The sequence below is a fragment of the Mustela lutreola genome, chromosome 4 (assembly GCF_030435805.1).
Source record: "Mustela lutreola isolate mMusLut2 chromosome 4, mMusLut2.pri, whole genome shotgun sequence".
NCBI lineage: Eukaryota > Metazoa > Chordata > Mammalia > Carnivora > Mustelidae > Mustela > Mustela lutreola.
Window position 1 is genome coordinate 13,987,003 of NC_081293.1, and position 109,007 is coordinate 14,096,009.

The 109,007-nt window shown below is 36.7% G+C and overlaps 1 protein-coding gene and 2 pseudogenes across 1 annotated transcript; 1 reads left to right on the top strand and 2 right to left on the bottom strand.

Moving 5' to 3' along the window:
* Nucleotides 1–11,267: 11,267 nt before the first annotated feature.
* LOC131830048 (L-lactate dehydrogenase B chain-like) lies at nt 11,268–11,797 on the top strand (annotated as a pseudogene).
* Nucleotides 11,798–34,400: 22,603 nt separating this feature from the next.
* Nucleotides 34,401–89,936, bottom strand: CCDC172 (coiled-coil domain containing 172). The gene is made up of 9 exons (XM_059172586.1): nt 89,851–89,936; nt 89,379–89,499; nt 89,102–89,187; nt 64,515–64,631; nt 63,178–63,343; nt 52,348–52,449; nt 51,899–52,001; nt 36,782–36,869; nt 34,401–35,943 (listed from the first exon to the last, which is right to left on the bottom strand). The coding sequence occupies exons 1-9, from the start codon at nt 89,869–89,871 to the stop codon at nt 35,908–35,910; spliced, it is 840 nt and encodes a 279-aa protein (XP_059028569.1). The 5' UTR covers nt 89,872–89,936; the 3' UTR covers nt 34,401–35,907.
* On the bottom strand, nt 52,522–52,626 carry LOC131830849 (U2 spliceosomal RNA; annotated as a pseudogene).
* Nucleotides 89,937–109,007: the final 19,071 nt, after the last annotated feature.

Consider the following 109,007-nt stretch of genomic DNA (forward strand, 5'->3'; position numbering starts at 1 on the left):
CTCCAAAAGAAGAAACCAGCTAACAGAACAGAGGAGCTCAATTTAAGTGGGAATTTTCTAATAAGTAGAATGTCCCCAAGTAGGAACTCCTTAACTGGTCACTTCAATAATATATTTGAGAACCTTATTGCAGGAAAAGCACGTGTTATAAACAGGGTATTAGGGATTTAAATATTGAATCTGCCCTCAAGGAGACTATAGTCTAGTAGAAATCATCTGACATGTACATAAGAAACCCTAAAACTAGATAGAAGGTAAAATTTATGAACCGAGTAGGAAGGTAATAAATCCAATGTCAGTGGCAATGTTCAAGGAGAGACTGCATGACTGTTTGGGTGACGTAAGTGAGATTTATACATCCGGTAGGAAGTTAAACTACATGACCTTCAAGATCCTTTCCAACAAATGCTTTGTGGTTTTATTAGACTGTCACTATAGTAAGGTTTTTTTTTTTTTTTTTTTTTTAAACAGGATTGTCTAATTTTCTGTTCTTCTCACATCTCAGATGTTTTTCTTGTAGGTATCTCTATTGTATAGTATCTTTTATCAACATTAGTATTAAAACAAACATTGTTAATTAATTTACTTTAAGTATATCTGACAATTCAACTAGTTTGAAAAAGTCAATAGAGCATATTTAAAACTATTTCTATTTTATCTAATAATTAAGACTAATTTCCATTTTATCTAATTATCACATGGTTTCACTTACTTGTGGAGTATAAAGAATAACATGGAGGACATTAGGAGAAGGAAAGGAAAAGTGAATTGGGGGAAATCGGAGGGGGAGACGAACCATGAGAGACTGTGGACTCTGAGAAATGACCTGAGGGTTTTGGAGGGGAGGGGAGTGGAGGGTTAGGTGAGCCTGGTGGTGGGTATTAAGGAGGGCACGTATTACCTGGAGCACTGGGTGTGGTGCATAAACAATGAGTCTTGGAACACTGAAAAAATAAAATTAAATTTAAAAAAATTTTTTTTAAACTGTTTCTAAAAGGCAAATACATTTTTTCCAATATAATCATGATGGATTTTTTAAAAGGGAAACTTAATTATTTTATATAATACAAACCAGAAAAATGGGGCTAAAATAATAATCTTACAAACATTTATAATTTCCATTCACTCTTCATACTACTTTAGCTTTAAGATTAATTGTTCAGAATCTTATTTCACAGTCACTCAACTTTTATTGACTTCGATATTGACAGACTTGGTACAAGTTATAAAGCCTTATGTGGCATGATATATAATTAGAATACTTTGTCTCATAACTTATATTAATGGTTGCATGTCAGAGAATGCCAATTTGCCTCTGAGAAGAATGTAAACCTACGTTAATTCATTTATTGTGGAAAAGCCTATCAGGGCCATTAACCACTTTGTCTTTGCTTCACATAGTGAAGCGTGAGCCGCTGCAGGGGTGGGTATGAGCTGTGCAGGCTCAGCCTACTGTTCCTTAATGTGACTTCTGTTAACAGTAAATTCATATTCAACTCGCCTACTGGTGAATTTTTCAAAATGTAAAGGTGCTGGATATGGATCAGATTAAAATTTTTTTTTTTTTAAAGCATTAGTAAAAGAGTAATTTGATTTCTAAATGGTTGTGGTAGGGAAGACTCTCACTGTCGTTCCTAAAACCTCATACATAAATTCAGTTGAATGGTACTGGATATGATCCAACCATTTTTAGAGCACTGAGTTATAAATAATTAAGTAGCAGGATCTGGTGTGTTGTTTATAGGTCAAGATACACATACTCTGTTCTTATGCCCGAGGGTGATAAGGCTCTAGCAACTGATTGAGCTACCCAAACTGACAAGAGGCTGCTATGTAAACTGGAGAGCAAATTTATTAACGTGTTGGAGGAAAATGCACTTTTGAAGAGAAAAGATACTCTGGTGCCTCGCTCTCTCCCGCAGGCCAGGTCAATAATGTGGCTCTTGCTTAGTGAGCACAACATCTGATCAAGGATAGGTAGCTGAATGATATTTATGGTGCCTGTTATCTATCTAGAAAAAGACTGGAGGTCTATCTCCACAGTAACAATGTCTTTGAGGCCCCCATGTTCCCCCCAGATAGTGCTGGACACTCTCTGACAAATTCTTGCTATTTGGAATCTCTGTTTATAGATACCATAAATGTTATTTTCTTTACTATAGCTTTCCATCAAAGGATGATTGAGCATCATAGAGAGGCTTAGGTCAAATGGTGGCGGGCCGGTGGGGGTGGGGGGAGGGGAGGCTCATTCAAATGCCCCCAAGGGCCAGCTAGTAACAGAAACAAGTGAGGTTGATGACAAGTGAGAGAAGTGTTGGAAAAGAACCAAATTTACTTTATTTTTCCTGAATATAGTCTGAACAGGTGTGTATGACATTTTTAGAGATATTTGAGATTTTAAAATAAAAAACCTTGAAAATAGAAATATTTCCTTCTTTAAGTCTCTTTCATAATTCGTTACATCTGGACTTATCATGGAAACATAAGGTATCACCATCAGACCATGTAAACCTAAACCACAAATCCTTCAGTTGGGTACAATAATTTGATTTACTCAGTTTCATATACAAAAATGGAGCTGAGAAGCCCTGGTGCTCTTTCACACATACAGACTCTCTTTACACGGTGCTTGGGTCTGGTGATGTCTTTGTGCGGTTCTGGCATCCCGATACCATTGCCCTTGACTTTCAGTTATTGCTTTGCAGCTCAATGGCTTCAGTTTGTAGCTCTTGTTCTCATATTATCAATCCCAAATTACAAAGGTAAACTTTCTGATGTTTCAATGTTACTTTATTTTCGTAAAGTTTAAAATCAGAAAACTTCTTTGGAATTCCATTTTTCAATTCCACAGATTTGGTGATATCGCTCAAGCCATGACTTTCGTTTCAGGAACGTGATTTCAGTGCAGGAGGATGGGCCGGATTATTCCTTGCCCAATTAGTTTCTTAAAGACACAATTTCACTTCAAGTGAGCAAATTGAATCATACATTTGTGTAACTGATGAATGTGGTGAATGTCTTTGCAGAGAACTATTCAAAATCGATGGGTTCTTGCATCAAAAGGCCAAGACTTTGATCCACTTTTCATTGTTAGAGATTGAGTGGCAAATAACTTTAAAGCATCCAAAAATATTAGCAGTTGGCCACATAAGTCTATGTACTGCAACAGGCCACAATAGGATCCATCTAATTTATAAAAAGAAGCCCTCGGATATCTGGATTTTATGCTATGCAACGTTATCCAGTCCACAATATTAATTACAGCACATTCATGGTATGTTGCATTTTAAATTCTTTGGCACAAAGCAATTCCTAGAAAATGATGTAATCAGGTGACCTAAATTCTATGTCTTGGGAAATGTTTCCTTCCTAAATTTAAGTTTTCACACTAACACTGTCCATTGTAAGAGTTGAATCACACTGACTGATTTTGACCAACGGCCCTGTGTTTTGCAAATTTTCTTGGAGACAAAGATCAGTCATTTGCCAGGTCCAATCACAGCCTGTCATCTTCTGACCCATGAGCATTTTTGTCAATATCACCAATTCAGTGTCACTGATGATGTGATATTATTTAAACCTGCGCTGTCCTCATCTGCAGGAAAAAACAAAACAAAACAAAATGCTGCAACCAATTTAACTTTTTTTATACAACTTTTCTGCAAGGGCTAAGACATAACTTCAATATTCTGGTCAACAGTACTTCCAGTAAGATTCCCATTTACAAATGCTTGTTTCTGTGCAGAACACATAATTTCTGCTGTACTCTATGATCCTCTTTTATAAACTTGCCATCCTTTATAAAAGCTCTTGCTGTCTGGGTCATTCTTTTACTTAATATATAACCCCACTTATAGGAGCATCGGATATGTTATTCATATTCAAAAACAGTCATTGACATTTCAATCCTAGTCTCAGGTGAAGTTTTTCATTTCTCATCTTCTCCATATACCAGTCATAAACGTTATGATTTGTTTCATGATGGTTTATTTCATATTTCACAACCTCTTAAGTTGTGGTTCTTTCAATACGGACATCTTTTATTTGCACATTATATATGGAAGACTATTCTTCACTTCATCAAAGAAAGAGGATCTTTTCCATTGAGTCTTAATCAAGCATCTTTTTCCTACATTCAGTGGAGATAGGCATATAGAGAGACACTTCTTTATTTTAGAAGACACAAACACAAGCGGAAACTGAAATCAGCTTTAACATTAGAGAAACAATAGGGAGCGAGGGTGACTGTGGCTAATTAAAGGCCAAATGTTCCATCTAAGGGGATAGTAGCTGCTACTCTATGTAAAAAAAGTAATTCATTATCTTCATGTAAGAATGCAGATCTAGTATTGTCAAGATCGATTTTTTTTTTTTAAAAAGAAAAGCTGAAAATGATCGGCTCAATTAAAAAAAAAAAAAAAAAGAAAGGAAATTACAGGTCAACAGGCTAGACAGAAGAGGTCAGAAAGCCAAATCAGTCCCATAGGCAATCAGTAGGCAATTTCTGTAATAAAGTATTAAGATATTTTCATAAAATTTTACTTTTCTGAGATTATACCCACCACTATTATTGGAACACTATATATTTCCCAACATCTCAAGCATTCTAAAAAACAAAATTATAAATATCAACTCATAGTGTGAATCTCTGATTTTCGTTATCCCAGCAGGTTCTTTCTGCTGGTGGGGATGTTGATCACATGGACCTGTATCCCTGTCATCCACTGTCACCGAAAGGATGTCGTGTGATGCAGCCTCGCCACTGTTCTGAGTTTATGAATGGGCTTGTGACCCAACCGGTCCAGTCAGAATCCTCTCTGGGTTTTTATTTAAATGTTGACCTACTCGCTCTTCTTGGGGCTCAGAACCAGAAAGTACATGGTGTCTAGAATTATTTATGGTCACTTTTGCCATAACCCAAAAAGAGTCTACCTCAAAATGATGCTAACATGGAGAAAGATATCACAGCCAAAAACATGAAGAAAAGAGACAAATAGACCCAGGATTTTCCTTGGTCTTTCTAGTTACATAAACCAGTATATTTTTTTTTGGCATAGGCTGGTTCAGGATGGGTTCTGTAACAAGCAAATAGTCCCGACTCCATCTGATTAGTACAGATAACTAATATTATTCATTATGTCTGAGTTGTTTGGCAAGCTATATGGTCCATATAATCCTAAATATTCTCCATTATAATATACTATACTTAATTGTAATCTCTTATTTAACATCAATTTTATGTGCTAGATTTGGAAAACCTTATCTGTGAAGAGGAAGATAGTAAATATTTTAGACATTTTGGGCCGGATGTACTCTGTCACTAGTAACTTAACTCTGTCTTTTTGAGAAAAATCAGCCATAAATAGTCCGTAAACAAATAAGCCCAGTTATGTTACAGTAAAACTTAATCAATGGCACTGAAATGTGAATTTCATATAATTTTCACATGTCACGAAACATTACTCTTCATTTGATTTTTTTCAATCACTTAAAAATCATTCTTAGCTTGTGAGCCGTATTTGGCCTGCAGGCTATGGCCTGTTAACCTTGGAGTAGATCATAATGTCCGTAAGGGCAAGGAGGGGGCCTCATCATCATTGTGTCCCCAGCACTCAGGGGCAGTGCTCGCGAGTAGCAACATATCCCTAAATATTGAATGTGGGTAAATGAGTACTAAAGAAGATCAAGATTATGGAAAAAATCAGTTTTCACAAAAAAACAGTAACACTAAACCTTCTGGAAACTTACTAGAAATTATTAAAGATTGAAGGAACCCAAGGAAGGTCACTGCTTTTTCCAGTTGTCTGGCCCCCGTCTTTGGCCTTTCCTCATCTCTTTATACCCTCCCTCCTGAATTGTCCCAGGAGCCCCAACTCTTGCTCCTTCTATTATGCAGACCAATGTTTCTCTTTACAACTACTATCCCCAAACTTGCATATTGAAACCAATCAAAGTATTCAGGGGAATAGAGGAATCTACCTTACAGGTCAGGGAACAAACCTCCCAGTTCTATTCAAGACATCCTCAACAGGTCATTGGTCTCAGGCACATGCCTAAGAACTGATCTTTTTCACACATAAAATGGAGACAAGTATCACATATGGAACCAACTCCATACATTTTCTTGAAAGTTCCACATGAATGAGTAACATATGGGATACATAGATTTTTTTCTAAATTCCTAAAAAAATTCAACACATTATTGGTAAAGATTTTAGGATTTTTCATGATGATTAATGTTTATGACGAATGTGATCCTGCCTGCTTAACAAAGCAAATTTGTTTTAAAGGGGCCATAATTGTAAAGAAATTTCTCATCTTAAAATAAAAATAAACCTTCATACTATATTTTTTCTTAACTGAGAATCTGGTATTCAACTGTTTGCAAATTATTAATACATGAAAAGGAAAAATGACAACATTTGCATCTTAATTATATAAAAAAATAAAAGAACTTAGCCAGCCTAATCTCAAGAAAATATGAAAATTACACCTTTAGGATCCTATGCTCTAGAGAAATGTGGATCTTTCTAAACAGCTTTTAAAATGATATTTTATTCTAGTGGAATCTTTTCTCTTTCATTAACCTGGAGGATAAACTTAGACTTTCAGTTAAAGTAACTATCAAATGAATAAAACAGCAATGTATTATCAATATATAACATACTGATCTTAAATAATAGTACCCTAAAATTTTTTAGTCTTTCATACAATAATGAACAAGTCTCTTTTCTTCAAAATCATCTTTAATGTGTTGTATAGCTACTGTTGCTAAGATTCTTTTCTCTTTTTCTTGAAAAAGAATATTATGTTACAGAGCCTATGGGGTCCCCTTATCTTACCTTAACTTCTGCTATCATAACTACACAAAACTAAATCTGCGCAGACATGTCTTTGTTTTAAATAAAGAATGATCCATGGAAGTGGTTAGATTTTAAATTGTTTTAAATATTCACATTATATTTCAAACCATCAATTCTCACAAATGAAAAATCAATTCTCACAAATGAAAAATTTGAGTTTCTAGTCCATATCATCCAGTTAATCTGTCCGTATTTGTTTATGAGATATGAGAGTAAATATAAAATACTAATTCCCGACAAATGTGCCTCCATCAATTAAGAACAGGATGAAAACATCTGGTTGCTTTAACATAAATTATAATTGCTCTCACTGGTTATCTCTCTTTGGCTGTACAAAATCAAGTGGACTTGAATGGAGTATTCTTTCTCCTTCTCTATTACTCTAGCAAATAATATCATTTTCCACACTTGCCACTGAGGGACTTTTTCAAAAGAGATTTTACTCTCATTTTCTTCCCTTGTGGGGATGATATGGGGAAAAGGGCAGTAGAGGGAGGCAGGGAATTAAACCAAGCCCAGCCAATTTTCAAAAAATAGATAATGTGTTCTGACCACCTCTCAGTTGTAAGCTTCACAACTTTGGTAAAAGCCAAAGTTGTGCACAAGTTTAACTTCCCCATTACAGTGTGAGTTCTTCAAAGACAGACCCCTATTTTACTCATGTTTTTACCCCCAGCACCTACCATGCACGATACAAGAAATGCAGGAAGAGTTTAGCAGGAATGCTGAAAGAATTGATGAGTGGGTGGAAGTCAGTGGTTAAGATTCTATGTGTAGCCACAGCCATAACTCCCTTTAAAAGACAAATATAGACAATATCTCATTGGCTAGGACTGTAGGGTAAGCCCCACTAAAGAGTAAGAGTAGTCATTGTTATTATTTTAAATATAGAAAATCATTAGTGAAAGCCACTCAAAAATTTGCATTCATCTATTGAGATCTGAAAGGTTAGGTTGGTTTAGGATTGATCACAAGATAGTAGGAATTAAAGAAATACCATTGGATTAGAAACTAACAAAAGTTTTTCATGTCAAAGACCATTTTAATCAATTGATAGGATTTTTGTTCCTTTTGAATTCCTGTGTTGCTTTTGACAATATTTCAGAATGAGGCAGGGTTAGAATTGCTTTTCACCCAGTAAAGAACTACATGGAAAAATTGGCTTACCTTCTATTTTCTAGAGACAAAGGTGAGATTCTATTGAAAAGAAACAGGATAAGAAAAAGCATAATTAACTAACTCATTCTCAATATTCCTGGTCTCCTTCCTGTTACTCAAATGGATCTTTCGTTTTAAAATGAACACTTGGGGACACGCTGGTGAGTTTGACTTTGATCAGTATAGGCCCCAAGATTTCCTTGATGGTTTGCCTTTGCATAAAAGAAATGGATGTCCCTGGGCAGTCTGTGGAATCTGCTCCTGTATTCGAATAAGGCCTGCTGTCATTACTGCTTCACTTAGAGTAATACTGCTGGTTATTACAGCCACAACATCCAACACTGCTCAAAGATTATCCCTTCAAAAGAAGAATCAAGAACTAGGCTGCTTATAGCAAAGACCAGTATATCTACCTCACCATTAAACAATTTTTATTTCTTGGACAACATAAGACAAAAATCTAATGTAGAATCACCAATAAAATCCTCCCAAGTTAATTTCTGACTGAACATTGCCCAGTTAAAGTTCCCAGCCAGTGAGACCACAGAACAAACACCACAGTGAGTAAAGAAACATAACCTGATACCAATGTTGTCCATATTATCCAGGTAGAAAGCTATTGCCCACAGAGTCAACAAGATGCAGGAAATACATGTGTCCGCACACATGTGTCAGAATGCAAGGAGATAAGCCAAATCTGGATTTGACTAGTATCTAAAGCTTTCTCTGACAAATTCAAGGACATAGTGCATACATCTCAGGAAGTGTAACTTCAAGTTAACCTGACCTTAATAAAGACTTACTAGTGTTATAATAAAGTCTCTATAACTGGATGTGCATATTCATGTGATCTCAGCTATTCGAGGTTCTTACTCAGAGAGTCATCACTGGGGCCTAGGCTTCGGGGCGGGGAAACATGAGCAGTAGCCTTTAGAAATGGTCATGACTTGGTGATGTCCATTGTAGTTCGTGGGAGTTGATCATCAGTGAATACATCCTCAGTGAATACATCCTCACATGGTCTGTTGCACTGATGAGCACTGCTTCTGATAGAGTTAGACACAGTGTAGTAGAGGGCAACAGCACCCCAGATAGGGCAACAGCTTACAAAAATGTCTTGGGAAAAAAGTGATTCACACCATTAAAAATCCAGGCACAGTAAACCGATAATATGGTCTCAATTGTTGACCAATTTCCTAAAATATAATCTGGGAGTTTATAGAAAGAAACTATATAATTCTGTCTGGAAACAGATAATACATCAATTCACTTAAAAACTAAAATATGGGAGTGTCTGGGTGGCTCAGTTGGCTAAGCACCTGCCTTTGGCTCAGGTGCTCACCCTGCCTCCCTCTAAGCAAAGGAGCCAAAGGTTATGATCTCAGGGTCCTGGGATCGAGTCCCGCATCAGGCTCTCTGCTCAGCAGGGGGTCTGCTTCTCCGTCTCCCTCTGCCCCTCTCCCCTCTGGTGCATGCTTTTTCTCTCTCTCAAATAAATCAATAAAATCTAAAACAAAAACCAAAACCTAAAATGTGTATCATTTGTTTTAAAGGGATAAACAAAATATAATTAAATTAAAGAAAAAAAGGAGACAGTGAGACAACCCCAGTAGGCCATTTCAAGTCCCTACAAAGATGTTTCAAACCTAAAGCTACAGGAACACTTTGAGAGGCCAATGATCCATCAAGTAAGGACCAAAGCACCCATATGTAGTGCTTACAAGGCACTCAGTTTTTACCATATTTTTGTTTAATAAATGTGAATTACTGCAGAATTATTTTTATAACCCACTAGAAAAATGTTGTTCCGTGATATTAAATTCACCAGCACAGAGATGCTTTCTGGAATATCAAGCAGGCACCGAGTTCTGAATTTGTGCCGGAACATAACAAACACACACCATAATTTCTTTGGCTTCACATTAAGAAATCAGATGGTGCTCAGGGAGTGCATGAGCATTCTGAAGGGACAATGTCCTCCAAATAAAAGAAGCCCTTGATCCTATCTCAGAGTCAAGAAGTTCTAGATTTATGTCTGCAATTATGTCTACATAATTTACATGGATCACAAGCTATTTTCTGGGTTACAAGGAAGAAGGCTGGTGGGGGTGGGAAATGGGTGTTTGGATAAAGAGGACTTGAACTTTCTGACAGGAATCACAAGGAGAATCTCAGCCTTATTCACACAGCTTCAGGTGTCAGTGCCTTGCTGGAGAGGAGGAGGTATCCAGAAGAGAACCCCCAGGCTCTGGGATATGTCCCTAAGTGGCCGGAAGAGTGTCCAATGATTTGGGGTTTTTTGCTTGTTTTTCCAAATAGAAAGGAGTCCAGGAAGGCTGTATGAGAACAGAGCACTGGAGATTTACAGGGGGTAAAACCCAGCTAACAGAAATATGTCAGTATAACCCACCACAAATCTTCAGTTTGCACGAAAGCCTATAGAGAAGGATGCTCCAAAGGTAGAAAAAATAAAATAATTATCTTTGGCTCAGAGCCACCAACAACAAAACAGACCTCGATGCCACAATGATAGTGACTTGCAACTATAGACAGATCACTAGATAGGGTTAGTTTCTGACTCAGAGTCTGAATGAATGAATCAGTTTGGCTGGTTAGTATTAGGCAGTCTGTGAACAAAGGGGTTATTTGAACTGCCCTCATGGTTGTCTCCAGCAAATGGTCAGGTGGAAAGAATGATGTAGATAACGAAGATTATCACACTGAGGAAGATTGCCATTAAGACTCACTGGGTTTCACACCATGTGTTCCGTACAAAAAAATCAGAGCCTGTCCAGTGAGGACAAGGGGATGGTGCCCCACCTGGCTTCAGCTGTCTCCGAATGATCTCTGAGAATTCACAACACAATCCTAAAGGCTGCTCTACCTGTTGTTCCTAACTTTCATTTTTTAACAAGTCATTTTTTTTTTTTTTTTAACAAGTCGGTCTTTGTAAAGAACTGTGGAGTTCCCAGGGTTGTTTTTTTGCAATGGGTATTGAAGAATCCAATTTGAAATACACAGTACAGTGTGCTTATGGGCCAACAGCTCTGGAATAGCCAACTAGAAAATGTTTTCCCCAAAGAAGTAAATGATACCAGAACCATTCAAGTGTTTCTCAGCCTTACTTGCTTATTCAGTTTAGCTGAATTATTCCAAGAGATTTAAAGTCTTGGCATCACTTGGTTTGCTTATTTGTTTTGTTATTCAGCACTTTTTCTCTCTTTTAAGAATATTTTAAATTGAGGCATGTTTCATGTGATTGGAAATGGGTGTAATATGTATTCTGTTAGATTTTGCTATCTTATGGCTGACAAGCTAGGCATTCATCCCAGCAGCTGCCACGGATGGATTTTGGGAGAACATGGCAACCCAAGTGTGGCTGTAGAGTGGAGCAAATGTGGCAGACATTTCTCTCCAAGAACTGAATCCAGAAATGGGAAGACAATGACAGTGAAAATTGGAAGGAAGTGCCTAAGATGGTGGTTGAAAGTGCCTACAAAGTCATCAAGCTAGAAGGATACAAGAGCTGGGCTACTGGATTGAGTGTGGCTGATCTCATGGACTCCTTGTTGAAAAATCTACCCAGGATCCGTCCAATGTCAATGATGGTGAAGGGACTGCATGGCATCGAGAATGAAATCTTCCCAAGCCTTCTGTATATCCCAAACACTCAGGGATTAACCAGTGTGTGCTCAACCAGAAGCTGAAGGATAATGAGGTTGCTCAGCTCAGGAGTTACCTAATGGGACATCCAGAAAGACCGAAAACACCTGTGACTTCTGGCTTCTAGGCTGTAGAAATTTAAAACTACAACGTGATTGGGGTGCCTGGGTGGCTCAGTGGGTTGAGGCCTCTGCCTTCAGCTTGGGTCATGATCCCAGGGTCCTGGGATCAGCCCCCGCATTGGGCTCTCTGCTCCGCGGGGAACCTGCTTTCTCCCCTCTCTCTGCCTGCCTCTCTGCCTACTTGTGATTTCTCTCTCTCTGTCAAATAAATAAAATCTTTAAAAAACAAACAAACAAACAAAAAACTACAACGTGATTAACCACGAGCCTTCAGTTTTTCATCCGTACACGTGGATCACAGTTTGCTTTTATCTCCCTAAATATGTGAATCTGGACTCACAAAATCGAAGATACACTTGGTTTAATGTTGGCAATATGAGCCCTTAATAAGTAAAATTAACTATCATAAAAAAATAAATAAAATGAGGTATATTTAACATTCTATAAAATATACAGCTCTTAGGTATTCAATGAGTTTTTCTTATTGTGATGAAGTGTAAATAACATCAAATTTACCATTTTAATCATTTTCAAGTACAGTTTGGTGGCATTAAATACATTCACACAGTTGTGTATCCATCACCCCCAACCATCCAAAGAACTCAATATCCCCCAAATAAAACCCTGTACCCACCAAACCCTAACTCCTCTAAGGGTACTTGGGTGCTGCAGTCAGCTGAGCAGCCAACTCTTGGTTTCCGCTCAGGCTGTGATCTCAGGGCCCTGATCTCAGGGTCCAGGGATCAAGTCCTGCATGGAGCCCTGCGTCAGGCTCCGTGCTCGGTGTGGAGTCTGCTTAAGACTTTCTTTCCCTCTGCCCTTCCCCACCACTCGCTCTCTCCTCTTCTCCAATAAATAAATCTTTAAACACTGACTCTTCTATGGAGTGAAGCATCTTTTTATATGCTTACTTGCCACCTGTATGTGTTCTTTTAGGTCGTCTTCTTTTAAGGTGAAGAAAGGCCCATTTTTTTTATTTGTTGAGGTTTAAGAGTTCTTTGTATATTTTATGTATTTAATAGATGTTTCTTTTGAAAATATTTCCTCACAGTCTGTGGCTTGTCTTCTCATTCTCTGGACATTGTCTTGCACAGAGCAGTTTGTAATTTTAATGAAGTCTAGCTTATCAATTTTTTTCTTGGTTCATTTCTAATATTAATTTACAGGAATTCTTTTTATATTCTGGATACAAGTTCTGTCAGTGTTATGAGCTAAAAGTATCTTTCCCAATCTGTAGCTTGCCTTTTTACTTTTTAAATAATACCTTTCAAAAAAAAATAATAATACCTTTTAATGACAGAAATTTTTATTTTAATTAAATAATTAAAATTTATATTTCTATTTAAATTACATTATATTTATATTTAAATAATTAAATTTTGATTAATTAAATAATAAATTAAGTAATTAAATTTTAATGTTGATGAAAACCAAATATTTTTAAATGGTTAGCACTTTTTGTGGCCTATCCAAAATATTCTGCTTATCCCAAAGTGGCTAAGATATTCACCTATGTTTTCTTTCTTCAAGGTTCCAGATTCTGGGTTTTACATTTCAGTCTATAATTCATTTCAAATTAAGTTGTGTGTGTAGTGAGAGAGGAGTTTAAGTGTATTTTTTTCCATATGAACATCTAGTTTTTCCAGCAATATTTGTTTCAAAAGGCTTTCCTTTGCCCCAGTGGATTGCCTTGGTACAGTGACCAAAAAAAAAAAAAAAAAAAAAAAAAAAATCAATGATCATATATACGAATGGCAACTTCTAGCCTTTCTATTCTGTTCTCTAGATCTGTATATTTATCATTATACCAATACCACACTGTCTTGATCTAAGCTTCAAGGAATAAGTCTTGAAATCAAGCAGTGTAATTTTACCAATTGTGCTTTTTTTTTTTTTTAAAGATAGTTTTGGGTATTCTGGGTCCTTTGTATTTCTATGTAAATTTTAGAATCAGGTTGTGTATTTCTTCACAAAATCCTCCTGGTATTTTAGTAGGAATTTCATTGAGTGTATGGACTTATTTGGAGAGAACTGACATCCAGATGTTAATGAACCTTTCAATCCATGAGTGTATCTCTCCACTTATTTAGGCATTGTGTAATTTCTCTAAGTAACATTTCATACTTTTCAATGTAGAAATCTTGTACATCTTTTGTAAGATATCCATAAGGTATTTTCAAAGTACTTGATGTTTTTGATGCATTCATATTTAATGTCTTTTGCAATTTAATTTTAAATTGCTCATTGCTTGTATACAGAATAAAATTATTGAATATTGCCTGTGTATCTTGTGTTTATGCTAATTTTACTTGTAAGCTCTACTATACTTTTGGATGAGTTCATAGAATTTTTTAAATACACACTGATGTTTTCTATGAATAATGAGGATTTTACTTTTTCCCAGTTCACGTGTCTTTTGTTTCCTTTTCTTGCCTCAATGCACCAGCAAGAACCTCTACTACACTGTTGAATACAAACGGTGAAAGCAAACATCCTTGACTTGTGTCCAGTCTCAGAGGAAAGAATTTAACATCTCTCCATTAAGTATGATGTGAGCTATAGACAGTTTTGAAATGCCCTTTATCAAACTGAGGAGACTGCCATCCTGGTTTGATGAGAGGTTTCATCATGATGGAGTATCAAACTTTGCCAAATGCTTTTTCTGCATCTATTGTGGGTTTTTTCCTTTATTCTGTTAAGTCGTATATTCCATTGGCTTGGTTTTGAAGTGTTAAATCAACCTTGTATTTGTGGAAAAAAACTCACTTCATCATGATAAATTGTCCTTTTATATATTATCAGGTTACAGTTTCTGTGTTATGTTCATAAGAGTTATTAATCTATAATTTACTTTTCTTGTAATATCATCATTAGGTCTCAGGGTTATTCTAGTCTCATAAAATGAAAATAAGAGGGGCACCTGGATGGCTCAGTCATTAAGTGTCTGCCTTCAGCTCGGGTCATGATCCCATAATCCTGGGATCGAGCCCCGGATGGGGATCCCTGCTCAGCTGGATACTTGTTTCTCCCTCTCCTGCTTCCCCTGCTTTTGTTCCCTCTCTGACTGTCTCTCTCTCTGCCAAATAAATAAAATCCTACAAAAAAAATAAAATGAAATAAAAAGTATTGTATTCTGAAGTGCCTGGGTGGCTCAGTGGGTTAAAAGCTCTACCTTTAGCTCAGGTCATGATCCCAGCGTCCTGGGATCGAGTCCTGTGTCGTCAGGTTCTCTGCCCAGCAGGGAGCCTGCTTCCTTTCCTCTCTCTGCCTGCCTCTCTTTCTACTTGTGATCTCTGTCAAATAAATAAATAAAAATCTTAAAAAAAAAAAGAAGTATTTATTCTATTTCACCTTATGAAAGAATTTTTGTAGATTGGTTTTATTTCTTCCTCCAATGTTTGGTAGAATTCGCTAATGAAGATATCTAGGGTGTAGTTTTCTTTATAGGAAGATTTATAATTACAAATTCAATTTATGTAATATATATGGGGCTATTTGGATGCTCTATTATTATGTAAGTTTTGGTAATTTATGTATTTTAACAAATTTGTCTATTTTATGTTGCAAAATTGATTGGCATACAGAAGATTGTAGTATTCACATTATCCTTATAATGTCTACAAAATCTGTAGTGGGGTCCCCTTTTATATTCCAGATATCAGTAATTTGTGTTTCCTCTCTTTCTGGATTACATTTGCTGGGGTGCATCAATTCTACTTGTCTTTCAAAGTATCACATTACAGGTTTTTAAAATGTTATTGTACTGTGTTGTCTAGATTGCTTTCTTTGCTTAACAATATATTATTGACATTTTCCAAAAGTAATAATATAAATATTCCTCAATTTTTAATGGTTGCATAGCATGCCTTAATTCCATATTTGTCATTTCCAACTTTTTCAAAACTACAAACAACATTGTATTTTTGTCTACAAACATCACACAACCCATGCTGGTACCTAGTAGAACCTGCTAGGTTGTAAATCATGAAATTAAAATGTTGATAGAGTCTCCAAAAACATTGTAATAAGAGTATGCTTTTTCCACCTAATTTCACCAATACTGGCATCATCTTTTTGTTTAATTTTTGCCAACTTTCTAAAGAAATCTATCTTGTTTTTGTTCGCATTTACTTATAAATGAGTTTTAGCATCTTTTTGTATGAATAGCGGACTCTGTAGCTTTTCCTATTAATTATTGATATCCTTTGCCCATTTTTCTCTTTTTATTAATTTTTTGAGGTTCTCGCTGCATTATTCATGTTAACACTCCACTTATCACCTGTTGCAAATTCATTCTCCCAGTTTTCTGTGTGCATGTGTCTGTGCATGTGTGTGTTGGGTGTTTCATAAGCGTCAGAAATAGATGAATGTTTATAAAGTGTTTGGCACAGGGAATAGCAGACATCCAATGCACAGAACTATTGTTATTAATGCTGTCATGTCAATGGTTGATGCTAGGAGCCTACCTTGTTGTCTGCGCTACTAAAGTCCATTAGGAAGCTAAATGCTTCATTTTCTCTACACTTCTGACTTATATCAGACTTCTCCCCCACAGAACAATCATGGAGAACTACTGTTTTCCTATTCCCACATTCTGTAACAAACTAGCTAAATTTAAAACTTCTACAGGAAGTTGAGTTTTAATTAATATACTCCAACTCACGCTGCAACATTGATACCATTTTGCATGACAAGCACCAGAAAATAATTTAAATTCTTATGACTCACCCTTGAGAACAAAATGTCCTCAGACAGAGGAACATAGGTGTGACAGGTGTCGTCAGCCTTGTAGTCTCGGTCTCATGCTCCCTGGATGAGAAATAACATACCCTGGATAAGAAATGAAGAAATGTTGATGTAATTTTCTGTATTCCCTGTGCACCTTCTGCCACAGGAAAAGATTTTAGTGGACTATCTTGCTCAGCTTGATCGGACAGGCTTCAGTGATACAAACAATTTCTGCAGGTGTTATTAGATAAGATGGACACTTTTAAAAAAGAATCAGAGGCTCTACGTGAACCTAGATGAAAAATGTGGTAGTTTCCATGAGGAAATTGAGAGTGTGAGAACTGACAGTTAACTACATTTGGAAATAAGGCTTTTCAAGTGAGACTCTAATTACTGCTGTACTCTACTAAGAAGTCCTTTACTTAACATTGATATCTTCCTTTGGCCCAGATTAATTAAGCCCAAACCAGTTTTCTGTCACTGAGATCGTTCATCCACCAGGAAAAGTAGAAAGTTGGATTGAATATTAGCTTTACAATGATGTGTGTCATTAAATATTTTATCCCATCTTCAAGCAACCTCATCTAAATTTTTAACAAAAACAGTTCATTTGATGACCCATTTATTCAACAAACATCTAATAACCACCTATTAAAAGCGTTTTCCCAGGCGCCTGGGTGGTTCAGTTGGTTAAGCGACTGCCTTCAGCTCAGGTCATGATCCCAGAGTCCTGGGATCGAGTCCCGTATCAGGCTCCCTGCTCCATGGGGAGAATGCTCCCTCTGACCTTCTCCCCTCTCATGCTCTCTCTCAATGTCTCTCTCTCAAATAAATAAATAAAACCTTATAAATAAATAAATAAATAAATAAATAAATAAAAGTGTTTTCCCACTCTCATAAGTTTTAGTACCTAGCACTGAGTCTGGCATAATCAAATTTTTAAAAAGATTTTTTATTTATTCATTAGAGAGAGAGAGAGAGTGAGAGAAAGCAAGTGCACAGCAGGGGAAAGGTCAGAGGGAAATGGAGAAGTGGACCCCACACTGAGCAGGGAGCCTGATGTGGGCCTCCATCCCAGGACCCTGGGATTATGACCTAAGCCAAAGGCAGAGTCTTAACCAACTGAGCCACCCAGGTGCCCCAACCATTGATGTTTAATAAACATTTATTTGACAAATAAATTAATGAATGAAACCAGGTGCTGTGCTAGGCAGTATGGACATGTTTAAATCCCTACCCTTCTTGACAGCATTCGAAACAGTTACGCATTCCTTCCTTCCTTGAAGCTCTGTTCCTACACTTCCTCAATGTCGCAGTCACCTGCTTCTGCTCCTGCTTCTCTGGGAAGTCCTCACTCTTCTTTGATGGTTCCTCTTCTACTTGTCCATTAACTTTTGGTAGTTCCTCCAGAGTCTGCCATAGGTCTTCTTCTGAGTCTGCTCACTCTCCCTGGGTCGTTTTATTCATCGTCAAGATTTCACTTATTGTTTGTAAATGGACAACAAATCTTTATTTCAAACTCAGGTCTCTCTCTTGAGTAACAGATGATACATCTGATTGTCCCTGGGTTCCTCCCCTTAGATATCATAGAGATACCTCATATTCATCGGCATCAAACTGGAACCCATTTACCCTTAACCTCCCTTCCGCGTGCTTCTGCCCCACAACTCACTATCTCAATAAACAGCACTCGCATGCAACCTCATGTTCAAGCTAGAAACCTAGAAGTCATTTCTGAGTCCTCTTTTTCCATTTTTTTCTACTTTGTTCTATGCAACCAGTCATGAAGTCCTTTAAATTCTAGGGCTTAAGCTTTCCCCAAATCTGTCTCCTCCTCCCATTCTGCTCTACAGTGATTTTGGTCTAAGCTGCTATCAATTTTTACCTCTTCCTTCTACAACATTCTCCAGTCTCCCTGCCTTCAGTCTTGTTCCTCTTCAATTTCTTCCCCATACTGTAGTAGGAAAGAATGACTCCATGTAAATAAGGTCATATTTTTCTCCTTCTTGAAACTCTTCGTCTGTTGTCCTTAAAGTAAAATCCAAGCAGCTGAAAGAGCTTAATAATGCATTCCAAGATCTGGCCAATGCTGTTTCTATACTATATGAGATTCAATTCCTTGAACACTCACAGTATCGTCTTACCTCCAGGCCTTATCACAGGTCCTTCCTTATTTCTGAAATAGTCACCTGCCATCTCCACAACACCCTTCATCATGTTAACGCCTTCATTCCCTCCATGTCTATTAACATGGTGCTTTTTACACCTGTATCACAAAATTTAACACACACTTTGTAATTTTTTTCTTCCCCATTAAAATAAGCTTTCTTAGTGCAGGGACAATGTGTATACTGAACTCTGCCATCCTGCTAGTCTCAGTGTCGTGTCTGGTGTACTCTATAAATATTTGCTGACTAACCAAAGGAATAGATGGAATTTAAGGAAAAATTAAATATAGTCTCTGCCCTTAAAGAGCCTGGAGGAAAAAGAAAGAAAATGATCAGTTATAACTGAGCCAAAATTATGTTTCATATGTAGGTATATGGAAGAGTTGAAGGAGAGCTAAAGGACTGGTCATTGTTGCCTATATTGGGAAGGGCTCAGAAAGGCTTTATAGATAAAATGATGCCTGAACCAAACCTTGAGGAATAAGTGGACATTCAGAGTGCTTGGACTAGAGAAAGTACTCTGACTGGTAATGCAGGATGGTAATCTGCTGGTAATCCTGTCAGAATCCTCTGACAGGATTCATTCTTCCTCCTAGCAGTAACAATATTCCCACTTTCTTCTGGAGAAATAGGCCTCTCTTTTCCCAGTGGTTTGCATTCGACGGACCTCATTCCTTGCCCCACCCCTCAGCCCGGCCCTGCCAATTAGAAATCAAAGAGAGCGGCTCAGGCAGAAGGGATCTTGTCCTTTCAGGCCGGTGAGAATCAGTACGGAGACCTGACAGAACAGAAGAGAAGCCCTCTTTCCATGGGTGATAGCTTCATGATGACAAAAGCCTAAGCTGCTAGGAGCCATGTCTTATACCATGTAGGTAGAGTTTACCAGAAGATGACGTTGGAAGACTGAAAAATGGACCTAGCGGTGGAGAAAGAGACTGGCCTAATTACTTTGTTAAAGCCCTTGGATCAGCTGTACAAAAGGCCGATATGAACTCCAGGACTTAACCACTTAAACAAGACTGTGCACTCCTTCTTTGCTTTTTGGGTTGGATATCTGATCTTTTACAAGTAGAAGTGTCCCAGCTAATTCAGCACTCAACAAATAATTACTAAAATGTATACAAAAGTAATAGGCAGAAAACACAAGATAAGGTTTCGGGTCAAAGGAATAAATAGCATTAAGTGAAGGAGGAAATTAAGTTTTAGACAGCTTAATTTAACTTTTCTTAAAAATGGGGGAATATATGTATGTTCCTGTTCTTAGCAGCCTATAGATGCAAGGTATTTCATGCTTCTTAAGGCACCTATCTGAAGGCTTCTCTTCACCTCTCAAATTGTCATACGTAAGAATCATGGTACATAATAAAGGAATGATTTGTCTAGTTTTGTTCAAAGAAGGTTATGTGTTTTGTTCATGTTCTGAACGAAAAGATTCAAGGCAGTGTTACAGAACTCATTTATTATGTCTGTGTTTAGCTATTAGAATCAATCCTTAAACCAATCATTATGATGTCATTCTACCTGACATGCACCAGGAAACAATTCCTATTCTTGATGTATAACCAGAAGATTTGCATAATCTGTAGTATATTCAAGCAACATACATTATGACTAGAGCATTGCCAACTTATGACGACGTGACTTCACTACCTTTCCTACACGATCAAATTACACATCTGCCGAAATAGATCTTCTCAGCTTGTCTTGTGTAATTTTAATACTGCAACTTTTGTATACACAAGAAACCTTTTTTGTTTCCTAACATAACTCAAACATAGCTCTGCTTTAGACAGTCTTCTATCTGGCACACTTTTCCTTTTCTTAATTGGAAATCCAAAATTTATATGTTAAACAATTTATATAACAAAAATATTAATAGGGCACCGATAGGCTTTTGTATCCCTATAACCTAGGTTCTAAATTAACTTCAGCATTTGGTGAAATTCTCTAATTGAAAAGGGTTTGTAGGTTTAATACTAGGGCTCAAAATTTGTACCTGGAGATCCCACCAAATGTAAACATCATGCTCCCTATAATCTTAAGAAGGTAACTAAATATAATATAAGGGAAAAATATATGTCTCACTTTAACTGTAGCCTTGCCTAAATTTCCTATAGTCATAGTACCCATTTCCCTAAAATGGCCCATATTGGGCATGAATGCTCTATCACAGTTAAAAATGAAAGAAAATTAAAGTAAGTTTTTGGCACTTATAAACTGGCTTGATAGAGGAGACCTCATGGATTCCCAGTTAAATTAGTTAATTTGCTCTAATGTACATTAAAACAGAGCTTTCAAAGACAGAAACTTATTATATAAAACCTAAGTGATAAAGGGTTGGTCATCTCACTGCTTCTCCACTTAATAGCCCCCAATTTTTGCCAGTTATTAAATTTTTGCCTGGAAAAAAATAAATGATATCCCTTAGTGGATTACTATAGCCTGGATTCTGTATTCCTTCCATTAAGGCCCAATATCCAATATTATTAAAATTACTGATTCCATCCAGTCAATAACTATAAATGAAATTGTTTTATCCCTTGCATTGAGTAGTAATTTCCCTTTGTCAGAACTTATCAAAATCCACTTAAAATCGGTGCATTTTATTGCCTATGAATTACATCTCAAAAAGTGATTTAAATTTAAAGAAAAAATAACTTCAAAGAAAAATATGTTTTACATATCAACACTATACTTTTATGCAAGCCAGAGAGGACTTTTAACCTTTAAAAAGAAAAACAAAAACATGTACTTTAGTTGAAGTCATTAAAGGCTGATTTATACTGTCTTGTATGAGTTGATTATTAAATTTTAGGAACTTTGTGAGCCAGCTGTTAAACTATTAGCCATGGTAGAAGACTTTACAACACATTACAAATCAGGGCTCTTCCCACCCCTCAGTGAGCTGGTTTACTAGCACTCCACTGCACTTACGATTTATATTAAAGATCTACTTTGCATGTCATGTTTAGAATTATGGTCAATAAACAAAACAAACTTTCCAAAAATTATTTGTGTTAATGTGGACTATCAATATCTCCATGCCTGTTCCCCCTTTCTTCCCATCACGTGTGCTCCCGAGTAATAATTTGAACTCTTTTGGCTGGTTATTTTTTAACGTGCCTTCATGTCACTAACATGCTGCTGTTGCCTATTTTTTCAGTTTTGGCACTATCTACTAGCTCCCACACGAAAGATATGAATTTAGTCTCCTTTCTCACAAAACACCTGACATTATCACAAACACACTTCTTCCCACTCCTACCCTTCCAACATTGTGTTACACTTTGTTAGATCAATAGTGTTTACACTAATACAATTATCAAAATACCCACAGCGGAGCTATCTAATATTATAATTAGTATTACTTATCCTTCCTTGCACAACGTTTTGTTTTCTCTGGAGTTAATGATATTCTTGTGGTTTGCTTTATTTGCTTAGTTTTCTATGTACTTATCACTGACTGAAACTCTATCCAAATTGTTTTAAAATTCCTCTCAATATTTCCAACGTATCAGGTTTTTGTAGCAACTCCATTTGGGGAATACCTCTCTGGAGGCTATTTTCATTTGGATTGGTTACTCTCCAGGCCTGGTGCACAGCTACGATCCTGACTCCTGATCCCTTAGAGGTGACCTATTTTTCACTTTGCTCCTTCATAGGATCTTATCTTTGTCCTTCATATTCTGAAATTCTGTGATGATGTCAGCTGGACGGCAGGTTTAATGATTCCACGACGCCCCTTAATGTGTTCTTTCAACCTAAAAACTCAGGTCCTTTAATTCTTGAAAATTTTCTGTTTTTTTCTGCTCTCTTTCCAAACTCCTATTATTCAGATACTGAACAAAATGAACTGATTCTTGACTCTTATCTTTCTTTCCTATTTGTCTTCCTTGTGTATGTGCATGTGTGTGTGTATGCATTAGTTTCTGGAAGACTTCCTCAACTTTATCTTTTCACTCTTAAAAAGAAAACAACAACAACAACAACAAACAAACCCCAAAACCCAAAAACTCCTGCTAACATTTTAAATTTAATTTATTTTGTATCTTAAAATGGGAGATATCTTCTCATATCTCTCCAAGGATATCAGTGACTTTTTTAAAGCTTTCATCTCCCTGAATAATCTCTTCCAAGTTGTTTTTTCCCTATATGGATAGGCCCTCATCTTCTTAAAAGGAATGTCTTATGGATATTGACTGCCTCTATTTAAGAATGAGGCTGTAAAATGTTTTAAAATTTCTTTGGGGTGCCTGGGTGGCTCAGTCAGTTAAGCATCTGTCTCTTGATTTCAGCTTAGGTCATGATCTCAGAGTTGTGAGATCTAGGCTTGCTTTGGGCCATGTGCTGGTCATGGAGCTTGCTTAGAATTCTTTCTCTCCTTTTCCCTCTGTTCCTTCCCCACGCTCACTTGCACCTGTGCTCCCTCTCTCAAAAAAAAAAAAAAAAAATTAAATTAAATTAAATTTCTGGACACATGGGTGGTATTTGTCAACTGTGAGTTTCACTCTAGGTCATCTGGTGGACTGTTGCATTGACAATTTTTTCCTTAAGTCTTTTCTGTTGAACTTGTGAAATTCCTCAGAGAAGGATATTCCAATCTTTTGTTTGGAGTGGTATGGTTCTCAAACTTGAGTATATATCAGAATCACCTGGACATCTTGTTAAAACAGAGATTGCTGGGCTCCACCTATAGAGTTTCTGAGATAGAGCCCTAAAATTTGCCTTTCTAACAAGTTCCTAGATGATATGGATGCTGCTGGTTCTGGGACCACACATTGAGAATAGTGGCTGGCCTAGAGGATATAAATTTCTTTGCCCAAATCAAGGTCTAGTTTAAAGTGTTAGGCTTACAACATTTAGAATGTAAGCTTTTCTTAATCCTTCTGTTTTCAGTAATTATACTCTATCCTCAAGAATGCCTGGTACCTTCTGTCCAGAGACTTTCTGTTTTATAGTTTCCAGAAAATAAGCCTAAAATCTTCTGCCATAGCTGGGAGGGGGCTGTTCCTAGACTGAATGAGGAATAGGACCCAAGGATCTCAGTGTTTCCTAAACACACATCCAACGAAACCTTTTATGTTCAATCCCACCTTCACTTCCGCTTCCCAGAGGTACATAGTACTGCCAGGTTCCAAGTGTTTTGGGAATTCTTTAGGGGCAAGTCAAGATGGTTTTCACCATCTTTCCTTTCTGCCAGTTTGGGATCCACTTTCTCAAGTTTATTAAGTCATCTCCCAATCAATCATCCATCGACTTCCACCTTCCAAAATCACACTACTATCAACTCTTCTACATCATTTTCTATTTGTCCTTTAGGCTTAAAAAAAAAAAAAAAATCATTTACTATCATATTGGTAGCGTTTGGGGGAAGAACCAGAGGTAAAATTTTGTGTTCAATCTGCCGCCCTCAACTGAAAGTTAGAAAAGTTTTCAGTATCTAACAAATGATATTCCCAAACTAACGATATCTCAGAATATAAAACAACAAAAGCAAATTGAACCATCCCCAAAAGTTCTGCTAGACCGGTCAGTGCAGTTATTTCAGACGTGGCAAAAGATGTCAACTGTGTTTGCATAGGACAATCTGTTTCGCAGCTTCAGACTGCACCTCTCCCACAAGTGTGTCATGGGTCTGGGATACAAGCCACCCATATGAAATTCTGGTGACTCAAAGCAAGAAATCCAAGTATATGAACCAGAAAATTCATCTTTGCATATAAAGAACAACACTAAAAAACATTAATACCATGTTAAGGTACATTCTCTGTTCCATCCTGTCTTCTGCCCAACAACAATTAAAATGACAAGGATTCATACGCACCATGCTAGTCCCTTTCATACTCTGTCTCATAGGATCTTTACAACAACCCAACACAATGCATATTATTTTACTCTTTTATTACCGGTTAGGCAACTGAATTCCAAAAGAGTTACGTAACTCGCCCAAGGCCAAATAGGAAGGGCAGAGCCAGAATGGGATTCTAAAGCCATCGCATGACCATTTTTGAAATTGGGTAAGTTGAAAGCAAATAAAAATATTTATTTTGAACACAAAACCCAAGCTCATTTTGATTTTATAAGGCAACACAGTGTACTTGAATTTAAGTTGGGTTTTTTGTGTTTTTGTTTTTTAGATTTGGACCACATCTAATTTGTGTGGGTGTGACACATACAGCACCCACCAGAACAAAACTTTAAGAAACAGCCATTAAATTGAAGATGGTTATAATATATTTAATAGCTCTATGAAATACACAGAACAAGTCCATTCAAGATTACTATAGACATGTCTGGTAAGTCACTAGACAGATTTCTGCCAAGGGAAATCAACAGGACAGAAAACCCTTCAGAGACACACAGACTTTGTTCCTTATCATTACTTGGCAATATTTTCTGTCTTTTTAAGTAAAAGCAGATTCTACACATTTGAACCAATAAAGTGGTTTTCCTGAAGGATACTTTGAGGGCGGATATTTTAGCCTCAATTGGGTCACTGTAAAGTTTTATGCTCTTCGGGGAGTCTTCCAAATGAAGATTTTTATCAGCAAAGAGAGATTCAGCGAGGGGCCTAATGATCACATTTTAAAATCTAAAAAAGGAGATGGAACTTCTTTTATTATCCATAGTGAAAGGATCCCAGTAAAACAGATAAATAAGAGAACACTGGGCAACAAGAGTAGAGGTGGAAAATAAGAGGAAAAAATATAAAAATGTGTTTGGAAGAAACTCAGAAAGGAAAGGCAGAGATACTAACATTTAGGATGAGAAGGAGATGAAGAGAAAATTGCTTAGAACTGCCCATGGAACATCTTTGTTATAGGACTAGGGAACTCACTGTGCTGGGAGGGGGAGAAATCACTCAACTACATTATGTTTTCACTTTATTGCAGGCCAGGAGATGGGCTACAGATTCATAAAAAGCAAAATGTCACTAATACTAAATTGTTCATTCAAGTTAGCTAGGAAACCAAACACAAAGTGTGCTGCACAACTGGGACGATGGCCGAGCCTGTCATAGAGAGCACAAATATTTCTTTGATGTGCTGGGCAGAGTAGTAACCCCTTCCAAAGAGGTCCACGTCCTGATCTCCAGAACCTGTGAATATGTAAGTTACGTGGCAAAGAGAAAGTAAGGTTGTAGACAGAGTGGTCTGTTAATTAGCTGACCTTGAGATAGGGAGATAAGCATGGATGGTCCAGGCGGGCCTCAAAATTACAAGGTCCTTATAAGTTGAAGAGGAGGGTGGAAGAGGGAGACCAGGGAGACTCAGCAGGAGAGTGACATGGCTAGATGGGCAGACTGGAGGAAGATGAAGGAAGGGGCCACAAGCCGAAGAATGGAAGCCGCCCCCGGAAGCTAGAAGAGGCAAGAATCTACAGATTTTATCCTAGAGCCTCCGAAAGGAAGGCAGCTCTGACGACATCTTGCTTTCAGTCCAGTGAGACCCATATCCTACTTCTGATCTCCAGAACTGTAAGATAACACATGTGTGTTGTTTTAAGCCACCCAATTTGTGGTAATTTGTCATGGCAGCAATGGGAAACCAAGACAACTGACACGCCCGTGTGTGTAAACTCATCGTTCGTCTTATCTTACTCTCTGAAGCCAGCCAGACAACCTTCATTTAACAGTGTGCTTGGCAAAAAGGAAATGGTCGCCTTTTTTTGTTAGAACAAAAACGGACTCCGTTTTTCAGTTTCAAATCAGTGCATTCCCAGTTAAGCTTAATTAATGAGGTTTTATGAAAACAGAAATCGGAACTGAATTAAACGTGTGTAAGTGGCCTGTTTCGCACATCATCATCATCGCATCATGCTGCTGTAGTGTGGCCAACTCGACTGCTCTCTCCACTCGCGGGATGGATGAGCCAAATGTCCTTCCCTAAGATCTTTCTCTACTGGTTTGTATGTATACATTAATTCTTTAATTCTGATGGTCTATCACCAGCTTTTTTTTTTCTAGATGCTTCCTCCCTTCCTTTTAAAACGTTCCCATGCTAGTGAGTATCCCCAACTTCCCTTTTAACAATATCAAGGTGTGACCATGAATGGCAAACAGTAATTGGTTGTACTGAGAGCAAATTTGAATTTTGAAGTTGGGGGGGAATCACCAGAACAAGAATTTGAGAAAGAAATCAATGTTAAGTATCTAGTGCTCAAAAGTTAATATTAGGTTGTTTATTTATTTGTTTCACATTTTTATTTAAATCCCAGTTAGTTAACATATAGTGTAATATTAGTTTCAGGAGAAGTAGGTGGTTTAAATCTTAGCAATCACCTTCCCTCACCAAGATTACTGAAGGTGATTGGGCTCCAGGCCAATCTATAAAACTTAATCAACCCATTAAGTGTGTGAAGTGGAAGTTAATCATATACATCAAGTTTTCCACATTTATTGGGTACCCGCAACATGCAAGGCTCTTTGATATGAGTTTGAAATGCAAAGAGAAGTGAAAATTCTTGCCCTCGTATAGTTCACAATCCAGAGGAAGCTAATAATTGCACCACTGCTGCATAATACTCTAATGCACATCTAGTAAAGGTTCCGTGGGGGCACGGATGGCATCCTCAATTTGCCTGGTGATCCGAGGAGACACATGGCAGAGAAAGAAACCCGTGTGCAGTATCTGAAAGGAAGGAGTATTCTTATTCCAATTAGACTTGCTGGAAAAGAGGGGGCCGTGGCCACTGCTGGAGAAGAGGCAGTTGAAGCATCCCTGGTACCTAGTTAACGCTCTCTCCATCTGTGGAAAAAGAAAAGTCTCTTTGTTGCATCTCTAAACGCACGCAAATTAGCACCCATGTATTCTGAATTGGGAAAGATGGGATTTACTAAAGAGAACTGCATTTACATACTCCTGGGTTCAAATCTGCTTGGAAATGGTCACTGCATTAACTTGGTAGTTTGCTTAGGTTTGCAGCCTCGGGTTTCTTAGATATTAAACAATAACCAATACTCCTGTCTTTTAAGATAGTGGTGAAGATTAGAGCTGGTTTATGAAAAGCACCGAGCACGAGAGATCAAAAATGAGAATTCTGAATTCAGACTCTAATGCCAAACCCACACAAGTCAAGTGTTCATGTATCAGGAAAAACAGTGAACTCCTCGAGAATCACTGCCAAGTTTAATGGCTGCCCCTCAGAAAAATCAGCAAAATGCAACAAAATGAAACCCATCTCCTAGTTCATGGAAGAACAAATCCAGCAGCTCAGAGTCTGAACTGTTTTGTCATTCATCACAACCCCTTAACAATCCTAAGAACGAAGTGTAAATTCTGTAGGCAAAAGGACCACATCTTAGTCACCTTTGGTCCCATATCACAATTATGATTTCTTGTTTAGTAGGTGCTCATTTTTCGCTTTAAAATTTAAGATATAGGGCGCTTGGGTGGCTCAGTGGGTTAAACCACTGCCTTTGGCTCAGGTCATGATCTCAGGGTCCTGGGATCGAGCCCCGCATCGGGCTCTCTGCTCAGCAGGGAGCCTGCTTCCTTCTCTCTCTGCCTGCCTCTCTGCCTACTTGTGATCTCTCTCTCTGTCAAATAAATAAATAAATAAAATCTTTAAAAAAAAATTTAAGATATATAATCACTCTGCATGCATGTAAATGACAGAGATTATACCTACTTAGACATTGTAATTTAGAGTTGACAGAAGTACCAAGAATATATCCCTACTAAATAATTTATAAAATATTTTATTTGAGAAAGAGGAAAATTACTCAAGTAAAGCCATTCACTTAAGAAATAAGCTGAGTACCCACCACGTGTCAGGTACTGTCCTATGCACCAGGGAGACAGCAGTGAGAGAGATGATTTCATGAAGCTTATATTCTAGCCTGAAAGGTGGTGAGTGTGACAAAATTTATAAAAAAGAAAAATAATAGGATAAGTGCTCAGAGACAAATCAAGCAGAAAAGAAAGGCAGGAAGTATCAGGGACCCTCTGCCAAGGTGTAGCCATGCTGTGAGGACAAGAGCTCAGAAAAACAACAAGATCTGGTGATGGGTTGGGACACATGAAATACTGCCAAGTATTCAAGTATTAGGATATTCTTGGAGTCAACAGAGATTCACCCCAATTTCCCTTCAGCAACAGAATTATGCTGGAAAATATTTCAATCACTTAATTCATGAACCAGCATGAATTCTGTAGATGACACATGATAAAGAGACAGAAATTTTAAAGTAAAACTTCAAAGAAAACACATATTTGGTGATAAAGGTGCTTGGCAGGTCAATTATCAAAGATCTTAAGTAGAATGACTTCACTTCATTTGATGGACAAACAATTAATGAGTGAACCTTTGAAGACTAAAGACAAACACTAAATAATCGAGGTTAACAAACTCAGAAGTTGTATAATCAGCAATTTGATTTTACACCAATTTTTCATGCGGTCTCAGAGCATAAGTCTTATTTATAATTTTTACCTCAAAAATAAAGAAAATGTCTTGAAACAATTAAGTTCTTTCAACGCTAGCCAAAGTAGAAACAGTAATTACCAAAAATTCACTTTTCCATCCCTTAAATTTTATATTTTCTCTTGGATACATGTAATACTAATTTGAAAACTGGGATCATATTTGAAAACTATGTATGGGACGACTGGAAACTATATAGAGACATTTAGGATTTATATCTACATAAATGGGGAAGGAAAGAAAGGAGAAAGGAAGGAAGTCTCACTTGTTTATTTTTTTATTGGGATTTGTTTATTTTTTATTTGGAAACTTCCTCCATTTTTATCTGATCTTGTTCAAGGTGGTACCAAAGAAATCCAGCAGATGGCACTCACACATTTTTCTAAATATGGTGCTGAATAAAAACAGGATTGCTTAAACTTTGCATTTCAGACCAGAAAGACCGAATAAATCATAGTCAAAAGCAAATGCATTTCAAAATTTTCTATTACCATGGAGAAATAATGCTTTTAAGTTACTCTAAGCACATTCATAGCTTGCAAGCAACTTACAATTTTCACTTCCTTTTCTAGTAGCTGGTGGAAAGTAAGCATTCAAAGCCATTACCTGCCAATCAAAAGCTTGATAATAGAAAGCTGTAAGTAAACACTGAGAGACCCACAAACTTTTTCCACGATGGGATATGGGATCATTATTTTCTTCTAGTTTCCTTTTAATGCTTTTATTAGTTGTTCTACAAAGATAGGTTCTGAAATTAGCAAACATTATTACTGCCAATTTTTAGCGAAGTAAACACAGTCTCAGAAAGAGTAAAAAGTGAGGGGATACAGTAATTCTACCAAGAAAGAATCAGCAATAAATGAACTCTGTTTCTTTAACCAGAGAATCAATAATTTATACTTAAATTCTCCATTAATAAATATGGGTTAAATGAACAAGTTAATTCAAGCCATATTTCAACATACGTTTATTTAACACTTGCTAAATGCCAACACTGTTCCAGGCTTTGAGGAAAAAAATGGTGCATAAGACAAGCAATACCCCTGCTCTCATGGAACTTGTGTGTCAGCGGTTAGGACTAGAAAAGGAAACAAATAAGACAGATACCAGAAATGACAAGTAGTATGAAGACCATTAAACTCGAGTGCGTGATAATGTGACCAAGTGACTACTTTATTTTTTTTTTTTTTAAAGATTTTATTTGAGAGAGGGAGAGCACAAGGAAAGAGGAAGGGTAAAGGGAGAGAGAGAAGCAGGCTCGCTGCTGAGCAGGGACCCTGATGTGCCACTAGGTCCCAGGAGCCTGGGATCCTGACCAGAGCCTAAGGCAGACACTTAACCGACTAAGCCACCCAGGCGACCTCAAGTGACTACTTCAGATCCATGGCTTAAAGGAGGGCTTCTCTGAGGAGGTGGTATTTCAGTTGAAGTTTGAATGACAGAGCAGACAGCCGTACAGAGATCACGAGGAGGAGCAGAAGAAACAGTTCCTGAAACGATCCCAAGTCCAGAGTGAGTCTGGACTATGTGGAAAGCAGAAAGACCAGTGTGGCTGGAGAGGAATTTTCAAGGAGGAGAGCGCAGTGATAGGAATTCTGAGAGGCAGCCAGGAGCCAGGATGAAAAGATAGACGGCTGGCTGGCTGCTGGCTGCTGGCTGGCTGGCTGGATGGAAGGGCATGGAATAGAAGAGGACAGAAAGAAATGAGCAAGAGTACTAATTTCAGGTTAATCAGAGATTCTTTTATATGTTGATCCTTCTGGAAGTTTTCTATTAGTTTACAATCCTGCTTTAGCAAGTACTGAAAAATTAATATAACTCTTATTATTTAATATTTTAAGAGGTTGCCATACCTTAGGTTATCGCCTTAAATTATCAATGACCTTCAAGGTAACACTGAAAAAAAAAAAAAAACATCTATAGAAAGTGTAATGAAATGGGATGAATAGGTATTAATTTCAAGAGATACCCGGGAGGTGAATTTTCAGTAATACTTGAGTTGAGTCTGTTTTGTGTGGATTTGCCCTTTCCTCCTCATGGAGAGTAAAAGATGTTCTTAATGATTTACATGTACTATTCTGATTAATCAATGTTTTCTGGTACCAAAAGGGTGATTCAGATGATTCTCAAATTTCTCTTATTTACCTGATGTGTAAGATTTTATTATAAGCAAATTTTCAAAAGCAATATATTTTTACAGTTGTTGGAACTGAAGCCCAAGCAATTAAACTGTAAATAAAGAGACCCATTGCCCTCTGTGACCTCATACACATCATGATCATCAATCAAATTCTCAGTTCTTCCTGCAAACCCTGGGATCTATGCATAGTCTCCAAATGGAAACTCAAAAAAGAGCTTTGGTTTTATTGGACAAAATTGTTTTTATAAACATAACCTTGATATTTTATAAATTTTAATTGACAACAGATTTTAAAGCTGACATCACACTGACCTTAGGATTACTCCCATGTCACCTATTCCCAACCAGAAGCTTCCTTGTCTGAGGTCCACAAAAATATCAACAACCACCCCCATTTAATGGTGATTTGAATTTGCAAATACTTCCAGCAATCAGAAAGCCATATCCAGAAATATTCATTAGTAATTGTATTTGCATCTATTAAATGTAGATTAAGAGGATTTTATTTTAACAAGATTTTATTTACCAACAAATTAGGATGACAATTTATTACAAGTATGAAAATAATTAACTCAGAATTAATAGAGTAGTATAGCTTTTCTGGTTGTAAGAAAGAAAGAAAGTCATTTCTCTCCCCTCTACAGGCCTTGTTTCTCACAGCTACTTATATCAGTCATTGTTATTAATTTCACATTTTTACTCACTCTTTATTTTCCCAGACATTTGAATTCTGGTGCTGTCAATTTCATAAAGGTCTTTTAAAGATAAATGTGCTATGTATCAAAAGCAGTTGTTTAAATAAGCTTTCAGTTCTGACAGCTTTGCTCTTGATACTTTTCATAGCAACAGCTAGGAGAGCATTTTACCATCAGTCATGGCTTTCTTTGTGATGCTTCCTTTTTTTCCCTCCAATCAAAGTAAATATGCTCTTACAACTAGCATTACCCTGCAAAATGTTTCCTCATGTTTGGAATGCGACCATCAGTATAATGAACAACAAATAAACAAATGAAATCCCCATACTCCCTTACAGAACAGGAAGAATGATTACATTATTTCTTTCATATATTAGTCAGTGCTATCTCAATATTGTCTTTTGGCCAAATGTCAGTAAAATAAATTAAAAAACTAAAGCTTCTTCAGGCATGATGATTAGATTATTAGCAGGCCAAGCAAAAACGTACCTAACTTGAAAATATAATGTTTAGAAAGTATAAATGCAACCAATTATACATTCCTACCTCTAACATTTTCAAAGATAATTTCACCTTCCCTGTTCTTCCATTAAAAAAAAAAAAAAAATCTGTTGTCTTAAGATAAAAGGGCCACAAAACTCCAAGACTTAATCCCTGCTTCAGGCTAATGACAAAAAATATTTTTCATTTTTTTTAGTTCACATCCTGAAAAAAAATTTCACTTGACAGAAAATGTTCTGAACTTGACTCTGAAAGGCAAATGTATTTGCTTCTCTTGAATTTTTCTGGATGACAAAGGAGAGAAGAGTCAAGAAGAAACATCAAAGTTGACCTAAAAAAGATTTGTTTCACATATTAAAATATTTTTTAGAACACTGAACAACTTCAAATTTCAAATGTTATGCTATAAATAAATATTTGAATGACAGAACACCTTACCCTTGTACACCCAGGATTTAAAAAATCATATCATATTTATTTCTAATCATGTCACTGAACTGCAACTGTTTACTGGACTGCAAATAAACGACTTATTCATAATAATGTGAAACAGTTATGTGTGATTGATTGGTATGAAATAGAAAGGGGCTTTGTGCAGAGTGTATGCTGAGAACAGGGCCTGTCCCGTGCAAGCTATCAGCCGGTCCATCTGCAGCCGGCCGGCTGAATTACCCTTCTGGTGAGAGACTCAGTAGATTTGTCACAGCATAGTTTCCACTCCACGATAAATTACCAATCTCAACTGCCTCTCTTTTAAGACATTTCTAGATTCCAATTCATTATAATTCTATGACTTCGACCTTATCTTAGACTTTTAACATCTCATCATGGTTTCTCAGGGTTCAAGGAGAAAAAAGGCAGGCGAAGGACTCCTCCATTTTTGTTTCTTTTACAAGAGAAAACACTACTACTGACAAAACAATGAGTAGTATGTACACATCTTACTGACTGTATTCACCTTAAAGCTTTTCCTTTTCTTTGATTTTTTTCCTTCCATTTCATAATCAAGGTAGGGAAGGAAGAAAGGAATTTCTAGTCCAGTGGTCACACTCCACATCCTATAATTTTGTTGCTGTTTTTCCCCTAACCAAATAGTGCCCTTAATCAGCAGGGAAAAATATGCAGCAAACTATCTATACATCCTCCTATTATCCCCAACGGAGAGCTGAGAATTAGAAAGTTGCTTCTGGAAGAACTTCTGTCACAGTGAAGGACTGTAATGCTGTGCCCAGAAGCGTGGAGCACTCTTACTCCCGGTTAGTTTGAGCCTTGGCTATGACTAAGCATAAGGAAATTCAGTGAATTATTTGCTTAACGAATGAGCATTCATTTAAAAACTGCCTTTCTGAATAGCCAAAGTCCTGCTTCCCAAATAATTATAGTCAGTCTGAGACACACTTTTTTACCCAGAAATTTTAGTTATTTTTCCAACTTAAGAGGTTTATGAATACTATCTTAAGAAAACTAAAAATGGACCAAATCTACTGCTGGTTTATTACACTGACAGTGCAGTTTAGTTTAGTACACTAGATTTATTTTTTTTAATTTATTTTTTATTTATTTTCAGCATTAACAGTATTCATTATTTTTTCACCACACCCAGTGCTCTCTATTGATTGTTGTACTTCCTTTGTTCAGTGAACCTGTTCCTTTGATTACATTGATTCTGGTGGTCCTAGTTATTCTGACTTGGTATCGCATGGGCAGTGCTTTGTATGACTCCACCACATAGCGCAAAAAAAAAAAAAATCACACATTTGATTGTTTAAAAACTAGTTTAAGTCTTAAAATAGGAATTTTAAAATAAGGAAACTTCCATTTTTTTCCCAAACTCAGTTCATATGAATCCTGATTCCATTACTGAATATTTAATCCTGATAGCCTACATGATACCATATGAAAAGATAGTTGTATCAATAAAGAGTTTATTCTGCATATATGTCATTGCGTGTTAGTAATGCAAATATGTGACAGATCTATAGTTCACATTAATATTTAGTTACAAAACCAATAATGAACAAAAATTATTGGTAAGTGAAAAAGCTTTATCTGTAAACTCAGCATATTAATAATATAATACACATATAATAAGTAGATTTCATGAGACTAAGAATTTAGATAAATGGAATAAAATAAGACAGAACTAAAGTCATGACTAATCCCAATAACCATTTTCTACTCTATATTTGCATATATAAAATAGAATGTAATTCCCTGGTACCATTAACTGTTTTCTTCTTAGGCAAAAGTAATTTACTATCAAATATTTAAGGAATCAAAATAAGAAATCACTTCTGAAAATGAAAATTATTTAAACAGATGGCAATTGCAACACATCTCAAAGGAGAGTTTTAACTTTACCGATTTTTAAAAAATAAGAGTATAAAACAACATATACAGAAAGTTATCCCAAAATAAGCCTTGTTCTGAAACTAGACCACCTTATCATTGGTAGAGAGAAGACATTTGCAAACATTTCATAGTTGATGTTAAACTCATTCAGCTATAACTACAAAAGAAAAAATGATCTAACATTTTTCACTGAGTACTTTGAAATATATCTCCAGATTTTGTCTCCCTCCCCACACCGACCACAATTTAGGGCTTTGTTGGACAGTTTCCATACACTTTTTTAGAGACGAGGGAAAATACACCTTTCTTCCTACACAGGAGGGCAAATCACAGAAAGCTACACGACGCTGCAAATTTGGTGGAAATACCAAGTCTGATATAAACATGAGTTTTAGTTGCCATGTTTCAGCAAAAATGAATCCTGAGGCCCCTCAGGAGATTATGTACATTCCCAGGTGGATGACTTATTTCATTTTACCAACACCGGCATCAGAAAGAAAACTGCCAGGCAGGAAGCTGGCAAAGGCAGCAGGAGCCCCAAACTTAACTCCACAGACACATCTAGAGAAAAGAGCAGAAAACTGGCTTTTGCACATGAAAGGCCACCAAGGACCTTTGTCAACAAACATTTTAAAATGGGAGAAGGATTAAAATGAAAGTGAACATCTTTGTTGGTGGAAATGGCAGGGACAAAATTGAGTCAATAATCTGATCATTTCTCTCTCCCATTGTGTGATTGGACCCAAGGTAAACTGCAACAAAAAATGAACATCAGAAAGTACATATCAGCTTAAGGGTCAAGGGCGATAAGAAGCCGGAGAACACAGTATCCACCTGTCCTTTTTTCTTCCTTTAGAAACAAAATCAAACCCTATAAAGAGCTTTAAAGTTCCAGCACATAACAAGACAAAAAAATTACATTTTTAAAGTGCTAATATACCAATTCTAGGTAGCAACAACTTTGAACATTCTGAACCTCACGTTTTCCACAAAAATCTGTTGTAATGGGTATTGTTTGTGTATCTATCACAAAGATTTGATTTTAAGATGCTTTCATCAAACTTTGGATAGCTTTGGTCAGCTCTCCACAAGTTATTTATTTTCCTGAAGATCCTTCTGTGCCAATGTCTGAAAAGAAAAATACAGAAATTATTCATGAGGAAAATTAAATTCCTAATGATGGAATTCCATAAAGTTCATGTAAATTTAACGTAACAATAACTGGGCATTTTAAAATCTTCTTCTTGAAAGTTTTTATAAAAATATAAATAAATCCTGACATAAGCTACTGGAACATTTTTAAACATGAAATGTTTACAGAAAATAAAGAAACAATATGTAATGTACTAAATTAAAATTACATTTTAACATATTTTAAAGGTAGCTATATATGTCTTCCATTAAAATGGAGTGTGGCAAATACTACATTCATTTTATAAACAACCAAAGTAAGAGGTTAAAAGCAATTTAAAGTGCTCCCACACAATCCGAAAATAAGTTTCCAATAATTGAATCCAAAGTTCTTGAGATCATAAAAAATCGTAATAAGAAAGTTTTAGGATCAAATGTAATAAAAGTATAATTTATGCCTATCAAAAACAAAAAGCTTTTAAGCATTATGATAGTTAAAACTCCTTCAGTGCATTAATCCTCTAATAACGGTTTCAGTCAAGAGAATGTTGAAAGGTCAGGTTTGGATTTTTTTTTTAACTTAGGTTGAAATTGTACATATTATCTTTGAATATAAATTTGCTTTATGTAGCACCTAACTCTCCAGGAACTCAAAACACTTCAGAGATTTATATCCGGACCTTAGTTTTGCTTCTTGTTGCTATTTTATTTTTTTGTATCTAGTGAAAATCCCTGTGAAGGGCAAAGCACTAGTTCAGTGATATGTATCCCAGCAAACCTACTCTTGCCAGTAGGGAAAAGCATGCTGAAGAGAAGTTAATCAGTGGTGGCTTACCAACTCCAAAACTTCTATTTCTGTTTGGAGAGCTTCCCAAGCACTTTGCATGTCATCTTCCTTATAAAGTTCTAATTCTTTTTTAAGTCTGTTTTAAAGGAAAAATTCACCCTATGAGTTCAGCAATAAACTTTTATAATATTTTTTTTATCCTATGGATAGAGGCAGATTTGTAACTGTAGTCAGAATTTTATCATCATCATTCTACCATCAGAATTTTAACACTAAAGAATTTGGAAAGAAATTTCAATTCTCTATACTTCTAGAAAGACTATATAATATTGTGAAGAAGTTAAAAAAAAAAAAACCTCCATAAAGAAAATAAGGCAGACTAAACAAATAATAGACAATTTTAGGTTAATTAAAAGAGCAACACATTTTGGTGGGGAAAAATATAGTACTGTCTGAAGAGCGCTGTTTGAGTCCTGGCCACTAACAAGCTGAAAAACCTTGGCTAAATCATTTAGCCTCTCTGAACTTCACCTGCAAAATTTTAATTACAGGAAAAAATGACCTCTGAGATTTCTTCTTGAACTAAAATTAAACATTAACTTTATAGTACACATATGTAATTAAAAATATATTTTAATTTTAGAGCGAGAAAGCAATATCAATGTCTTTCTTCCTATTAAGTCTTTAATCCTTTGAATATTTGGAAATTTAAACAAATATTTTATGTCTATATTTAATGTAAAAAAAATAGTGAAAAATTGTCCTCTATTTCTAGCATTAGGACTAATATTCCTTCCAAAAAGAAAAACTTAAAGAAAAGCCATGGACTGCGACTGGAGAGGCAGAAAGCCAGGGCAGGGGGCAGATGAGGCTGCCCCCAAGGGAGCAACACTGATCTCACAAACCTACGCTGGCTGGGCCAGCCACAAGGTGAAATGAATAGAGAGACTTGAACCTCTGCTGAGCTCCAACCCTTAAGGAAAGTCTGAAAGGGTTTTAGGTCAGTAGCATTCCCTGTGTATTCGCAGAAGCAAAAGAAAATCTCTCTGAAGGAAAGTTTAACATATTTAGACCTACAGGATTCCCAGTGATTAAGAGAAAACCAGGAGCTCACAATCAAAGATCACCAAGCACTCAAGAAGGCGAGCCACCATAGGTAAAAGTCAGCAGAGACAAGAGATTGTGTCCATAATACATGAAGAACTACAAGTCAATAAGAAAAAGAAAACACAATGGAAAAGGGGCATTCGCCCTCCCCTCCGGCACAAATCTCTACCAGATTATCATTCACAAAAGATCTACAATGGCTAACAAAAACATGAAAAGGTGCTCAACGTTGTTAGTTATCAAGGAAATACAAAAGAAAAACACAATAAAATGCTATTACACACCCACCAGAAGAGCTAAAATGAAAAACAAGGAATTCCAAGTATTGACAAGGATATGACTATATGCCATAGAGGCTGCTCCTTCACACTTGGTTACAGAATAAAGATCCAGAAGTGTGGCTAATGCCCAATGAACATGTATGAAGTGTGAGCAGAAATAAACACTCATTGTAAGAGCGGTTTACTTCTGAAGCATAATTTAGTCTAAGTCACAGAAAAAAATATAAAAAATAATCAGATAGTCACCAAGAACTGAGCACTTGTGGCCACTAATACCTCCAAAACAAGAGGCACTAGGCCTCCCGATGGAAAAATACCACCACCTATGATACAGCTTTGCCAAAAAAGGAAAAAAAAAAAAATTTCAGCCTAAATTTGATCAAGTTTTTAGATCCAATTACCAACTCACACATATACATCAAACAGATTTAATCCTACAAAAGGGAATATTATCAACTATATCCAAATCAAGGGAAACTCTACATAATAAAAAAAATTAATTTCCTCAACAAATAAATTACAAGTTAAAAAAGAAAAGGGGGATCTTCAAGATAAAAGAGATTTAAAAGACTTATCAACTGATTATCATGTGTAGACCTAATTTGAACAAAATTCAGACAAACAAAAAAAAAATGACACCTATGAATTATATGATATATATGATTTGCTTCAAGTAATAAAGCAGAAAAACAAGTAGAGAGAGATGAAGCAAGATTGGCCGTAAAGGGAGAACTGTTAAAGTTGAGTGATGAGTACATACAATTCATTATATTTTTCTCTTTTACCTTTGAATGTGTTTTAAATCTTCTGTAATAATTATTTTAAGAAACAGTTTAGCAAAGACAGTGGCCATAAAGTCAACATACAAAAACCTGTATATATTTTCACGTACCAGCAATAAACAATTAGAACATACCACTTAAAATAAACATACCATTTACAACAGCATCTTAAACTACAAGGTACCTAAAATTAAAACTTACCAAAGATGTGAAAGATCAATAAACAGAAAATTATAAAGTTTTATTAAAAGATATTTTAAAGACAAATTGAGATATCCTAAGTTCATAGATAGGAAGTCTCAGTTTCATGAAGATAGAAAGTCTCTTAAAAGTAACTATAATGATAAGTGCAATTGTAACCAAATCTCAACAGATTTTCATGGATATGATAAATTGATTCAGAGATGTACATAAAAAGCAAAGAGCCAAATATAAACAATAAACCCTTGAGAAGATAAAAAAAAAAAAAAAGACAAAGGGAGGCATCCTACTTTGTATCATGACTCATTATAAATTAAGAGTAATTAAATATTTAAAATGGAATAGTATGCATTTAGTAGTAATTAAGGCAGTTCTGAGCAGTAAGGAATGAACTGACCAATGAAACAGAATTATTATTTTTATTTTTTAATGACCAGTATCTTTCTTTTTTTAAAAAATTTATTATTATTATTTTTTTTTAATACCAGATGTCACATTGTAGATCACTAGAGGAAGAGGAAACCATTCAATAAATGTTGCTGGGACAACTGATTATCCATGTGCAAAAAAATGAAAATGGATCTGGTACATATAAACAAAGTCAATGCCGTATTTTTAAAATGTTTTTTATTGTGTTAGTTTAGTCACCATACAGTAAGTACATCATTGTATTTTTATACTTTACAACTTACACATAGGGAAGAAAAACACAATAATTGTAGGGATGGAAGAGGAAATAATACCCTATACATGTGAACTTCATTGTGTCCTGAACTTTGATGAATTTAGTAGTAAATAGGAATTCCGAAGGAATGCTCAAGTAGGAAAGATAGAACAAGTTATTAATTTTGAGCATTAGATGTTTACATAAGCATAAAAAGCCTTGTAATGAATATTTTTAAAGAGTAAGTGGAAGGTTAAATGGAGAATTAGAATGTACTGTGGAGAGCTATACAATGTACTTCAGGCTTCATTTGAATATATTTATCTCTTCAAATAAAATGGTAGCCATCTTTCTTCCACTGCACCATCCACACTCGCTCCTCCCCCTTTTCAGTTTAAATGAACTGCAGGTTCCGTGAGATGTTTCATGCCCTCAGAGCTGGGCGGTGGACCACTTTCCCTTTCAGTTAGCTAACCGTGAGAATGAGAGACTACTGAAATTAAGGAGGGCATTTAGAGCGAATTATAGGAAGTATTTCACTATTCAGCATATAATCAGGCTGTAGAATTTAGATCTGCACTTAAAGAAAAAATTGCTGTTGCCAGCTTTAAAAGAGGCTGGATAATAATGGTATGAATACTAAAACATTTGCAGCTAGCCAAAGCTATATAATGCTAAGCAGATCTCACGCTTCAGTGCATAGACTGATTGCCTACAGGAGTCAAGAAGGACTTCCTTCACCTGCTGCACAATAACTCAGGGCAGTTTGCATTGGTTATTGTCACCTTTCTCTGAATCATCAAATAATGACAAGGATGGGCCAATACTGCTATAGTTAGTTGTGCAAGACTTATGTTTCGTGTATTTTTGTGATTTTTTTTTTTTTGCCAATTCCAGTTTTTTTTTCAGTTACTGCTAAGTATTCTAGAAAAGGCTTTACTAAAAGAACATTCTTTTTAGCTATAGAACTGTACACAAGTACTATTTAAGTAGAATGAAGGGAAAATTTCAGCCAAAGTCCTAGTACACAGGCTCAAATGATAATAAAATTTAGGTATATTTTACTAAAAGAACTTACTAAAAGAATACTCATTTTAGCTACAGAACTGTACACAAGTACTCAGTGGAAAGAAGGAAAAATTTCACCAAGTCCTAAAACACAAACTCAAATGATATTGAAATTTAGGTATATGTCGTCATGGTCTTCTGTTTCCACATAATGGTGATTATGTAATTTTATTTCTAGTTTTTTTTCTTTTGCCTAATGTTAACACTTATATTTTTCTCAGTTAATTACACATGCCAATTAATACCATATAAGAGAAATATGTAGTAGTCCAAGTGGCAACACCAGAATTAACTTAATTGTTCATTTATGGTATAGCAATTAAGTTGTTCCTGTTTTTTTCTGTACCATAAATAACATTTCTGTGAACACCTTTGTGCATAAAGTTTCCTCTGTACTTAGAATTATTTTCCTTTGGATAGAACTCGTAAGTGTAATTTTTAAGTTAAATTACATAAACATTTTTAAGATGCTTTCAGTGATTTATGGACACCAAATTGCATTTGGAATATATGCAATGTATACTGTCTCAGCAATGTAAGAATTATCTCTGTACCGCACCCTTGCCAACTTCAGTATGGTCACTTAAGAATGTCTTTCAAAATTTGATAGAAAAATGATGTTCAGTGGTTTTAATTTGCATCTCACTTATTCGTCTTGGTATCCCTACTAACTTGTACAGCGTTAGACACAAAGTATGCATTCAATGCATGTTTGTTGGATAAATACATGAATGAAAACTGTTGATTTTAGTGTTTTCTGACTTTTTTCGCAGTTGATTACTTGGCATGCTGTTATTCTTTGTTGTAACTACTATAAATTTCTCCCAGTTCACCATTCCATGCTGAACTTCCTCGACACATGAATTTTAAATCTTATATATTAAGTGTATTAATTTTATCCTTTTTGGTTTCCTTAATCACACCAGACGTTTACTAAGTAGTTCTTTTTACTTTTTGCTAGTGTTTCCATGGCTTGATTTTCCTAATAGTCTTTCTCTGTATTAATTCATATGAAAATATTTTAGTGAAATTTAAACACAAACACACTATTTTTGAAGACATACAGGTCATCCTCTTTCATATACAATTTATTTCTGAAAGTAGGTTTAAAAGTTGAATGTGTGAAACCAGAATTTCAGTGTTCTAATTACGCCTTCCCCCAGTCCAGGCCACCAGCAGACAGGTCACAGCCTTCACAGGTGTGTCAGGCCAAACCAGAGAGAACTGCTTAGAAGGAGGTAAACAGGGGATGTGTCCCAACAGCATCTCCATTATTCCAAATCCTGGGTGAGCTGAATTAGGCCTCTTTTTAAACCACATATTTCCTCTTATCTTCCTACTCCCTTACCAAAAGGGGTAGTTCATAAAGGTAAACATATGAAAATGGAAAAAATTTGTTTTCTATTAAAGACATGAGTGATTTTTGAAAATGATTACTTTAACATTTATACATGGCTTCTGCAATAAACAAAATTATTTCAAAGTTTAGGAACATTTACAAATAGTCACATTTACATTGGAATATAATGTTTAAAATAATCAATTGATTCTGTCATCAAAATTTCCCTTGTATTTACTTAGAAGCTTTAGTAACTATAGTATGTGCCAAGAATTCACAAAACAGGAGATCTCTATTAGCTTGAAGGCTACATAATCAATGCTGTAGAGACACTTCTGTTAGTGAATAAATGATGAAGTTTTACTAGAAAAGATGCAGAGTCAACAGAAATAGTCAACAAAATACATAGCTAAGAATAATCCTGGAATTAAATAGGGATTTTCATATTTTATAAATGTTAAAAAAAGAGAGAAATGGATTGGCTACAGGTATATAATTATTTGACTGGTATTTTCCAGAAACTTTAATGCTGAGATCTTACTACACTTACCAACTTGGAGTTCATTCTTGTTGATATTACAAAGCACTGCAAGGTACCTGTGCATTATTTCCTCCGGGCAGCTAGGATTATAATTCTTATTACTCTACTAAATAATGCTTATTCTAATAATGTTACAGAAACACTCCCACAAGTATTTAAAGATACATGTGTAAAAAGTCTTCAATTACAAAAATGTAGAAACTCTTACATATGTCAGTGGTAGAAAGGCTACATCAATATGGCATTTCCATATACTGGCATTAAAGAAGAATGAAGCTGATCAGCGCAAACTAATATGGGAAATATCTATAATATTTTGCTAAGTAATAGAGCAAATTACAGACCAGTAATTCTGATCCCACTTTATGCTAAATGCACACACATGGCACGTATGTACACACACACACACACACACACACACACACACACAGATATAAACTGAAATGATACATGTCAAACTTTTAACAATGGCTACACAGGGGATTTCTGGAATAAGGTGATAAGAGAGGAGACTTTGATGTTTTACATTTTCACAGTGTTTGAATTTTGGATTCAGTCTACATAGCCTAGTCTCATAATTTAAAAACATCTATATCCATCTGGTAAAATAAAAAAAAATAAATGTGTGTAAATATACATATTTATCTGGGTATCTTTTAGAAAAGTTGGGAGTGTTTGAATACCATCATGTATTTATGGCTTCTTATAAATTGAAGGACCAATCAATGTGACCTCTACAACCAACTTAACTGGATGACTTTTCACTGAAAAGGCAACAGCACTGATTTACTACTTCATATAAATGCATTTAAAGTCTCTCAGTAGGAGGTAAGTATTAACTTTCATGCAGTTTCTATTGTAAATATCTCTTCACAAAACCACACTATCTTCAAAAGTTCAGAAGGAAAATCCCATGCTGTTGACTTTGCAGCTTCATTTCTGAAATAAACTTCCCAATGTATTAAACAGGCACAAATGCTGGTTACAGAAATGTAAAAGCATTCTAGAAAAAGGTTTCATGGGTAAGGAAAATTCCTGAAATGTTTCAAGTTGTCTGGTATGTCAGTATTTGGAGCAAATGAAAAGTCATGATCAAGAGCTATATTTTGGTGGCCCTGATGTTGGGCAATAATAGAAAAATAATAGGTGTTGGGAGTTTGAAAGGGCCCAATACATAACATTCTTCTTTCCTGCCCAATTGAGAAATAAGGAAAGCAGAAAACAATCACATTTACTACAAATGTAGCAAATACTGGAGAATGTGGCTTATATCTAAAAGCGAAGGGCTCACTAAATAGTGAACCCCAGAATTTGACTAACCTAATGCACATCTTTACAGACACAATTGGATACAACAATCTCTCTTATGTACTCCTAGCACTGTAAAATTTAAGGGACAGAGGAGCAGAGAGGAGCATACACTGTCTGAGGCAGGCCAGCTTACAAAGAAATAGGGAAAGAAAAGGGGCAAGGCTCCAGTTCACCCTTCCAAATTCACCAGCCGGATTGAGTCACTCCTCCCCACCTTCCAAAAAGAAAGGAAGGTGTTGGAGAAAGGCTGGAGGGATTAGACCTATATAGCTTTTTCCATATGGAGGAAAAAATCAGGAGTGGAAAAAGAACTCCATCAGGCTATTCCAGTGGTGAGAATATACCACATCTTTGCAAATAACATTGAAAATATGTGAAGGACTTGTATCTTCTTTGTACTGAAAATAAAATTATATGTAGACTCAATCACTGGAGCAAATATTTATTGAACACTATGTGCCCTTGACTGTGCTAGATGTGAGACTGATAGAAAAAGGAAAAGTAAGTAAACGGAATTCCCCACTGAGTGAGATAGATTGATACAAATACCTATTATAGAATATGATTAATGATATAACAGAATTATAAGCATGCTCTCTATGAACACAGAGAAATGAACAGTAGAGGAAAGCTTTCACCACTTATTACACTCATTTATTCATTTATTTATTTAATGCCTACTATATGCCAAGCTCTGTACCCATATCTGTACCCATGAATACACAATGGTAAACCAAGTAGACAAGATCTCTTTTCTTGTGGAGCACATGGCAGACACAGATACTAACAAAGTAAAGCATGTAAGTACATAATTACAAAATAGAATCTGTGCTATAAAGGAAAAATATACGGTGTTATTAAAAAAAGTAAAAACAAATTTAGATCATAGGGTAAGGGAGGGCTTCTCTGAGGAAAATTTCAATTGAAATCTAAAGGACAGGGTATGTTCCACATAGGTAGGAGATAGAAAGGAAGAGGGGCTAAGAGATCATTTGAAGACAAGGAAAGGCAGAAAAAGAGGTCCTTAAGTGGAAAAAAGTTGGGAGTGCTTAAGGGAGTGAAGAGGGGACCACAGCTGAAAATAACATAAGAGAGGTGGTCAGAGGCCACATTGTGATAGGACCATACTAAGGATGTTAGGTTTTATTATGTTTGTTATGAAGCCTTTGACTGATTTCAATGACATGATTCAATTTCAATGGATTGGCTGGTGCAAAAATGGAAGAATGGGGAACAGAAGATTATTACTGTGATCCAGGTGAGAGAGAGTGGTGGCTAGAACCAGAACATTAGCAATGGGAAGAGAGAACTGGAAGGATTCAGGAAACATTTTGTAGGTAAAAGCAACAAAACTTGATAATGGATTAGGGTGGGGTGAGAATGATGAGAATTAGAAATACATCAAGAATGCCTGCTACATTTTAGATTTGAGCAAAACTCATAAAAAATGACATGTGAGCTTGGCCTTAAGGACTAAGTTAGATTTTAGCTCATGGAGAAGGAAAAAAGATAGAGGTATGAGTTCCTGTGTCATATTCAGAATTCCATAAGCAGTATGCTGATGCACTAGTAGTTTAGGGTATGTGATAAAAATGCAAAAAGATAGTGGAAGGACCCAGATTATGAAGACCTTTGAATTCTCCCATCCAAGTACTAACCAGGCCCAACCCTGCCCAAGATAAGACCTTTGAACCTCTGATAAGACTTTTGTTTTTGCTTTTTTTTTTTTTGCTTATTTAATCAGCACAACATCACTTCAGATCTATGTTTATATTAAACTGTTGGGAATTCAGGACTGGAATTCAAGAAAGAGGGATTTAGGAAAAATATTTGGAAATTATCTATCTGTGATAACTAAAATCATTAGAGCATATGAGGTAGCCCATAAAGAATATAAAGAAAGAAGATTCAGTGATTAACCTTTTGGGGTCTCATGCATTTAAAAGACAGGTGGAAGGAGTCCAAGATGGTGAAGGAATAAGAGACCTTAGATTTGTCTGGTCCTGGGAATTCAACTAGATAGCTATCAAATCATTCTGAATACTTACAAAATCAACTAGAGATCTAAGAAAAGAATTGCTGCAATTCTACAAATAGAAAAGCAACCACTTTCAGCAAGTCTTTTTTTAATTTTCATTTTTACAGGTACAACCTATCCTTTTATTTCATTTTATTTTATCTTTGTACATATGTAAGTTTTACTTTCTTCACAATTTTGGGATCTAGTTTACTAAAAAAACAGACCTAACTACACACAGGATCCAGTGTATTGCTCTATTCTGTTGACCTGATTATACCTTTTTTTTTTTTAATTTGTTTTTAAGTTTTGAGTCTCTTCTGATTTGTTTAGTGTATATTTCTCTGGGATCAGTAGTATTTTTTCCCCCTCATTCATATATTCTTCTCTAGACAGAATAACAAGAGAGAAAAACTCACCTCATAAAAGAGAACAAGAGGCAGTACTATTGGTCAGGGATCTAATCAGTATGGATATAAGTAAGATGTCAGAACTAGAGTTCAGAATAATGAATATAAAGATACTAGCTGGGCTTGAAAAAAGCATGGAAGACCTAGAGAAAATCCTAAAAGCAGCTTGGGACAAGAGGTCCATAACTTACAAGGGTAGGAACAATAGACTGGCAGAAGACCTGTCCACAGAGGCCTGGCAGGCCGGAAAGGACTCACATGATATATTTAGGGTGTTAAATGAGAAAAATATGCAGCCAAGAATACTTTATCCAGCAAGGCTGTCATTCAAAATAGAAGGAGAGATATAAAGCTTCCAGGACAAACAGAAACAAAGAATTTGTGATCATTAAATCACCCCTGTAATATTAAAGAGAATCCTTTAAGCAAAGAGAGAGCCCAAAAGTAACATAGACCAGAAAGGAACAGAGACAATATATAGAACCAGTGAATTTATAGGTAATACAATGTCACTAAGTTTCTATCTTTCAACAGTTACTCTGAATGTAAATGGGCTAAATGCCCCAATCAAAAGACTCAGGGTATGAGGCTGGATAAAAAAGCAAGACCCATTGATATGCTGTCTGCAAGAGACTCCTTTTAGACCCAAAGACACTTCCAGACTGAAGTGATGGGGGTAGAAAACAATTTATCATGCTCATGGACATTAAAAGAAAGATGAAATTAGATTTCAAACCAAAGACTGAAATAAGAGATGAGAAAGGATACTGTATCATAAATAAAGGTATTATATCATAATCCAACAAGAAGATCTAAGCACTGTAAATATTTATGTCCCTAACATGGGAGTAGCCAATTATATAAACCAATTAATAACAAAATTAAACAAATACATTGATAATAATACAATAATATTAGGGGACTTTAACATCCCACTCACTGCAATGAACAGATCATCTAAGCAGAAGATCAACAAGGAAACAAGGTCTTTGAATGACACACCGGACTACAAGGACTTCACAGATATATTCAGAACATTCCATCCTAAGGCAACAGAATACACACTCTTCTCAAGGGTACATGGAACATTCTCTAGATTAGATCACATACTGATCACAAATCAGGTCTCAACTGGTATCAAAAGTTTGGGATCAAAAAAAAAAAAAACCACAAAAAGTTTGGGATCATTCCCTACACATTTTCAGACTGCAATGCTTTCAAATTTGAACTCAATCACAAAGGAAATTTGGAAAGATGTCAAATACATGGAGGTTAAAGAGAATCCTACTAAGAATAAATGGTCAACCAGGAAATTAAAGAAGAATTAAAATAATTCATGGAAACAAAGGAAAATAAAAACACAACTGTTCAAAACCTTTGGGATGTAGTAAAGGCACTCCTAAGAGGGAAGTATATAGTAATAAAAGACTTTTTCAAGAAACAAGAAAGGTCTCAAATATACAACCTAACTTTATACCTAAAGGAGCTAGAAAAAGAATACCAAATAAAGCCTAAATCCAGCATGAGAAGAGAATTAATAAAAAGAGCAGAAGTCGGGGTGCCTGGGTGGCTCAGTGGTTTGGGCTGCTGCCTTCGGCTCAGGTCATGATCTCAGGGTCCTGGGATCGAGCCCCGCATCGGGCTCTCTGCTCCGCAGGAAGCCTGCTTCCCTCTCTCTCTCTCTCTCTCTCTGCCTGCCTCTCTGCCTACCTGTGATCTCTGTCTGTCAAATAAATAAATAAAATCTTTAAAAAAAAAAAAAAGAGCAGAAGTCAATGAAATAGAAACCAAAAGAACAGTAGAAGAGATCAGTGAAACTAAGAGCTCATTCTTTGAAAGAATTAATAAGATCATTAAACCCCTGAACAGACTTATCAAAAAGAAAAGAGAAAGGAACCAGATAAACAAAATTATGAATGAAAGAGGAGAGATCACAACAAACATTGAAGAAATACAAACAATTTTAAAAACATATTATGCATAACTATAGGCCAACAAATGGGTCAATCTGGAAGAAATGGATGCATTCCTAGAGACATAGAAATTATCAAAACTGAAACAGGAAGAAATAGTAAACCTGAGCAGACCCATAACCAGCAAGGAAATTGAAGCAGCAATAAAAAATCTCCCAATAACCAAGAGTCCATGGCCAGATGGCTTCCCAGAGGAATTCTATCAAACATTTAAAGAACAATTAATACATATTCTTCTGAGGTTGTTTCAAAAAAAAAAAAAAAAGAAGGAAAAGTTCCAAACTCTTTCTACGAGGTTAGCATTACCTTGAACCCAAAACCAGACAAAGATCCCACCAAAAAGGAGAATTTCAGATCAATATCCCTGATGAACATGAATGCAAAAATTCTCACCAGGATACTAGCTAATAGGAAAAACGGTACATTAAAAGAATTATTCACCATGTCCAAGTAGGATTTATTCTAGGGCTGCAAGGGTGGTTCAACATCAGCAAATCACTCGATGTGATATGCTACATTAATAAAAGAAAGGACAAGAACCACGTGATCCTCCTAATTAATGCAAAAAAAGCATTTGACAAAGAACACATCCCAATTCTTGATTAAAACTCTTCACAGTGTACGGATAAAGGGAACACACCTCAATATCATAAAAGCTATTGACAAAAAGCCCACAGTGAGTATCATTCTCAATGGGGAGAAATTGAGAGAAAAAAAATGAGAAAAAAGCTTGAAAGTAATAAAATCCTCATGGATAATATGAAATAAAAATGTAATTATAAGTAATTATATCATTATAATTGTATCTAATTTTAGAGCATTTACTATGTTCTAAGCACTGTTCTAAGGGTTTTTAAGTCATTTAATTTTTACTATAATCTTGTGAGGTAGGTGCTATAATGAACCTCATTTTATAGATGTGGAGACTGAGGACAGACAAGTTAAATTGTTTGTCCAAGGTTACTAACCTAGTAAATAGCAGAGCTGGGATTTTAACGGAGTTGTAATCTTAACCTCCATGCTTACTGCCTCTCTAGAACTAAGGTTTATCTTTTCTATCCTCTCTGAACTATATGAAAGAACTAGATCAGTCATAGTTATACAGTCTTCTAGGAGCTTCTTATGAATTTAACCCAACCTTCGACTTGTGTTAATCATAGCAATATTCTACAAGTTAGCTGCCTTAACATATTTAATTAATGATCCCACACTCTTCAGAATAGAATCTTTTAAATAAATAAGCATCTTGGTATTTATAAACGGGAAATGGTTACTTAAAGGAGAGACCATGAAACCACTGTGAATAAGAGTACTAGTTCTTTATACTAAAGGATGGCATCAAGACAGAGTCCAACAAATAATCTGAACATGGCAGATTAATTTAAAAAGAAAGAATTCTAATGATATAGACAGTATAAAAGATGTGTAAAATTTTCTAATTACTAAAAGTAGAAACAATAAATGCATATACATAAGCTAATATTAATTTTATAATTGCTTTCTTAACTGGTTAAAGTTTAATAAAAGTAGAAGTACAACTATAATAACCTTAAAATAAAACTGGTTCTCAGCTGGGGACAATTTTTCCCACCCCCCTCTGTCCAGGGGACATTTGTCAATGTCTGGAGACAGTTTTGGTTGTCAGAGCTGAGGGTGGGAGATGCTGCTGGCATCCAGTGGGTCGAGGCCAGAAATGCTGCTAAACATCTTAAATTACACAGGGCTGTCCTCTTGCAACCAAGAGTAACCCGGCTCCAAATGTTAACACTGCCAAGTTTGAGAAACCCTGTTATAAAAATGGCATCTATACCAATAGTAATTAAACCTGAAAATTTAAGAAAAAGGCAACAGAATTCAGTATGCATTTGAACACACAGATGGAAAAGAATATTCCAAAATTTAGGGATAAAACCAACTTAATTTTGGCCTTCATGATATTGAATAAATGTTTCGCCATTATTAGCTTCTTGTTTTTGCACTAATTATAAGGTTTATGGCCTTATTTCCTAAAATCTTTATATTCAACACTTTGACTTGTTCTTTATACTTGAAATTACTATTATGGAACATACCAGTAAGCAAACTGAACTACACGTATTAAGTAATTTAAAGTGGGAACTGGTGAATATTGCCATTTCATTTGATAAGTGCTAAAATGCAAAAAATGGACAATGCATAAAGACTAATGCTTCTTTTTATTCAAATTTCTTCTGTCACCATCTGTGAAGGAAAAAACACTCTCTAACAGACTCTGTGTGTTTAATTTTAACCCAGGGCAAATTTTTATGATTGATAAACCCACAAAACTGGAGTTCATGTCAGAAGCCCTTATAATACTAACTATCATGTCACCAGTGGGCCCTATCATTTTTGAAAATGTAAAAAAATCAATGAGCAGATTGTCATTACAGAAACTCATTCTGCATCACACATATCACCCAAGAGATTGATATTTCATGCTTATAAAACTTAACATAAAATTAAATTGCAAATATTTTCTCACAATCTACTAAAATTATGGCCTAAGGCAATACACAGCTAATATGAAGCATTTGTTCAGCTCTAGTGGACATATTTCTATATGATTTATGTAAAAGAAGGCTTCATTTGCTTCTCATAGATTCAGTAATGAGGTTTCTTTCCTTATATTTAGCCCAGAACGTAAATGAACTTCTTTGAAATTAGGCTGGCAAATATAACATTGAATTATTAATAAACAATAGTAAAATTAACAAACTGAAGGTTTTCTCCTTGTGTGTATGACTCTGCTGTTTCAAACACCAGCCATTCTTTCATTATCCAAATACATAAAAAGTAGCTCAATATTCCATACAGAAAATATATTTCATTCTTTCACCATAAAACAAATAGTAATAAATTTCAAGTAAAATAGTAGGTTGTGATTTTTCCCCCTCAAATTTAAAACGATAAAAAATAATTTCAATCATTTTTAAAAAAAAAAGTAAGGGGTGCCTGGGTGGCTCAGTCAGTTAAGTGTCTGCCTTTGGCTCAGGTCATGATTCCAGGGTCCTGAGATCCAGCCCCACATCAGGCTCACTGGTCTGCAGGCAGTCTGCTTCTCCCTCTCCCTTTCCTTCTGTGTGCTCTCTTGTTCTCTTTAATCAATCAATCAATCTTCAAAAAAAAAAGTTAGGAATAATAGAAAGGAGGTTTTGGAACTAATAACTTTGTTTTAATCTGCTGGGATGTGAGTAACACTAAGTCCATGAGGTAAAAGAAAAAATTGATTTCAGTATTAGCAACCCGATACACTGTGAAACTTACATGTACCACTTTTTAGCCAGTGAAGCCTTTTCTCATTAGCATATTTCACAATACACATAAAAGGAATTAATATCTTTATCTGGAACTTAAAAAAAAAAAAGCCTACATTTAGCTTTATGCTGAAATCTCTTTGACAACTTGAAAAGTTACCAGATTCTATATCAAAATATAATAGGGAATTCTTACCTTAAGCACTCAGCATCATTTTGAGGCTTTTCATTTATCTTTGCTTTTTCTGCCTCTAGGTATTTGGTAGTACAAATGGCTTCAATCTTTTTATCTTCAAAAACTAAACAATTAAGAAAACGCTTACAATCTTTAAAAAAATAAACAGAAGAGTTCATTCTTAAGAACAATACTCTTAATTTTTAGTGCTTTATATAAAACGTATGCACTCATGATTCTTAATTTTCTATTTTAATATAGCAATTACAGGCATAAAAAAAGATCTTGACAAAATTTATGACATTAAAAATATCAGATCTAATACTTTTTTTTAACGTTTTACCTGTTTCATCTTTATACCAATAACACTGTATCTCAATAGGTGAGTATACTTGGAAAGAATAATATGACCCGTTATACATATGTAACTATATTCATCAGCAAAATAAACTAGCTCATAAAGATAATACCTTTAAGTTTTCTCTGCACAGTAAGTAATTCTTGTACTAATTCACTCTTTTGTTTTTGAAGTTCACATAACTGGCCACTATCATGGTCCATCGATTTTATTTCTAGAAACAAATAGACAAATAAAAGCCATATTTTAGCCACTTAGCTTTGCGTTGAATATGTCAACAAGTATTAACGTGTGTGTGTGTGTACTAAAAATTTAAGTAGTATATGGTCAATTTTTAAACTGATAAGAACAGATACTGTATTTGATCTTAGTCAAAAGGCTGAGAAATGATTCATATGGTCAATTTTAAGCCCCAACAAGCTTTCTTTGGCCGTCTAGAAACTGTTTCTAATGAACTGACCAGAATTAATTAAGCAACAATGAGGTACAAAAGAATTAGTTAATTGAGGATTAGACTACCTAGAGAAAATTCAAAACAATGTAACATCACTAAGTAAAACAAGCTTCCCAATGAGATAATAAGAAAACTCTATCCTTCATAAGTAAAGCATATTTAAAATGACATTGCATAGTACTCACTATATGGCTACACACTTCTACAATACTGCTAATATTGCTTCTTCTACCTAGAATAGCTTTCCTCTTTTTCTCCCCACAATAAACTCCTAATTCATCCTTTAAGATTCATCTCCTAATTTTTCAAAAGGTAAACAAAAAATTAGGACACAAAATTTAAACACATGACACCACATAACTAGCTAACTTCCTTAATTTACAAAGAGCTCATATAAATCAGAATAAGAATAAAAATGTAGAAAGATGAACAAAGAGTATGAACAGATTGTTCACAGGAAAATAAAAAGAAATTTAAGTGACTAATAAATTCAGAGAGGTAAATTCAACATCATGCAAAATCAAAGAAATGTGAATTAAAGCAACAATAAAAATAATATTTTTGCTTGTCAGATTGGCAAAGCTTAAAGTCAGTGATAATGCCAACATTGGTAATGGTATAGGATAATAATACAAGAAAACAGGCATTCTCCTAAACAGTTGGTGGGAAAATTAATTAATTTGGTGATTTAAGGAATCTGATTTGACATTAAGTCTCTGACCTAGCGGTTCCATTAGTAGATTCTACGAGACAAATTTAGTGACAAAAGTATAAGGAGATATATACTCAGATAATTAGAGGCCCTTATTGATGGTCATGTAGGTTGTTTACTGATTTTGCTTTTATTTTGTTTTCTTCTGAAATCGCCACCAATCCCTCCACCTGTGCACCATTTCCTATCTTCTCTGGGAACTTTACTTCTCTCTTGAATTTTCAACTCTACTTCTCCATGGGCTCTGATCCATCATCATTTAATATGTTCAAATACCTCCTGTCTCAAACAACAGAAATGAAAAATGGACAACACATAACCCACTAGAAGCCCTCCCCTGACCTCATAAGCCCCTGTTTACTGGACTCTCTCATCCAGAGAAACTTTGCTTCAAGGGCTTGTGGGCGCTTACGATCACCATCTCCTCTGTTCTCACTGCTCAACCCATTACAACTTGGCCTCTACCCTTCCTCTCTTCCTACCCCCATCTGTTGCTTTCCCTAAAGATTACAAGGGACCTTCCATGGCTGCTTCTTGGTCTTCATGGTTGACAATTTGGCAACATTTAACATGGGCTGATCGCTCCCTCACACACTCTCTCTCCCTGAGGTGATCTCCCATTTCACACAGTAATGTGTCCTGCCTACCTTACACACTCATCACTGGCCTTTTTCTTCTTCTTGCTTTGAATATCCTGGTGTTCCTCAGTTTTCTATTACTTACTTTCAATACATTTTTCCTGGATGACTCCTGAATTAATTATTAATTAATTTTTATGTTATGTTATCTTAGTCACCATACAGAACATCATTAGTTTTTTGCTCTAGCATCCCATGATTCATTGTATGCATATACCAGTTTCAGCTCAAATCTCCCTCGGAGCTCTTGACTTACATATCCAACTTTCTGATATTGACTCAGATCTGCCATTTGGCTAATTCCTATCACCCTTCAGACCTCAGTCTGAAAGTCACTTGCTCCGGTAGATCTTCCTTCACTCCTGGTCCAGAGTAACCTTCCTTACTATACATTCACACCTCATTTTATACTTCTTTTGAAACAGTTATCAATTCATAATTATCTCTTTCATACTATTAGAGACAGAGCATTAAACAAAGTCCTGCTATTACAGAGTTTAAAGTTTCATATAAAAATGTTAAAATATACATAGAGACGGATGCGTTTTGTTCAAGTACAAAGACCAACAGTACCAGGTACTATGGAAGCAAATCTATTAAAATAAACCCATACTTCTGGAGGAAGGACACAAAAGAGAGGGCTCCCACAGTATTTGTGGTATCAAGGACTTTTTTCTTTATCAATTTTTGGAGGAATAATTAACATAAAGTATATCCACCTAACAGCATACAATTCTGAGAGTTTTGGCTCTCACATACACTCGTGAAAACACCACCACAATCAAGAAACTCTATCAATCCCAAAAGCTTCCTCTGCCCTTTTGCAATTTATTCATTCTGACACTGGCAACCACTGATCAGCTTGTTGTCCCACACAGTTTGCCTTGTATTTAGTATGTATTCTTCTGTGCCCAGCTTCCTTCCGTCACCATATCCTTTTGAGACGCATCTGTGTTGTCTGTGAGCAGATCTGTTCTTATCTCTGAGTATTCCACGGCATGGGTACAGAAATTTTGTTTATCCATTTACCTCTTAATGGACATTTGAGTTATGTTCAGTTTTTGGCTACAGTGAATAAATTTACTAAAAACTTAGTGTGGACCTAAGTTTCACTTCTCTGGTGTATCTAGTTGTAGAATGGCTGGGTCATATGGCAAATGTTTGTTTAATGGTTTAAGAAACTTTTATCCATTTTGAGTTTATCTTTGTGTACGATGTAAGAGAATGGTCGAGTTTCATTCTTCTACATATAGCTGCCCAGTTTTCCCAGCACCATTTATTGAAGAGACTGTCTTTTTTCCACTGTATATTTTTTCCTGTTTTGTCGAAGATTATTTGACCATAGAGTTGAGGGTCCATATCTGGGCTCTCTACTCTGTTCCACTGGTCTATGTGTCTGTTTTTATGCCAGTACCATGCTGTCTTGGTGATCACAGCTTTGTAGTAAAGCTTTAAATCAGGTAACGTGATGCCCCCAGTTTTATTTTTGTTTTTCGACATTTCCTTAGTGATTCGGGGTCTCTTCTGATTCCATACAAATTTTAGGATTATTTGCTCCAGCTCTTTGAAGAATACCAGTGGAATTTTGATCGAAATAGCATTAAAAGTATAGATTGCTCTAGGCAGTATAGACATTTTAACAATGTTTATTCTTCCAATCCAAGAGCATGGAATGGTCTTCCATCTTTTTGTGTCTTCTTCAATTTCTTTCATGAGTGTTCTGTAGTTCCTTGAGTACAGATCCTTTACCTCTTTGGTTAGGTTTATTCCCAGGTATCTTATGGTTCTTGGTGCTATAATAAATGGAATCGATTCTCTAATTTCCCTTTCTGTATTTTCATTGTTAGTGTATAAGAAAGCCACTGATTTCTGTACATTGACTTTGTATCCTGCCACGTTGCTGAATTGCTATATGAGTTCTAGTAGTTTGGGCGTGGAGTCTTTTGGGTTTTCCATATAAAGAATCATGTCATCTGCCAAGAGAGAGAGTTTGACTTCTTCATTACCAATTTGGATACCTTTTATTTTCCTTTGTTGTCTGATTGCTGTTGCTAGGACTTCTAATACTATGTTGAACAAGAATGGTGAGAGTGGGCATACTTGTCGTGTTCCTCATCTCAACGGGAAGGACACAAGCTTTTTCCCATTGAGGATGATATTTGCTGGGGGTCTTTCATAGATAGACTTGATAAGAAACTGAAAAACAATTTCCAAAGTGGTTGTACCATTTATTTTGCATTCTCATCAGTACCATATGAATTTCAGATGCTTCCCATACTTGCCAACACTTGATATGACCAGCCTTTTGAATTTTAACTAAATGTAGGTACAGTGATATACACTGTGGTTTTAATTTGTATTTTCCTGATAGCTAAAGATACTGAGTATCTTTTCATCTGTTCATTGGTCATCAGTATATGCCCTTTTGTGAAGTTCAATCCTTTTCCCCTTTTAGAATCAGTTTTGTTGCCTTCTTATTATTAAGTTGTAAGAGTTCATTATATTCTAGGTAACAGTACACAAGCAGATATATGTATTGCAAGTATTTTCTTCAAGTCTTTGGTTTGTCTTTTTCTTAATAGTATTTTTTTAAATTTATTTGAAATCCAGTGTATTTTTTTTTTTCATGTTTCTGTGTCCCATCTAAGAATTCTTCTAGGAGTTTCATGATGTTAGCTTTTATGTTTAGATGTATGGTTCGTTCTGAGTTAATGTTTAATATGGTATGAAGTAAAATTTAAGAATCATTGTTTTGCAATGGATGTCCAATTGTTCCAGCACCATTTACTGAAAAGATTTTCCTTTCCCCCACTGAACTGCCTTGCTACTTTTGTTAACAATCAATTGACCCTATCTGCATAAGGCTATTTCTCTTTCCTTCCCGTGGTACCAATATGCCTATTTTTAAGGCAGTGACACATTATCTTGATTACTATAGCTTTTTAGCAAAACTTGAAGTCAGGGAGTATAAATCCTCAAATTTTGTTCTTTTAAAAAATTTTGGCTGTTCTAAGTGATTTACATTTTTATATAAATATTAGAATTAGCTTGTCAAGGCTTACTAAAACTTAATGGGATTTTTACCAAAATTCTGTTGAACCTATGATCAATTAGAAGAGAATGGACCTATTAACAAAATTGAATTTTCTAATCCATGAACATGATAAATCTATCTACTTAGGTCTTCCTTAACTGCTCTCAGCAATGCTCTGTAGTTTATAGTATAGAAGTCCCTCATGTCTCTTGTTAAATTTGTTTCTATTTTGTTTTTAGATGCTGTTTAAATGGTATTTTTATTCCATTTTCTATTGTTTGCTGTTAGAATATAAGAATTCAACTGATTTTTTTTTTCTTTAGAGAAAGAGAGAGTGGTGTAGGGAGGGAAATAGGGAGAGGGAAAGAGAGAATCTTAAGCAAGCTCCATGCTGGGCAGACCTGAGATCATGACCTGATCCCAAATCAAGAATCTGACACTTAACATCTAGACCATCCAGGTGCCCCTCAACTGATTTTTAAATATATACCTTATATCCTGTAACCTTACCATATTGACTTATTAATTTTAGTAATTGTTTTATAAATTCCTTATAATTTTCTATGTAAACAATCGCAATCTATAAATAGAGACAACTTTGTCTCATTGAAATAGTTAAAATGGCTAGGACATCCACAGCCATATTGAATGGAAGTGATAAGAATGGACATTCTTGCCTTATTGTCAATCTTTGTGGGGAAAGTATTTAATACGTCACCATTTCAAATGATATTGGTATTTGCTATTTCATCATTAAGTGTAATATTAGTTGTAGGCTTTTCAAAGAGGTTCTTTAACTGGTTGAGGAAGTTTCCTTCTATTCCTGGTTTTCTTTTTTTTTTTTTAAGATTTTATTTATTTATTTGTAAGAGAGAGAGAGAGTGAGAGCGAGCACAGGCAGACAGAGTGGAAGGCAGAGTCAGAGGGAGAAGCAGGCTCCCCGCAGAGCAAGGAGCCCGATGTGGGACTCGATCCCAGGATGCCGGGATCATGACCTGAGCCGAAGGCAGCTGCTTAACCAACTGAGCCACCCAGGCGTCCCTATTCCTGGTTTTCTGGGAGTTATGTAGGGCTGTATAGATCCCTTTACCAGTTCTCTTTTCCAGTCCTTTATGAGATAGCTGTCATAGATGCATATGGTATGCATGTATACAAACTGCCTCTGCATACATTATAAATTCAATAAGACAATATATTATTTGCTTTAAACAATCATATGTATCTTTTCAAGTTAAGAGAAAAAAACTGATATTTTAATTGTCCAAATATTTGCCATTTCTGTTTATTTTAATTCATTAAACATGATCCAAGTTTCTCTCTGGTATTATTTTTGCTTCTACTTGGAAGCCTTCCTTTAGCATTAGAGTTATTGTTCCCTGTTTTCAAGATTTTTTCTTTCTCTTTGACTTGTTAACAGTTTGACTATTATTAAATGGCTAGGCATGGATTTCTTTGAATTTATCATATTTGGATTTGCTGAACTTCTTGAAACTGCAAATTAATGTCTTTTAGAAAATTTAGGAAATTTCCTGCTGTGATCTCTTCAAATATATTTTCTGCCAATTCTCTTTCCTTTCCTTCAGAGACTTCAATTACTTGAATATTAGACCTTTTAAAATTGTCCTACATGTCCCTGAATTTCTAATTTTTTGGTTTCATTTTATTTTGTTTTAATTTTTCCCCTCTTTTTCAGATTGGACAATTTCTATTGATCTATCTTCATGTTCACTGGCTCTTCTATGAGTTCCATTCTGTTATTAAACTTATTCAGTGACATTCTTATTTCAGATCATGTATTTTTCAGTTCTAATTTTTTTTCACATTTTCTATTTCTCCACCGAGTTACCTATCATATATTACAAGTGCAACTTCCTTAACTCACTGAGCATAGCTCAATAATAAATGCTATAAAGTATTTCATAATTCCAGTATCTAGATCACTGTGGGTTTGGCATCTTAGGGTTTTCTTTTGATACTAGGTCACATTTCACTGATTCTTCAGAGGTCAAGTAATTTTGGATTGCATCCTAAACATTGTATCATTCTGTGTAAACTTTGGATTTTTTTCATAATAGCCACTCTAATGGGTATGAAGTAGGGTGTCTTTGTGGTTTTGATTTCCATTTCTCTAAAGGCTAGTGATGTACAGCAGCTTTTTGTGTGCTTATTGGCCATATCTTTGGAGAAATGTTTATTCAAATCCTTTGCCCATTTTTTAAATTGAGTTGCTTATTTTCTTGATTTTGAATTATAGTTCTTCTATATTCTGGCCATTAGAAGCATTTGGCTGGCTGAATCAGTAGAGCATATGACTCTTGACTTTGGGGTTGTGAGTTCAAGCCCTAAACTGGGTGCAGAAACTACTTAAAAAATATCCTGGATATTAATCCCTTATCAAAGAAATGATTTGCAAATATTTTCTTCCATAAAAAAACACAACTCATTCTTTGAGAGTTCCGCTTTTACTCTCTTGATAGTGTCCTCTGACATACAAAAGATCTTAATCTTAATGAAATACAATTTATCTATTTTTTCTTTTGTTGCCTGTGTTTTTGATATTCAAGAAATCATCTCTAAATCCAATATGATGAAGTGCGAAGTGTTTCCTATATGATTTCTTCTAAGAGCTTTCTTGTTTTACTTCTTAAGTTTAAGACTTTTATCCATTTTTAGCTAATTTTTGTATATTGTGTAAGGTAAGGGTGGTATCCAGTTTTCCCAGATCCATTTTTTCAAAAGACTATCCTTTCCCATTGAATAGTGTTGGCACTGTTATAAAAAATCATTTGACCACATACATGAGAGTTTATATTTGAGCTCTCTATTATATCCTGATTTTCTATATGTCTATCCTTATTCTAGTACCACACAGTTTTGATTACTGTGGCATTTTAGTAAGTTTTGGAATCAGAAATATGAGTCTTCCAACTTTGTTCTTTTTTTCCAGGATAGTTTTGGCTCTTTGGGATCCTTTGGGATTTTATATGAATTTTAGGATGGTTTTTCAATTCATGAAAAAAACACTGTTGGGGGCACCTGGGTGGCTCGGTAGGTTGAAGCCTCTGCCTTCGGCTCAGGTCATGATCCCAGGGTCCTGGGATTGAGGCCCACATCGGGCTCTCTGCTCAGTGGGGAGCCTGCTTCTCCCTCTCTCTGCCTGCCTCTCTGCCTGCTTGTGATCTCTGTCAAATAAATAAATAAAATCTTTAAAAAAAAACACTGTTGGGATTTTGATAGAGATTACTTTGAATCTATACATCATTTTGGGTAATAATGTCATCTTAACAACACTAAGTTTTCCAATCCATGAACAGGAGAAGTCTTTCCACTTATTTGGGTCTTCTTTAATTTCTTTAAGCAATGTTTTATATAGTTTTCCATGTACAAGTCTTTTACCACCTCGGTTAAATTTATTTTTAAGTATTTTATTCTTTTTGACACTATTATAAATGGAATTTAAATTTTTGTTCCTTTTTAGGTCACTTATTGCTCATACACAGAAATGCAACTTATTTTTGTGTGTTGATTTTGTATACTGCAACTTTGCTGTATTTATTTATTAGTTCCAGCAGTTTTTTGTTTTTTTGTGGTATCCTTAGGTGTTTTATATGTAAGAGCATTATCATTTGGGCACAAAGACTACTTTTTCCTTTCCAATGTAGACGTGTTTTATTTCTTTTTGTTGCCTGATTGATTTGGCTAAAATTTCTAATATATGTTCGAAAGAAATGGTGATACCCATGACTTTTTGCAGAAAGTTAGTTTTAAAGTATGCATCTATAGACTTTTGTATTCTGACTTGTTATTGAAAATACACATCAATATCACCTCACGGATTTAAAAAATGTTATGTTCCCTATCCTCTCCCACAGATTCTGATTCAATAGGTCTTGAATGAGACTCAAACATTTAATATTTTTTAAAGCTTTCCAGATGTGTGCCTCTGTCCTACACTCTCTACCCAAAATAATTTCTCTCTCAGAACTTTATTTCCTTCATCTATAAAATCAGATTAAAAAGTATAATCCTCACATTTTTTTGCGGGTTTAATTATAAGGCAGGCAGCATCCTATGTGTTTCAGTATTATTTCATTGCATTCTCACAACAACCTTTGTTAAGGTCATGACTACTAACCCCCATCTTTACAAATGGGGAAACCGAACCAAAGAGAAGTTTGGCATCTTGCCCCAAATCACACAGCTATCAAATGGTAAAATTAAGATTTAAATGAAATCAACATGATATTAGCATTTATAGTCTTCAGGATGGCGGTTGCTTTATAGTATAAGCTTGATGAATATTACTTAAAATAGTAGTTGTCATATGTAAAGCAAATCAATACATTATTCATACTGAGAGCTCCAAGTTAGTAAAAGAGTTAAATGTGGGGGCGCCTGGGTGTCTCAGTGGGTTAAAGCCTCTGCCTTCAGCTCAGGTCATGATCCCAGGGTCCTGGGATCGAGTCCCACATCGGGCTCTCCGCTCGGCAGGGAGCCTGCTTCCTCCTCTCTCTCTCTGCTTGCCTCTCTGCCTACTTGTGATCTCTGTCAAATAAATAAATAAAATCTTTAAAAAAAAAAGAGAGTTAAATGTGTTTATTATTCTCCATTTACTAAAGGCGTCAAAGTAACAACATATTTTAGAGAGGCTTCCATTAAAAACTAATTTTGCACTTAATATCATTTATATTTTCATTCTCTATTTCCTCAACTCCCATTGACTCCAATCTATTACCACCAGTCTTTTTCTACTGCTCTACTTTATGCTACTGCACTTGACATCTTCTGATTGTCAAATTAATATCCTATTTTGTTTTCCACTAATTTGAGAAATACATATCTTGCTTTTGGCTTCTAAAATATTACTCTCGGGTGCCTGGGTGGCTCAGTGGGTTAAGCCGCTGCCTTCGGCTCAGGTCATGATCTCAGGGTCCTGGGATCGAGTCCCACGTCGGGCTCTCTATTCAGCAGGGGCCTGCTTCCTTCCCTTCCCCTCTCTCTGCCTGCCTCTCTGCCTGCTGTGATCTCTCTCTGTCAAATAAATAAATAAAATCTTAAAAAAAAAAAAAGATTAAAAAAAAATAAATAAATAAAATAAAATATTACTCTCTGCTGGGTCTCCTCTTGCCTTCTTTGACTACTCTGTCCCATTCTTTTTCTTTCTTTCCATAAATATAATCCTTTCCCAGTTTCTGGCTTCAGTCTTCACTCCTTATCTATGTTCCCTCTATATATTTTCTCTGAATAATGTCACCAACTCCTCTGGATTCAGTCCCAAACCTAATGGTCTAGCTCTAATCTTTCTTACCAGCTTCAAAACCAAATTTTCCCCTGCCACCTGGGAATCTTCCCTGGTATATTCCATATACATCTCTAACTAAAAAGACCTGAAATAAAACTCAGTCATTTTGTCCAGAAAAGGCTACAGTTCCAACATGCTTCTCTACCTCTGTTCTTCCTCCTGGTACCCTATTCTACCCAATCTCTGATATATAAAAACTATAATTCATCCCTGTCTATTTTTGTTCACCTCAATCAGTGATAAAGTCCTATCATTATGCTTATATATCTCTTTAATTTACCCTCTCTTCTCTGTGGCAATGTCTTTAGTTCAGGATCTTATCACAGATTGCAATAACCTACATGCTAGGGTTTCTGAAATGAAATTCTCCCCATGCCACTGTGTAACCTTGTTTCCTAATTTAAATTGTACTGATGGCAAAATGAAGATCATCATATCAGTCCTGTCCCTATTATAGCTTCTATAACATTGTACTATAAATATCTGCTTCATATTTGATTCTTCCACATTTTAGTTTTATATCACCATAACGCACAACAATGCCCATCACATAACAGAGAGTAATAGATAATTGCTTATTGAGTGAATGACTAAAAGCTCATGTCACATCTAATTCTAAAGAACTTGAGACCACTCACAATGTAAGATACATTTCCATTAGGATAAATAAGATAAAGATAAAAGAATAGCTATGCAATAATCAATTTACTTATGAAAAAGTTAATTTCTGGAAAATTCACTGGCTCAAAATAAGTTATTTTCATTAATGACAGATAAAAGAGGTGGCACTATATACTCATACCCCTCTTCAAAATGTTTGCCTGGTTTTCTAAGGCAGATATTTCAATCTTGACATTTTCTTTCATGAAAAGCTTTCTTTTCTTTGTTACTTCATACTCATTATTGAAGTCTGCAATTTCCTTAATAAATTTTTCTTCTTCCTCGGTCACTTTTTTCTTTGTAGCCCCCTAAAAAACAGAAACAAAAAGATCAACTATAGATGTTAATTGTAATACTATTTTTCTATAGTGATTTAAAATGCAATCATTTGGAATTACTAACAACAAAAATATAAGATCATACTTCCTGGTGTTATCAGAAAAATGCTTTATTCCTCAAGCAATATTAATAAAAAAGTGAAGCTATTGCATATTAATAACCAATAATTTCCACATGAATGTTTTATCCTTAATGTTTTGGGAGTATTACTGAGATAGAAATCCTATAACTTGTCATTATATCTGTGTTTGTTTATGTATTAAACTTAGCAGCATAGGTGCCATTTTGTCACTGCAATATGAAATTAGGTAAAATAATCAAATGTCCAAACGGGAAAATGAAAATCTACACTCAAAGGAATTACTGCTATAGAAAAACAACAAATAAGGAAATCCAAGGAAACCTTTTAAGATAGAGACAAAAAAAGTAAAATTATATATTTACTTCCAATTCAGTTCTACAAAGTAGTTTATGTTTTATGAAACATCAACATGAAGAGGAAATAAGAATTTCCAAAAACTCTGCGCCATGACAGAATCTAAATATTACTGTATTTTTCTATTTTTTCTAAGAAATGTCAACCAATTGTGAACTACATTGGGGAACTAGCCATGTTATGCATAAGCTCAAACTTTGTTGGTTCTGACTTCAAATAAATATTCTTAGTATTTTTAAATGTATTTTCTTTGAACTGTCAATTAATTGTAAGTCACATTCTTAAACTGGCCCTGTCATTTAAAACTGAGTCTGCTGGTTCTGAGTTAAGATTAAAAAAAAATAAAGAAAATCTATCTCTTCACCAAGATCCATAAATATGCCTAAAATGTGAACCTCTCTGCCTTTCAAAAGCATTAAAACCAAGGTCTGAAAGCTTGAGCAATTCAAGTCAGTTTCACTGGGTTTTTCTGTGCTTATTACAATTGCAAATAATTTCTATATTGCATATCTGCTAATAGAATTCTTTCAAACTACATCACTCTACCAACTAGTTTTCAGTAGCATTTAATACTTTTCCATATCTGAACAGGACTATCTGCCAATATGCATACGTATAATTTTCTAAAAGTACACCTAAGTATATTTAAATACTTTTCAATACAGTTAGTGGAAAAACATATTTCTAAGGAGCTGGAGACTTACAAAGGTTTGGAGAAGCATATTCCTCTGGTTTGTAATTTCACTACACTGTCTTTCTAAGGCACTTTCATGAATTTTCCAAAGCTGTAAGAGGAAGGCTTTTTCCAAAAACTGCTGAACCTTTAAAGTGAAAAAACAGAAATCAGAATGAAATAATTGTTAAACATTTTAGGATGCCTTAGCTAACAGAATAATCTGCATATTATAAGGTATTTTCTGTATTAATCTTAAATGCAAAATAAAATTTACATTAAACATCTTATTTTAGGGGCGCCTGGGTGGCTCAGTGGGTTAAAGCCTCTGTCTTAGACTCAGGTCATGATCCTAGAGTCCTGGGATCAAGCCCCACACTGGGCTCTCTGCTCAGCGGGGAGCCTGCTTCCTCCTCTCTCTGCCTGCCTCTCTGCCTACCTGTGATCTCTGTCTGTCAAATAAATAAATAAATAGTCTTTAAAAAAACCCCACAAAATCTTATTTTATATATACCACCATATATTATTTTATAATGGTTCTATCATTGCAAGTTTTATAATATTTCCCCCCAGTAAGAATATAGGCCCCTTGATGGCAGAAAATGTGTTTTCTTTTTTCTTTACAATACCTCACACAATTCTTAGCCTAGATATCAAAAGCTTTTTGACTACACATATTAAACTCTGCTTCAAGACAGCCCACGTTAAAGAACAAGTTTCTATTCTCATCACTTATGAGGAAGATATGGATGAATTAAACATGTATACAGTAAGACTAATAAAATGAGATAAAATCTATAAACCATAGGCAAAAACCCAGTCCCACGACTATAGTTATACCAAGAAAAACACAAATCTGCTAAAGTCCTCCATGCTTTTGAGAACTCATTTTTTATTTTAGTAACTCATTTGGGTTCTAGTTAGCAAAAGACATAATAAACATTAATATTGGATATGTAACTATTATTTCATTTGGGCTATAAAGAATAGCATCTCCTGAGACCATGAATATTGAAATGAAAGTCAGGAAGCTTTAATATATAAAAGCTAAAATTGATGCCAGACTGGGAATAATCTTTTCTCTATATTCAGCACTGGCCCTCATAAGAAAGCATCACTTTTAGTTTGGGGCTGTTCCCATCTCCACAGTGAAAAGAAACAGGAAATAAATTCAATTTAAATTGCAGAAAGCAAGATTTATGTTAGCCACCAGAACTTCCTGAAGGTGAGAGACAGGGTGTGAAATCTCTGTCCCAGAAGATACTGAATAGTGAAGAGCTTAAGAATAGTCTAGTCCAGAGGCAAAAGGTTGGCCTGAAAGATATTTTGAAACGATATGGCTAAAAAGTCCAGGAAATACTGGCATTAAAAAGTAACAGAAAAAAAAGTAATGGAAATAAAACAGAAAATATGGTCTTGCATATATATAATATCCTGGCACATCTGCTCACACCTTCAATACTTGTTGTGTTCTCATCAATTCTATCTTAAGAAAGACATCAATAGAGAACGATGAAAGAAATGCAATTTTCATGACCAAAGAAACTCGGAAAATACCTTTAAAGTTGGCGGAAGGAAGAATGTGGCAGTTAGTTATTTTACTATCTAAGAAGACAGAAATTAGGAAACATATGGCCAGATCTATGAAATGGTTGGGGTCCCCCAATAATGGGTCTGTGATTAAAGGAGCAAGACTGATACAAAGCGAAGGTCAAGCAAAGCTTTATTTCGCACCAAGCATCAAGAATCAAACCCAACGTTTGGGGCTTTTACAGAGAGGGCGACCCCTCTCTGTTTCACAGACTAGCTTTTATAGAGCAAAGGCCATGTGGTTGGGCCTGACCATGCAAAGGTGGCCAATGAAGTTTTAACACACAGAGAAAGCTGCACAGTCATGCTAGGTGACCAACTGAATTACAATTTACCCTAGTAGACATTTGAACCAACCTATCACCTTGGTCAGAATTGGCACCCAAAAGGCAGGGCCCACACTCCTTGGTAAGTAAGGAGACAGTATGCGCCCCCCCCGCCCCCCCACTGATTGGATATCTTCACCTGGCCTGACCCACCCTTGGATTTGGGCTTTGTTACCTGGGGCTGGTTTCCAGGACTTGTTTTTAATTAAGTTCCTGGGGCTGGGGATGGGGCGTGAGCAGAGTCAGTTTAACTTTTACAACAAAATGGCAGTTCAACCGGGGTGGGGCTGCTCTGGCTAAATAGGCCCTTACAAAATCATATAGAAGATGGAAGCAGCAAACAAAAGGAGGATCATGAATTCTATCACATTCTTTTAGAATAAGAAAATACTTCAGAGCTATTTACTATTTACTTATTATATGAGAATAAAATGAGTTTCAAAAATGTGAAATTTCTTAACATAGGTAATATAATTAATTATGGGCAAACCCACAACTAAAACCCAGCTCTTCTGATTTCCTTTCTCCTAAATTAGGACTAGAACTCTTTCAAAGTAATAGAGACACTTCTGCAACTAAGATGGACTTTAGTCTCTGATAAAAGCAGATGAAAGTATAAGTTTGAGAAACAGTAAAACCACCAGAACTTAATGAGAGAAGGTTGCTTGTAGTATATACCTAACTCTCAGAGCTGCTATTTTGGACAGTAACCATGAATGCCTGCAAAGTTGCTTTGAGACCAGATATTGGGCTGGAAAAATTCTGGTTTAATCCAATAAGGTATGTCATGTATGAATCAAAATTCTGGAATTCTAATTGTTTCCGTCACTGATCGGTTGTGAAAGACCTTTGTCGAAACCCCAAAATGAAGAAAATAGTACTTATCAGGCTAAGAAATTTTTAAGTAAGTCATAACCAAATTTATTATTCAGGTTCATAAAAGCCTTATGGTAAGAAATAAAAAATTAAGGTGTACCATTCCAGCTATCACCAACTAAGACCTAAAACTACCACTGTCCTCTTTCCTAAAAAAGAAAATAAATATTAAAGAGAGCTATTAGACAAGTTGTCATTTAATTGGAATATTTTACCATAATCTGAAAAATGAAACCTATATACCCCAAATGAAAAGTAGAGAACTATTCAAAAGCTTTATAAGAAAAGCATATCTATACATTTCCTCTTCCCCCAAACTTCTATGGGAATTATCATTTTGAGATCTTTTCAGCTTCTTTGTTGTTGTTGTTTTTATTATTATTGGTCTGCTTCTCCTCATCATTCCCACTTTCCCTCTTATATTCTGTCTTTATCTTTTAATTCCACATTTTCCTCTTTAAATCAACCTAAAAGTTCCAGAGTCAATAAGTACAGAATATTTATAGTAACACTAATTTTTAAATTCACTTAGCATCTGTGATGAAAACATTTAATACAAAATGGAATTGGCAAGTAAAGGAAAAAGCGTAATAGAAAAAGAGGCAGGAGTTAGGGAAAGCTCAAGTCAGTAACAGCAGATGCCCACAATATGATGATTCACATGGTGAAGACAACAGTAAGTTAAGGTTCCAGAAGCCACGTGGGTCTATTATTAATAGAGTTCTTTCATATTTTAATGAAACTGAAAGGACAAAGACTTGTGGATCTTCCCAGTTCCTCTCTGCCAAGTGTAAGCTGTTACTCTTAAAAACGGAAATAGCTTTTCATGGCCACCTATTTGCAGAATGTGTTTCTCATTATCCCTTTTGTTCTTTCTGTTATCATGACCAACTCCTTAAACTATTTTTCACACTCTTGTGTTTGAAAACCAGACCTACTGATATGTAAAATCTAGGTAAACAGTTCCAGATATAATCCGGAACATATTGCTATGAACACAAGACAAGGTCATTTCACAGAATAAATTATCATCAGAAACATCTCTTTTATTGTAAAAATGATGGGTGCAGATGAGAATTGGAAAGGTACTAGAAGAAATGTAAAACAGACTTAAAAATAATTTTAACTAAGGTATAATTGATTTACAGCATTATAGTAGTTTTGAGTGTACAACAAAATGATTTGATATTTATATACATTGCCAAATGATCACTACAGCAAGTATAGTTACCATTTGTGTCGAAAGGTAAAAAATCTTTTTTTTTTCTTTTGAGGACAACTTTTTTAAGATTTATTCTCTTGGCAACTTTCAGTATCACTGACTATGGTCACCATGCATTATGACCATGTATTATGACCTAAGCACTTACTTAATTTATAACTGGAAGATTGTACCCTTCAACCCTCTTCACCTATTTTGCCCCCCGCCGCCACCAAATTCCTCCCCACTGGTAACTAACCAATCTATTCTCTGTATCTATTAGTTTGGTTTTCCTTTGTTGTTAGTATGTTTTGTTTCTTCAGATTCCACAAATAAGTGAAATTATATGGTATTTGTCTTTCTCTATCTGATTTATTTCACTTAGCATAATACCCTCAATTCCATTAATGTTGTTGCAAATAGCAAGATTTCATTCTTTTTTTTATGGCTGAGTGGTATTCCATTATATATTTAGCTACATCTTCTTTATCCATTCATCCATTGATGGATACTTAGGTTGTTTCCATATCTTGACTATCATAAACAGTGCTACAGTGAACATAGGGGTATACATATCATTTCAAATTAGTGTTCCCGTTTTCTTTGGGTAAATACCCAGAAGTGGAATTGCTAGATCATACAGTAGTTCTGTTTTTAATTTTTTGAGGAACCTCCATACCATTTTCCATAGTAGTTGCACCATTTACAGTCATACCAACAGTGCAAGAGGGTTCCCTTTTCACCACATCCTTGCCAACACTTGTTATTGTCTTTTTGATTAAAAACGATCTTAACAGATATGAGGTGATATCTCATTGTGGTATTGATTTGCATTTCCCTGATGATTAGTAATGTTGAGTACATTTCCATGTGCCTGTTAGCCATCTGTACGTCGTCTTTGGGAAAATATTTATGCAGATCCTCTACCCATTTTTATTTTGTGTGTGTGTGTGTGTGTGTGTTCATGTCCACCAGCTTTAATAAGGCAGTGGGAGAATGCAGGGGTGGGGCACATCCACTGGCATTAGCAAGGCAGCTGGAGAGTGCTGTGACTGTGTGCAGGTGCCAGCAGTAGCAGGATAAAGGGAGAGGGCAAAATGGTGCTAGCAAATCAGCAAGATGGCATGAGGTGGAGGAAGAGCAGGAAAATGGCACCCACCTGTGCCTCCATCTTTACAGAGTCCCAGTAGGTCCCTGTCCCTCTGACAGATGCTTTACGATTAGGAAATAAATTTCTCCTTCACATATGTATAGTCTAGGTGCTTTTCAAACTGCTGCTTTTGCACTAGTTCTGGGGCAAATGATTCTATACATGAGCCCTTTAAGAGCAGAACCTTCATTTCCTACACCCTTTGGATCTCCCGGATGTAATAAGTACCACTGATTTTCAAAGCCAGATGTTTTGAGGGTTCATTTCTCCCATCTAAGTCCCGAGTGCTAGTAAGCCTGATGCTGATGTGCTTCTCAGGCATAAGCTCCATATTTGTGATCTCCCTCCTGATAACGGGTTGGTGTGCCAAGGTAGAAGAGGGTTCTGGTGAGACCACGTTTCTGCCTCTCCCACCCGTCTCAGTGTGGCCCCATCTATTATCCTTTGTTGCGGAGAAACTTTTCAGCTAGTTTTCAGGTCTTTTTCAGAGGGAATTTTTCCTTACGTAGCTGTAGATTTGGTGTGTATGTGGGAGATGAGTTCAGATATGCCTGTTCTACCATCTTGAACCACTTCCCAAAATATTTTTGTACATATCTTTCCCAATCAGGGAAAAGTTTGAGTTGAGGCACTATCTTCTATCCATGGTAGCTTGGACATCTTTCATAAATCAGCACCTCAGAGACTACTAACACTGTATCCTAAGTTACCCAGGAATGTCAAGGGGTTATAACAACAAGAAGAAAAGGTAGAAGGTTCCTAGTAGCAGTAATACAAATTTCTCTTTCTCATCTCTCTTCTTCCTCTGACTACAAATGAAGAGAAATATTTGCATGCAGCCTTAAAGTTATATTCTAGAATCAAATAGCCAAGCTTTGTCAGAAAATATTGCTGTTTTGGAGAATTTTAATTTATAGCAGTGCCAACACTCAGGTTAATTCTGCTTCCCTCAGCAATAAAGGCTTTTTTCTTTCCCTGTTTTATTCCTCTTGGGATATTTGATTTTTCAACAGAGCTTATAGTTTTCCCAGTAAGCTGACTTATCTGGTCAACTAGGTCAGCTTTCAGCATAGCCATGATTTGTGACTCTTCACTACTCTTGCTGCCTGGGTGCCTTTAGGTATTTTTCTACCAGAAGAACTCGAAAACTGAAAATGACTGAGAATTCTAAATTAATGTTTAGGTCCAAGTAAGCAAAGTACAAAGCTACTCTTTGTGTGGCTGCTGTTGTTTAAAATATTCTCAGACTTTAGGAACTGACATTTTACTGATCAAATGATCTACCCCACAGTGTAAGGCAACTTTGCCTAAGAGAGTTATGTAGATTTCACATTTGTAAGCTCATAGTAATTGGGGGGAAGAATGTGTTTTGACTATAATAAAAGACATTTTAAATGCTAGAGGTACATCAGTGAATATTGTATCAATAACAGATATGAAGGTTTTATAAAAGAAAAATATCTATTTTTTATAAATCTATTTTTAAAAATTTAAATTCAATTAGCCAACATATATCATTAGTCTCAAATGTAGTGTTCAACAATTTATCAGTTGTATATAAAACCCAGATGCAGTACTTAAAGGAAAACTCACTATGACACAGGAATCCCAATGTAGGAAGTTTCAATATCAGGAAATATTAATCCTTACATGGCTCATAAGACTTTTCATGATCTGCGCTCCTTTATTTACTGTCCAACCTTATCGTCTACTACTCTCCTCTTCATTCACTTTCTCCAGCCACACTGGCCTTCTTGTCATTCCCCAGATTTACCAGGTGCACTCCCTCATTACGACCTTTGTACTGACTGTTCTCTGCCTGAAAATCTTCTTTCCCAGATTCCTTCTGGTTCATTTCTTTACCTCAGTCAAGTCTTAGCTCATCTTTCATCTTTCTATTGGTGGTTATTAAGATGCCAGATAAGACTACTGCTATTTAAGTTTGTTCTGGAAGTTCTCATTAATGCAATATGGCAAGAAAAGGGAATAAGAGATACAATTATCAAAAAGCTGGTACACAGCTCTCTTTCATTTGTTTAGGTAAATGTTACTGTTACATACCCAATAAATCTAAATAAATCTATTGAAAACTGTTAGAAATAAAAAAGAATCCAGTAAAAAAGTTAGTAACAAATAAATATAAAAAACAAAGTATCTTTTCTAGTTACCAACAATAAATAGGAAAAAAGCATGGACAAGATTTCATTCATAACAGTAACCACATAAAGAAAACACAAATAAGCTTTAAAAATATGAGACCTATATGGAAAAAAAAAAAAAACCCTCTACTCAAGAACATAAAAGATCCAAATAAATAAAATGATAGGCTTTGTCCTTGGATGCAAAGATGGAAATACACCAATTCTTCCTGAATTATCACATAACTGTAGTAGAGTCTTAATTAAAACCCCATAATTTTGTTAGATTTTGACAAAATGATTTCAATTTTATCTAGAAAAACAAAAAACCTGAAAAGAATCAGGAAACTTCTAAAAAAGAAACTATCTTTCCAGAGAAACAAAGATACTTAGAAGCAAATGTAATTAAGTAAATATGTTACTGGCACTGAAACAAACAGATTAATAGAAGGGTATAGGCTATCTAAAAACAAATATATATGCATTACGGTATCATAAAGATGGTGCTTTTAGTCAGTGGAGATCATGTGATATTTACCCAGGGAAAAATGGAGAAAGAGTCATTTTTATTTATTAAAGAAAAAAATACTGGAAAAGTACTGGAAAAACACACTGTTTAAAAATCTTGGAGTGGGGTAGGCTTTCCCAAGCCTGGGATGGATTTCAGATTTAATCTTTTAATTTAATCTTTTAAAAGATTAAAAATTCTAGCAACACAAACATTCTAAACTTTGAGTAGATAAAATATGTCATAAAAAGCCAAGCTACAAATAATAAAATTTGCAACGGATGACAAAGAAAGGGCAATATCTGTAACTTATAAAAAGTTAGATGTCAATAAGAAAAAGACAAGGAAAGGATTTGAATAAGCAAAACACATAGTAAACATTAGCAATCAATGAAAAAATATATAAGTAAACAAAAAGTTCAAATTAAAACTATAAAAAGATGCCACGTTTTCTTATATTTGCCAAAACAACTGACAATTTCAATTATACCAGTAGTGAAAATGTGGGAAAATAAACTGGAACAACTTTTTTGGATGACAGTTTGGAGATTCTCAAAAGCCTTAACAGTATATAACTATTGATAGAGCAATTTGATTTATAGGACTTTATCCTAAAAAAACCAAGTGCACCTAGATGCATGTGCAAGATTGTCATCACAGTGATAGTAATAATAGTAATTTATTATTAATAATAGTATTTATCAGTATGAAAGCAGTTACCTCAAATATGATATAGCCATTGAGTGGAATACTATGCATTCATTAAAAACTGCTTATTTAGACATATATTTACTGAGATACGTGGGATACAGTAAATGGAAAAAAAGCAAATCATTTCAGAAAAAAAATACATGCACTTATAAATAATTCTGAAAGAAGATCTATGAAAATATTAACTATAGAGTGGAACTATGAATAGCTTTCACTCTGTGTTTGACCTATTTATATTTTTGGAATAATTTGCAATAAATACATACTACTTTTATGAAGAATTAAAACAATTAAACTAGTCCAATTCAGAAAACAAAAATGTCTGCTGCATGTTCATCAAAAATGATAGGAGGTCCTCATATTTCCTGAGAATATAAGCCACTCTTCCAGTAGCAACATAAGCAAGTGCTCCTAATAAAGATGGAGACAAAGAGGAGCTCATAATAAAGAAAAAAAGACCACTTTAGAGACCATTTAATCCATTTTTTCTACAGTGGCAATCACATATCTCCCATTCCTTCCTCTTTTCTGTCTTCTCTTGGGAGAAATTAATTATAATTTTAACCAGGAAAAACTGGACTATGTTTAAAGTCATGAAAGTAGACTGAATCAAAGAAGCTGAGGTAGGCAACCTTTCAACTTATCTTGAGCTATTAATTCAGGCAATAACAATTCATAAAACCACATAAGTACCAAAGGCTGTATGAGATACTCTTCTCAGCAACATCAAGATCACAGGCACAGCTGCAAGTAGCCAGTTTGCTTTTGACCTCTTTCATTCACCTTTTTTGAACCCGTCTAGTGTTACAAAATCCATAGCCAACCCAAATCTAACCTTCTCAAAATAACCCCCATACTCCAAAATTACTCTTTCCCTTCTCCTCAAATAAAACTCCCATTTCCAAAGCACTGCTGATACAGCTAGATACTAATATGATTAGGGAAAGAGCAGTAATGCACAAATACTGATAGGCCAAGAACATTTGTACTGATACTTCTTAATCTGAAAGACTCACTGGGGAGATACTTTGAAATAAGGTGACTTCTGTGTTATTTGACAACGCAGGAGGTAGTACCTTATCTTACCTATCACTACATCTTCCTATTCTGTCAGGATATAAAACAATGGAATGCTGCAGGCAGTGATTTTTCATGTACTGCTTTTAATGGAAGAACTATAAAATGTCACAGATTCTTTAAAACAGACATTTTCCTCCTCATAATAAGAAAACTTGGCACATGAGCATGAAAAGATCCGACCTCAGTCAAGTACACTACAAGAAATGGTGGGGGGATGGGGGAAGGGAGACACATATTCACATCAACTTGTTAACCAGCAGCTTTAGCTTTAGGAAGACAGTTCATTCTTTAAGAACTGGAGCAAACAAGAATGGGACAAAGAAATGTGTATATTGTACCTGTTGGCAAGCTGTAAGTCTGGACAGTTCTCACATAGAAACAGCAGGAAACCCCCCCCCCCAAATGCTGTAATGAAAGATTAAAAAATAAAATAAAATTATCCAAAAGCTTATCAAAAAAAAAGTACTATAAGTCTCTGTAAGATATTACTGTTACATGGTACAAAAAGATAAATTTTGTTAATCAATTATGTCAATACCAAGACAAGGCAAAGTTATGTCCCCCAAAAAAACAAGAGTAAAAGAGCAAGTAAGGACATAAGAGAGTAATATAAAATAAAATAAAATAAAAAGCTGAGATAATAAGGAAGACAGGAAATGAAAGAAATATTAAAAAAGAAAGCCCAACAGAACTTCTAAGTTTAGAGTATTAAATAACAGAACTAACACTGCAAAAGATAGAATCAGTAATGTAAAGTATAAAGAGTTCTCTAAGGCTGCTGAGAAGATCACAGGTTCAGAGAACAAAGATCTAATCTTATAAGGAATAGGGGAACACAAAAAAGAAATCACAAGTAATAGTTGAGGTTAAAAAGAGAGTTGAGGTTAAAACGGGAGGTTACAATTGGGTTAAAATAGTTGAGGTTAAAAAGTAATAGTTGAGGTTAAAATGGGGGACACCCATAGTCTAGAAAAAACTAACAGGTACATCTGTGAATAGATTTGGAATTATAAGAATAAAAAATCTGCACAATCAACCAGGGAAGAAAAAATGGAAACAGTTTACCTGAAAAGGATTTTAATAAAGCAGCCTGAGGTGCACCTAGGTGGCTCAGTCCGTTAAGCATCTGCCTTTGGGTCAGGTCATGATCTCAGGATCTTGGGATTAAGTACCAAATCTGGCTCCCTGCTCAGCAGGGAGTCGGCTTCTCCCTCTCCATCTGCCTCTTCTACCCTCCCACCCCACCCCTGCTCTTGCCAGCACGTGTACATGCACACTCTTATCTCAAATAAATAAAACCAAAAAAAGGCTGATTTCAGTATTTTTCTTCTGCATTAATAAATTTCAAAAATCAGTAATGCCACTTCTTGTGACAATCCCTGGATGTTGTATGGAAGTACCAAATCACTAAACTGTACTCCTGAAACTAGTATTACACTGTATGTTAACTAACTGGAATTTAAATAAAAACTTTTAGAAAATCAGTAGTGTTAGATCTACGTAATTTTCTATAAATAGGCATGAGCCAGGAATTCTGTATACAGACAAATTTTCATTCAAGTGTGAAAACAATAGAGAGAAATTTAAGATCTTAATGACTTAGAAAATTCATCATGCATAATAGTCCCTGAAAAATTACTTGAACAGTTATACAGACTGACCAGAAGACGAAAAAGAAATAAAAATCCAAGAATGAGGAAGTTGAAGCATTAAAAAATTTTAAAGTTAAGAAATTAAAGTTAAGAATTCTGGTTAATATGGCAGTCTAAGCAAATGTGGGAAGGACCCACTTTCTGCTCAAATATAGAGGAATGCTATATAAAATAGAACTACATTTAAAATAAGATATCATTTACATAGTCAAATTGAAAGCAAGAATGGGAAATTGTCATGCCAAACACAAAGAGGTGACTCAGGTTAAAAATAGTGTGCTAGAATTTAAGTCCAAGGGGTATCCTTGAGATTGGGTACAGGTGTTAGGGGCTAGAGTTTTAAATGCCTACATAAGACCAAAAGTCAAGACCAGAGGGAGCTGGAACTGGGCTCACTGGATAGTCAGGAATTGAGCAATGTCTATGCCAGCTGTGCAAGTGGAATAACAAAACTCCATTCATTGGTTTAGAGAAGCAGCATATAAATGAGCTGCCACCATTGAGCCATGAGTGGAAGGTGTCATCTCCAAGAAGCTCCAACCCCAAGCTTGAATGGTTCATGGATATGAGATTTATGTATCTCTCACTCATGTACTGCAGAAATCCTAAGCTCAGAAATTAACATAAAAACTGGTTCTGAACAAGTGATATTTGTACACCCCTCGCAGCCAGGGTGATACTGTTCCATAGGGATGTCTTTTTTATCAAGGGAATATGTGGTACCCTAGGAAACATAAGCCCTGCTAAAGATAAGTTCACAACAGAAAAATCTGAAGCTCTTAAGAATATACACCATTACATAAGAAAGCCACCAGCTAAAACAAGGAGAATTCACAGAAGAGAAGAGAAAACAGAATCCTATGAGAAAAGTTTTAATTTATTCACTCAGTAATATTTATTTAACACCCTCTACAATTGAAGCCAGCACATGGACACTGTTCTAGAACTGGGAATAACAGTAGCGAACAAACTGGATACATTTGTATTCCTTGTGGAGCTTACATTCCTTTGGGGGGAGACAAGTAATAAACAGATCGATATAAAATATGTCATGAGGCAGTAAGTGTTACAAAATAAAGGATTGTGAACAAGGAGAGATGGGACTGGGTGATACCATTTGATATACTGGAGGTCAGAGAGGGTCCTCTCCAGCAGTCATTACCAAACTTTTTGGTCTCATGACCTTTCTGTGTTAAGGACTTTATAGTCTTAAAAAATTACTGAAGACATTTTTGTTAGATTGTTTTCATAAGCTAGACCTATTATTATTTTCTGTATCAGATATTAAAACAGAAATTTTAAGAAACATTTAATTCATTAATTAATTTAATAAATTAATTTAATTCATTAATTCATGAAGAACTAATGTAACAGTAAATTTATTGCATGTTTAAAAATATATACCTAAGAAAAAATAGTATTCCCCCCCCAAAAAAAATAGTAAGAAGAGATGGGTTTACATTTCTTTGCGAATCTTTTTAATGTCTGCCTTAATAGAAGACAACTGAATTCTCACATCTACTTCTTTATTCAATCTTTTGCAATACATTTTTTGGTTGAAGTACATGCAGGAAATCTGGCCTCACACAATGTATTTTAATACCCTTTTCAAATGATAGTGGGTATGCTTGATACTGTACCTGAACTAAACCAGTGAAAGTTCCTTAAAGGTTAGTTGCAGTGTGGAATCATTTTAGAGAACTTTCCACCTTCCATTACAATAAAACCTGTTGGTCTATCCTGTGCTTTCAGAGGATATTTTATCCATGTATGGTTTTGTGACATGTGCTGGTCATTTGGGAAATACTGCTTCACTGAACTATTATTCCGATCCTCCAAATGTTAATACATTTAATTATATGATACTAAAAAATAACATTTATTAATATCATTAACAAACCGATCAGAAAAATCTTTAAGTATTGGGAAAAATACTGTCAAGTTTATAGTGACAGATAAGAGTCTTCGAAAATTCAGACTTTTGTTTGAAAGGTTGAATATTATCATTGGCAAGATACTACTACTACTACTATCAGTTGTTTGTCTCAAAATGTCAGGGTCACTTCATTTTTGAGAAAATTTTGCCAAGTACTCAAGTTCAAATAACTATAGCCTGTCAGTTATTCAAGTAAAAATGGTGTTCCAGGGGAGGGCAAAGAAAAATAAGGTTAGTTCATTTTGTAACTCAAACATGTAAGTACTCTCCCTTGAGACAGTCATTGTACTTTGGAATATAGGTACTTTATGTGAACTTCCATTTCATCACACACGGTATTAAAAACTCACAGACCCAATGGTCAACTTCAAAGCAATCAAGGTGTGTAGTGAAACTGGTGGGTTCTGTTCTTTACTGTGAGCTTACAGCAGTGAAGAAGACAAGGACTACTAGAGCAGTTGGGTGCCACTGCCTTGATTTGTGCTAAGCACCAGCGGTTTTACCCATCATCGCCTTTACTTACCATCAATGTGAGCGCAATCGCGGTGAAAATGGCAAATAATGCCTTCCCATCATTAAGAAAATAGTTTGACCTCACAGACCTCCTGAGGGAGTCTTGGGGATGCCTAGGTTGCAGGTACACTTTAAAAACCATAGCTCTTGGGGCGCCTGGGTGGCTCAGTGGGTTAAAGCCTTTGCCTTCGGCTCAGGTCATGATCCCAGGGTCCTGGGATCGAGCCCCACATTGGGCTCTCTGCTCAGCAGGGAGCCTGCTTCCACCACTCTCTCTCTCTCTCTCTGCCTACTTGTGATCTCTGCCTGTCAAATAAATAATAAATAAAAATCTAAAAAAAAGAAAAATGCTTTTTTTTTTTTAAAAAAAGGGGGAGTTTCCTTTAAAAACCATAGCTCTCAAGTGGCAACTGTAACCTCAGGTAAAGAGCTATCAAAATTTGCATGTCTTGACGCAAAGTCTCACATTCCAAAGTGGAATGGTTGGCCACCCTGCTGAAAGAGACCTAAAAGAAGCGAGTAGTCACAAGACACCCCTAGCTGCGGGAAGAAGCATTGCAGGCAGAGGAGACAGCAGTGCAAAATCCCTGAAGTCAAAGAATGGTTTACAGATTCCAGAATAAAAGAACCCATTGCAAAGGCAAACACCCTTAGAAAAACAGACTACCACCACAAAAATGCCCAGTGCTGTTCTCTAAGGACATCTTGTGCCCTCATCTATTTTTATGCTTCAATAACTTGTGACAGATATGAAGAGGTTTTCTTTACAGAACCACACAGAAAACATCAAAAGTTATTACAAACTTTTTTTTTTAGAAAGGAGAACATCAAGAATTTTGAGTTTACAGTTAAGTTTATACATGGAAGCTGTTTGATGCCAACTCTCAAATTCAGGTAGAGAATCATTATGTAATTTATTTCCAGTTATTCATGGTGTGATGCAGAAGTTGCTTAATGAATGTTTGTTGAATGAATAATTACCCAATGTGTGATTGGAGATATTTAGAAATGAGGAACACAGTTAATTGATTTTCTAAGAAATCACAAAACGCATAAAGGCCAACTTTTGAAAGGGCAATCTTTTGTGCTGTGTAGTTTTAGGAGGTTAGCAAACTAAATGTACTCTCATGCCTTCTGCACACTGAGCCACTAACTTACTACTGTTCTTTATTTAGAGAACCCTTCTGTCAGTTCCTGGAAAGGAAGTTGTTTTATTGTTTTTTGTTTTTTGTTTTTTTCCTGTTGAGAACACTTCTAACATTTCAGGCTAAACAATTTACTTAGAGTAGCTCTTTGAAGAGAAAAGGAAAGGAAGGAGAAAAGAAAAGAGAAACGAGAAGAAAGAAAACACAAGAGAAGAGAAGAAAGAAATAGGCACACTGGTGGAGATTTTATACAATTAGAAACAGTGCAGTAGATTTTCCACTTTGTGGACCCAAGCCAGGAAGTGTGCAACTTTTGTGATTTATTTTATAGGAACTTCCAAATAGAAACGCTATCTGGCATACTGTTATGGAGTTTGCTCTAAACTGCTATTACCATGAAATATTCTTCGAATTTTCTTAAGATCATGAAAACAAAGTTGAGAAAAAGGAGTTCAATAAATGCTACATGTAATATTTTTCACTTCAATTAGAAATGTAATCATTTCAGTTCTATCAGTATGAAGAGCGATCACTACTCAGAGACTAGTGCCCCCCAATAAAAGAATTGGAACCATGGACACAACCATTAATCAAACAGCTCATCCTACGACTAGATATGCCAAATGGCCAACAAGCACCTGAAAACACGTCAAGCATTAATGTCATTAAGGAACTTGAAATATAAACCAAAACCAAAGTGTAAACCAGATATTGTCTCACACCTGCTAAGATGGCTTTAACACAAAAACAAAACAAATAAAAACCCAGAAAATCCCAAGTGTTCATGAGGCTATAGAGAAACTGGAGGCCTGGGATGCTGCTGGCGGCAAGTAAGATTGGTGCTGCTGCTATGCAGTCTGGCATTTCCGTAAAAAGTTAAACCTATCCTAACCATAAGACTCGGAAATTCCACTCCTGGATGGAATACCCAGAACTGAAAATGTATGTTCATACAAAAACTTACAGGCAAATATTCATAGTGACATTATTCATAATAGCTAAAAAGTGCAAACAACCCCATGTCTATTAACTGAAGAATGGATAGACAAATCTGGTATATCCATACAATAGAATATTCTTCGGCCATAGAAAGGAATGAAGTAGCGATACATGCTACAATATGGATGAACCTTGAAAACATGCTCAGTGAAAGAAGCCAGTCAGAAGAGGCCAGCTATCCTAGAATTCCACTTACAGGCCACGTCTGGAGACAGAAGTAGACTAGTGGTGACTTAGGGCTGGTGGGGTTTGACGGAGATGGAGAGGAACTGCTAAGGGCATGAAAATGTTCTGTAATTGGTGATGACTGTATAACTTTTTGAATAGACTATATTGAGTAGACTATAAATACTGCTTTGTAACTTACAAAATGTATCTTTATTTTTTAAAGTCACATAATAGCTATGTCCCCACTCCCAGCTTAAGAAATGAAACATTATGTGTACGGCTCAAGTGACCTGTATACCCTTCCCTGATTACATTTATCTTTCAACCCCCATCAGAGATAATCACTACTGATGTTGCTACTTATCATCCCATGCATGTCATTAAACTTCACTATAAATTTATAATCCCTCATAGATGTTTTGTGTGTTTTTAAATGGTATCATACTTATGTACCTTCTATAGGTTGTTTTTTTATCATAATATTATGTTTTCAAGATTTGTGGATTTTTTGGGGGGGTCATTATTAAGTGGCTTTTTCACAATGACATTTAGCACTTAGAATTCTGAGATCATACTCCCAGGAATAATAACTGAATCTGTTAACTGTCTTTGTCTACTTTTTAAAAATCAATTCAATCAGGTGATTCCTTCAAACATCTCAAACTCTCATTGAGCTCTTGTTCAAAATAAAGGCATTTTAAGTGCATGCAATAACATAACGGCTTTTTTAGGACTCCAACATAAAACGACTCTTGCTTGACTGAGGGGTAACTTACAAAATCTTGCACTGTATCCTTGCATACATGACAAATCATACTAAGATTAAGCGATAAACATAATTAACCTTACATATTCCAACCAACAACAGGGCTTCTCTACATGGTCATTCTGGCTTTGACCACTGAAATATTTCTTGTAGTCAATGTGGTTGCCTCCCAAACATGCATTCCTCCTTTCCTTGGTTAACTATTGGTTTTTGGAAACCTGTACTATCCCTAGACAGCCCACTGAATTTGGGAGAATTTACTACCTTTGATCACAGCTATTGAAAGAAAGTATAGAGAAGGTATCCGATGAGGATAATTCCTTTGCAATTTAGAGAAAGCTTCAAACAAACTTCCTTTTCTCTCTCCCTGATTTAGAAGGTAAAATCATGTGGCTCTGGGAGTTGTTAGTTACTTTTAGGGGAACATAAGGACAAGCATTCTGCCATTCTTCTTTATTAATAAAACTCCAATTTTAAGATTTTTTTAAAAAATTTATTTGACAGACAGAGATCACAAGTAGGCAGAGAGGCAGGCAGAGAAAGAGAGGAAGGGGAAGCAGGCTCCCACTGAGCAGAGAGCCCAATGCGGGCTCGATCCCAGGACCCTGGGATCATGACCTGAGCCCAAGGTAGAGGCTTTAACCCACTGAGCCACCCAGGTGCCCCAAAACTCCAATTTTATTCAGTGCAGTAACGCATCCAGTTAAAAGTATTTACATTCCTAGGCTCCATTTTCCAAGGTTGGCCATGTGACAAAATTCTAATCCTTAGGATGCAGGACTAAGCCCTTAGAGAGGGCTTTCCTTGCACCACAACAATGATAAAGCCGCATGAGAAGTCCTTTGATTTCCATGCCCTCCTCTTCTTCCTCCTGGATCCAGATAGGACGCCCGCAGCCAGAGCAGTGCTGTGACCACAAGGATGAAAGCCATATGCTCAGCCTAGCGGGATGGAAAGAATATACCGCGGTCTTTCACGACTTTCTTGAGCAATTTTAATAAATGGCCAAGGATCTCCTACCTCCAGCCTTTCTGTAACACAGAAAAAAATAACCCCTTATTCGGTAAGGCCACCGTGGTTACATTTTTGTTAACAAGCAACCTGATGCAATTCCAAAGGATTTAATGGTGGACTCAGAGGTTGGGTTTTCAAATATTTAAGCCAATCGTTTCTCGATACGTTTAAGCCATTTTGAACGGAATTTCTATTATTTGCAGCCAAAACCACCCAAACTGAGAGGGCCTTCTAAGGAAGGGGTGGTGCTTCTGACTGGCCTCTTAACACTCAGGGGCTAACCTGCTGCCTGACTAAAGTAGATCTTTACTAATGAGGAGCCCCTGTGATGACAGGGAAACTTCTACTAACTCGTGGTGCTACCTGGCTTGCATAAGGCCACCTAACAGTAAAAGCAGATGAACAAAGAAATAAAACATTCTTATTAATAATTTCATTAAACACATAGGACACATACTCGTCAAAATTGTTGAACTAGTAAAGCTAGGCTTTCAGAGAACCATGCTTTTAGTTTCCTGTCACTGTCTCCAAACTTTCCTATAACCTCACCCTTTCCTTATTCTGCTCTGTATGCTACACTACAGCAGCTAAGAGTGAGGGTTCTCGGGGGTGTCTTATTGGCTGAGTCGGTTAAGCGTCTGCCATCAGCTCAGGTCACGATCCCAGGATTCTGGGATCCAGCCTGGCATCAGGCTCCCTGCCCAGCAGGGAGTCTGCTTCTCCTTCCGCCCTCCCCCTGCTTGTGTTCTCTCTCTCAAATAGATAAATAAAATCTTTTTTTTTTTAAAAAAAAAGGAGACTCATTTAGTTAACCCCATATACGTTCAAATCTTCCATTTATTATGATGATGATGATGATGTGACCTCATGCAAGGTACTAAATTTCTCTGGATCTCAATTTTCTCAAATGAATAATGGAATAATTCTATCTCACAGGGTGCTTGAGAGAGTTAATGGAGTTAAGGTTTGTAAATGCTTAGCATAAGGTCTGATTTACAGTAATGACGTGCTCAATACCTACTACTTTCAGGGGTTTTTTTTGGGTTTTTGTTTTAAATTATTTATTTATTTGAGATAGCATGAGCAGGGAGCAGGGGGAGGGGCAGAAGAAGAGGGAGAAGCAGACTCCCCGCAGAGCAGGGAGCTCAATGCTGAGCTGGATCCTATGATCCTGGGATCTTGACCTGTGCCAAAGGCAGCTTCTTAACTGACTCAGCCACCCAAGTGCCCCTTATTTTGTTTTCACAACAGAAATATCACTGCCCGGGACACCTGGGTGGCTCAGTGGGTTAAGCCCACTTCGGCTCAAGTCATGATCCCAGGGTCCTGGGATCAAGTCCCGCATGGTCTCCTTCCTTGGCAGGGAGCCTGCTACTCGCTCTGCTTCTGCCTGCCTCTCTGCCTGCTTGTGTGCTCTCTCTCTCCTTCTCTCTGACAAATAAATAAATGAAATATTAAAAAAAAAAAAGAAAGAAAGAAAGAAAAAGAAATCTCACTCCTCTCATCTAAGGCTAATTCTTACCTTATGTTCTAGGTCCCACCCAACCTCCTTCCACCTCCTCACGGGCTTTTAACTACGGATTGTATTTTCTCTCTAGTCTATTTTCAACCTCTTTCTATAGGCCCCTTCCCACTAATATGCGTAACAATGGCCATGAGAATGATAATGAAGATGATGGCACTTGAAGCATAGATAGAATTGTCCTTTGTTGAGGAAGCACATCTCCTTGATAAAAGGAAGAAAATGGGAGAAGATGGGTTTTCACTTAGGCAGGGCTGGAGATCAGCAGGGGGGAAAATAAAATATCTCCTGGTGGATGGTTTCGATTTTCTCTGAAACAAAAGGCAAAGTTATCTCCTGAGAGTTAAGTAGTTCAGAAGACAGGATCAAATATAGAAGTGAAGATTGAAATAGTCCTTAGAGTGAGAAAGAAATGCAGTAGTATTTCCAGACCCTGTGGAAGTCTCCATGGAAGCTGAGGCTCACATTCATGACTACTAGATCCAGTCTCTGCCAGAATTGCCAACACTGTAGCAGGTAATTGGGTCACTTGGAGTTGCACTGTTGCCCAGGGAGTAAAAAAAAAAAAAAAAAAGGACAGAGGTCAGGAGGAAGAGTGGAATGACCAGTTCTAAGGGCAAAGGAGAGTACCCAGCGAGTTAGCAGGATAACAGAAAAAAGCAGTGGTGAAAAGATGGTAGAACATAGCATAAGCTACCATAAACAGGTAGAGAAATGTCCTGGAATTAGCACTGGGGAGTAAAGAAAACATCCACCAAACCTCTAGGAAGTACTTTGAGTGTAAAAGAAAAGTCCTCTGTAGAATGGACTCCAACCTCAGAAATACATTGACTATGGAACTGTACATATGACCGAAGTGAATGTAAAAGAGACAATAAGCCAAAGTTCTATACTACCATTTTCCAGAAATCAGCTGTACATGTTTAGGACAGGAGGGATGTTCCTTAAAAGAATTTAATGTGAAAAAGTCAGAAAAAGTGCAAACAACTAAGTGAAGTGTCCTGGTCACAATTAATGAATCTATACATAGGAATGTGTTAAATTTTGATAAGCAGAATTTCATATTATTTTCTAAAATTGGGATTAAGTAAATCACATGTACTGCTATTTAAACAATGTTACAGGGAAGAAATAATGTTCTTTTATTTATGTTTTTAAGTAACTTTTAATTATTTAAATTAAAGAAGGATATAAATTTTTCTTGATGCAACTTTTACAAAAAGAAAAATCTCCATCATAACAAAACTCTATTTCAGTATTATAAATGATAACAACTTGTGATTTTGTTCTTTCCCTAATTAGGTAGTAGAGTACTAACAGACATGACTTTACCTGCTGGTCTCAGAGGGCTCCTAAGTAGGAGGGTCCCTAACTGGCAGGGGTTTTATCATCTTAAAAAAAAAAAGGACTGGGCCCAGTTTGAAGTAAAAGAAGTCACCTTAAGTTACTTGTTTATTTCAATATAATGAATTTTAAAAAATTCATGCCATACTATTTTATTATTGTTATAAATTTTTTAAAGATTTTATTTATTTTTTTGACAGAGAGATCATAAGCAGGCAGAGAGGCAGTCAGAGAGATGGGGAAGCAGGCTTCCCACTGAGCAGAGAGCCGGATGTGGGGCTTGATCCCAAGACCCTCCCAGGACCCTGAGATCATGACCTGAGCTGAAGGCAGAGGCTTAACCCACTGAGCCACCTGGGGAGCCATCCCTATTACTGTTATAATGTTTATATAAGTTAAAAGTGAGAGGAAAAACTAAACAAAATAGCTTTCTACCATTTACTTTCTTTTGAGACAGTATAGCGTTACATTAGGTTTTATATAACATGTTTATTCAGACTAAATAGTCAAATTTTAACTATATACTATTTTAAAAACAGAAAAAAAAAACTTTTAGATGCTTAGAAGAAACTACAAATGTTCTGGGAGTCCTTAATTTTGATTTGCTCTGCCATCCATACCTCAAAACCTTTATCAGAGGCTTTAGGTATATTGGTAAGCATTAATGCAAATCCAGGGTATATTCTTGTCTTTCTGTTTTCGTATTACCAAACCTAACTAGCCATACTGCAGCTCTCCAACTCACAAAGTACGCATACTACATAATCTGAGATTTTGCAACCACATATTCTAAAGGACTCATCGAGCCCTGAAAGGCAAATGCTATCATTCAAGTTCTAATTACATGCTACCTGGGTTTTACAGAACAGAAAAAAAATGAGTATTGCACTTCCTAAATACATTTTTTGACCACAAGCAACTTCCAAAATAAGTGCCCCAAATATTGTCTGAATGTATCACCGTACAAACAGCACAAAGCACTGGCCTATTCAAATTATGTTCAAGTTTCTCCCAATGCTGCTTCCACTTGATAAATTGGTCAATAAATGCCAAGTCAAATATTCAAGTAAATATATTTTCATTGTTATTGGCAGACATATAATTAACTCTGAGAATAAAAGATACAAGAAATCAATTTATGATTACTTCTTCAGTTCCTCCCATTAGTCATCTACATTATAATTGTGGTTCCACTTTTAAAATCTTTATCCATACATACTCACACACACCATTTTGATTATATTATAAATTAAATTATTTCAATTACAAATTAGTATTGTATGAAACGGTGAACCTTTTATGTTAATTTTATTAGTAAGATACAATCATACTATTACCCATGTATATGAGCTGATTAAAAAACAATCCACATTTAAGAGCTTATATTAATTAGAAATTTCAGCAGATGTTTCTAAACAATGTTAAGGACTTGCTCTGTCTTTTCTCAAGCATAAATATTTGAGTCAACATTTTTATGTATGTGTATTTTAGCAACAAATTACATTTCCATTTTCAACAAAACAGGCTGCTAAAAAAGAAAAATAGTACAAAGAGTAAACCAATTTTTTTTTTTCAAAGAAGACATATAAAGAGCAAATTTTTTAATATTTGTTATCTGTCAGGTCAGTATCTTCACCAATCTGGGAAAAATACATTTTGTAGAAAAACTTACATAAGTGACCTTTTAAAATCTGCCCTAAACTAACTGCAAAAGCTTCAGATACATTATTACATGTGGATTTTATGAAGAAAAAAAGTCTAAAAAGAGCTCAAGAAATCCGTTTTAGTAAAATATTCTGTCATTACTCAGATGTTACTTTCATTATGGTAGCTTAATTGTTTTTAATTATATATCACGGGCAAGTCCGTTAACCTCTGTGTTTCCTCACCCATAAAGGGAGATTAATAATGGTGCCTCATCACAGGATTCCTGGCAGGGTTAAAGGAGTTAACATGGGTGAAGCATTTAGAATAGTGCCCGGCATACAGTAAGTGCTCAGTAAGTATCAGCTAAGTATTACCAATTTGTATGTTTTGCCTATTACTTCCATTAGTTTCCAGTTACCAATGCTTAAGTATCTGAATTCTTTTTCAAGAAAAAGAAAGCTACGTCATGACATTCTTAAAGCTCTGCCCTTCCCATCAGCTTATAGTGTTCCCAGCTACTTTATCTGCTACTCACAAGCAAAACAGGACCTAGGGTCTCACTTGAGTAACAGTCCAAACTTCTATTTTAAAGGACAGCACTCTCCCTATTATCTTACTATTAGTAATCATTAATTCATTCAAACACCAAAGTAAACTAGGGGCGAGGCCCTGGACATAAGCTCTGGAAACATAAGATGGTTAAGAAAAAAATTCCAAATACGTTGCTTCCAAAACAGTGAGGGGGTACAAACACAAATTCAAGTAAGTGTTGGGCTGGCAGGAAGGGGGCTACCAAAGATGGCGAAAGTTCCCGCCACAAGACCTGAGCTCGGACAGGAGAACAAAGGCCCAAGCAGGAATCTGAGACCCCCGCCTCGGGCTCTCGTGGACCAATGGGATCCCGATGAGCAGGCGGGATATCCAAATAAGGGAAACTTCCAAAAGACCCCTGAGCTTCCTCCGAGACCCCTTAAAAGCCCCCTCCTCCCTGCCTTGGGTGCGACTTCCGCCACTCTGCTTTCCAGAGTGGTGGAACCTCGCCCGAGGGTGCCCACCTCCTCCCGGCGCAACTTTCCTGGCTCCCCTTCTCCTGAGCCCTGAAACTTCGCCGGAGAGCGTTTTTAATAAATCTTGCCTTGCACCCACTTTGCCTGGTGTTGTGTTTATCTCGCCGGAAAAAACTTTACAGTAAGTACTCTTGTTTAATTTTAACATGGTACCCTGAACTGTAATTTAAAAAATTTCCAAGCTGCCCAAGGGCGGGCTTCACAGGTGACATTTGAGTAAGACCTGGCAGAAGAGCCGAAACTCACCAGGTAGAGAAGGGATCGATGACTACCTTTGTTCACAAAGAAAGCTAGAAATTCCTCACCCTCGTCAGTTAAAATAAACATTTTTTAAGCAAACAGTCTTCCTCAAACAGATTTCCCACTGCGCAGGGCTCGCTTAGTTTATCTCTAGGTGTTGAATAAATATTTTTGAATGACTGTCGTCCCGTCTTCCCCCATAGGCAAGGTTATCCTGAGGGCATGCTTGGATGATGTTCTTAGCTCCCCTCCTCCCAGGGCTCCGAGAAATCTTCCTAAAACCACTTTTATCACACCACTCCCTGATCAAAAGCCTGGAATGCTTTCGTCCTATTCCCAGATAGCCGCTCTCTGCTTTGACTAGATTTCTCTCCCAATATGCCTTGGGCATGTCTCCCTTTGATTCATTTCCTCTCTCTGTCCCCAGTACTTTTCTCCTATTACTTATTTCTGCCTTTCCAGAATTCTACCCACCCTTCAAAATCTTCCTTCAGGAAGCCACTGGATTGCCTTGCTTCTACTTAAATAACATAACTTTCCAAATGATGCAGAAAAGAGAGATGCTAGTGAAACAATTACACTTTAGGATGAAAGAAATGTCCCAAATGTGGTAGAGAATTGAAAAATACAAAAGGCAGAGACTGGATGGAAAGTCACATTCCTACTGTTACATCAACAGGGCACACTTCTTCAATTATTTACTATTTAAAACGTATACGCTGCACCAACTACTTATTGAGCAATTATTTTTTCCAGGGATATTGGGCTCTTTTAAAAAGTCAACCATCCCACACCACGGACCATCAAGTCTCCATTCCTTAAGCTGGTTTCCTTGGGACAAGGGCCTTGCTGGAATGAGTGTCCCTGGACCTGGAGTTTGGGATATTATCCAGCAAGAAGGCACTGCACTAACCAGCCCAGGGGTACGCTTCCTACTTGAAGGACAACTGGTTAAATAATAAAATATCTTCAAAAAGGCAATTTCGAATAGATTTTTTTTTTTCAAGCTCTCCATGTCCAGCTACCTTAGATTCCAACTTGGCTTTCTCCTCGTTCAGCAGCTCGGCTGCTTTCTTCATTTCTTCACGACATCTGTTAATCTCGGACCTTACTGGAAATCAAAGGAAATCTTTAAACACCTCTTCTAGCTTTCTGGAGTCCCCAGGCCTGTGCACGGGGACAGCCGAGCCCCCTCCCTTCTCCGCCCGCGCCCTGGGGGCTGCCTTTCGCTCTGAGCCCCCACCTGGAGGAGAGGAGACAAGGGACCCCCCCCACCCCCCAGCGGGCGACCGAAGCACCCACCTTCTCGGATCACGCGGCGACCCTCCTCGGCCTGATGCTCCGAGAAGATGATGTGCCGAAACAGGGACTCTAAACTCATCTCGGGCCGGGCTCCCGCCGATCCGTCGACGCCTTTCGGTACCTGCGGGCGAGGAGCGCGAGGGGCACTGCGGAGTGAGGAAGGAGGACGGTGCGGGGCTATCCCCGGGCTGGCCTCGACTCGGGATGGGCGAGGCCAACAAAGGACAGCCGTTCACCCTCCTCGCACCCTGCACCCTCGCCCTGCCTGGGGCAGAAGCCCGGCTTTCGTTCCCCGACTGAACGCAGCTCCCCCCGTCGAGGCCCCGGGCCGTCGCGGGTTTCCTGTCCCTGCCGGTGGCAAATAAAAATGGAGGCGCCCAGGTATGGCGCCTGAGCCGGCCTAGGCGGCACCCCTCGGTGTTTCTGGCCTTTTCCCCTCCACCCCCTCTCTTTTTCGGGCGACCGTCCTCACAGGGTTCTGTCTCACGGTCATCCGTGTACTCGCTAACAACCCCGTGGGCTGGAGCCCTTCCTGCAGGCCGCAGCAGGGGACTCCGGTTGGCCTGGCCGGGTGGGGACTGAACTACGGCGCCTCGTTGGGTCCAGTCTGCGTCAGGGCCTTCGCTTCGGCCAGGGGGCCCCAAAGGTCTTAAGGCCGTACTTGGACTTGTGGTGATCTTTCTCCGAGACACAAACACCCGGCACTTCACAAACACCCGGCACTTTGAAGAACTAAGTACCCGTGATTCTAAATATAAACTGCAACGTCTTATCCTTTGACTGTGGCAAAGACTGCTCTAAATGTGCAACGTCTGACATTCCGCCTTAATCATTCCTTTGTAATCAGGGCATATCTTTTTAGTCTGCTTTAAAATTAATCATTGCCTTTTGTAATCAAGCTTCAGTAATATTAACACTTCAATATCTGCACAATATGTGTCAGAGACCAAAGTGGTTGCTAATTAAAGCTTAAACATGAAAGGCACCTTTGGGATTTTTGCATGGGATTTTCAAATTAAAAAATAAAGCATTTTTAGTTTTAGTAGGCCAAAATTGTAAGATCGTAATAAACATTTGACTTTTTTTTTCCGAATGTACAACTGACATTGGCTAAACTTTAAAAAATGTTTAGTTAGATTGTGTTAGAATTGAAAGAAGATAAATGTGAATTCTATCGCATCATCTGTATAAAATTCTTAATATTTCATTAATGCTGTAGCATAGTGTGCTGTAAGTTTTAACCTACTCCAGATTTCCACCTCAATTTCCATCAAGCCATGTAGGCATAAAACTTAATTTTTAAACTATATTACAAAAGAATACTTACAGAAAAGTGTAATGCTGTAGAAAAGAATTGTCCATAAACATACCATTCAGAAGCAAATATTTTTTTTTAAATATTTTATTTATTTACTTGAGAGAGAGACAGTGAGAGAGAGCATGAGCGAGGAGAAGGTCAGAGAGAGAAGCAGACTCCCCATGGAGCTGGGAGCCCGATGCGGGACTCGATCCCAGGAATCCAGGATCATGACCTGAGCCGAAGGCAGTCGTCCAACCAACTGAGCCACCCAGGCGTCCCCAGAAGCAAATATTAATAACATTTTGGCTACTGCCTTCCAGCAATTCCTCCTCACCTTGCATTTTTCTTTTACAAGCTTGGCAATATTGTGAATATGCAATAATAATAATTACAGTTAATACTTATGGAGTATATGCTGGGCACTATTCTGAACACAATGATTTTTACTAGTACCTTCATCGTATTAGATGAGAAAACTGAAAGCAGGAAAGTTAAGTATCTTGCCAAGGTACCATACCTAGTATATGACAGAGCTAGAGCGGAAACCAAGAAATCTGAGATCAGAGGCCATGAATTTAATTTTGGATAACTGCTCTATTTTCCTTTGATTACATCATAAGCATCTTACCATTTCATTGAAAACTCTCCATAAATACACTTTTATATCTTCATAATCCTCCGCCATGTGATACGTGTATAAAACTCAGATATACTGAAATAAATTTGACTCTTTTATCTGTTCAAGGATGGAAAACAAAACAGAAATTGTGGTTAACCATTTTCTTTGAGCAGTCGCTTGGAAGCTTATGAACTGTGCCACAGTGCTATCAAAGGAAAGGGCTTCCAGAAGATAAATTATATTACTAATTAATATCACTCCCTTCAGAATTATTTCCCGTGGACTTGAGCAGGGAGCATTCTCACAAGGAGGTTGCTTTTCAAAAGCATGCTGCTCTTTAACATTCCAATTTTATTAGTTACACTCAAACTCACATTTATTATTTAACATGTTCTTTCTGTACTGAAAACTTGGCAGAGTGGAATTTGGGCAGCCTTTGGGGAGCCTAGTCGCCTCACTTGCACAGGCGTATGCAAGAGAGAAACTGCAGAAATTCTGGGATGGGGTTATGGGGAAGATGTGGCTTCTTCATCTTCTGCAGTCTTCATATCACAGAATATTTCGGTGTTTTTAAATCCCAAGTTCAATTTTTCTTAGAGCACTACTGCCATAGACATTAGCAGGGATTTTCCTTTTCTTTTATTTGTTGAAACAAACATGATTGTGCAAGCCCACAATTCAAATTTTAAGTGTTTTTCTGTTTATTTGTTTAAGATTTTATTTATTTGTTTGAGGAATTGGGACAGTGTGGGGGGTGCAGAGGAATAGGGAGAAGCAAGCTCTCCTATGAGCAGGGAACCCACTGTGGGGCTCCATTCTGGGACCTCAGGATCATGACCTTGGCTGAAGGCAGATGCTTAACCAATAGAGTCACCCAGGGGCCCCAAATTTTAAGTGTTTTATAATAATGAGTGAAAGAAACATGTCAGGATATTAAAATATTATCATCATATACTAGCTTTATATTCATGTATCATATACTTCATTATTGGTTTATATATTGCTTTATTCATATATATTCTTCAGTAAGATATTTATTCTTAAAGATATACAGGCTGATTACTTTCTACATTGCATTCTACGATATTCAGAGCAAGAGTAGCATTACTTCAATTTATGCCAAATAAAAATGGTATATGGCATGGTAAAACTAGGGCATACCATTTTCTGAAAATGGTATCTTATAAGCCTGAAAAAATGATTCATTCAACAACTGTTTAATGAGTCTCTGCTATTCATTCAACATTCATTCAACAAATATTATTGAGGATCTCCTATGTGCCATATTAGAGAAACAACAGGATTTAATAAAAACAGAACTACATAAAAACTATTTTTCTTCCCCCGGATATTTCTAACCTCATTGGAGAATTATTATATTTTTCAGCATTTTGGCATCAGTATAAACAACTGCTTTCAGATGTTTCAACAGATGTTCTTCAGAAAGAAAGCCAATTATTTGCATTATGATACCCACATATGATTCTCAGATCTCAACTTTCCATCTGTACATGTTTCATTGAATTGCATACCTATGGAATATAAAAGTTAAGATCACTCATTGTCTCTCAACCTCAGACTTTTGTTCATAATAACTCTAGCACCTGGGTTATTGAGTCATTGATAATTGCTTTGCTAGAAGGCCTTACATAAGGCTATATTGCTCTTGTGATTTAAAATGTATTTCCTCCCCATTTTTAGATTGATGACTTCCCTAGGTTCTAAGCCAGGCTTGCAAATACCTGCTAGCCCAGGGCATATATATTGCAACGAAAAGAAGAAAAGTAATTCATTTTTTTAATGTTTTTCTTAGGGAATCTGCCAAAAAGAAAAACAAAATGTAGGTTCAACCAAGTTTAACAACCATTTATTGAGTATCTACTAAGTATAAAAAGAAAATCTCTGCTAGGTACTACAGATGATACAAAATTGAAAGGTGCAAGCCCTGTCCTCCTGGAGGTCATTGTCTATCAAATGGGACATAGCATGCACAAATAACTCCTAAGCAGACTGTATACAAGAGCTTCCCCCTTGTGCTAGGGGAATATGGCAGAGGGAGAAAGAATAAATCTGAAGTAGGTGATGGCAGGAGACTTATCACTGGGGGATAAAATATGAGCTACCTTTTCAAGGAGGGTTTGGCTTCAGTAGATAGCTAGTAAGGGAGTGGGGAAAGACAGTTAGATGAAGCCAACATTCAGATGGTCTTTAACACTTTTCATATTTTCCACAGGTGAGGGGTCTGTCAAATTTGCTCCATGTGGCCCATCTGTGGCAGAGGTTTGAAGCACTAGAAAGGAAGAAAATAACAGCTAACACGTATTAATAACTTACTACATGCCAACTCTTGTCTGAGACCTTGACACATCCTAATTCTCTTAAGCAACCCAGTAAATTTATAAGTTCAAGGCTTTTATTTTTTTCCATATTACAGTTGGAGAAGTGAGGCAGAGAGAATTGAGTAACTTGTCCATGGTCACATATGGTAGCAGAATCAGGATTTAAACCCTGATAAAATCTTAAGGCAGATCCTTAACTACTTCATTTCCTGCTTCCAAAAACTAGAGGCTGGAGAAAATAAGACTGTTTCAGCAGCTGTGTTTCATTTCAAAGCAGATATATTTCCCAAAAATACACTTATCACCAACAAGTTAATATCTTTTCGGAAGATATTTTTTGACAGCGGAATTCGGGTTAATAATGCAATCCATATATAACCAATTAAAATCAAATGTTATTGAAAGAAAAATAATTGAGAACGGATCATGCTTTGTAAATTCTTATTTAAGTCACTATATATCTAACATGTAAAACTAAAAATGAAATTTGTATACAAAGTATCATATTCAATTCCTAATATTTATATTTGTTTCCTAGAGCTGCTATAACAAAAATACCACAACTCAGTGATTTAGAACAACAGAAATTTATTCTCTCACATTTCTGGAGGCCAAATGTCTGAAATCAAGATGTTGGCAGGGTTCGTTCCTTCTGGGTTCTCTAAGGATATTCAGGCCTTTGCCTCTTCATAGCTGCTGATCCCTGGGGGTCATTTTTGGTGTTCTTCAGTTTTTAGATGCAACACTTCAATCTCTACCTCCATTATCCGTTGACGTTCTCCAAGTCTGTCTCTGTCTCTTTGTCTCTTTCCTCTTATAAGGACACCAGTCATATTGGATAAAAGACCTACCATACACCAGTATGACCTCATCTTAAATAATTACACCTGTGATAACCCTGTTTCCAAATAAACTCACATTCTGAGCTACCAGAGATTTAGGACTCTAATGTATTTTGGGGGGGTGGGGGGTGGGGACCCAATTCGATGTATATAGCAGACCTTAAAAGTTAAGTTGGAAGAAAGAGTTATGGTTTTTTTTTTTTAAATTTAAGTGACTGATTTATTTCTATTATAACCGAAGTATTTCTTGTTTAAAGTAGTTTAATGTTTAGTGTTTGTCTTAGACTTTAAAAACATCTTGCACAATCCTTTCATTTTATAGATGTTAGCACTGAGGCCTTGGAGGTTGATGGATTTCCTCAACATGGCAGAGGCAATTAATGTCAGAGCTAGGTCTAGAACTCCTTCCTAATTCCTTCTGCTCCAATAAAAGATCTTTTTTGTTCACCAGTGGCTTTCAAGTATTTCAGTTAAAAGAAGTCCTCTTAAAAAAAAAAGAAGTCCTCTTTTATCTTTTTTCTATATTGAACTCTCTAGTAAGAGTTTGAAGCAAGGGTGTAACAGCTAAAGTTCAGAGCAGGCCTGGGGCAATTCACCTACTGTAGGAGCCCTTCTCCATTAAGGAGATTAGGAGCTAGCTAGCTAGCTAGCTAGCTATAGGTGTATATAGGGAAAACACACATGCATAGATCCTTATGGATATATACAAAAATACACACACATATTTGATAAAGTCATATATATATAAATATTTAAAGCTATCAATTTAATTTTTCATCTTACACTTCTGTAATAGAAATGAAAGCAAACTGTCAATTCTTAATTATTGATTGAGAAAAACAAACTTGTTTTGCTTGTGAAATATATTGTATGAAGAAATTCCAACAACGCATTAGGAGTCATGAAACAGCAAACTCTTTGGAAATAAAAAGCTGTAGTGATGCTGGTGGACTTGGCTTTTCACACTGTCAGGGTCAGGAGCCAAGAAAGGGTCCAATCAAGGGTCCGGGAAGACTGCCCCAGGGGTCCCTATCCAGGAGATCAGCCTGTCAGCTCTGGAAAACAGAAACAAAACAGAACCTGGAAACCACTCTTCTTCACCTTGTATAATTCATTTGTTTTAATAAATATTTATTGGTGGACACTATATGGAAGGGAAGTAAGAATTTTTAATTATAAAGATGAATAAATGAGGGCCTTGAAATCTGGTTGGATCAAGTTGTAGTTTCCATGACAATAAATTTAAGTAGTCTGGGATTACACAGAAAGAATTAAAAGAGAAATTCCAGGTGTGTTTTTTATCTTACCAGTTATTTGTTTTCATCATTAACATAGTCTTTGCCTACCTAATAAGTACATGGTTACTCAGCAAATAAATGACTCTTTGAATACACTCAAATTTAGGTCAACAATTAACATATTCTCTTATTATAATTTCTATGATGATTTCTATTAATTTCAGGAAATTAGTCATAGTGACTATTTGGAAATTTGGGATAAATTTTAATATTTCTATTACTTTCAATGAATTATTCACAGTGAATCTTTAGAAAGTTTGAAAAAAATGTAATGTCTATATATATATACATATATGGCGAACTATATAAATCCTTTTTCTTCTTAAAACAATTTGCTAAATTGCTCATTTGTCAGGATAAAATTACTTTATGTTTCCAATGTTGGAATGACTTAGCGGCCCTAGTACAATAGTATTACCTTATAAAAGCCAGACACTGTCATTATTTACCCTTCATGATGCCATAGACAGTTCAAAATGTTTTATCATAGTTTACATGGCTCTTAAAACTTATCTTTTATTTGACATTGCAGGTGTGTTGATAATAGAATATGGAAACTCTGTAAGATGGTTAAAGGAAACAATTAATTAGCGTTGAAATAAAAGAGCTCAGTCAGAAACATTTTAAACAGAATAAGCTGATTATTTCATAGGTAATAGTAGGTAATTGTGGAATAGAATTGAAGGGAATGCATACAGAGTGAAAGGAGTTTAAATATCTGAAAACAAATAAGGAAATATTGCAAATATTAGAATTACTGAAGTCGTATATACATCATCATTTGAAATTTGTTGGTCTTGTAATTCTGTTCCTGCTAGATCTCATTATTCTACTTATGAAAAGCATACATCAATAGGTTTCTTAAACTGTTTGATAATATACCTTTACAATTTCCTTTTTCAAGATGTTAATGTGGAGGATAGCAGGAAAAGGCTGAGATCCTGAACTCTATTGTGCCTTAGCCTCAAGTGAATAAATGCAAAGATTGTGCACACAGGATCCAAACACTCATAAAAAAGATTCATGGTGATATTCTTAGAAGAAATTAATAAACCCTAAGAGAACTTGTCAGAAGAATGTCCTAAAGATTATTTTATTTCGGTAATTGTTGTATTTTAAATGCTTTCATTTTCTTTTGCGATGTCTTTTATCTTACTTACAGATGCTATTACTCATAAAATATGATATTTCACTCCAGAAGGCTGTAACTGTAAATGAGACATAATATTCTCATCTAGAAGTAGATAAGGGGATTCAAATCTCCTGCTTCACGGTGTAAGCTGATTACTGCAGAGGTCAGAAAGCTAGTTTCTACTTCCTTTAAGTGCCAGCTATGATATTTTACATAAATGACCAGACACCTTGTGTTTCCTTTTATTTGGCCCCCTGCATCTGGTTGGCAGCCCGTGCCAGTGGTTTGCAAGATAGACTAGGAATTCTGTGCTTTGGGAGTGGGAAGATGACTTTAGGGGGAGGCCGTGAGGAATGACCACAGACATCTTCCATAAAGTGTTCATTGAAGAACTACTGGATCCCAGGCTCTGCTGCAACAGTGAACAAGATGAATGAGCTCTCTGCACGCATGGAGCCTACAAGCCAACAGGCAGCAAAGTATGCACATTCATTAACTCAAGGCACACAGAGCAAGTGTAAGTGTGAAATGTAACTGTGTGGGGCAAGCACCTGCTGCCGAAGGTGTGGGCAACACATCTGTGCTCTCACGAAGCCCCTATGCCAGGACAGAGCTGGTGTCTGAGAATGGAGAGGACCAGTGGGGTCACTGCACCGACCAGGATGGTGAAGAAGGCAGGGCTGCATCGTGCAGGGCCCTGAAAGCAATGGAAGCAGTCCAGATTGTATTCAGAATGCAGTGGAAGGCCAAAGAGGAATCTGTAGGAGACTGAACGCATTTTAAGAATAAAAGGGTGACCCCTAAGCATTGTTCCCTTGTGGAGGTGTGACATCATACCACTGGATGGGGTGTTGACCCAGGTCCAATGCTCAGGGTGGCTGATAACTAGCTAGGAGACTTTGAGCAAGTCACTGACCCTCTTTCCCCCTTATTTCACTTGTTTTCACTGTGGAGAGGAGAGGCAGGATTAAAGAAAGGAGGCAATAGGAGAGTTGAAAAGGGGAAAAAAAAATCCTCTTAATATTTAGAGATGGAAAGTTCAGATAGTAAGTTGGAAAAACAATCAAACAAACAAGTAAGAATTTCATCTTTAACAGCTCTTGAGCAAGAAGCAGTCATCCCAGTCCGCACCCTGGAAAATTCCAGTATAGGACAGATAGAAATGAGTATAGAATTATATTAGAATCATTGTTTTGTCCACTTTGATTAAAAGTTAAAATCAGGGACTTAGGGAAGAAAAATTCAAGAGTCATGCCAGAATCCACCCTATATCCATCAGATTTAGTTGTGCATAAGTTTGTGCAAGCAGAAATCCACACGTATACCCACTGTGGCAATAAAAATACTTAAATACTCCCGCAGGGTTTGGTAAATAACTACCACCCCAGACCTCCACCTCCAACTTCCACCACTGGGGGCTCCCAACTCTATGACCATCCAGAGCTCCCACAACCTGGCAACTAAGAGGTAGCACTCAGCAAAGCGCCTCGAGGAGCCTGCTCAGAGTCAGTTCTGATTTCTCAGTGTCTGAGCCTATCTGTATATTGTCTTCTTGAGGCTATAACAAATCACCACAACTTCGGTGACTTAAAACAACACAAATGTGTTATCTTATACCTCTGGAGGTTACAAGTCCAATATGGGTTTTTCTAGGCAAAAATCAAAGGATCCATCGTCCTTCTGGAAGCACAAGAGGCTAATTTTCTTCCTTGCCTGTTCTGGCTTATAGAGGTTCCCTGCGTCCCTGGGCTCCTGCCCCTTCCTCCATCTTCAAGTCAGCATGGTAGCCCCATAAAATCTCTCTCCTCTGACATTCCTTCCACTCTGTTATAAGGATGCTTGTAATCCTATCGGGATAAGTCAAGATGCTCTCACCACCTCAAGATCCTTAACTTGATCACAGCTTGAAAGTCCCTTTTGCCATATAAGGTGACATTGTTTTCAGGGATAGGATTCAGGGATTTCATAGGTTTCAGGGATTAGGATGGAAATGTCTTTAGGGGTCCTTATTTTGTCTACCATGGTGGTTATACATTTTAAATATCATACCTGAGTGTATATAATATCCTACCTAGACTTCTCATAAAATAAAACGGAGTGTGTCGCAAAATGTGAGATATAAGGGAAAGAATCTGACTCATCTAGAAAAAAAATTTACAATAGGTCCATATCTCAAAAACTTTCTGGAATATGGCACAACTTTAATTATCCTGTCTGGTTTAGTAGTGACCAGTATCAAATGGATGAAATCGTTGAAAAGAAAAGAGTTGGGGCAACACAGAAAGGAGTGTAGGGGACAGAAGGAGTTACGGGCCACTCATTTGTCTGACTCTCCTGTGAGGGCAGAGGAGAGAGGACAGAGCAGGGACCTTCAAGTGGATGGATCTCAGGGAAGACAAGAGAGGACTTTAGAAAGAGATAAGGAAATGTCCCCCCCTTCCAGGACCACCTCTCTCCCAATCTGGGATACTGAGGGGCAAAGGAAGTGAAAAATGACAGTTTAAATTTCTTCTGTAACTAAATGTTCATGGAAAGACTTGGGATTGACTTGATGAGGCTGGGGGAAATTTGGAGATGAGTAAGGGACAACGAATCTAGTATAGTTCATCTGCTTTGGGGGACGGACCCCTATGTGATGGGCCTTTGTATATCAGAGTGCCTTGTATGCAATGGGAGTAAAAGTCCTGAAACAAAAACCAGGAGCCACAAGAGAATGTTGGCTTCACGAGGAAGCACCAGTTTGTTTTGTGCATTGTGGATTCCCAGCTCCCAGAGTGGTGCCAAGCTAGTAGCAGGTGCCCAGGAAATCTGCACTAAGTAAATAAAGGAGAAAAATGAATGTATGCAAAACTTTCGTGTAAATAAACTTTCTGGTGTAAACAACGAACATTTAAATGTTTGTTGTAATAACCAGGAAATGCTGGAAACCAATACTCAGTTTAATGTGCTCACATTGTGATATAATGTATCAAAGCTTAAGCGATCAGGTGAGTTGCAAAGGCCCGTATTCTTGCCTATAAACAGGACTGCCAGATTCAGCAAATAAAGACACAGCATGCCCAGTTAAATTTGAACGTCTGATAAACAATGAGTGATTTTTTATTACAAGTGTATCTCAGGTATTGCATGACAACCTAGGTATGGAGCCGTATTGCATCATATTTCAGATAAATTATGACTTGGTAAAAATGTTGTTTTTAATGATTGTGCCATAAAGGAAGGAAAAGGAGGTGCTTTCACTCAATTATGTTCAATATGAGGGTAGGGGAAGGTAAAAATCGGCTGTGTCATGTTGTGCTGTTTTAAAAGCATGCTTTTCTGTGAACGAGTGCCCATGGAGGAGGACTGAAATTCAGCTTCTCATAAATTCTGCAGAGCTGCCAGGGAACAGTAATCAACAAGGATAAAATCTGAAAGGAAGGTCAGTGAGGCAGGTAAGAGCTGCTGCATCCAGATTACCTAAAGCACACAGAGCTCCAAGGAGCGGGATGGGAAGAGAGCACGAGACTAAGGAGAGAATCATCCCGTGCGAGCCTCATTAGATTGCCTTTAGGAAAAAGTCCCCATCTGCCCCAATAGCACTTTATTTTATGTGCGCGTTGTGCTTGCTTAGTCCATAATATAGAGGCGAGCATGTTCCATGGACCAAGTGGTTTGTCTTTGTGATGCCCTGTTGCTGGTGAACTAATTCACTGTTATTCTCAGAAAGGACAGGGTGTTGCTGTATTTATTTGTGCCTGATCTGAAGAATCTCTATCGATACTTTTTTTTTTTTTTTTCCACGAGGCATTTAGATGCTACCTGGCTGTTAAGCCTGAAAATACCAGATGGAGCTCGGGAGCAGAGCCGACACTGTTGTCATAGAAACAAGATGCTATCCCAGCTCTCTGCAGCTGCCATCTCCACCCCACCCCCACCCCGCCCGCCCCTTTCACTGCGAGGAGTTCTGATAGGAGCAAATACTGATACAAGACAGAGCTTCTCCCCCGCCCCTCCTTGGAAAATAGAGCTACATTTTAAGGGCTGCAAGACAATTTGTTAATGGGTCCCTCAGCTAATGGAAAGCCTAAACTTATGGAAAAATGATTGGATTTCCAGGTCTTCTAATCAGAGTTCATATAACTGGGAAGCCCATACCTTGATATCATCTTCTTCCCCTAAACGGCAGTGATGCATTTCTCTTCTCCCCAAATGAGACCATATCCTTTGTGGCCAAGGGAGCCTCAGTGTTGACATTCCTGGAAAATGCAACCTAAGTGCCCACAGTCACTCTGCAGTGTGTGGACTCAGCTCGAGAATAAGGAGTGACCTCTCTGGGTTCTCTGAATTGCCCAGAGGAGCTGCAGAACGCTGAGTACGCAGGCAGGCTATGATGAATTCTTGTGGCTTGATGTCCAAACTTGAAGGATGCAGTTATTGGCCACGGTCCCACACTGATGCCTTTTTGGGCACCTATGGCATCCTCAAGGGCATTTGGCTGGGAGGGAAGTGCCCACCATGGATGGGAAGAGGAGCAGCAGGCAGTGGTTTCTGGAGGCAAGGCTGCACTTGTGCTGGGGAACAGGTTAAACCCCAAGGCCTTGAGGGTCTGGCATCAGAGGAGTCCTAAAACTGAGGTGGCTTAGGGCAATGGTTCGTGAACTAGTTTCCTACTGCTTCAGGGAAAATGATGGCCTAAAACAATACAAATTTATTATTTTCCAATTCTGAAGGTCAGATGTCCAAAATCTCTTACACTGAGCTAAGAAGATGTCAGCCAGGGCACCTGGGTGGCTCAATCAGTTAAGCATCTACCTTGGGCTCAGGTCATGATTCTGGGGTCCTGGGATCGAGCCTCACGTTGGGCTCCCTGCTCAGCGGGGAGTCTGCTTCTCCTGCTGCCTCATTCCCCTGCTTATGCTCTCTCGCCTGTGCTTGTTTTCTCTCTCTCTCTCTCTCTCTCAAATAAATAAATAAAATCTTTAATAAATAAATACAAATTTTAAAAAAGGAAAGAGATGTCAGTGGGGCTGGTTCCTTCTGGAGGTTCTAGGAGAGGATCTGTTCCTGCTTTTTCTCACTTCCAGGGCCCACCTACTTTCCTTGGTTGCATGCCCCTCCCTCTATCTTCAAAGCCAGCAGCCTAGCATCTGACTTCCATCCTCACTTTGCCTTTTTCTGTTGTCAAATCTCCTTCTGACTCGCTCTGAAAAGGAGACTTGTGATTACATTTATAGCCCCTCAGATAACCTGAGACAACCCCATCCCAAGAATCTTAATTTAACTACATCCATAACCCCCCTTTTTGCCACATAAGGTGACACCCACAGGTCCCAGGAGGGAAGAGAATGTGGATATTTTCGGGGATCAATATTCTTTCTACTGCAGTTCCCAAACCCAGATGATCATCAGAATTACCTGGGAAGCTTTTCAAAAATAAAGATTGCCAGGTCCTGCAGGAGGGTGATCCTATCGGAATGGCTCAGGGTGGGCCGAGGGCTGAAAATCTCTTTGTGAGACTCTCTCTGTTTTCTGTTGAAAACTTCCGTTAAGGGCTTCTTCAGGCTTTTTCTGAAACACATGCGGTGAGGATTTATGACACTGTGATTGGGTTTTCTAGATCATGTTCAGGGTCAATGAGCGTATGGGAGAGGTTTTAAAAAATGTGTTTGTTTGGAAGCTTGGAAGGTCATACCATCCTCTGAGGTTCAGAATACTCCCACACAATGACTCTGGCAAAAAACTGTGTCACGTGAATGGGGCCCAGGAACCCTTCAGTTTCATGGTAAAAATACCAAAATTGTTTGCTAATGCCTCCCTAGACCTTTAAGCATATGAAATATGTATCTTGATATCTGGGGTCAGCTGTTGTTCCTTCTCCTTGTGGAAACTTTTCTACTTAGCGCCTCAGAACATTCTCTCCCTTCCTAGATGCTCCTCTGTTGTTCTCAGAGCTCCGAAAGAAAAATGGCTGTGGTAGAGGAAAAAAAACCTAACCATATAGTATCTTTAGAAAAACTGTAAATATTTCATCATTTCTTACTAAACATACATTATTTACTCCATAATGTAAATATTTTATGGCCTGCAACTGGCAATTTTGGAATATATTGGTATGTTTGGAGAATTGCGGCTCTGTTACAAATCCGACACTGCACACCCAGCTCATATTTAACTTATACAACTCTTTAAAAAGCATTTAACTCTCAGCATTAAGGAAGTAACAGAAACTATTTTTCAAAGGGGCCTGGAGGACCAGACTTAGAACCTGAGACAACACATTTTTTGTTAAAGGCAGAAGCTGGAAGCTGTAACAGCCCAGGACTTCCTTCACTACAGGATGACGGCATCATACAATTACCCATGCCTTCGTGGATCTGATTTCATGCAGTGGGGAAAAGGGGCAGACGTGCCCACAACCAGCTCATTAGAATGCTCACGATCTGGTTGAGAGTGGAACCTGAGAAGAAGACTTTTACCGCCCACAAAAAGGCAAAAGGCAGAGAAATCTTTCCCCAGCTTTCAGATCAGTATTTGGAGCTCTGCATAAGAGAAGAAAATCTTTTCATTAAATAAAATGGCTCAATGTCAGAACATTTAAGCCAGATTTTCAAATATGAACCTAAACTATTTGGAGATTTTTTTTTTTTTTTTAATTCCAGTGACTCTCCAACATAGAGGTTATAGAAGCTGCCATCATTCTAAATTACAGCCCATTTCAGAGGTTGGCTGTAATCCAGGAGGTTGCATTATTCCAAATTGCCTGTCAAAAACTGTCAAAACACTGCCATTATCAAAAAGTAGTCCTTTTAAATAATTTTCTCACTCTTTTCCCTGAAACTTTGCTGGCATTGAACCTTAATATCATAGCTTATAGGCATAGTAAGTGAAAGCCTTTCAAATGAGAAGTGGGTGGGGGGGAGATAAAACATTCTAGGCATACAAAAGCAACATAGAAAATTCTAGGCAGAAAACTGAATGGAGTTTAGAAACGCTGTGGTCCCCAAAGCAAAGCCATTGTTAATCTGCATGTGAAATGGTAACCAAAGAATACAGAGTCATGAGGCCCAACAGCATGACTTTCCCCCATGCTTAACACATGGAAAGAATTCTATAGTAAGTTGCTAAACTTCGTATTTTTCCTTGTGTTCCTCTCCTTCCATACCAACTTTCTTAAGAAAAGTGTTGTATCTTCCAGATTACTGATGTCCTTCCCTTTCATCTCATAAGCAGAGAAATTGACACTGGACAGCTACCTGATTTACCCAAGGCTTCAGATCGAGACCTAAGCCCTGTACTCTTTTTAATACACATTCCAGCTCTCCTTTTGACTTGGAAATCCATCTCCTTTTACCTTCCTTTCCTTACTTTAGACTTGACTCTACAGAATTCCCCTCCTTGGATTAGAAAACCTATTCCCCAAAGAGTAATCCTTGCCACCTACATTCTCTTAGATAAAGCCTTGATGCGAACACTTCATCCTCCCAAAAGAATTTCAGCAACTATTTTGCTTAAGGCCATTTATCTTTCAAACCATGTAAGATGACAAAATATTTTAGAGAGACTGCTTTTATTTTGAGTCATTACAATTCAAGCAACGAATTAGGAAATTAACAGGGTAATTCAGTCCTACAATCATTGTGACAGTCGTATTTGTCAACAACTAGTTTTCAGAAGAAATGGAACTCAAAGAAAATACATAGCTTCTAAATTCAGACAGGGAGATACATAGAAATATTTCTTTAAGCTATCAGTAGTATATTATAGAGGAAATTTAACGTGCAGGTGAATTCTTTTAACAGGAAGACAATGCTTTGAACAAATGTAGCAGAAAGATATTTCAAAATAGATCTGCAGTTTCAGAGGATGCCAGTAATATATGTAATGGTGCTTGATCTCATTAACGAGGAGCTCAAACTCTGCAGCTACCATAAAATACAAATCATCATCAGCACATTCTTGAGAGCAGTATATCTGTCTGACCCAACTTCTGCTCTGCAGTTAACAATTTTGTTTTAACCCATAAAAAAGAAATTCTCATCATCGCCAAATTGTACAAATGGATTCCCAAAAGAATCCATTTAAGCCTAGAGCCCGTGGTTCCTAGTGTTCAGCAATCTCTAGGGCTTGGGAGATGTTCCTTTTAAATCACTGACAAGCCATTATTAACTCATTATCAACAACGACAACCCCAAGACCTTCCAGTGGGAGAATCCATGGAATACTTGCCCTCATTGATAGAGCATTTTGTTGAGTACTTGGGGTCTTTTACCAGCCTAAAATATCTGAATTTGAGAAAAATTACTTAAAGAAGCATTTCCCAAGCTGTGTTTTAAGGAATTCCTAACATTCCTTGTGATTTTATAAGGCTTTCCTTAAAAAAAGCAAAAGCAGTGATTCTGTAGGAAAAGAGGTTGAGAATTGCATTTTGTAGTCCCCGGAGACCCAGAATGCACATTAGTTTATTAAAGGTTCTGAGATATCCTGCAATCTGCGATGGAGAAACCTGATTTGTAGAGTTGAACACCATGTTCCCAAACATACTTGTCCATGACCCTTTCCTCATGAAGCATACTGCACCATGGTAGGGTCAAAGATGTTCTACAAAATACAATTTATGGTTAAGCCTATTATGATTACTGTTTAGGTAGCTACCAGACCTTGTCCACAGGCCACTCAGCTTTCTTTTCCCAAGGATTTCCAAAAGTTGAGATCCTGGTCTATGCTAACATTCTGATAAATTATTGATCACCAGGCAGATAGAACGTGAGTGTGTTTCGAACAAAGTAAATCACCACTGATAATTTTGCTTGAAATATAGGTCCTCCTGACAGTAAAAATAATGAACATTTATTAGGGACTAATGACATGTAGAGACACCATTCTCAGTACTTAGGGTATAAACTCATTTATTCTGTATGAACATACCCATATTTTTCCCCTTTTCCTGGTAAGGAAACTGGGACACAGCAAGAATGAGATTTAGTTACTTGTCAAATTTATAAACAAGTAAGTAGGATCCAAATTTAAGCCACTTGGTCCCAGAATTCCATGATTAGCTATTAGGCTAATAATACACATGCACAAACACACATACACACATGCTCATTTTTACAAATGCGGATGTGGGTTCACGCATGCACATTAATTCCTATAGACTTCTAAGTGTGACCAATATGTCCTTAGGTCTCCTCAGCCTGAGAATAGAATAAAAATAGGATTATAAAACAAATAGCACAGTACTAGCTCACTTTGAGGACAACAGTTTCCTTTGGAAATAATGCCTTATGTCACCCTGCTCCCAGACAAGACTACATGTAAGCACTGTAGCAGAATTAAGAACTGTAATTCTCTTTAAATTAATTGATTTTAAGATACTAATAATGGGGACATGTGGGTTCCTTAGTCGGTTACATGTCTGCCTTTCGCTCAGGTCATGATCTCAGGGTTATGGGATTGAGCCAGGCCTAGAGCACGGAGCTTAGCGGGGAGAGTCTCTTCCTCTTCCTAGACCCCTCCCCCACTCATTCTTTATCTCTCTCTCAAATACATAAATAAAATCTTTAAAAAAAAAAGAAAAAGAATTGGTTCTAGACTCTAAAGCCCCCACTTTTGGTTGACTTTTTCTGAACTGAGCTGCTTTCTCCTTAAAAAAATTCTCTCAACCTCACACTTAACAAAGAAAGGTGAAAAGTCTTTGCACACATAACCAATGACCATTATAATGTCACTTGAAAAATTGACCCAAGAAACCAATATTCAATTACGAGTAGGCATCATAGTTTTTACCCATTCCACAGTCATGTTTATTAGCTTTTGCAAAATCTAACGTATCTATTGTGATTTTCCTATTAAATCTTTTTTCTCAGATTTTATTATGAATACAGCCACGGTGTGGCTTATTCCTGTTATCCCAACTTCATGTAGCTCTTTTTCTAAATTGTATCTTCCTTTGTACTTAATCATCATTTGGAATGATAGATGACCAGAAGGAGCTATATCTTGCAACTGTTCAGATGTTTCAATAAATCACAGTCGACACATCCCTTTGGTGTACCTATCCAGCTAAAAATGAATTTAAATGGCAGGTTTGTGAACAAAGTCAGGGGAAAGTCTGTCCACAAAGTGGATAGCCCTGAGCACTTTTTTCCACCTGTTTATTTTCAATCTGGTATCTGTAATCAGTCATACTTTAGTCCTTGTATATTAAATAAGATGAATTATAACGTTTGAACCAGTTAACATGCAAGTGAAGAATAAAAAGGTCTAATTTACAACTCAGGTGAGTGAAAATTTTACCATGACTTCTGTTTTCACACAAATTTATATTTTAGCTCCTTTGTAAGAGACAAGTTCCAAGTCAGGAGTCCAACAAGCAAATATATTTATTTATTTATTTATTTATTTATTTATATTGATATTTTTGGTTAAAGACATGCCGCACTGAATTATGTTCCTACTTCTTGTGTGTAAAATAAAGAGAATGTTCCTACCCACATTTGAGCTGTAGACAACTTGTTTCTTACCCACTCTGCACCTCATTTTGAAGCTTATGTATGCTGCCTTCTGTTTTATGAAAAGAATATGTTACTCAAGCTTGAAGGCTAAACATGAGCAAATTGCAAGACTTAATGGAATGTCGTGTTTCTGAGATGTATTTTCAGAGGATGTATTATTTTTAAGAAGATGTTCTTGCCCTGGGACAGGGGCTCTGTGTCGTGGCCTTTGGAGCTCAGTGTGACTGTCATTTAAGATGTCCCCCTTCTCCTCCATGAAACTCACGTGGTGCCAAATGAGCAAGATTTTCAGTGAAGAGCATTCAATGATTTTCTCAAGCAGAAAGGTTTTCAGGAAGGGTAAGGAGCACTGAAGATCATCCCTAAGTCCTCTGGGGATATCCAACACAGAATAATGTCTTAAGGACAGTCTGCAAATCATGTTAATATAAAACCTCAATGAAGGGACAAACAGATTAGAATCTTGATATAATATCTACTTCTGTGGTTAAGATCGACTGTGAAGGCAATTGTTTGTAATTCATTGCTCTGTTGATTTCAAGATAACCCTATGTGCCAAGCACTGCGTAAAGCATTTTGGACGAAATATCCCTTTACATGCTCAAAATACCTCTATATTATAGATACTGCCTTTATTCCCACTTAAAGATTTTTTTTTTTAATTTGACAGACAGAGATCACAAGTAGGCAGAGAGGCAGGCAGAGGTGTGTGTGTGTGGCGGGGAAGCAGGATCCCTGCTGAGCAGAGAGCCAGATGCGGGGCTCCATCCCCGGACCCTGGGATCATGACCTGAGCTGAAGGCAGACGCTTAACGACTGAGCCACCCAGGAGCCCCCATTATTCCCACTTTAAAACTGGGTCTATTGAGATTAAGACGTGAGTCCAGAGTTACACAGTTAATAAAAAGGTGGTGCTGAACCTCGAACTGAGGTCTGTTTGGTCAGTTTCTGCTCATTTGTGGAATGTTTTGCGGACTTTAAACCAAAATCTCATCCTTGTTTAGATTTCTGCATACATTTCTCCCAAAGACTTGTTTTCACATAAATTCATAATCTCTTCCCTTGCAAGGCAAAAATTTAATGCTATTTAATCTTCAAAGGATGTGTTGACTGCTAACAAGCTACTCAGGCATTTGGGGAAATGGGATAAGGGAGGGGAGGGTGTGGGAATCAATTCCTGGAGTCGCACTTTATTTTAATTTTGATGTTAGGAAATTCTTGAGAAATTATTTGAATAATTACCGTCATCCTACTACAACAATTTATTAAGCTCTCACAAGGCATCAAATGCTGCGGACACATGGTTTTCGCTTAATGGATTTGCTCTTTGAAGTAAAACTCTCCTCTACCCACCTCCTGCTCTCCAAAGAAAGAGGAGAAGGAAGAGGAGGGGGAACAGAGAGACAGAGAAGAATGGGTTTTGTTTTCCTTCCTTAGGAAGTCTGGTTTTCCCCCGTTGAATTCAGGTGCTCTGGTTTTTCTCTCTCCTATCGCAAAAATAATTCTTCCATCCCTTACCATTGTGTGGTCTCTGGAATCAGGGCTCTTTTTCTTCCAAAAATGCAGCAATGGCCAAATTTCCACAGCCTGGAGAAAAGGAAAG

Coding starts and splice junctions, on each gene's coding strand:
- CCDC172 (XM_059172586.1), bottom strand. CDS start 89,871: ATGACCGTGAGACAGAACCCT. Junction 89,188..89,378: donor TCGCCGCGTGATCCGAGAAG/GTGGGTGCTTCG, acceptor TTTGATTTCCAG/TAAGGTCCGAGATTAACAGA. Junction 64,632..89,101: donor AAGCCAAGTTGGAATCTAAG/GTAGCTGGACAT, acceptor TTCACTTTAAAG/GTTCAGCAGTTTTTGGAAAA.